Source organism: Coturnix japonica, chromosome 37 (genome assembly GCF_054131305.1).
Source record: "Coturnix japonica strain WE chromosome 37, WE-NBRP24, whole genome shotgun sequence".
Lineage (NCBI taxonomy): Eukaryota > Metazoa > Chordata > Aves > Galliformes > Phasianidae > Coturnix > Coturnix japonica.
Window position 1 is genome coordinate 800,034 of NC_140699.1, and position 135,032 is coordinate 935,065.

Below are 135,032 nucleotides of genomic sequence, written 5' to 3' on the forward strand. Positions count from 1 at the left end.
TCCAGCTCTGGCCTAGCCATGCACAGCAGACGTCCGTCTCCCTCCCAGTTCACTCACCAGTGTGCTGCTGTGCCCCAAATTCAGTGCAGCAGCACTGAGAGCAGGCAGCACCCATCACCCTCCTCTAACTCTCTGCCAGCTGCGATGAGGACTGACACAGCACGCCCACCCCAGCCCAGCTTTTCTGCTGAGACACCTCCCAGCAACCACCCAGCACCAATCCCAGTTGCTGCAAGCTGTCTGAGAGCCTGCTGGAGTGCACTGACAATAACTTTGTGGGCCAAGCATTAAGCACACCAAGCAGAAGGGAAGCATTACTGGACATGGTGCACAGCAGGGGTTAAGACTGGAGGTGGTCAGGGCTGTAGTGACCATGCCCTCCTAGAGTTCCTCATCTCAAGGAATGCAGGCCTGGCAAAAAGCAAAGTCAGGACCCTGAGCTTCAGGAGAGTCAGCTGCAGGCTGTTCAAAGAATTCTTGCATGAGAGACACTGGAAAACTGTTTTTAGGGGTAAAGGAATGGAAAAGAGATGGTAACTTTCTCAGAAAACCTTTCTCATAGCTGGAGCTCTGAGCTCCATCCCGACCACACGAAACACAGCAGAGGAGGCAGGAAAGCAGCATGGCTGAACCTGCTGGTTACAGGGAGCAACAAGAAGGAAATGGAGAAACAGCAGAAACGGAGACATGCAGCCTGGTCGCTTTGGTGGCCTTCTACAGTGGAGTGACAGCATCAGTAGGGAAAGGAAAAGCAACTGACATCACTCAGCCAGACTTTTGCAAGGCCTTCGATGTTGAGCAAGTTTCCTGTTAGAGCTCAGTGTGAACAAATCTACCACTGAGCAACACCCTGAGCCCCCACTCACCTCAGCAGAGGTCAGCCTGCACCCCAGCCTTCCGCCTATTCTGCTCCATTGATGGAAGCACACCGGGCATCATTGCTACTCACCCGACCAATGATGATAGGGGCAGAAAAGGGAATTCCTCTTTACCTTTCAGATGAAAAATTGATGATTGTGTGGAATCTTCCCAGTACAGCTGCCGGGCCTTCCTTTACTTGTATCCTGCTGCTCCGTGTCACAGTGGGAGAGCTGCTCTGGCCTCTCCTCTCAGCCTGTGCCTCCTGCAGTGTGAGCAGCTTTGTGGATAGAGGAGACACCCACACAGACTTGGGCCTGGATAGAGAACTGTGCCCTACAGCATAGAATAGCCCTTGGTACATTTACATCATGCTCTTTTCCTTGTGTGTGAGCAATCCTTGCTCTTTTCAGATGGTACTATGAGCGTGTGACACCCCAAACACATAGTTAGCATCTGTCCATATCATTAAGGCTCTCGTCAAGGCAGTTATTTCAGCCTTCTGAGGGGTAGTCCCCACGGCTGATGGTTGTGCTTCCATTCCCTGCTCAGTAGCAGTTACTGCATGTCCTGCCTTACAGCCTCCTTGTCTCACAAAACTGCAGCTGCTGGTAAACCAGGCGTCTTCTGCATCTTCTAAGGGTTCGTCCTTCAGCTCCGACCGACTGGATGTAATGTGCAGCATCAGTTGTTTCAAAGCAGTGATGTCATCCTGGTTCTCCACCAGGGGAGTTCCGCTAAGGAAAGATACTGGGTTGGCAATAGTAGTTACAATTATTTCTATATCACCCTGCTCTACCAGGATGGCCTGGTATTTCGGGAATCTTTGGGGTGAAAGCCAATGTCCCCCTTTTGCCTCCAATACAGTAAACACTGCATGAGATATTAAAACTGGTATCCTTTGGCCCAGTGTAGATTGATGGGCTTCTTGAATATTGAGCACCAGTGCACCCTGGATATCCCTTACTCACTTCAAGCTGTTTCAAGTTTACCATCAGTCCGTAGCTGTGTATCCATGGTCGGCACCCTCCTGCCATTCCTGGCAACGTATGGAGTTCCTTGGCAGTTTGCAGCTCAGGGGTTGAGCAGATGGCTTCTTTCTTGGCAGTCCTTAAGGTTCAAAGTCCAGCTGTCATCTCTTATCCCAAATACGTCACTTGCTGCTGAGTTAGTTGTGCTTTCTGTCAACCAAGAAACTCAGCAAACTCTCAGTCTATTATACACAGGCCTTTTGTTGCTGTGGCACCCACGTGCTCCAGTAAAGTTCCACCCTAGGATGGAGGATGCCAGGTCTCAGGCTCACGAGTTGACCAGTTCTCAACAATCATTCAGCTGTTCTCACAACCCTGGGTAACACTGTCCAGGTTCACTGAGTCTCTTCTCCCTCTATTAGGGAGAACAGATACATGCAAGTACTCGTATGCTATCATGAGGAATCCAGTAGGTTACATTTAATTTAGAAGCATGATGCAATCAAAAGCTCGCTTAAATAAAAGCATACCCTTTTCTTTCACACAAAATAATAGCCCAGAAAAAAATAAAAACAAAACAAAACCCTCATCATAATTGTTAAAGAAATTATCTACTAGATCTCGATGGAGAGTGGAGACACATGCTAGTTTTAGGAACACAGCGCTTATCTCATTATCTGAATGCATCTCAAGGCATGCTCCTTGTGAAACTGTGAGAACTTCTATCATTAACAGACGTGTACCATGCCCTGATATATGGTTAAACCGCTTGCAGTGCACTGTCAGATGTACAGGATGGCAGCTGTATGTGCTGTGACCAAATAAACCCCACACTGAAACCTTTCAGAATTTTAGGACCTACAAGTATTGCATTCATATTTAAAGTAAAAAATTCCTAAGCTACACATGTTCTAGGTTTCCATTTGTTAGATACAACATACCTTTGGAAGTAGGCGCCTGAAAGGATATGCCTTCTACTTGCTTCTCTGTCTGGCTCTTTGAAAAGAAGGCCTTTGGAGCAGGAAATGCAAAGGGCAGCTCATTTCTTAACGCTGACTCTGCATCAACATTCTCTGTGTTTGCACGCTTCTTAGATGCCACTTTTCTTGTCACTGGAGTTGACAGTGTGAATTCCATATCACCCAGTTGAGTATCATGCCTCGAATGCTGCCAGAGACGGAACAAAAGGTTTTCTGATCACAGCCGGAGAAGTTACTGTCAAAGAAATTCTAACAGCTGAGAAGGTCAGACACAATGCTTATAAAAATATCATACATTATTTGGCTATTGAACAAAACAGTTGAAAACTCTGATTCTCTCCTAGAATAAGTTCATTTCTTATAGACTGTCAAACGCCATTTTTTTATTTGTTCATCTCAATTCTCCATTGAGGATTAACCCTCACCAGCTTATCTAAACATAAATATGAATTATCACTTGGTTTAGTTAAAAATTTGAATAATATCACAGTGGATTTTTTTGTCCAACACAGTAAGATTGAATTTCTTTCGATACCTTTCAACCTCTGCCTACCTCCAGCCTAACTCCAGAATCTTATTAACTGTGCCTTATCTCTTCCCATTGTGTTTTAAAATCCTCACTGACTCCTTTACTTGTTCCCTTGCTTGCTGTTTCTGTGCAAACCAAACACTGGAGTTAGGGATCACGTCAAACCAACCATGGCCTACAGGTAGAAGGCACCAAAATTTATGCTTAACATACTTCTTTGCTCTATCTTTATCTTCCTTTGGTCAAGGTCCACTAGATACTTAAATATGGAGTAAGCACTAGATACAATGAGAAGCAGATTTCTAGATTAAGAGCTGTATTTTTTCTGTAAGAAACTAGCTGTACATCTTCACACACCTGCTTTGTTTTCTGAGTATTTAGATCTAGTGGAGATTCTTCAAACACTGAAGCTACATCAGAAAATTCCATGGATCCAAACGCATCTGGCACATGGCTGCAGTCTGGCACATCTTCATATGCCAGAGCCTTTTCAGACAGAAATGTTCCATCGAGATTCTTTTGCAGAATTAGAAGGAAGATTTCATCAGAAGATTTCACCACTAAAGTCTAAGTAAGATTGGTTTGCAAGTTCCAAACTATGGCTAACAGCTAATGGAAGTCCACAGGCCAGCAGCAACAACTTTTATATTATGTTCTTAATATTCTAATTGTTGATATGACGTTCATATCAAGAGCAGAAGGGAAATTACTCTTAGAGCTCAAGTCATCTTTCACAGCCTGTGTCAACAAGAGCAGCACCTCATAGCCTTTGGTTTCAAGACCCGGACCACAAGCTAGCTAATGATTTTACACAGAATTCCAGAGTTCAAGTCACTGTTTACATTAGGGCTGAAATTGTACTGAAAGCCTTCAAGTTCATCACACTTAATTATCACTGGCACCACACATAACTCCACGTTACATATGTGATCACACGCAACCTGGCAACATCAGACAATTTCCAAAGCACTCCACTTGCACTTGGCTACTAAAGTACAGAAAAAGGAATTAACATCAGAAATAGCTGCAGTCAAAACCATCTAAGAATCCAAGTCTCCAGGAAACAAGGAAAGCAAATCCTCTCCAGGACTGTGTTCTAAAAGGAAACAGATCAGAAAGGTGAGTTCTTCCCCCCTTTGACCACCCACTCATGTAACGTCCATGTCATTTCTAAGTATGCTGCCCAGACCAAGACTGAGGATGCTTCAGAAGAAGACCTTCCCTGCTAAGCCAAACAGAACAAGTAAGGTACCAAAATATGTAGAGCCAAATGAGGAAAGGTGCTCTAAGAAGGTAAGCATCACAAGAGACCAACAGGAATACTTACACAATCCAATCAATGCACAGTTTCTGTTCCACAAGCTGCCAAGAGGAATGTGTGCAGTACTCACAGCGCACCATGTACATTGCTTACTGCAGTCAAACTACTTCGTAGGACCAGCCCAACTTACTAAAACATTTTAATGAGCAGTCCGAACTGTCTGGATCAGCACGGTTCACTTGGAAGGGACCTTCATAGATAAACCTGAAGAGGTGAGGCGACTGCACTATCTAAACCTTAAAGCATATAGGACCTTAAAGCATAAGCTTAAAGCACAGAAGCATGACCAGCAGGTCGAGGGAGGTGGTGCTGCCCCTCCACACTCCTCTCATTGAAACCCCATCTGGAGCACTGCACGCAGTTCTGGAGCCCTCAACACAAGAAGGACTTGGAGATGTTCAGGCAGGTCCAGAGGAGGGCCATGAAGGTGATCAGAGAGGGCTGAAAGCACCTCTGCTATGTGCACAGGCTGAGAGAGATGGGGCTCTGCAGCCTGGAGAAGACTCCAAGGAGAACTTAGAGTGGCCTTCCAGTATCTGAAGAGGGCCTACAGGGAAGGCTGGGGAGGGACTTTTTATAAGGGCAGGTAGCAACAGAATGAGGGAAAATGGCTTTACATGCGAAGAAGGTAGATTAGGATTGGATATTAGGAAGAAATGCTTTACTGTGGGTGTGGTGAGACACTGGAGCAGGTTGCCCAGCAAGGCTCCAATATGATTGCTTTGCAAGTTCCAAACTATGGCTAACAGCTAATGGAAGTCACAGAATCACAGACTCACACAATCGTAGGGGTTGGAAGGGACCTCTAGAGATCATTGAGTCCAACCCCTCTACCAAAGCAGGCTCCCTAAACCATGTCACACAGGTAGGTGTCCAGGCGGGTCTTAAATATCTCCAGAGAAGGAGACTCCACCACCTCCCTGGGCAGCCTGTTCCAGTGCTCCGTCACCCTCACTGTAAAGAAGTTCTTCCGCACATTTGTGCGGAACTTCCTATGCTGTACTTTCATCCCATTACCCCTAGTCCTATCCCCACGCACTACTGAAAAGAGACCAGACTCACCACTATGGCTCCCACACCTCAGCCTTCTTTTCTCAAAGCTAAACAGACCCAGTTCCCTAAGTCTCTCCTCATAGGGGAGATGCTCCAGGCCCTTCACCATCTTTGTGGCCCTCCGCTGGACTCTTTCCAAGAGATCCCTGTCTTTTTGTACTGGGGAGCCCAGAACTGGAAACAATATTCCAGATGAGGCCTCACCACGGCAGAGTAGAGGGGGAGGATCACCTCCTTCGACCTGCTGGACACGCTCTTTTTAATACACCCCAGTATGCCATTGGCTTTTTTGGCTACAAGGGCACACTGCTGGCTCATGGTCAATCTGTCGTCCACCAGGACGCCCAGGTCCCTCTCAGCAGAGCTCCTCTCCAGCAGCTCTTCCCCCAGCCTGTACTGGTGCATGCAATTATTTCTACCCAGATGCAAGACTCTACACTTGCTTTTGATAAACCTCATCCGGTTTCTTACTGCCCAGTCCTCAGTCCAGCAGAAAAAACTTTTATATTATGTTCTTAATATTCTAATTGTGGATTTGACGTTCATATCAAGAGCAGATGGGAAATTACTCTTAGAGCTCAAGTCATCTTTCACAGCCTGTGTCAACAAGAGCAGCACCTCACAGCCTTTGGTTTGAAGAGCCGGACCACAAGCTAGGTAATGATTTTACACAGAATTCCAGAGTTCATGTCATTGTTTATGTTAGGGCTGCAATTCTACTGAAAGCCTTCCAGTTCATCATACTTCATTATCAATGGCACCACAGATACCTCACAAAGAAGCATTATGACATCACAAAGGGGCATTATGATGTCAGAAAGGGCATTATGACATCACAAAGGGGCATTATGATGTCAGAAAGGGCATTATGACATCACAAAGGAGCATTATGACGTCACAAAGGAGCATTGTGACATCACAAAGGGCATTACGACGTCACAAAGGACATTACGTCGTCACAAAGGGCATTATGACGTCACAAAGAAGCATTATGACATCACAATTTGGAATTATGACATCAGAAAGGCTCGTTATGACATCAGAAAGGGGCATTATGACGTCAGAAAGGGGTGTTATGACGTCAGAAAGGGGTGTTATGATGTCACAAAGGGGCATTATCACGTCACAAAGGGGCATTATCACGTCACAAAGGGGCATTATGATGTCTCAAATGGCATTATGATGTCACAAAGGGCATTATGACGTCACAAAGGGGCATTAAGACTAAGAGTAAAGGTTGGAACAGCTTGTAGAATAGACCAATCTTCATCACTTCATCCTCCCATAAGAAAAGAGCAGCTGTAAAAAAGGACACAACTTGCAGGCTTCTACCTCCTTACCTTTCACTTCTAGAATTCTAAAACTAACTGAGAAGTATTAATACGCTGAGTATGGCCTAAGTAAGGCATATTTTCTATTCATTCTACTCCCAATCTCTTGGCCTCTTCATCTTGTGCAACACTTTGCCACAGAACTGGGCAGTTCTGGGACACACAGCAGCAGAGGGGATTGTCTTAATCACCTTCCTCCCTATCTCTTTCTCTGCTCTTCAGAACATCCCATGCCTGCTTTCAGCTTCTGCTCACTGACACAGATCAGGTGATGAGGTGCGCAAAGATGAAAAAAATCTATATAGAAGTTCCTTAGTAAAAATATTCCACAGCCACATTTTCACCTCGCTACCACTACATTAAAAAGGAGAATCCAATTAGTGGTGTGGGTCATTGATGTTGTTCCAGGGGGAACTGTGGCTGTTCCATGCCCACAGGGTAGAAGACAGACAGTCTTCCTCTAAGCCACATAAACAGCTGCTTAGTGCTCCCAAAGCCAATATCAGCTCTTCTGTTGAAACAAAGTGTCAAATCTAGGCAAGAAAGAACCGAGGAACTGAAGGAACCAAGAGGGTCCTTGAACACCAGTCCCATGGTTGCAAGTCACTATGCAAACATATTGAACCCAAAAGAACATCTGTCCTGCAGGCAACCAAAACCTGAGTTCCTTTTACTTAAGACCCACTGTGAAACATCAAAACACATACACATGTGATAGTCAAACCACTGGCTGCCTTTTCATGACCCAGAACAGTACTCCTGGCTTCCTGAACAGACTCCTCATGGCCTCTACCATTGCCACAACTGTGACTGTCAAAGGCACAAAGGAAATATGCTCACCAACGCAGTCCTTTGTTCTTTGTGTGTGATTTGCAGATATCTATCTTACTTTGAGCTCTGGGAATAGTCAGCTCTACCAGGTCTCTTACTGTGAGTAGCAGACTCACCTATCCAGATGCAGCCTCCAACATAAAGGCATAGTAAAAAGTCAGTGTACTACTAGGAGAAGTTCCTGCTTCTCCTGCCATGAAAGGCTGCACGTACAACATGCACTCCAGCCTCACTGCACATACTTTTCTTAGTCAAATGTTTCGGTGAACAAGAATTACAGTTTGGGATCTCAGGCACTGGAGAGATTTGAATAATATCTTGAATATTGCTTCCACTGTACATATATCAGTAATTATTATTCTACAGACAGACTGAAACAGGTCTTTGTGCCATACTAAATCCAAATACTTGCTACAAACCCAGGCAATCAAGTATAGGGGAAAAACCTCAGCACAGACTACTGCAACTGGATCACTGTATAATAGAAACTAGATTTTACTTTACTGATCTCTGCTGTATTTCAGACAACACCTGTCTTACCTGTGACATGAATCTTGAAGGTGAGTTTCTGGCCAGCAGCCTCGCAGCTGTACTCCCCTGCATCTTTCTTCTCCACCTGGCTCAGCACCAGCCGACGCTGTTTGCCCTCTGACTCCACCTTGAACATCTTGCTCCAGGTGATCAGTTTCCCCTCCTTGTACCACTTCACCTCCGTCTTCTTCTGGGCCACCTCGCAGCTCAGCTTGGCATTTTGAGTCAGTACAGCCTTCACCTCCTTTTGTACCTTGTCCTTGTTTGTAAACACGTCTTCTTTCTCTGCAGGGACATCACAACAGTCAAACCATTTTGCTGTAGTCTGCTGCAGAGCTAAATCCAGTTCCCCATTTTCACTATACTTGCCCTTCACAGGGACCATCATGATGCCTCATTAAGACAGGAAAATACTTTCCCCTCTATTTTGCCTTGGGAAATGATAGGCATATCAGTTCATATCATATCATAAATCTAAACATTTCGAAGTCTGATAGCAGATTTGGACATGAGATTTAGATCACCTGCATGCACTGCTGAACCTCCTCCCTTCTCTTTTTTTCTTCTGATGTCTCTCTACATTTCCAGTAAATCAGAAGGGAACGGCCCTCTAGAACAGGTTGCCCAAGGAGACTGTGGATGCTCCATCCCTGCAGGCATTCAAGGCCAGGCTGGATGTGGTTCTGGGCAGCCTGGGCTGCTGGTTGGCAACCCTGCACATAGGAAGAAGGGGGTTGGAACTGGATGAGCACTGTGGGCCTTTGCAACCCAGGCCATTTATGAGTCTGATTATTTGCATTTTCCACCTAATTGTGTCATTCAAATTTTGTAACCAGATCTCTTCAAACACCTCCCCTTTTCTCACTCCTTGCATGCCTGGTGTGCTCTTGCACTGTAACCCTGCAGACACCAGCTGACTACAAGAGCTGCACAAGTTACCCTCCTTGCCTATTGTTTGTTGCAGTAATTCATTCCTGGATGGAAAAGCACATGTAGAAAAGTGTTGCTATGACACTAGATGACAAAGAAAGTCCTATAGCCAAAATGTTTTGCACCAGAGAGGCTGTCAGTTGATCCTCCAAATGCAAGACACACAAAATGAAGCGTTCCTTTATCTCTGGGATTCCAAGCATTTTCTCACCTCTGACTTTCACTTGGAATGTTGCTTTGTCAACTTTTGTTTCACAGCTGTAGCTCCCTTGGTCTTTCAGGGTCACATTTTTGACCATGAGCTTGCGGTGCGTCCCCTGGGAGATGATGGTTGTCTTCTGGTCCTGCTTCACCTCTGTTTGATCTTTCTTCCATACGACAGCTCCGCTTGCAGCTGACACCTCACACACCAGCTCCAGGTCTTCAGAAGGACTGACTGATATTTCTGGAGTCGTTTTGGGCTTGCTGACAACATTAATGGCTTCATCTGAAGAAAAAAAGAGAAAGTGGTTTACATCCTGACTCAGGCTTATTCAGCACAGCATTAACATACAGTTAGAACAGATTGTAATGTCTCTGCTCATTACATTTGGGTGATCGAGTTTCACCTCTGGAGGTACTCACATACAAACGTGTGCTTGATTCTCCTGTGGAAGGAAAGAGTAAGTTCTATGCAGACAGTTGTTATTTCTTTTAATCAATTCTGTATTCTGCACATGTTCTTCTGAAGCTAAAATGAAGGCAGCTAAGTAACGTGTTTTCAATACATGAACAAACCTATTCAACACCTTGTCTCTAAGCTAACAAGCAGCGTTTGATGAGCACATCAGTATTTCAAGCCCTTCATTCCATCCAGACAGAACCTGCCTGAGGAGCAAGCTGATGGCTGTCAGCTACAGGCAGACCTAGCTTAGTATTGCATTTCTTACAGCAACAACTGTTGCTTTCAGTCACTGAATATACCAAGGCCAATTGCTATGCCAGGCACATTTATGGCATCAGTGAACAAATAATGCATTAAAAATTGTAATAGACAGGAGCCATCTATTCTTTTAAAACTAGGTGACCAAAGAAGAACAGTCCCTCTAGAGTCAAGCTGTTAAGAACTAATAGCATCAATCAATATCACATAGATAGATTACAGCGAAAGGCTTTCAGTAGAGCTTCAGTTCATAAATGAAAACTGGGTTATGGAAAATAGGCTCAAGATATACACCAAAAAACAGACCTTAACGCCAGGTTCTGTGAATGCAGCCAGCTGAATTTCACAGATATTGAATTTCAATGACAGTTTCTTGTGTTATTTTACCCTCCAGCTCCACCCTGAACAGGAACATGTCAGTGACAAGCATTACTCCTCCAGGCTTGACCTGACAGTGTTTTACTTGCACTATGAGCTAATGGCTGTGCTTACAGCACCTCAGGGAGACACCTCAGAGATCACAACATCCTTCGGGTACAGCAGGAGACACTCAACTAGCCAAATGTGGAGTTTAATTTGTCAAAAGAGGAGACAGGATTCCCATGCTAAGAACTTAGGACCATTTCAGTCATAGGTTTAAAGATGATGTAAGCGCTGAGGCAATTCATGAACTAGAAGAATGAAGCCCAGATGTCAGGGCTCAAGTCGTGACTCCAGCCCGAGCTGGAGCTAAGGCTGTCCTGAATTCATCACAACACAGTTACATGATTTGCTCATACTGTGGATTTGCATAGGGACAACAGGAAGTTCAGAATTGCTTCAATAGAGATATGCAAACTTTGTCCTAAATACTGGAAACCCACAGGGTTGGACAAATCAAATGAATTAAGTCTGAAGTGCTTTACATGGATTGTGATCCTATGTTTGCCTCACAAACTTACCTGAGAATTTCCAATCAAAAATCAGAGTGTCATCTCCAATTGTGTAGATGTATGTTCCCTCGTCTACTTTCGTTACAGCTGAAGCCACAAGCTTATGCAGTTTCCCTTTATCTTCCATTGTGAATTTCTTACTGGTTGATTTCTTTGCCATTTTTGTACCACTTCACCATGACATTGGCTTCAGAGGTCTCAGAAACAAATTTAGCTTGCTTTCCAGCAACGGCCCTGATTACTCCTCCAGTTGTCTCTTTGATTACGAAGTTTGCCAGTGCTGAAACAAAATATGGACACATAAAATATGTATGATGGTAAAGAACTGCAGGGACATTGGTGACCATGAGGCATTCATTTATCATAAGATCAAACGTGCACGTTTAGTCCTAGTTCTAATTGCTGGATTCTAATTCAGATGCTGGCAAATTGGCAGCTTTTATAAACCACGTACCAGATTACCTTATCTCCACAAGTTGAAGGACATACACTGGACAGGGGACAGAGCCAAAGGAAGAAGCCCAAGGCTTCAAGAAAATGTCTAAAATAGGAAAACTGAGGAAAGAATTGGAACAAGCAAACTAGAAGGAAATCAATGGAGGGGGTATCTATTACTGCACTGTAACCCCCTGGCAAACAAATCGAGCCTAAAAGATGGAGATATCACTTAGGACTGAAAAGATAAACAGAATTCCTTTATGGAAATTAATTGGAGCGCAAAAGTTAGATGATAAAACAGGCCCCTATTAACACACAGTGGAATAATTGACTTAAAAGATTCATGTGCATACACTACTCTAGGGCTTTGTTGTTTCTCCACGGACGAACAAGGGTGACAAGCCAGCAGAATATGATGAAGAGCCTCATGCAAACTCAGTGTAAAAAAAAAAAAGGCAATTGTTGCTGGGAAGAAGGTGCATTTGCATTTGTGTCATCTGCAGAGGGTACTGCAGAAATGGAAAGTCTTCCACTGGAGCAAACAAAGGGCTCTCATTTTTTGCAATCAAGGCCCAGCGTGTGGATCTCAGAGATCAGACCTACACCCTGCAGCAAAACAGAGACCTGCGTGGGAAAGTTCAGTTTCTCTCTCCATCTGTGTCAGAAAAAGCCCACCATGGAATGACAGCTAAGTAAACATCCCTGTGACTCTTCACAGGTCTCTTCTACGTTTGGGATCACTGCTACAAAAAGAGCTGTTTACATCATCTCTCGTGGCCACCCTGAGAGAAGAGTAGGAAGGCTGGGATGCTCTTTTTCCTATCTTTCCCTTCATTTCCTCTATATCTTAGGGACGAATCACAGGACAGAACACAGAAATCAAATGGCTCTACAAAGCAGATTGGCCAGTTCAAGTCAAAACAGCCACTGAAAACACCCCAGATGCTGTCTGACAACAGCTGGACTGTCGGGGAGTCAGGTGAATGCAGTCTGCTGGCCCTGGGCCGGAAGAGCACAGCCCAGACTGTCACATACCTTTCACTGAAAGCTGATAGAGCATTTTATCCCCCTCACAGATGCACTGACAACTTCCAGCATCATCCATTGAGACGTTGTGAATTTTCAGGGTGTGTTTCTTCCCCACAATGTGCAGTTCCTATTTTTCACTGGCCTTGAGCTCCTTCCCATCCTTCATCCACTTCACAGTAGCACCTGTGTCTGAAAGCTCAGCCTGCAGTTTGGCTTCCTCACACAGCCGAGCGCAGATCTTTTCTACATCTTTGCTCTTATTGGTAAATCTCACTGCAGCACCTGTCAGGAACAAAGGCCTCGTTATTTCAATTGATATCAGGGTAAGGTGGTCAATGTTTGCTGCAAGATCTCTGAAAAAGTATCACCTTCTGTTTCTGCACTCATCATTGTGTCAGTGCTGAGCAATTCAAGATATTTCATTTGGTCTTCTTGCCAGATTTACTAAGTAAAAATCAACCAAACATCTCCTTCTACTGACTAATAATGCTCTAAACATGCTTCTGCAGAGGTTTCCACTCAATGACAAACAAGTCCTCCCATAATGAATGTTTATTTTTAATATTTTGTCATGCAAAGCTGATTGATAGAGATATTATTGGAATGATTGCTCCCCTACTTCTAAACTATTCCAGTGCAATCAGAAAGGCTGTCTGAACCTGCAGCTGAAAGTACTGCTCTATGGTGATGCAGTGGTAAACCTGCTGACTGAATGCACTGGCCAATAGCTGTGAACTGCAGTCATTCATCAGCTGGCATGGGCATGAAGCAATCTGTTTCAGATACCAAACAGCTGGGTAGATTGGCTTACCCTACACTCAGTGCTATCATGTTTAGGTCACTTACCCTGGACTAAATATCTCTGTGCATTCCAACCCCACCACAATGGCAAGTCAACAGACATGATGAACAGGGTGAAGGAAGGGCAGGAGAAAAAACAAAACGGGAGGGATATCAGAGCTGTTATCTGGCCTTCCTGCACAGATCCAAATCCACTTTGCTACTGAGATAAATTCCAGTGCCACTTCAGAGGGGGAGTCTCTGAGAAAAGACCACCCAAAAATGGCCTACAGTGACAGCCCAAACAATCTGAACTAAGAGAGATGATGATGCCGTTCCTTCCTCCCTTTTGTGACCTTACAGACCCAACATCAGGAGGTTCCGTGCAGAGGAATGTGACAGAGCTCAGCACTGCACAATTATGCCACAGATTTTGTACCGTATCAGCCCAAGTTGCCTGTCCTTATTACAGGTGAAACTTCATCCAGTTTGCACTGAAATCAACAGCGATTTCCTTGATTTCATCTAATTATTTTTTTTATCAGTACCCAAATGCATTTTACAGAGAGGTGAAAATTCTGCAATTTAGGCCTGCTGACCTTCGTATGGGACAAAAGGCAACAGAGGCGGCACTTCAAACTCCTACTGAAAAGACAAAACAAACAAAAAAAGGCCTGTGGTTCTGCCACTCTCTTCCCTACAGAAAAGTCTTTCTTTTCACTGCAGCTGTGGGTCAGGATGCATTAAGAAACTCATAGTGAGCATCATGCAAGCAGAGGGACTCCTCACAGTCTTGTTTACTTGAAGAACAGGAGTGAACTATGTAAATCCTGTGCTCAGCTGAGCTCAGCGCAGAGCACAGCACCTGCCCTAAAATGAGGCACTTTGCACCCCAAAGCAAAGGAAAGGCACAGCGTGGTTTTCTCAAGACCTTGAGACGGGCCAGTGTCAAAACCTGCAGAAAGCTACACAAAAAGCGGATCAAAACACAGCAGACACGTGAACACCAAGCAGGAATAGCCTCCTGCCCAGGAACCCGCCAGTGCAAGGAACCAAGCAAGGCAAAGGTGGGAGAAAGTCAGCAAAGCCAACCGTGATTGGACAAGAGCAGGGGAGTATCACACGTGTATACCATATCATTGAGTCTCAACGAGGTAAAAACAAACAAGAAAGGAAACTGAGCAGAGCAGAGATACACACCTGAGAACTCCCCTATGGGCCATGTCCAGCGAAGCACAGAGAGACAAGGGAAAAAAGGAAGTGAAATAAAGGATCGATCAGTGACTGAAACCAACAAAACTAAAATTTTGTTTCAAAAAAAAAAGAATTAACAATGATTCAGCCATTTCAGTGTCAAAAGGCATGAAATAGTAAGGACGGGAACTGCCACGACTCTACATACAGGACAAAAAAACCAAGGAGAGGGAACCCCTGTTAGAACTGCAGCCACACGCCTCAGCCACCCCCAGCCTTCCAGACACGAGTCTCAGACAGTCGCATCTCAGCCTGGATAAACCTTTCTTTTCTCAGTCACACAGCACTAAGCGCAGAACGGCCAGTTTCCACTGCCTTCTTGTTCCCCTCCCTTTGTGATCATTCTCCTGTTAGCAGACAGATCTGCTGAAATTAAACGTGCACTTCAGCCACATTTCAGCATGCAAAGGACAGCTGCATTTTACAACATTTTTTTTTTCCAACAGCAGCGCCAGGGCTCAGTCTGATAATTTCATTTAAACTTCTGTATAGAAAAACATCATTTATATACATGAACTTACCACTAACGTAACAACTGCTGTTTTCACCATAAAACACCCATTAAATGAAGTAAGATTTTAATCTCCAAAGCAAACACAGGAGGCCACCCTAACACTGAAAAAAAGGACTTTGCAGGGCCCATTACCCAACTGTTAGTCCTACCCTATGTCCAGAGTAAAGGGATAATGAAGACCAGGAAAGGAGATATGAGAGAAAGGGGGAACAACCCACAAGCAGCTGGGACTGCTACACTTTCACAGCTTTATCAGACTGCTACCTGACACAAAGCTGCTTCTCTGACTGCTTCAAAGTCCTCATTGGGAACATAGAACATAATCAGACTTCAGATACAAGAAGCTCCTTCAATATCAGCCTAAAAGGAGAATGCAAAACTCTCTTGGATTGACTAAGAAGGTAAAAACTGCAGTGAAATCTATGATGTTTCCATACGAGAACGATAATTGTTCCCCTTAAACTTAAAGAAATCTTAACAAAAGGGTTTTTTTTTTCTTGCAAACTTCCAAGAAAAGCTCTATTCCAAGTGAAGCTGCCAGAATGCAGAATTACTGGCGTGAAGATTTGTGGGAGGAGGGGAAGAAGCAATCTTCAAACAAAGGAAAATAACTTACAGACACAAAGACAGCCCAAATACACAGCCATTAACTCAAGCTGTTGGGTAAGAATTACTGCTGTAGGTGCATATTTCTGTCACAGTGTATCCCAAATTCCATGCCATTTTCTAAAGGTCAAACATCCAAGTTCGGAAAAAAGAGTGAATCTAAACGCTTCTAGAAGCCTAACAGAGCTGTCTTTGCTTCAGAGAAAACAGAACAGTCCCAACAAATTTTACCTAGCAGATCTGCTCCTTCATCAACATCTCCGATCACCTCGGATCCTGCTGTGGAAAGTTCATGATAGAGGGAGTCTGTGTTGATGCCAAACGCTTTGTTCACAATCCCCTGGGTTGGGCTGTGGTTGGAAGAAAGAAAGGCAAGGATTCTTCTTACTTGGTGATGTTTAAGCCAGAACATAACTCTGAAATACTGAGCATCACAGACCAGTACAGTCAAAACTCTGAGAGTGGATTCTGCCACGGGTTGACTGAGGGAATTCAGTAAGTAAAGGAAAAAGAATGTTTTATTCCCCATACCATGTACCAATACCTACCTTGCATGACCTCAGCCTTGCCTCGCTGATGCCTTTTCAAATAGCTGATAACTACTCAAAAATTCATAGAAAACCTTCCACTGGCAGTCCTAAGGCTGTGCAGTGATGCCTACACTCCCACCAACTTCAACAGCAACCCTCACAGCAGTAAGATCAGATAAGGACTCAAATGCTGTGAACAGCCCTGGATTTCTTTTTTCCTGTCTCAGAGCAGCCTGGGCCACTCACACAGATCCTTCCATATTACTGATAAGTGCCTTCCCTGGAGATCTCAAAGGCTGCCAGCACCTCATTTTTGCATTAGGCAGAATTTATGCATTTTCTGAAACAGCTGCATCTTGAGCTCTGGACCACAATATCCACCCTTCACAAAAACAAGACAGAGGGCCAAGAGCAGAAAGTCACAACCAATACCTGTCACCAGGGCGCTCCAGGCGGGGATCCTGACACATATCCAGCTCAGGAGTAGAGTCTATGATGTCCTGAACATCGGACCACTCGTCACTGCTTCCCATACCTACGTAAGACAACACATGATCTATGGCAACAGTGCTCCTTAAAGGCATTTCTGCAGCTGCAAATAGCACAGCTTGACAATGTCATGGTGCTGCATATAGTTAAAATTTCACTTTGAAACTGCACAGTTCAGTGCATGAAATCTAACCTGGTTTCTGTATAATCTGTAGCCTAAGACCAATATTTGAGGAAGAAGATAAGGGACTCCCCCTTTTGCCAACTTACATAGAAACCAACATACTTAGAAACCAAAACATTTGAAAGCTGAGGCAAGCAACATAAACACAATGTCTGTTTGCATAGAGAATTCCCGAAGGATTAAGGATGTCACCTGTGTACTACATTAGCCCCTTTAATGTGTTAGAGGTGACATTTTTGTCCTTTCCAAGCTGCCCCAGAAGTAAAATCTACAAAGCCCATGAGAACAAGAGCGTTCATTGCTTGGTTGAGGCTGGCACTGTGGGCAAGCAATAATAAAATACAGAACTGGACTCAGCTGTGAGTCTTTTTATTCAAATGCTACACTAGAGGATGTTGCACGTTGTTTTATAGTCTCAACCTGTTAGGAAACAGCTGGTGAACGTTAGCACAGGAATTTCCTCTGTATTACACAGAAAAGGTTCTGGTTCTGATGCTAACCTCAGAAACCTGTATTCATAAACATGCTCCAGCTCCCATACCTATGCTGACATTCCTCATCTCCTGCGTGACCTGGACTTCCATGTTCCGGCTGTTCCGCTTTTCTCGTGTCCTCTTGTTGCTCTTGGTTGTGCCATTGTATTCGCTGATGGGTTGGATGCTCTCATTCAGGGGTGTGACAGCAGCAGAGGGCACAGATGATGTGGGAGTGTTGGACTTGGTTCCAGTGGTGCTCGGCGTGGCAGCTGCTGAGGACTGCCCAGATTCAGACATTTCATCTTGGGGACATTATGGCAATTCCAGGGTAGGGAAAGAATAAAAAGGGAAAAGCAGAGCTATATATTTCAGTTAATCTCCGGTTTGTTGGTATATGGCTGCCTTAAAGCATTAAGCAAAATGAGCCTTGCTCACTGCACTGACTAAATGCCCAGCGTTCACTGGAGACACGTGGCACTGCAACCAGAATGCAGCAGTGAGTTCCCATGCTGAACTCAGCAAGCAAATCCTACCTGTGAAAGGATTGACATCCTTCTTCTCTTACTATGAAGAGTTATCTTCACAAGCCACATCATTATGCGACCTCTTCATCATGCACCTCAAGGAAGAAGGTCTTTTCATAAGTGAAAAGCACCTCCAATTGCCACTGACTACAGCAGAAGCTGAAGGGCTTTGGCACTCGCAGTAAGCCAGGACAGCATTTCCCAAGACTGGAAGGTAACACGGACATTGCTTGGGAAAGTTGCGAGCTCTTAGAGGATCCAGAAGCTGCCATTACAGTAAGCCACTGACATAACAAGAATGAGAATCCCCTGCGTTGAGAGAACAGCAGCGTATTTCTTACACCAAGCTGCAGAAGCAAAGCAGATAACAAACTGATGGTCCGATTTTGCTAGTGGGGGAAGCCCTATGTCCCCGCATGATGTTACACAGAAGCTTGCCAAGCATGGGTCTGGCTTGACAGCACAGAAGAAACAGGTGTGGTCTCCCCAAATTGATAAGGCAAGACCCAGAAACTCAAAAATAAGAAGCTGACAAATTAACGAAGGCAACAGACTTCCATTGTGAAATGTGCATGAGTGAGTCTCAGCTTTACAGACATTACAGCCCCATTTCTTGTATTAACACCTCTTGAAAAACATGGGAGACTTGTAAGGCTTTGTGAGGATTTTACACTGCAGCCCTTGTTTGTCAATTAAAGCAGCGCTGCTTCAAAGTCAGCCAATTAATGTCTTGACCGATGCAGTAATCATCCCCAGTACCAAATGAGATCTCTCCTTTCTTCACGGCAGCCCACTCTAATTGCTGCCAGCAGGGAGATGGCAAAATGAATTTGGAGAGTTCTATGTGCTGATGACTTGCAATTGGGTGCAGTGACGCTCAGCAGCTGCACACCCAGACTCAGCTATAATTGTTACTGCTTGCCTCTCCCCTCCTGTGCAACTGCTGCAGAGGCTCAGACTGCTCAGCAGCTGCTTCAGGCCTCCCATCCTCGGAGCTGTGATGCTGGTTCACTAATTTCTAAGTCTTGCTCTACTGTTCTAACATTAACTGCACAACATAACAAAGCAATTCAAAATGGGATGAGAGAAATACTGAAATATATTAACCCTTTGCAGCCTTTTTTTTTTTTTTTTTTAATCTGGAATCTTATTAACACCTTCCCTTAATTAGACTGGCCACTATGCTTATCTTAAAACACCCTGCAGTGCATTGCATGGCACAAGTCAAAAGGTTCTATATTACATCTGTGCATTTATATAGAAAGGTTTATTTTTAATATTTGACCATTCAGAAAAATTGATGTCTTGTTTGGTTTCTGCACATTCAGTCCAAGCAGCCCCCACGCTCCCGCATGGAAGTTCTAATGGCTTCCCTGCACATTTGCTGATTTTACAAGCAAAACTGAGATGGAAACACTTCACTGTGGCTACATGTGGAAACCACACTTCTCACCTCCACTCCAGATTCCTGTTTTGTGAGTTACTTTTCTAATAGTTTAGTTCATTTTTTGGGAACGTGATCCAATAAACCTTGTAACACTTCAGCTGCAATTTACCTGCTGTGCTTTCTGTCATACAGAGGGACAACAAAGAGTTCCAAGCATAAAGTGCAATCATAAAACCTCTTCCCCCACCCAAAAAAACACTTCTGTTGGATGAACAGATTCAGAGCTCCTTCTTGTACCCACAACCTTTAAGCATAACTGAAGTCTGTGAGAATTTCAGCCCTGCAAAAGGGATGTGCAGATGTCAATTCTTGGACTTGGGATCTAGATGTCATTTAGAAGTTCTACAGCATCTATAGAGTGATACTTGTATTGAGAATACAAGCTTCCTGCTTGTTGACATTATCCTTCTCTCACCCAGAACACATCAGGGAGTTATTACCAATGTAATTACACTCTATGATTATACACTTGTAGTTTGTAGTCATCTAGAGAGTGTCCTTTATTAAGACTACCAACCTGCCCTGGAGAAATTCCTCTCAAATGTTAACACTACCAAGGCACTTTTCTTCGCAGTCCAGAACATCTATTAAACTTCGCTGGTATCTTCCTTCTACTGTCCTTCTGATTGTTCCACTATTACTGTTCCAGATATTTTACCGACTGTATAGCTCTCCTCTGCAGTCCAGGAGGCACACTGCATTGCCCAGAGCTCACCCAAAGAAAACTCCACAGCCACCACTTACCTACAGCCATACCTGTCAACCTCCTAAACATCAAATGTGCAGTAGTGACCTCCAAAATGCATTGCAAAGGCTCAACATTCATAGCAGTCATATGTCACCATGAGTAGTCACACTTGTATGGTTATAACACTGAAAGCATAGTACATAAAAACAAAAACGTTAAGGACTTTCATCTCCAAATCATTATGTAAAATAAATGTGCAACTGAATATAAAAAGAAAATAACAAAGGACAGCAACTTAAACAGAAAATAGTCATAATAAGTACACAAGTACAATTAAAACATAACTAATGTATGGCCCCGTAAGAAGGAAAACTAGCCAGAAAAGCCAAGATACACATATTGGGAAAATAAAGTCAGTTACGTGTCTGCAGTCGATGTCAGTGAAATATCAGAGCAGATGAAGAAAAAGCAAGAAGTGCACGAGCACCACTGCTGAGATTTCAGCCATGCAGAAGAGCTGAAAAACAGCATTTTTAGTCAGAGTGCACACAAGTAGCTCGCAGGAGGAAAATTTTCCATTCCAAACTGCAAATCCAGAGTCAGATAATCAGTCCTTTTAATTATTCATATGTTTCTTCAACAGCCTTAGGAAATCCTCCCTAACACCCCAGCTATCCAAGTCTTCCATAGCCCGAGCTCTATCTGCACACTATCAGCTGACCTCCTTATTGTGTTTCCCACTTCTGAATTTTCCTAGCAAGCATCAACACAAGCCCCAGACCCACCCATCAAATACATGTAGAGCAGCACGGTACTATTTCTGCATGTTTTCTTTTTACCAGAAATGGACTTTTTGCCTGACATCACCAATAATAAATGACAAAGTCATCAAGTCAGTAACTCTCCATTACTTGAGCTTGGAAACCAAAGCTTACAATCTATGTGGATTCCCGCTGTATTCTCCTGCAATGCAGATCCTGAATTACTGCTGAGTTCCCCTCAGCTCTCACTGAAAACCTCTCAGAAGCCCCGCAATGATATCTCTGAAAGAATGATGCCTTCAGTAGTCTGGAAGGTGGATCTCACCTCAACTTTGTTCCAGCTCCTCTAAAGGCTTACACCTGCCACACATGCCTGACCAACAGAGAGCTCAAGAGCACACCCATACCACAGTGTGCAGTGCTGTTCAGAGATCCAAAGGAATAAATTTTTTCCAGAAGTACAAATACGCTCTCTGTACATTTTGGCTGCCGTGTGATTGTGTGCAGCAATGTGCTGGCACACGTCAGACTATCTGAAGCTACACCTTCACATCCACATCCCACTGCACTGTGGTTTTGCTATTCCCTAACTGCAGTAAAGCTCTCCAGAAATTAGTGTAGGATCTGATTAGTGCCTTTTAAGACACCTTTAAAGCAGACCAGAAGCTCTGCAGGGAGGACACACTGCAAGCCATGCTGGGTGGATGCATCACTGGCTGTCAGGGCTGACACCAGGCACCTGGGAAACATCGTTTAAGAATCTGGTAGGATTCTGAGTAAAGACTGAGAAGTTTGCAGGCACAGAATGTGGGAAAGATGGCTCATCATGAGCGGCCTCAGCTGTTAATAAATGCACAGATCTGTCAACTAAGAGCACAATCTCTGGGTCTTTGAACTCAGACCAGTCTCCAAATGGCACAGCACCTGAAGCAAAAGGCACAACGATCCAGCTGCTCTGGTGTGGCTGCCATGCTGTGAGGCTTTTGTCAAGCCCCAGTGCAGAAGGCAGTGCACTGAATGTGACAGGCGTACTGGATATACACAGCACAAGACTAGAGCTGCAGACCAGATGTGTGAGGAAGTGAAGAGCTTTAAAAGCACAGTGCAGGACTTGGGCAGTCAGATGTTTAGTACCCCTTTTAGCTGAAAATAGGAAGGCCAGAAGAGTGGTAAGACAAAAAGAATAACTGCTGAAGAGCAAGAGTAACTCTACTTCTAGCCCCATCTGAGGAGCAAAAGCTTTGCTCTTAGAGAGGGAAAGAGAGGAGGCAGGTTCCATCATTTCCTCTCACAAATAAGCTAAAAAAGGTAAGGATTTTATCTTCACTATATTTCTAACTGTCCTCACATATACTCTTTTCAACTTAGGGCCAGCCAAGAGATTAACACTGAGACAAGGGGGTAACAAGCATGAGGAGCCTTATAAATCCATCCCACACTGTACACCAGATCTGCGATGGGACATCCTCCCACCTCATCACAGCCACCACAAGAGTAAACTCACAGCAGGAAGAGGCTGCAAAGGGTTATGGACACAGGTTAACCTCCACCTTAATGAAAACATGGATGCTATTGACAGTGGCAGAGTGGGAAACCCTTGCTCTGTGATGGTCTGTAAAACCTTGTAGCTGGAGTTGGACTGCAGCTGCCCGAGGCCACTCAGGTGCCAGTGGTCCAGTGTTGGGACGATCTTGGCCCCTATCTGCCCACGTACCATGCCATCCGCGAGGGGGAAGACATTCAGAGAGTTAGGACGCTCCTTCCTGCTAAACAGAGAAACAGAGAGAGAGGGAAAGCCAATCTGTTAGCTGTTTACGAGCTTCATACACAAAAGAAACAGCACAGTAGCTCATGCAAAATGTTAGTCATTAGAAACTGAACCGCACTCCTTGCCCCAGCTTAGCAGTTGTGTGGATTCCCAAACCCACAGCTCCATGGTGCTGTTTGTTCAGACCCAGAGTGTCTACAGGTAGAGCCAACCATCTGCCTAGAAAGTCAAAGGGGGTCAAGTGACCAGGACAGGCACAACTGACATCAGCACCCCCATGCAGTGTTTGAAGGAAAAGCAAAAGTGCAAAGAAACCGAGCAAATTCAAACCAATGTGTCCTTTGAGAAATGGGTGCACCGTGGGAAAACGCCACAGCAGACAATCCCACAACAAAATGGGCATCATTGAACGAAGAAAGAGGCTGAAGTGAGTCACCTACACGCCACTTCTGCACATTCCACCCCAAACCTGGTTTGCACCAACAGCAGAAATCAGTGGGTTTTGGATCACTTCTAATACTAAGCAAGAGAAGTAATACTTGCATTCTGTGATTCCTCCTCCATATCCAACTACAGTCTTCTCAAAATTCAGAATTTATACAAACTTATAAATAAATGCATCACTCATAAAGCCAGATGTCTGTATTACTTTTTCTTTATCACTCTCCTTTCTGGCAAGTGCAGGTGACTAGCAAGCTGTGGATTTGATTCTCAATATGGAAGCTGGCACAGATTTGGGGACCAAGTTCCAGTGGGAGAAAATGTAGAGCAAGCAGTGAGGTGGAAACTCAAAAAAGAAAGTAGCTTGTCAGCATGAACACTCCAGAAACAGGGCAGCAGTCAACACCTCCTTGCAAGACACCGATCTGCTTCCCTGCTCCATCAGGCTCCATGCCAGCCCAGTACAGCACTGCTCCTGGACACAGCAATCATTTCACCAAGACTCAGCTCAGCTACCACCATCACACAGTGGGACCGGCAGCCTCCAGCAGTCCCTTCAACCCAACCTGTTCTGTGATCCTGTGATCTGTGACCACGGGTGAAAAACAACTGCAGCTGCATCTGAGGCTGCCCCAGGACTGACTCAAACACACTGACATGGCAGGGGCAGAAAAGAGTTCATTTACAAAGTGAAAGCAAAATGTCTAACGGAAGAGACCAATGCTCAGCCTTTCCATTCTGAGCACTGTCCAGCTGACACGGCGCACTGCACCGCTGTGCCAGCATGGCTCCTGCTTGGAATGGCTGCTTTCTGTGCCCCATCAAGGAAAAACTGCAGGAAAGATAACTTCAGTTTCACAGTCCTGATGTTGGTGTTACCAGTCCCCAGAGTAGTTCAGAATATCCTCAGGGTTGCTATAAATTTTCAGTGCTGACTACAGCCCTTTGGAGTGACTTTCATACACCCACGTCCTTCTGGTCCAGGGGGACTCTGAGCACTTGGTTAGTTCCACCTCATGTTGTGAGGAAAACAGCAAAAGCCTCTATAAGGGCTTGCAGTAGCCAAAACCTGGATCAGAATGCTCCTCCTGTAAGACCTTAAAGCTTAGAAAATGTAACGGAACTACTAGGTTTGCCATCATTGCAAGGTGGCAATAGCCCTCTTTGTAGGCTGAGGGTGCAGAACTCACTGCCTCAGCCAAAGTCAGATGTGCATTCTGACAGTTACTGGTGACATGCATTTCCTGCCCTGCTTAGAAAAGAGGTGTATTTTGTGCTTGTCACAGTTTGAACTAAAAATCCACCTGCGTCTGTGACAGGGGCCGTGGGCCCCGGAGGGGCCCTAGGCCGAAAGGAAAAAGTTAATTAGGAAAAGAAAACAGTGGCAACGATCTAAGGAGGCACACTTATTTACTAAATACTATATCGAAATACCGGATAACACAATATAATACAATATAATTGAAAATTGAAAATTGAGCTAACAAATCAAGCAAAATAGGAGAGAGAATGAGTCCCGTAACCGAGAGGCCTACTGTGAATCTAGGCGAACGGCTGAAGGCTCCCACACACTCCCCTGAACGCCAGAACTCGAAAGACGTCAGTCTGTTCTGCGACAGAGTTAATATAGAGTCCAGGTCCCGTGACCCATCGTGTTGTTCTTTGGGAGATGTAGTCTTCTTCTGTAAGTTGCAGATTCAGTAAAATTATTCATGCTTTATATGATGTTATGATGTGGAATACTGATAGCAAAATTACAAAATTATTAAACCATGACAGTGCTCATATAGGAAGTGCTCAAGAAACGTGTAGATGCGGTAGGCAGGGCATGGTTTAGAAGGGAAATATTGGTGGTAGGTGGACACTTGGATCATTGGGGATCTTTTCCAACCTTGGTGATTTGATGATTCTAATTTAAAGGAGAAAAGACAACTTTTTAAAGTAATCTGGAAGGTGAAGTTCAAATGTCCAATCACACAGGGATGATCCCGGTTTGGAATCCTGCCTCTGCCCCTTCTGCTTTGGGTGCATGAGCTCCTTCCTGATGTAGCAGCTTGCTGGCTCCCTCTGCACCAGCCAAGGGAAGTGTGCCATGTGAGTGAATCTAATGCAGATGTCAGTACACAAAGAGGGCAAATAGGCCAGCACAGAACCTTTCAGCATCACACCACGACCACCCAACAGCAACCTCCAGAACTATGATTAACAAATAGCAGTAGGATTTACCTTTTCCTCCATGACTGGCGATGACTGCAGCGACAAACGTAACAGCCAAAACAGAGCAGCAATTGCACAAAAAGCAAGACAAAAAAAAACCAACAAAAACCACAACAACAACTATTAGAGAATGAAGGTCATGCAAACATGCAGCCCTATCAGAGACAGCGAATGCATGCACTTTTATTCATACTACTTGGAGGTGTGCACTGTACCCATTCCCCTCCTCAGATGGCAGCAGACACACACACCCCCCAGCAGTTCTTGCACCATCTTCTCTCAAGTGACAAGGAAGCACCCTTGGTGCATTTACAGCCTTATGCAAATATGTATTTACACAGTCTACCATATAAAACACACCCAAGCACATCCACAGGTGAAGGTAACCAAATGCACTCACAAACATGTAGGAAGACATTGAGAGATTACACCCATATCCCCCCCCAAAACACATCAGTGTACCAACTCACAAGTGCTGGTGTTCACCCACACGCAGCTGTGCAGACACAGGACCACACAACCCTCAAAGGCACAAACATACACAAATACAGCACACATGAACAGCCCAAAGCTTGAAATGAAGGAAAACGACCCACTTCCCAGCTGCTGTTCCTACAGATTCAGATGGAGGCCTGGCAAGGGCTGTGACAGACACAGAGAGCTGCTCTTTCTTCCCATTCTTCCAGGAACTAGCAACACGTTACATGGAATAGCATCTCTCCAACACAGAGACAATCCTCAGTGCAAGGTTTGTCCTTCATACCAGAGAACGGGGTGTGGGGGGGCAACCAGCCTAACACACTCCAACCATTACAGCTGTGATCAGGATTGGTTTGGGGCAGAGGAAAACAGAAACAACCTATTGAGGGAGCTGTCAGGAACACACACTCTCACAATCCTAACAACCTACTGGTTCTTCTCACCCCATATCTTCTCTTTCCATACCCATCATGCCTGCCTCCATTCACCTACAGAGGCCACCATCCAGCTTCTGCTCTTCTTTCCTTGTATAGATTTCTATATTTTTCCACTGGTCTGCTAGAAAAGCATTACCTTCAGATGGGAAAGGGTTACACTGTATTCTGTAATCAGTTTTATTTTTCTAAGCCACTCTCTGACATGACACCAATTTACTGCTCTGCAGAAAACACAGCACTGAGAACTTACTACATGGAAAGAACTCAGCCAGATCAGAATGTTCCTATTCCAGTTCCTTTTAGATCCGCTACAGATTTGTGCTGTCCTTCAGAGTTTGTGCAGGAGAAAGCCTAGATAAGTCTCTCTGCCTCTGGAGTTTAGGGTATAACTGCTTCAAACTGCTATATTGCTGCCCCTGAAACACTGCTGGATATTCTCCATGGCAGGAGAGATGAGCTGCTCTCTGCAGAACAAAAGAAACAGGACCACACACTGACACTTGGCTTCCTGCAATGCTGCACCCTGCCAGCTCAGCAATTCCCAGCTCCCCCTGTTCCCAGCTGAGACATGGAGATGGCAACAAGACAGAAACGCACACATCAGCACAGCTGTTCTTCCTACAAACATTCATACCTTTCAGGTAGGTGGGAGAGGTGAGTTGGACTGAACAAAGACCTAATCCACCCTGTTTCTCCTTCACCATGGGTGTGCCTAAGAGCTTGTACAGAGACATCTGACAGCAGAGGCACACAGCCCAGCAGAAGTCTCAAACATGGATGTTCTGCAGTTACAGAGCCCATTTTCCTTCAGCATCCTCCCTTCCTTCTAACACAATGTTACGTTACCAACAGCTGTGAACAAAACTCCCGTTCCCCCCAGCAGCCCTGTGTGCACACCAGTAAGGCACCAGTACAGAACCAGAGGCTGACCCCCAAACCTTCCCCTCACAGCACGATGCTCGGGCAGGAGGCCAAGCACTGGCTGGGGAAGGAACATCACGTCTGCAAGGAATCGGGGAGCAGTTTGTGTCTCTCTTGCTCTCTCCTCTGCTGTTTTACAATACACAACCAAAACCTTGATGATCTGAATTCCTTCCCAGGCACTCCAACCCAGCAAAAAGAAGCCACAGCTTCCAGAGAGCTTATATTGTTTATTTCAAGACCTGACACTTCCTTCCACTTTCTTTATCCCAAACCTAATGGACACACTAGTATTTAAATGTTACGGATCTAAACAGAAGGTACTAAAATAACCTTATGTTTAGAAAATAGGAAGAATATTTCTTCTTTTCTTCATTTGAAATTATCTTTTTATATGTGGTTTTAATAGAGTGGTTTTATATACTGCACTTCATTTCCTGCTACTGCCATTCCTTTAAACAGAGGCTGGCTCTGATCACTTTGGTGCTATGAAAACAGAGGGGAAAAAAACAAAGCACTTTCATGGGCATAAGTAGATCTATTGAGTGACTGACTCAGATAAATCTTCCCTTAAGAAACTGGGGAAGAAGTTACATAAAGGCTAATGCATTTAACTACTCCAGTTTCGCTGGCTATCACACATGCACACAGACACACACAAATGAACACTCTCTTCCATCCCCATCCATTTTATGGATCAGTCTTTTACATGATACCTGAGAACACCAACGTTGCTTTCCAGAAGACGTCCATCTGCAGCAGCACAATGAAGTCTAAGCTTTGTAACAGAACACAAAAAACTCCTCTCTGTCAAACCTTAGAGAACTTATCCACAACTCACCCTCAACCCATTACAAAAAGCTTCAGGTACAATCCATGCCCACAGGGAAAGATCCTTTGGTTTCTTTCTCTTGCAAATATGCACTCATTTGATAAGTTCCTGGATGGCAAACATTATATGGAGAGGTTATGGCCCTACCTTCTCCCAGGTACACTGCCCTCAGTTTGATTATTTCCCACAACCTGCTGCATCTTGGATCGTTCGATGTGTTCCACATAGGTCTGGATCATCTGAGAAGAGGAAAAAATACGTGAGGCAAACAGAATAAAACAAAAGACTCCATTGGACTCCATGATCATTATGGGTCCCTTCCAACTTGGGATATTCTGTGATTTCTGTTTTTTGAATATTGTTTTCCAGCATTTACTTCCAATTCCTTAAAATTTCTTTAAAAAAGTGCTATCTGATGTTCAGACAGAACCTCCCGTGTTCCGGTTTGCACCCTCTGATTCTTGTTCTGGCACTGGGCACCACTGAAAAGAGCATGGCTTCATCCTCCTTGCACCCTCCCTTCAGATAATGTTGATGCTCTCAAGTTTCTGAAGCTCTAGTCACTGTCAGGATGAAAAACCCAATTCTCTGATGTGGTTTTATGGGTAAGATAAGAGTTTGTTTATTTGGAAGGAATCAGGCAACAGCTTACCTCTGTGTGACGCTGATGTAAAGCATTATACTCTTTCTTCATTACTGATTCACGCTCCTCCAGCCGTGAAACTGCCAAGAAAAGATTCCACCCATCAGCTAACATACAGATCTAGACATGCTCCATGCAAGAGAAGCAATGAAACCTGCACTACACTAGTGTGGATATGTCGCACCCTGTAGATTGCTCTGATTTTTATACCAAAGAAAGGGACAGCCACAGATTTCAGGCTTTCCACAAACTACATTAAAACAAACAAGAAAAAACAGCACATGAAGAATATCTGCAAGTATATGCTCATGGAAAGCAAACTACATAATCGTATCTGGTGCACAGCTTTGCTTACTCTGATCTGCATAGTTTTTGGTCTTCAGCTCCAACTGTCGAGTCTGAAATTCAAGGTGTTCCACTTGGATTTGTAGCTCTTTCTTCTGCTGTTCCAGGGCATCTTCAAACTCTATGAACTTCTGTACAGGGAAAAACCAGAGAAGGAAGCAAGGATGAGGAACAGACCTAAACGTATTTGACTTTTCCTCTTCTCTCCTCCTATACTATGTGTGCGTATATATACATATATATATGTACACACACAAAAAAAGCAAGAGATAAGAATTTCTATGTGCTTTAAGTTAAAACAGCATTTACTCAAGCTAGAAATACTTATCTTCTAAAATAAAGTAAAAGATGTACTTTGTGTATCATTAAGATATAATCTGCTGGCCAATGCAAGTTATGTAAACCAACACGGTTCCATCATCTTCAACAACACCTTTATCATGCTAGGCTGAATTTGGATTCCTGTTAGTTTTATGTCAGAAAAGCCAAATTCTGTGTCTACGGTCACGCATTTAGAAGTGCCTACGTCAGAAATCTCCTTCAGACATCAGAAAGTTCCCACTATTAATGATGTTGCATCTAAATTTTGCAGGAAACATACAAGCCTTGTGGAAAACCAACCCACAACCATCACACCTCACAGTCTCCTTTGCAATCCACTTCCCAGATCTCAGACCAGAGGTTTTTTCAGGCACACATCAGAGAAGGGGTAGAGAGTTACATGGTAAAAACCAGAGCAACTTTGACAGGTGATTCTATAAGGATGGCAAATTCAGCTCCAGAGCTGCTAAGAAAAACTTGAGTCTTACTTTTTCAGTTCTGTAAGTTGAGTTATGCCTCAGTTGGTGCAGAATGGAAGCAGTGAGTGATGAGACCTCACAGCAAGAAAATCCCGGCCAGTCTTCTCTGGGCATCAGTAAAAAAGAAAAAGTTCTAACCAAGACAGCCACACTGAGCAACAGGCCTAAAGAAGCCATTTCACTTGGTTTGGACTGGTTGAAGCTATGCTAAGAAAAGCAGTATTTCCCTCTGCCCCCTCTCAGGGTTTGCTGGAAGCACTCCATGCTAATGCTCTGTTGACAAACTTCCAATTACAGCCCAGCGCTAAATCCCTCTCCCTTCTCACTTGCTTGGCTTTCACTCTTGTGCAGCTCTCCTGGCACAAGGTGCCCATCTCTTCCCAGCTCCCCACCCAGGCGTGTGCCACCCAGCCAGGCAGGAATTGTGCTTGGAGTAGCAATAAACTTTAACTGACTCTAAGGAAAACATTCACAGAACTCTCAACAGTAAAACAGGAAGCAAAAGAAAGCAGGAGACCAATTTTATTCCCACTATGTAGGTCAACTTTAATAGGGTTCCTGGATTTGCTACCGTTGCTTTGGTTTAGTTTAGTGAAACTGATTGGAAGATTAAACATTCCACACTAAGGCTCTTCTTAGTCCTGTCTGTCTTGCAGCCTCAAAGTACTCAAACAAACTGCAAACTAGCAATGAGCCGACCACGTGGAGAAGAAACAGAGACAGCAGCAATAAAAATTAATGCCACTCTAAGTGTTCTCAGGGAAGAAGAGCATCTCAGGTGAGTGCACTGCAGCAATATCCTGCTCCATCTCCTACGGAGATCGAACACCAGCTCTGGGCACAGGGACCCAACGGCTCCTCACTCTGTCTGGCTCCAAAACGCTTCTTGGCTGTTCCTCCATCAGAATCTCCCAGCCAGTGCCTCCCCCTGCATCAGAAAGTCAAGACAAGCAAATAAAGTGGGTGCCGTGGGAGTGGCCACCCAGCAAGCATGGGGACATGGAGGCACTGTTCTCTAAGGAACTGAGAGAGACCTGAAATCCAGCTGCCGTGGTCCTTATGGGTGACTTCAACATTGCAGATGTTAACTGACAGTAACACACAGCTATCTATTTTCCACACATATGTTTACAAACTGCACCAGAACAGAAGGAAGGGATGCCATGGAGCCTGGACAGGCTCAAGAAGTGAGGCCTCAGGAACAGGTAATTCAAATGATGTTGAAGGGAAAATCTTCCTTTCTTTTCTACCCCACTACAATGAAATCAATGGGTGAACTGGAAGAACAAAGAGCCCACTCCCACTTGTCCTGGGAGAGCAAAGCTGAGCACAGCATTACTATTTTTTCCAATCCCTTCATACTTGCTTTCAAAGGATAATTTTCCAGCAGTTATAGGAGCCAGATATATTTTAAACAGTTAGTAATGATGGAACATGACGCTGCTGTACACATACAAATTAGTCTTGCTGGAGCCTCTCCCTGGATTTCAAGCAGGATCACTGGTCTCTAACATCTCAGGATAAGGTTACAACCAGCACCATGGTTCACACGCTCATTGTTAAATGGAAAACAACGAGCACAAAATCATCTTAAGTGAAAGAACGAGTATACCTCTGCAAAGCAGCGGTACACTGGAGATGGCTGAGCTTCCTGCATTACTGGCTTTCAGAGGAAGAAAATGACTAAAAATAGTAGCATGCGGTCAGAAACCATCATATCATATTAACAATAAATCAGGCAGAGTGAGCTAGATGTGCATATATGCAGAAATCTTATTATAAGGTCTTAATCTGGGCTGGCTGGCAGCACGTATTACATGCTGACGGGAACAGCAGCAGCTCAGCCGTCACCTTACCCTGCGGCTGGGCAGAGAGCAGCGCTGGGATGCACTGCCCGGGAGAACAGGGAGGATGCACAGCTGGATGCACAGCTGGATACACAGCTGGACGCACAGCTGGATGCACAGCTGGATGCACAGCTGGACGCACAGCTGGATGCACAGCTGGATGCACAGCTGGACGCACAGCTGCCTGTGAGGAGGGGGCTGTCTGCAGGGCAGGAAGGACTCACACCGCATTCCACTCCCCACCTGCAGGAAGGCTGTCAGCCAGGGAGCCAATGCAGGCTGTGCAGCCTCCAACTCACAATTTGGGGCAGTAATTAACTGGCAATTCGGGAAGTTACGTTGACAGTATTCTGTCTAAGGAGGCCAAGACAAAGAAATAGGGCAGAACCCACTGGTGGCAGGACGCAGTGCTGCCTGGTGGGCAGATGCTTTGAGCTACACCCCACGCTCAAATCTTTGCTATCCTCCCCAAAGAGAAACACTCCTCTGAAGGAACACCTCCACCTGCACAGGAGCACACAGCCTCAGTGAAATAACATCCCCTTGACAACTGCAGCCCTTAAGGGCTTTTGCTTCTCTTGCTAATTTCAAGGATTCACAAGCACATCTTTTATGTGTTAGCTACTTTATAGTTGTAGATTGGTCTTCAAATGCTTCTGTGAAATCAAATGCTGTTATTTTGGCATATATCAATAAAACCATCTCCTGGATTCCTATTCCAAGGGATCTGAGCCTTTTTTTGAAGAATGAGATGCTCTGCCCTTTAAATGCTCTCCATGAAGCAGGCCTGGTGCTATGGCAGAGCCAGGGCAGGCAGATGGGCTCTTCCCAGCCCTGACACAGCTCTGCCCCCGCACACCATGGATCACTGTAGAGGAGCACAAAGGGAGCACGGGCAGCTAACAGAGCTCTTCAAGGCAGCCTTGTGGTAAGTGGGGCTGACAGGGCAGGAGGTGCTACTCGAGTGCAGCAGATGAGACCGGACTGGGAGATGCCACTCATGAAGAGAATCAAAACATCACACAGGAGGAACGAAGCGATGCTGATGGTCAGAGAGGAGCTGGGACTGGGCAAGGGCATGCAAACATCGTGACTGCAATGAAAAGACTTGAGAGAAGGGAGCTGAGCACAAAGCAAAGATGAGCCCCAGGTCAGCTGCAACACAGTGTGAGGAGACAGACAGACGTGCTGCCATCTCCAGCCAACAGGATGTCACACAGGTGAACACGCAGGGTGATCACACCAGATAAATCCTACCATTGTCATTTTGAACAGTGCAACACTCCAATTCATGCTGAAGCCTTCCAGGAAAGCCACCTGCTATTGCAGCCCCACACGCCCAGGGATCAAACCAGGCACAGCCAAGTGTCACCCAAACCAGCTGCACACAGATCCCTCCATGAGGCACTCCAACCTGACCCTCCTCCAGCAGGCAGCGAGCAGAGCTCGGCTCGTGCCACCAACACAATGGAGACCAAAGGCAGGACTGGTTTCTATTAATACTTCAAAGGCACAGATATCTCATGGAGGCAGAAGATACTTGGAGTAAAAGTCAATGCTGGCACAAGAACAAACCAGTAAAAACAGGCTGCAAGTTAAAAAAAAAAAGAAAGTGGAATTCAGGAGGAGGTCACTTTTAGAAGAGCAGACGCAAGAGGTTTAAGTAATGGCTTTAAGACAAAGCCTGATACATTTATGAAGCAGCTTCTGTAATGCAACCGCCTGCAGTGCTGAGGAATGGGCTTCTGAGTCAGCAGGTCCCTCCCAGTTCTGTGCTCCTACAAGTGGGTGCCATCCTAACACCCGCTACAGAGCAGGAAGAAAATTCCTATGCAAGGTCCTATGCATAAGCTGCAGATGTCACTAAATAGTGGGAGCTGCTGGCTCCCTGGAGTGTAGGGAGGCCTTGCAGTGAGAGCTTGACGAGTTAGTGGGATGTGCATTAGGCTCCACATGAGGATTAACAAGGGAAGTGCTGTACTCTGCACTGGGACAGGGCAGCCCCAGCTCTGTGCAATGACAGGAGCGGCACAACAGAGGTGCTATAAAGGAAAGGAAGAAGATCGCTCACCTGGAGCAGAAGATCTCGGATTCACATGGGAAAGCTGCACCAAGGGGGGATCTCCAGAAAGAGACCCTTGCCAGCAGCAGTCAGCCCTTAAATGGGCTCTAGGAGAGGTGCAGCCATTACCCTGCGCTCACACAATGCAAAGCAGGTGGAAGAACACGGCAATACTGAAAAGCTGACGCTGTTCCACAGCTTCAGTGGTTTGGAGGTCAAGGAAAAGAAATGTGACATTCTGAGCCCTGCAATCACAGACTGACTGCACTGCTTCATTTCAAGGGACTTCTGACTTCAGTGCTCTTGTCCGGGTGCTTCTGCTGCCCTATTTTAGAGCAAGTGGAAAATATTGAGTCACTCTGCAGTCAAAGTGTCCAGAAAAGCTTTGCTTTTGGCTGAGAGTATTTTGAAAGATACTGAATGCAACCATCCTGGGGAAATGAGTGGCAGAACATGGAGACAGAAACCTCTGCTTCGGAGGAAGGGAAATGAAGGCTGTGCAAGCTGCCCCAATGGAGCAGGACATGGCTCCATTGTGCACATGGGTGCACGCTTATGTAAAACAAGATCTGGTGGTTCTGCAGTAGCGGGAACAGGAGGATACGACACAACTTTTATGCCAGAGAACAACATCCACTGCTGGTTTCAGTTCACTTAACATCAATAAACTAACGATGTAATCAGACGCCCATGACATGATATTGCAATACAGGAACAAATTACTTTGTGATCACCGACTTCCAGCTCCCCAGCATTGCTGCAGCTGTTGAAATGATCATTGATACACGCAAAGAACTCAACAGCAAGGGATTGAACATCGCTCCTGGAGGTGGAACCCCCACTGAAGGTGGGGCTAGAAGCTGCAGACCCAGGACAGGCAAAGCACACAGCGCCGAGTGCTGCTCAGGGACGGAGATGGGCTTCTCCTGCTACAGAAGTGCAAGGCGTGCTCTGGTGGGGGGTGCATTTCTCTGCTTACAATGAGCTGACGAACAGCAGAATTCTCTGTAGCATAAGAGATTTTCACTTCCATAACACGTAATCCACTGCACAGGAAGAGGCACACAGGAAACTGCTGCAGGTAATGGTGTATGGAAGGGAATGACAGCTGTATCTCACACACGTGAGCTGATAGCAGAGGCTACACAGGGGGCAAAACCCATTTGTTCTCATAGAAGCACATTATCTATTCCTTTCTGCTAACAAGGCCCTATGCAGATACTTTTTTGCCCATTCAGCTCAGATGCGCCTGAGGATGACAGAGTGATTTTACATCTGCCAACAGCACCGTGCTGTGGGTCCGAGCGTCCCTGCAGGACGTAAATGTTGTCACCACATCTGCTTCCAGGAGCAGGCACAGCAGGAAGCAGCACCCCCTGTACCTGGTAAACTGAGAGCAGAAAGATACGAGTCCAAAGATGCAGGATCCATCCATGGGGCTGTTCCACCCTACGCCCCAAGCCCCACTCCTCTCCAGCAGCAGCACATTTCCAAGTATTTAATTCTCAGAAGCTACAAAATACCGGCTTGTGGAATGAAGTCCCACACTTGGAATTGCTTTTCAATCCCTCCCTGCCTTCATATGAATTTGAAAAGATCAGCTGTAAGTTTTATTAACACATACTTAAAACTTAAGGCTACAACCCAAATTGCCCAGCATTAGTACAGGGCGATAAATGTCCTGGGCTCACGTCCTCACCATCCAGCACCCAGAGCACCTCCATTGAAATACTGCACGGCGCTTTACTCTGGAGTCATGAAGGAATTTCATTTACCACATCTAAGCAAATCAAAACCCGACTCTGAGCAAGACTCCTGGGACGGAAAAAACCCTCTACTCTCCCAGTGTTAAAACACAGCCAATTCAGACGCATACATTCCTTTCCCAGCAGCTTTGCAAAGACACGCTGATGACACGGCAGCATTACACTTCTAGCGGTACCAATGTGTCTGGCACGTCGCAGACCGGCCCTGCTGGAGGCCGGAGCCGCCCGGCTGCGCCTATGGCCAGAAAGATGCCGGTGGTGTCGGCGGACTCGAGCGCTCAGTGCGGAGCAGCGCGCTCAGCTCGGCTCCTTTGTCCCCGCCTGAGGCGCTGTGCCCCGATGCCGCCCGCTCCCAGCACCTGCCACAGCCCCCGGGATCCGGGACCCACAGCGCCCAGGGAAAGGCCGCTGAGATCAGACAGGGAACCATCTCCAGGGCAGGGGAAGCACAGGGAAGACATCAACCATCTGAGGGCCGCGTTTAAACCCGAAACCGGCAGGAATCCTCCAGTCATCCCCGTGCAGCCGGTGTTCGAGCTCGGGGCAGCGCAGCAACGCGGAGCCATTCCCAGCTATTCCCAGTCATTCCCAGCCATTCCCCTTCCCCTCCGCACGGGCCGCGCGGAGCGGATGGAGCGGGGCCGGGAGCGCGGCCTGCGATGCGGGTACCACCGCAGCACATCACATCACATCGTATCACATCGTATCATATCACATCATCACATCATCACATCGCATCGCATCATATCATCGCATCACATCGCATTGCATCCCCGGCCCTTGGTGCCGCGCACAAGATGGATGCCGGGCCCCGTTGGCGCTGGGCCGCTCTCACTCACCTCCTCGGCCTGTTTGCGCAGCACCTTCTCCCACTCGTACTGTGTGAGCAGCTGCTCGTTGTCCTCCTGCAGCAGCTCCAGCTCCACCTCGTGCTCCTGGTTATCGGTCAGCACCAAGTCCAGGTTCTCCAGCACTGTCACCACCAGCGGCATCAGCTCCTTCACCACCTCCTCGTTGTAGCAGTGGATGAGCCGCTCGAACTCGTGGTAGATGCTGTTGGCCAGGCCGGACACCCGCTCCGACATCACCGACCCCGAGCAATAGTCGTCGCCCGGGTACCCCCCCACGCCGCCATCATCCAGCTGGATCTCCAGCATCATGCCGGCCCCACAGCGCTGCGCTGCGCCCCGCGTCGATCCGCTCCGTTCCGTTCCGATCCGCTTCGTTCCAATCCGCCGCTGCCGAGACCCGCCGCGCTCCGCCCGCCAACGGGACCCAATGAGCCGCGCGGCGCTGCCCCAACACCGAGATGCGGCGCTGAGCGGACGGAGCTGCGGCCGGGCGGGGTGGGGCGGAGCTGCGGCATCCCCGTGTGCGCCACGCGGGCCGCGCTGCTGCCGTGTGCATGTATGGAGCCGCCAAGGGGCTGGGGGGGGGAGTCACAGAACGATGCGGGGCCGGAACGAGCCGAGCTGGAGAGCGGCAGGGGAACACTGGGAACACACAACATAACACAACACAACACAACACAACAACACAACACAGCCCGACCCCCGGCCCCGCACGCACCACCCGATCCCGGCGGCGGGGAGCCGAGTCCCGTGAGCTCCGGCAGCGCGGGCCGATATAGGAGCGATATTTCTGGATGGGAGGAGTCAGGAGCTATAAGCTCATTTTGCAGCTCAATTAGTGATGCCCCAAACGCCTCCAGACCTGAACGTCTCTGCCCAGAGCCTGTGAAAACCAGGGCACTCCTGTGCGCCTGCATGTAACAGTAGTTTCAATGTAGGTAATGATCCTTCAAGGTGAAGTGCCTGCGGGTTCTGCAGCAAAAGGGTTTGATGGCCCCATTGAGGCGGGGATGGATCCAGAGAGAAAAACAGGGAAAACTGGCTGCCTGCCGTCCCCTTGGTCACCCCCATAGGACCCCACTGAGCTCCAGGCCCTTCTCAGCTCCATTGCTCCTCTCTGGACACACTCCAGGGTCTCAGAGTCCCTAATGCTCCGAAAAAACAATAAAGGAAGTTGTCCAAGGAGAGGTGAAAAGAACCTCATCGCTTATTCACTGCAGGGAAACATCTTCAGTTTGGGGGATAAACGGAAGAGAAACGGCTGCATAAAATGACAGCTTACAGACAGGAGGAGGCTGTCAGGTGTCACGGTGTTATTAAAGGCCACAAGAGCATGAAGGGAAGGAGTGCAAGAGTGGGATTAGGGCAGGGGAGCTCCTGAGGGCTGCCAGCAGATCTGCAGCCTGTGTTCGATCTGTGTGAAACCCACATGGCACAGTTTGACTTCAGCACATTGGCACATCCTGAGCACAGTGGAGTTATTGGTGCGAGGGCAGTGCCTGGGGGGTCCCAGCTATTCCGTGCTGTGTAACAGCAGCAGAAAACAGCTGCAGAGAAACCTCAGAGTGCTCTGTGAGATCTCAGCTGCAGCTTATCTTGGGCTGTGGAGTCTGAGCACAGGGACAGCAGAAATCCATCTCCTGTCCTGCACTGAGCTGGGCCCAGCAGGGCAGGCAAAACAGGCCCTGATCTTTGGGAAGGCTCCTGACGTGGATGTGAGTTAGAGCTCAAAGATGAGTGTGATTCCACAATCATTATTGTCATCCTACAGACTCCACGTTACACAAAGCGGAAGGCACTTAAACCTGCCCTAAAAGCATCATTGCAGTGGGAATATCACATCTCACCCGTGATTCACGGCCTTAAGCCCTGCAAACACTCCATTCTATGTGATGTCATTATACCTAGCTATATTGCTAGCATGCTGTAGATTCGGTGCACGACGACTTTAAAAAGACACATTTAAGGCTTGTCTCACAGAAAGGAAGAAGTGACCATGAAATATTATTATTTCATCTGAGATGTACTTAGTTATGGAATGGAGCACTGATGAATCACGAGGCAGCTCTGCTCCGAGCATCGTGCAGAGGAGCTCATGGGCTTCTCTGGGACTGCAAACCTCCCTCTGAGGAATCTTAACTGCAAGAAACCTGGCCTGAAGGTTTGGTCCCCATTCCCAGTGTTGTGACAAGAGTCACCTCAGTTCTCTGTTACTTTACTTCAGATAACCCCACTGGGTGACCCTTGTGTTGGTCTCTTACAATTGGATCTAGGAGGTGCTGGCTGCCTGTGTTTATGATGAAAGAGCAGCAGTGATGTGGGTCTGTGTGAGGTCACAGTCATTGCTGGGTTGGGAGGGTTTGGCCCCCAGCTGTCGAGCAGAGCTGGAGCTCTGGTGAGCGTGCTGCACACAGACACTGAGCTGTGAGCGTTCCTTGTTGGAGATCATCCTTTGGGAGCCCATTGCAGGCACCGCTGCGGCGTGTGTGTGAGCTGGGCACAGCCCGGACTGACCAGGCCAATAAGGTGAGCTGGGTTTGGTGCTGGGCGGCTGCTGGAAGGAGTCTGAGCAGAACAGCTGGGCTGGGGAGGAGCTCCCAGCTCAATGGAGGCCCTTCCGAGTGGCTGTTTGCAGGGGAAATTGATTCCTTGTGAGATTCTGTCACACGTTTTGGTGAGGATGATGAACTGCCATTACTGCCCTGTGTGATGCTGCAGTGCAATGGAAAGCACAGCAGTGATAACGGGGTATCAAAGTCCTGGGCTGCAGCAGGTGAGGATAAGCCCGAGTGCAGCAGCTGTGGGCACAGAAAGGAAGGAAAAAACTGCTGACCATTGGAAGGGCTCAGGCAGGCAGTGATCTCCAGTCAGACACCCTCACCTGCACTGCCAACCCTTCAGTGATGTCTGGGAGGGGTTTGCATGTGCCTGAGCTGCCCTGGGTTGGCCCTGCCATCCCACCAGGTGCTCAATCTCTGCTTCAAGCCGTGACTGAGCATCGCTGCTACAGCCCTGCAGAACTGCTGCTGGTCCCCAGCCTTTGTTTTAGACATTAGAAGGGAAGGAGAGCACAGCCTTCATGGAGTGCAACTTGTGCTTTATTGACCCCCGGATCCAGCACATTTTTAACAGAACCCCCTGAAGTCCTGGTGAGATCCAGGTGCCGAGCTGGGCCATGGGCTGTGCAGTGACATCACAAGCACAGTGAGCTCACAAGCGCTGCCTGGGGCCGCGGCTGCCACCAGTGAGTGCCAGAGCCGTGAGTGCTGCGCAGAGTGTGGACACGCTGTGTCAGCCCTCGTCCCGGCTGGCAGTGACGGTGGTGGTGGCTGCTGGTGCTACCTGCTCTCACTGACGGTGTTGCCCAGCCATTGCACTGGTGTGTTAGCTGGAAGGGAGGAGAACTGCAGCTGTGCCCGGGTAAGCCAGAACTGGAGGTTTCTCAAACGTGTGAGTGGTAGCACTGCATCCACTTCAGCTGTAGCAAGGGTAGATGATGGAGTCCTTCTCATGGCAGGAACACAAAATGTGTGCTGCAAGGTATATAACTGCTGGTGGGATGGAGAACAGCACTTGCTGGGGAAGTCATGGCACTTAGACACACATTGGATCCAGAGCTGGCACAGTTCTTGCAACCAGCTGCTTCCAAGGCATTGCCCTCCTCGAGAGCCCAAACTGCATCAAAAGAAAGCTGGGAAAATGCTTATTCCTCATGATTCTTCCCTTGTAGGCACTTCCTGTAGGGTTCCGGTCCGAGAGGACTCTTTGGGGATCCAAGCAGTCCGAGCACAACCGTCTCTTTGCAAGAGCAGGGAATTCCTCTGGAGATAACCCAGACGGGCTCTAAGAATTTTACCATGTCTCAGCAAAGAGGCGACTGCTACTTCTACTTCTACTCCACCTGCACTAAGGTACGGTTGACTTTCTTCTGCCTGGGTTTTCTTCCATTTCCTCATGTTGAAGAGAAAGGGGTGGAGCAGGGGAGACCTGCTGGTGATGTTAGGCTCATAGTGCTGCTAACAGCCTGGGCTAACGGCATGGACACATTTCAGGCCGTGCTCTTATTTTCCTGTGGTTTCCTTGTGCTTGCAGGGAGACAGCTGTCCCTTCCGCCACTGTGAAGCGGCTCTGGGGAGCGAACGAGTCTGCAGACTGTGGATGGAGGGCGGCTGCTCAAATAGAAACTGCAAGTTCCGTCACATGAGGATTGATGTGAGTGTTTGCCTAAAGATGTGCTCTCCAGCTTAGTCTACAACACCACTTTTCATGGCTGTGGTTGGGCTGAATGCACTTCTGCAGGCTGGATATGTTTGCTGTGAAAATCTTACTGGTTTCTGTTTCTAGAGGGGACTGGGAGGAGGTAAAGAAGGCAGAGAATTCAGTGCCTTAGGTATATCACAGCGGGAGATGTTTGCATTAGGAGCCAAAAGCATTTTCTTCCCAGATGCAAAAAGCTCGCATTGCTCAGCCTCCTAAAGCTGCTGGAGTTGGGTGGTAGGAGAGAGTGGCACTCCCCTCCTGCCAGCAGGGCTCGGTTGTGCCCTATCAGGCCTTCTCCATCCTGGATTTCTCCAGAGCAGTTCGTTCTGGCTGCTTGGAGTAGTGAAAGGAGGGGCAGGAAATGAGGGTACAGAGCTAAGGCTCCACACAATGGTTTCTGATGGCTGTTGGAGCGCGGCATCTCCCTGCAGACCTGATGTGCCTGTTTCCATGGCCCTTCCTTTCCTTCTCTCTGCAGAAGCAGCGCAGTTTGATTCCCTGCTTCTGGGAGAACCAGCCCGGAGGCTGCCAGAAACCACACTGCGCCTTTCGTCACCTGAAGGAACGTGGTGGGAACAGACCGACTGCACTGCTGAGCCACAGTGAGTGTCCGATGGCGTGAAGCATGAAAGGCTCAATTCTGAATGTCAGTTCTGAGCGGGTGCGGGATGCATGTCACCATTCATTGGGGAGGCAGGGGAGAGTCGTGATAGTGAAATATCCGTCTGTGCTTTGGCTGTCAGAGCAGCGCTGGGCTTTTTCTGGAGTGAGGAAGATGCACTGCAGGTCTGTGCTGACTGCACAGCATTTGGGCAGCGGAAGGCAAATGTAACAAACAGTGCTTGAAAATGTGAAGCTTGTGGTTGACTGTGCTCAAACCTGCCTCCAAAGAGACGCTCATCAATCATTCCTTGTTTCCTTTCTGCCAGAAGTTGACACCAGTGGCCTTCCTCCAAAGAGCGGCCTTGCAGCAAGTCTGGGGAACCAGACAGAGGTTGACAAGGCAACAGAGAGAGGTACAGATACTCAACAGGCTCCTGGGTTTGATGCACTGTTTTTCTACTGAGATCTGACTGTTCTTTCCTGGGACTCTTCTCTGCAGTTGACATCCCAGCTTCCTCCCATGGCCTGGCTGGACGGAAACGCAAACAGTTGGAGGAGGAGAAGGGAAAAGCGGGGGAATTGCCCTGCAAGAAAAGAGTTAAAGGTGAGCACGAGGAACTCGTTACGGTGCCTCAGAAAAGCAGTGCTGTCATTTTGCATTGCTCTCTGTCAGACTTTTCCTTGCCCTGGATTATTACTGAGTGCAGCTATTGGGTTTCTTTGTTCCTTTGTATGCGTTGTTGGTACACAGAGATGACTGTGTTCAAAACATGGCTGAGAATCCCGGACAGGGCAATGTAATTCCACTGGCCAAATGTATTTAACTTTGTGGAAGGGTGGTGGGACTGATAAGAGAACTTGATCTCTCTTGAGGCACAGCAAGACAGTACCAGCTCTCTCTTCCTTTTACTTTAGGTGGGCGCAGGGTCTCTGTGAGGCCCATTGATTGGAAAAACACCTTCCCCCCAACGCGGAGACAGAAACGAAAAGCAGCAGAAATTCATCCATCTGCTGCTGAGGACGCAGATGAGCCCCCAGCTAAAAAACTACCAATGGTAAGAGCAGTGGCAAAAGCAGAAGTGGATATGGAAGGTTTACATTAACCTTGAAGAAAAGACAGAAATTCCAAGTGTTCTACAGCTCTTCCGTTTCCCTGGAAGGCAGCAGATGTCTCACAAGGTACTTGTGGAAACTCTGACCCGTGCTTCATACTCTGTGTTGTTTCTTCCTAGGAGACCCTTGCTTCAGTCCCGCCCGAATACACCATGCTCAGCGTCGAAGCCATAAAGCTTCCAAGCAGGTGATGACCACAACTTGTTCTTCCTTAATGCCCTTTTTCCATCAGACTTAAGTTCTTTCACACTGGGGGGAAATGGGGTGTTTGAGATGTGTCATGGCGTAATGCAACAAAGGAAGAGGTCATCTGAGATCATTGAAACTGCTTTGTCAAAACCTCTGCTGAGTTCATGGGGAAAAGTACCTCAGCCAGCAAGCAGGATTTTGCAGAGGATGATTTCTTGACATGTTTACAGCCAAAGCAGTGAGGGTGGCAATGTGTTTCTGCTACAAAGCTCGGCCCCTGATTGCCAGACTCAAACTGCTCTACTTGAACAGATGAAAAAGGCACCTGCTGGTTTCCTTAACTCCAAAGGCAGCCGCAGGTTAATTGAATCACCATCCCTATGTGGGTGTGAGGGGTGGGAGGGTCAACTACAGACCTCAGAGCTGAAAGCACATCTCAGAAATGTCACATAGATTGTTCTCTTCCTTCCCACAAGTCTGGAGCTGCTCCCAGGAAGCCACGCAGACCCCATGGCACAGCCAGAGGAATCCGACACTACATCATGTTCCTCACAAGCGGCAGAAAAGTAGCAGCTGAGCTGCACAGGGGCGGGGGAAGCAGCCATCACTGAAGACAACAACCTTGAGGAGCTTATGATGGAGCTCATGGAAGAACTGGAAGGAGAAACTGATGTGATGATGAGGATGTGGATGAGCTCCTTCTGGACCTGTCCGACATGACGGCGTAACAGCATCGCCTGATTGGATAGTTTAAAACAACAACAATTAAAACCAACCCTGTTCCTTTCCAGCCTGTGGGTATTTCTGTGGGTATTTCTGAGACTCTGCACAGAGTCTTAAAGCCGAGTCAAAGCAGTGACAATCAGCACTGACTGCATCCTGTTCTGATTTCCTTGTGGCTCTGAGTTCAGGTCCTGCACCCGCCGCCAGCTCTGGGTGCTGCTTCAGCATCGAGGGCACAAAGCTCCTCTGTGGGCACAGAACGGCGTCCATCCAGGGCTGAAACTTCCTCCTTCCTTCACCCTCAGCAAAACTCTGCCTTGGGCCCAATGGGAGCTCTGCTGTTCTGATTCCTTGGGCAACCCTTTGAGAAGGCAGTAACAGTGGGCTCAATAACTGAGGCTGAAGCACAGCACTCAGGGCAGGGGCTCATGGGGGAACACAACGACGGGGGATTCAGGAGCTGGGAGCAAAGCCGCTGTGCAGGGAGCAGCCCCAGCAGCCACCGTGGCTTCGTGGTACCCCGGTGGTCGGGGCCTGGGCGGCCTCTGGCGGCGGCATAGCCGGCACAGCCCTTACGTTCCTTTCCATTCCCTCCCGTTCCCCATCCCATCCCATCCCACCCCATCCCATCCCCATCCCATCTCCATCCCATCCCATCCCATCCCATCCCCATCCCCATCCCATCCCATCCCATCCCATCCCATCCCATCCCATCCCATCCCATCCCATCCCCATCCCGTCCCTTTTCGTTCCTCCCCGCCCACCCAGCGGGGAGGATGCGGGATCATCTATGAAGGTGCGGAACCGGGCGGGGCTGCAGGGTGTCCGTGCTGCGGGTGCCATTGCCATTGCTTTGCCCCATGTTTGGCTTTAGCGTCCTTCTACTCCATCGGATCGGACCGCGCTCCGCCCGCAGCGCAGCGCACTGAACTCACCACACCAGGTCTCCGAGCCTCAGACTCACGGCCGCCATCTTACCGACACCGCGCAATGCACCACGGGACAGCACGGCACCACGAGGGGTGGGGGCGGCGGAGACGGTGATTGGACGGTAGCGGTCACGTGGGCGGGAGGGCTGTCCTTCTTGCTGCATAATCAAGTTTCTGCCAGCCTGTTAGACTTCCCCACGTAGATACCACTTGGGAGGTTTCACAGAAGGAATGGATATCTCGCATTCAAACTTGGCTTCTTCAGGCTCAGTCACATCCTCATCACACAGCTCCTTTACTAGATTAATGGATTGCTCTTTAAGAAGGATGGAACAAGAGAAAGCAGATATTTAGAAAGAATGTAAAAAACTCTTACATTATCACCCTACTTATTCACGTCAGCATTACTGCACATGAACACTACACCTATCAGCTCAAAATGCCTTAAAACATCATTAAAAAATAATAGAAAGAAAGGAAAGTTGTTAAGAAGTCAGACAATAAGACTGACAACCTGAAGAGAGCCCAGATCTTCTGATTCCCAGTCCAACATCCAAATCAAACCATGACCTTCCCATCCCAATATCAAACTCCTCGCATTACAAAATGGAATACAGGTTCAATGAAACACGAACATTGATAAATACTTTGGTTAAATACAGCAACTTAGCTCTGAACAACAAGTTTTCTCCTGGTAAAGGTCTCTGTAGCTCAAATGTAATGATTCAACTTAGGAGAAATTCCTTTTCCAGGATGTTCTTGCCCTTATCATTCTAAAAGTGGCAAAGCTGGGGACTGAACTCTTGAGTAGTGTGCTAACTCAAATGTCTCCCTTTTCTTTATCACACTTAACATCATATATATACCCTAACATTGTATATATTAAAAAAAACCCAAAACCTGTGCTCTTCTGAAACAGACAGAGAAAATGAAGAAAAAGTCAAGCTATGTTTTTTATCCCTCAACGTTCAAACACAAATCTGAAGACTAAAGGTAGAAAATCAACCTCCTAAGAAAATAATCTGTTTTACTTAGCAAAAGTAAATCTCAAAAGACAAGCTGGATATTTTGTGGGCACAAAGGTAGGTAGGTAGGAGTTTTTATTTCTGTCAAAGGTCCTGGTGGTGTTTAACTTCTCTGACATTAAAGCAAAGGATGTTAGCTGGTTTATAACATAATTTAAGCAAAATCATCATCAGAAGCATAGTTACCTTTAACTGTAAGATGGGCACGAGATTCTGCCCTTTATGCTACAAATTCGATTTCTGCTGCATCATTGACTTGGACACGTGTGTAAGTCAGCAAGTAGCTCTTTCCTGAAGCAGAGAACCACAGAGTCACTAAGGCTGGAAAAGACCACTAAGGTCATCTAGTCCAACCGCCAGCTCATCCCTACCAAACTGTGCTCTTGAGAGCAAACCCACAACTATACTTGGCTTCCTTGAGCAAAGAGCTCTGAGGCACATGGCCAGGCTGAGCATCACCCATCTGGTTTCACAGCTTCACTGCCTGTTCTCTCATGTCAATGAAACCACTCATTCCCCCACGTCCACATCCCCACCAAAGTGTAATCTACACATGGCTTCTACAAGGACTGACCGAATGCGGCTGCTGTCACCTTCAAAGTACCTGATGCAGAAGGATCACACTCATTGTCAGACAAAACCTCTTTGGAGAGGTGAACTGACTGCCCTGGTCACCCCCACGTTGGAAAGAACTGCACTCATTTCCTACCTGCTCCTGGCAGTGTGGGATGGTGGGATAGCATCACACTTCCCACACTAAGCTTCCCACCTGTCACTTGTTCCACCCTAACCTCAGTCCCAAAACAAAAGGGGAACTCACTTCTGAACTTTCTTCACTTCATTTCAGATGTCCTTTCTGCTTGATCTCCAACCCACAACCCACTCAGGAGAAAGATCTCCCTCTTACACCCTACCATCTTGCCGCATTCTGATGTTGTCATAAGCCTTCAGCTTGTCGTCATCTTTGTACCACTGGCTCTGAACCTCATCGTGTAAAATCTCACAGACAAAAGATGCACTCCCATATTCATTCACTTCCACATCTTCCAGTGGTTTAACAATCTTGATATCTCTAGGTGTGAAACAGTAGAGATTTATTTGTCAGGATATTTCCAGAACTGAGTGCAGCATCTTTTCCTTACACATATTTGCATAGAAAATAAGTAGGATTATGTTTTATTCTAAACCATCATCCATTCCTGAGTCATTTCTCTCTTCAACACAGTCAATGCATTATTACCCTTGAACTTAAAGATAGACTTACTAGCTACAATGGAGCTCCCTGCAAACAGTTTTCACGGAAACCAGAATCTTATTTATTCTAAAACTCTTCAAGCAAAATTAAGGTTAGAAAAACAATAGGATGGAATGAATCTTTAAGGTCATTTAGTTCCAATGCCCCTGCTATAGGCAGGGACACCTCCCTCCAGACCAACTCTTCTTAACAGGATCAAGGCTTCTCTCAAATCATTCTCCTCTAAGCCTGTGCTTGGGATTGCCCTGACCCAGGTGCAGGGCCTTGTACTTGGCCACACTCAAGTTCATGAGGCTGCCAAGGGCCCACCTTTCCAGCCTGTCCAGGTCCCTCTGGGTAGCATCCCTTCCCTCTAGCACATCAACAGCACCGCTCAGCTTGGTGTCATCTGCAAACTTGCTGAGGGTTCATTTGATTCCACTCTCCATGTTGCCTACAAAAATGTTAAATAACACTGGTCCCAACACCACCCTCCACCTGGAGACTGACCTATTGACTGCAACTCTCTGAGTGTGACCATCCACACAGTTCCCTATCCTGCAACTGGTCCATCCATCAAAACCATTTTTCTCCACTTTGGTGACCAGGATGTCATGCAGGACGGGATTAAATGCTCTGCACAAGTCCAAGTAGATGATGTCAGTTGCTCTCCCATTATCCACTGATGCTATTACTCCATCATGAAAGGCCACCAAGTTTGTCAGGCATGGCTTGACCTCGATGAAGCCATATTGCTTACCACCAATCACCTCATCTTTATTTTCCAAACAACAAACCTGTCTGAACCATTGGCTTCTCTGCATGCTCATCATTAGTCTCTCCTTAGCTTGTGTGCCCACAATGTATGGGGAATGTCAGCCACAAATCTTACCTAGGGGACGTCTTTGCTTCAAAATCCCTTGAACATCACACAATCCCTTTTAAATCTCCAGGTCTGCACTTATTTATGTCAGAATCAGACCATATTTCTGTGCTGCTATTTCCCTTTTATTCTGAAGGGCTCGGATACAACTTGGATTAACCTCAGGAGCAGAGTTCCTGCATAAAACAGCCAGTACTGAAACAGCAACCCAACCAGGTTTTAGACTGAGAGAGAAAATGGGAGTTCACCACTTTTGAATAATGAGACTTCTCTTATTTCCCTGGGAAGTAATGCCCCCTTTTTTACTTTGATGGAGCTCTTTCCTATCCTAGAAGGGAAAATATCAAGTCAGATCTCCATGAGTCCTTCCATCTCTGCACTGAGCAAAGGCAGCCTTCAGATCTATGCTTAATTCACCCACTCCCCTAGAATTAATGGAACTGTGCTTACTGGAACATATGCTGAAGCTTAAGCACAGTGCAGTGTTTTCAACATGTAGGAATGGCTATAGAAAATTCAGAAATTCTGAAATTAAAATTTACCGTCACGTCAAGAAAGTTGAAATGTCACTCACATGTTCTTGGTGTGGTGTTTCTGCTATAATTATTTGGACTAATTAAGCTTTTCCCTGACGAAAGCCTAGAAGTATATCACAAGAAGGACCAACTTACCCATGACCTTTTATTTGTCTTACTCAAGCATCTCCTCCTGACCAAAACTGACAATATAATATTCAGCCAGACTACAGGTTTGAGCAGCTGGGTTGTTTCTAGGATCTCCTGCAATCTCAAGCTTGGAACACACACTTGTCTTTTGACTAAGTGTCTTTTACAGTGCAGTAAAACAACAGGTTTTCACATGGCTATTCCTCGTTTACCTTGCTCTGAAATCATTCTCAAACCATGCGGGATCAGTCCAGGGAGAAGGGGAGGAGAGGGGAAGGGAAAGGGGAAGTCCACTGTCCTCTAAAATCAGGCTTCTTAGCCTAAAGCTCAATAGCAAATAGCAGTCCACTTCCCCACATTGCTAGACTCCGAGCATTTAAAGAACATCAGCTTACCTCATTATGAGCTCTAACATAGCCAAGGGAATTCATATATTCAAATATTCTCTTGAGTGATGAGAAATAGTACATGATATGTGGAAGAAGGGTCTGACCACTTGGGAACAATACAAGAATGTTGTCAGGGACTGCAGAGATGCAACCAGGAAGGCCAAAGCCCACCTGGAGTTGAATCTAGCTAAGGAGATAAAGAATAATAAAAAAGGCTTTTTTAAATACGTTAACAGCAAAAGGAAGGCTAGGGAGAATGTGGGCCCCATACTAGGTGAGGGGGGCGCTCTGGTAACAGGGGATGCTGAGAAGGTGGAAATACTGAATGCCTTCTTTGCTTCTGTCTTTAGTGAAAGGGCTCTCCCTCAGGAATCCCGGACCCTGGAGGTTGATGAGAGAGTCTGGGGAATGGGAAATTTCCCTTTAGTCAGGGAAGAGGTGGTCTGTGAGTGCCTAGGAAACATTAAGGTCCATAAATCCATGGGATCTGATGGGGTGCAACCGCAGGTGCTGAGAGAGCTGGCGGAAGTCGTTGCTGAGCCACTCTCTGTAATCTTTCAGAGGTATTGGAGAACTGGGGAGGTGCCTGAAGACTGGAGGACAGCCAGTGTCAGTCCAGTCTTCAAAAAGGGCAAGAAGGAAGACCCGGGTAACTATAGGCCAGTCAGCCTCACCTCTGTCCCAGGGAAGGTGATGGAACAGCTTGTGCTGGATGCAATCTCCAGATAACTGGGTGATAAGGAGGTTATCATGAGTACTCAGCATGGGTTCACCAAGGGTAGGTTGTGCTCGACCAACCTGGTGGCCTTTTATGAAGATGTCACTAGCTAGGTGGACAGGGGGAGGGCGGTAGATGTAGTCTACCTTGATTTCAGTAAGGCTTTTGATACTGTCCCCCATGACATCCTTATAACAAAGCTGAGGAAGTATGGGATAGATGAGTGGACGGTGAAGTGGGTCGAGAATTGGCTGACTGGCAGAGTGCAGAGGGTTGTCGTTGGCGGTGCGGTGTCTGGCTGGAGGCCTATAACTAGCGGTGTCCCCCAGGGGTCTGTACTGGGTCCGGTCTTGTTCAACATCTTCATCAACGACCTTGATGAAGGGATAGTGACCACCCTCAGCAAGTTTGTGATGACACGAAGTTGGGAGGATTGGCTGACACACCTGAAGGCTGTGCTGCCATTCAGTGAGACCTGGACAGGCTGGAGAGCTGGGCAGTAAGAAACCGGATGAGGTTTAACAAAAGCAAGTGTAGAGTCTTGCACCTGGGTAGAAATAATTGCATGCACCAGTACAGGCTGGGGGAAGAGCTGCTGGAGAGGAGCTCTGCTGAGAGGGACCTGGGCGTCCTGGTGGACGACAGATTGACCATGAGCCAGCAGTGTGCCCTTGTAGCCAAGAAGGCCAATGGCATCCTGGGGTGTATTAAAAAGAGCGTGTCCAGCAGGTCGAAGGAGGTGATCCTCCCCCTCTACTCTGCCCTGGTGAGGCCTCATCTGGAATATTGTGTCCAGTTCTGGGCTCCCCAGTACAAAAAAGACAGGGATCTCTTGGAAAAAGTCCAGCGGAGGGCCACTAAGATGGTGAAGGGCCTGGAGCATCTCCCCTATGAGGAGAGACTTAGGGAACTGGGTCTGTTTAGCCTTGAAAAAAGAAGGCTGAGAGGGGACTTGATCCAGGTTTATAAATACCTGAGGTGTGGGAGCCATAGTGGTGAGTCTGGTCTCTTTTCAGTAGTGCGTGGGGATAGGACTAGGGGTAATGGGATGAAAGTACAGCATAGGAAGTTCCGCACAAATGTGTGGAAGAACTTCTTTACAGTGAGGGTGACAGAGCACTGGAACAGGCTGCCCAGGGAGGTGGTGGAGTCTCCTTCTCTGGAGATATTTAAGACCCGCCTGGACGCCTTCCTGTGTGACATGGTGTAGGGAACCTGCTTTGGCAGGGGGGTTGGACTCAATGATCTCTAGAGGTCCCTTCCAGCCCCTACAGTTCTGTGATTCTGTGATTCTGTGAAATATGGAGCATAACTTCAGACTTCTGCTGTTAAACTCTCACTTCTATCATAAACCAGGGTAACAGTTCAATGCCGTTTTAGATGGAGGACTCATATTTTAAACAATTCATCTCATTAAGGCTTGGATTCCCTACTACAATTAGCTAAATTCCAGTTTGGATCATGCTTCACCTTGGATCACTTAGGGCTTCAGCCACATAATGGAACTAACTCAATTTGTCTACAGAGAAGCTGTTTTCTATAGCAACAATAAGCTGTGATTGCAACTGGATGTCGGGAGAGCACAAATCCCGCAGTTATCCTGCACCAACATCCTCTCCTTCCATCAGAACAGCAAGTTTTTAAACCAGACTCATGCAAGCTTGCATGACACACCTTGTGCAAAACTGTTGGCAGCCATCAGGACAGCCAGTTGCTTCCTGTATAGACACTGTTCCATCAGTTTGGGTTTTTTGCCTCGCTAGAACAACAGCCAGTGTCTGAAAACTCCCACAACTGAAGCAACCACGCTGATATACCACAGTCACTGGAGGTGCTCAAGAGCCACGGGTATGTGGCACTGGGGACGTGGTTAGTAAGTCCAGTGAGGGTGGGCAGGGGTTGGGCTCAGCTATCTCAGTGGTCTTTTCCAGCCTTGGGTGCAACTTGTAAGAGGGAATGAAGCAGCAAACTGCCCAGCACTGAGCTGCATTTTTCCGACACTTGGTATCAATGAACTGCTGTATTTCCCTATCTTCTCTGGAACTATTATTCATCTAACCTAACTGAAACAGTAAGCCTGAACCTAGATATAAATCAGGATCATAGTCACCCGTGGTTCCTTCTATATTCAGAAAGACACTCTAGAGGGTAATTCAGTGCATCTAGATATTAAAGTAGTCTATGAAGGTCTATGTATTTTCCAATCTCTGTTGGCCGCAGAAGGATGTGAAGTGCTGCACATGGCCCAACGATCAGCACTGACAATCAGCTGCAAGTTAATATCTGCGGGTTGTTTGGTTTGTTTGCTTGTCTGTTTTATTTCCTACAACCATTCAGTTTGGAGAAAAGATGAGCAACTGCCAATAGAAGTGATAAGTGCACATTTTGGGACACAGAAGCAGAATTTTGTGACAACAGTCAGCCCGGAATATGTTGATGATGAAGTTGTCCTAACAGTGCATGCCAGTGATTTGACAAACCCTGCTCGGTATGACACAGTTTGTCTTTAATTTTTGGTATCTTTGATTCCCAGTTGGCTCTTAGGCAAAAAAAAAAAGCCACCAGATAATGAGATTTACAATGGAGTAACTTAAGTAAGGATGGGAGACTGAAGGTGTTGGGGAAGACATCCAGGCTTTAGCTACAGGGCATGCATGCAGAATCACAAAAGAAAGGCCAGTCAGAGAAATCAGAGCTTCGTCAGAATTAATGGGGTTGTTTCTACATGCTCACCCTATCTGCCAGTGTAAAACCTTCCAGTGAAAAAAAAGAAAGCTACAGATGGGTGGGGAGAATTGTTGGTGAAATTATTTGTGATATTTTTTGCTAATAATATGCTTAAAATCCTGGAGCAAGACTTAAAGTTAAGCAACTCATTCTGTGTAAGTAGACTTACAGAAGGGAACCATAAAGCTTATGGAAGGGAACCACAGCTAAAACAGAGTAGAGACGAATTGCAGGAGCTTGTTTACTTTGCAGAAGTGTGAGCTTTAACCACTGCTGAGCTCCTAGTATAAAAGTCTGAACCAATGCAACAAACCAACCCGTCCATGTGGTACAAAGGAATGTACTGACACCACCAGAACACAAAATTCTATGGCTGAAAATACCCGCAAAAATCATCCAGCCCTTCTCCATTGCTCCAGGACATGCTCAGCTCTTTGTGCTCCAGATATTTCACTAACCTTTTCTGAAACCCACCGTGAAGGCTTCAAAGCCCCTCCAAATGACTTATCCAGTCATCCAACCATTAAAAAGCTTTTCTGTTGTAGAACTTGCATCTTTGTCATTGCAATTGAAGTCCCTTATTTCTGCACAGAGAACAGATTGTTTGCTTCCACTTTCTAAGAGCCTTTTATATATTCAAAGCCTGCTATCATATTATATATGAGCACCTTCAAAGAGCCAACAGAGTCAATGATTTTATTGGAAGCATCAGATTTTATGACTCGCAGGAAGTGATCACCATAACTCACACTCACATCTCCTGCCTGTAGAGGAGATCCTCCTTGCATCTACAAAGATGCAAGAAGAAAAGAGGCAAAGAAGGGGTAAAATAAATCCCATCTTACATTTGGGATGCTTAATTCCAGCCTTGAAGGCTGATTTGCCCACTTAACAGCTGTGCTCTTCAGAAGCAGTTGTTCCACAGTTATTTAGAGAGAAAGACAAGTTTTGTACTTGGTTGTTAACACAAAGAACAGCATAAACATACAAATGAACTCAGCTTTGCAGTGTTGTAATGGCTGATGAGGGAAGCCAAGGATCCTTCCACACTGTCAGCCTTCATTTCCAGAGACATACCTTTGGGGGTGATGGTAATGCTGCTCTTGTCATCTCTGGACTCACACAAGTACTCTCCCTCATCCTCAGCCCGGATCCCTCTTATTGTCAGGGTTTTTCTGACCCCTTCCTCATCAATCTGGAAACGTTTGCTGGGTTTGATCTCAACTGCATTCCTGCGCCACACCACCTTCCCTTTGGCATGGCTCACTTCACAGCTTAAAGTGACACTGCCTCCAATCTCAGCATTAACAGCTTCGAGCTTCTTGGTGAACTTCACTGGGATTTCTAAGATGCAGAGGAAAGAAAAGAACTATCAGAATGCACAAGTTAACAAACGTGTTCTACAAAACCAAATGAAAAACCCCATGAACAGACACACTCAGGGATCATGGCAGGCTGAAAGAAATCCAAAAGATAGAAATCTGGAGATATTATCAGCATGGAATTATATTATCATTCTATTTCTGCAATGTAAGAACAGCGCCTTAAAGAGACTTAAAGACTACCTTCCAGTGTCTCTAATCTTCTACCTAATGAGATGTGTGGTGGTTTTTTGCTGCTATTGTTGGTTGGTTGGGATTGTCTCTTGTTGCTGCTTTTATTGTTCTGTTTTTTAGCATCAGAGTCTAATTTGCCTGACTACCATTAAAAATCTGTACAGATGGAAGAACCCCAGCAGCCACAGTTGTATTTCATGCCACTGGAGACACAGCCAATGGAATCAGAGATCTGGGAATGTGACACATTCAACCTGTTGACATGATCTGCTAGCAACCACTCCCATGCAGTCACAGCCAAAGGGAGCTGGTGGGGTGCATGCCAGCTGCAGATTTCTCCAGTGTGGGTGTCTGAAGGGACACAAACCCCATTCTACATCCTCCTCATCAGCTCTGACATGCTTAGCAGAGTCAGGAAGAGCTGAGGCTCTGAACACAACCTACCAACTGCTTTAGGAAGAGATAGAAACTGGGTGATGACAGTGAAAAGCAAACACCAGAAAAGAACCCATCATAGTCCCTGAGCTCTCAAGTGGCCAGCAGAGGACAAACTTGGATCTCTGGAGGCAAGAAGGTCTTTTCTGGTCTATGCTGGGGATGCTACAGCAGCTGCAACAGCAAATCAAGAGTAAAGGTTGGAACAGCTTGTAGAATAGGCCAATCTTCATCACTTCATCCTCCCATAAGAAAAGAGCAGCTGTAAAAAAGGACACAACTTGCAGGCTTCTACCTCCTTAACTTTCACTTCTAGAATTCTAAAACTAACTGAGAAGTATTAATACGCTGAGTATGGCCTAAGTAAGGCATATTTTCTATTCATTCTACTCCCAATCTCTTGGCCTCTTCATCTTGTACAACACTTTGCCACAGAACTGGGCAGTTCTGGGACACACAGCAGCAGAGGGGATTGTCTTAATCACCTTCCTCCCTATCTCTTTCTCTGCTCTTCAGAACATCCCATGCCTGCTTTCAGCTTCTGCTCACTGACACAGATCAGATGATGAGGTGCGCAAAGATGAACAAAATCTATATAGAAGTTCCTTAGTCAAAAATATTCCACAGCCACATTTTCACCTCGCTACCACTACATTAAAAAGGAGAATCCAATTAGTGGTGTGGGTCATTGATGTTGTTCCAGGGGGAATTGTGGCTGTTCCATGCCCACAGGGTAGAAGACAGACAGTCTTCCTCTAAGCCACATAAACAGCTGCTTAGTGCTCCCAAAGCGAATATCAGCTCTTCTGTTGAAACAAAGTGTCAAATTTAGGCAAGAAAGAACCTAGGAACTGAAGGAACCAAAAGGGTCCTTGAACACGAGTCCCATGGTTGCAAGTCACTATGCAAACATATTGAACCCAAAAGAACATCTGTCCTGCAGGCAACCAAAACCTGAGTTCCTTTTACTTAAGACCCACTGTGAAACATCAAAACACATAAACATGTGATAGTCAAACCACTGGCTGCCTTTTCATGACCCAGAACAGTATTCCTGGCTTCCTGATGGAAGGTTGGGAACATGCAGCCAAAGGGACAGGATCAAAGGCCTCCCTGAAATCTAGAAAGACTACATCACAGAATCACAGAATTGAAAGGCTGCAATCATCCTTTTCCTTCATACACTGAGTCGGTGGCCTTATCATAGAACAAGATTTGATGACCAAGACCGGTTGCACCAGTTCAAGCAACGCAGTTCTGAGATCCTGTGTATGTCAGGCAGATAGAATTGAACAGTGCAGAAATAGTCTCTGACAGCTTTAAGAGCTCCGTTCTGCTTACAAGCTCTCAGTCCAAAAGTATTCGCAGTTTTAAGGAAATGAACACCTGAAGCAGTTGGATCATCTGCCATTTGCCGCATTCTGCTTCTTGGCATCATGATTAGCACAAAGGGTTTTCTGCTGTCCTGCAAAATGGACCAAGTTTCAGTGTACAGCAGAGTTTGTACCAGACTAAAAAGCCAGTTCATTCAATTCATGTGCTCAGGTTGTTATGCACTCCCAAAGGAAAAAGAACTAACTGTTGGATTCTGAAGGCAATCTGTGGGGTCCTACATTACCTCCTGATTCTGGAAGAGGAAATTCTAATAGCAAATGCAGAACTTTGATCTTTGTAGACATGAGAAGAGCTGGCATTTAGGAACATTCATTTCAGGGAAATCAAATGATGTGTCTATATTTTTACTACAGATAGTATAGGGAGCAGCCAGTTGAAGAACCAGATACAAAAAATCCAGCCCATTGGCAAGAAAATACTTCTCCTTAAATTCTGTATGCTATCATGGTACAGAATTAGGCTACAGTGCCACATAGGCCAACCAAGCGTAGAACCAAATCCACAAAATACTGGTAGACAAAGCAGCAAAAACAGGGACAATATTCAGCAGACAGGCCTTTCTACCCACAGCTCAGCATGTTCTGCCATCTGAAAAGCAAGGCCTCTTGTCAAGCTCAGCTATTTCCCTTCTCAGTGTATTCTAGCACCACTGATACCCACTGGTATCCTCCTGTAGAGTGCCATCATATTGTCATCATCCAAAGGAAAAACCCACACAGCAGAGCATACAGCACTACACCCATGCTCCAAATATCCACCTGAAAAAAAAAAAGACAAGCTTACAAACCTGAAGCACCTCAAATGGCTTCCTGACAGACTGTGCTGTCTGCCCTTGCCAAAGCCCACATATAGCCCATTAAAAGCTGGCTCTTTCCCTCAGGAAAAAAAGCCTTATCGTCCCAGAGAAAGCATATAACCCTCATTCAATTGCCCTTCCACTCAGCTTAGAGCACTACTAAAACCAGCATCTTCACCTTAGCTCATCACACTGCTGCAGTTCCTTTTACATGGATCCCGGGTAACTACAGGCCGGTGAGTCTCACCTCTGTGCCTGGGAAGATTATGGAACAGATCCTCCTGGACAACATGCTTGATCACATAAAGAACAAGCATGTGATCCGAGACAGCCAGCATGGCTTCACCAGGGGAAGGTCATGCTTAACTAATCTTGTGGCCTTCTATGATGGAGTGACGGCGTTGGTGGATGAAGGGAAGGCGACCGATGTCATTTACCTGGACCTGAGCAAGGCCTTTGACATGGTCCCCCATCACATCCTCATCTCCAAATTGGAGGGAGGTGGATTTGATGGGTGGACAACTAGATGGATAAGCAATTGGTTGAAAGGCCGCAGACAGAGGGTGGTGGTCAATGGCTCTATGTCCAGGTGGAGGCCGGTAACGAGCGGCGTCCCTCAAGGGTCTGTCTTGGGACCGGTGCTCTTTAACATCTTTATTAATGACATCGATGAGGGAATGGAGTGCACCCTCAGCAAGTTTGCTGATGACACCAAGCTGAGTGGTGCAGTTGATACGGTGGAGGGAACAGATGCCATTCAGAGGGACCTTGACAGGCTGGAAAGCTGGGCTCGGGTGAACCTAATGAGGTTCAACACGGCAAAGTGCAAGGTTTTGCACTTGGGCCGGAAGAACCCCAGGCACCTGTACAGGCTGGGAGGAGTTGTCCTTGAGAGCAGCTCGGCTGAAAAAGACCTAGGGGTCCTGATAGATGAGAAACTTAACATGAGCCAGCAGTGCGCTCTGGCAGCCCAGAAAGCAAATGGGATCCTGGGCTCCATCAGGAGAGGGGTGGTCAGCAGGGATAGGGAGGTGATCGTCCCTCTCTACTCTGCTCTTGTGAGGCCCCATCTGGAGTACTGTGTCCAGGTGTGGAGCCCTCAGTACAAAAAAGATATGGAGATTTTGGAAAGGGTCCAGAGGAGGGCCACAAAGATGATCAGGGGGCTGGAGCACCTCCCCTATGAGGACAGGCTGAGGGAGTTGGGTTTGTTCAGCCTGGAGAAGAGAAGGTTGCGGGGTGACCTCATTGCAGCCTTTCAGTACCTGAAGGGAACTTACTCCCAGGAGGGGAGTAAACTCTTCGAAAGGGCTGATAATAGCAGGACTAGGGGAAATGGTTTTAAGTTGAAGGAGGGAAGATTTAGGTTGGATGTTAGGGGTAAGTTCTTTACTAGAAGGGTGGTTAGGTCCTGGAACAGGCTGCCCAGTGAGGTTGTGGATGCCCCGTCCTTGGAGGTGTTCAAGACCAGGTTGGACGGGGCCCTGGGCAACCTGATCTAGTAAATGTGTATGTTTGGTGGCCCTGCTAGGCAGGGGGGTTGGAACTACATGATCCTTGAGGTCCCTTCCAACCCGGGTAATTCTGTGATTCTGTGATTCTGTGATTATGTGATCTCACTGGCAAAAAAGAAATCAAAGCCGTCACAAGGGATTTAGCACAGTTACGTGTTACTGGCTACGAGAGCTGTCAGCACAGTCACCTGTCAGGCTTTGCTGCTGTTCTCTTTATGTAGAGGCACAACAAAGTTCAGACACCTCACAGTGCAATTCTCACTTTGACTGTAAAGAAAAAGGAAGCTTGAAAAGCAGCGTGTGGAAAACAAAGAAACAAGAATTAGAACAACAGTGGGGCCATGGCACTTGTAGGAATTGCTCCGCCTTTAACAGCAGAGCGATTCAAGAAGTACGAGGGCATCCCAAACCAGACCAGTTTGGACAGATTAACAACTGCAAGTAGTGGGTTCCAAAATTACAGACATGAAATCAAAGCTGGAAAAACTCTTCACATTTTCATCTCTCAATTTTTAGTACATTGTGCATTACAACGGAAACAATTCTTCACATACAACTTGGAAGCTAAAGACAAGTCTGACAAAACAGACTGCACAGAAATGATGGATAATTAACAGAGCAAATTGCTCTTTCAAACACTTAGTAATAGAAAGAGATCTCTGAAGTTGCTGTTCTGTAGAGACCCAAAGCAGTCGCTTGAGGCAGTTCAGGATTAGCCTGACACAAACCAGCCAGCTGTGTGAACTGAGACCAATTGCACTTTTCTAGTCTGTGGCCACTGACAGCTTCTGAGAGCTACCAAGCAATGCAACCTAGCAGAATTCAGAAGGGAAACCAAGAGAGCCTACCTGAGCTCCACTGCCTTGAAATGCTCTGTGGAGAGGGAAGGGAAAGAGGGGAAAACAAACACCGCTCTACATCCCTCTGAGCCAATAGACGCTTTGCCCTGGATTAGCTCTGGTGCTGCATAAGCTGGGCTTCCACAGCATGTGTTCAGGCGGTAATCAAGGCCTGCCTGGAAGAACACAAAAAAGAGAGAGAAACGTTTGCTTTAACAGAGTTTATGTCTTCTGGTCATAACACTTCAGAAGCCTCAGAGGCTTCTTCTCCTGTGTATATTTTCATTCATCTTATATTTTGCTTTCATTCAATGTGACCTCTCTAGGCAAATATTGTCTAACACCATGAGCATCACATAAATGTGCAGATCTCAAGCTGCTCACTTATCTAGTACCCTTGGCATGATGCTTTATTTTCCTCAGCTGATCATCTAGATTGTGCCTGTTGATTGTGCAACAACAGCCTGTTGGTCTCGATTACCTGTGAGAGGCTCTAAATTTGGCCAGGAAAAATCATTTGAGGATAAGTAATTATCTGGGACTCTGTAAGGCAGTCTTCCCATGCTTTCATAACAGCAGAGATACACACACACACAAACTCGTGGAACCCCACTGCTTTGCACAATCCTGTGCACACTCACATGTGTCATGCACTGATTTCCCAGCCAGTCCTCGTAGGGTCTCTTACTTAGGACGGGAGTGTAGGGGAGCAGCCAGAAGCTGTTTGCATTCCCTGCTGTCTGCTGGGCAGCTTTGCTGGAGATGCTTGGGTTGCTTTGTTTTTCCTTGGGAGGTGGGAAGGAGCTTTGGGTTGGAGGCACATCCCGTGCCAGAGCATCCCAATGGCACGTGTGGGGCACTGATCTGCAGCAGATGAAGGGGAGGAGGTCCCAGCACAGCTCTGCACCATGCTCTGCCACACTGGGCAGCTTGTTCCTGGCTCAGCAGCGTCATCAGACAAGAAGCAGGGAAGGAAATCAAGGATGGGGGGTACCATCAAACGCAGTTAGTGCATGCCTGTGCAAGACAAACAGACCCAGAGCTTGCAGGTTGTTCCTGCTTTTGTAGCATTTGTGTGCTGTAGCTGAGCAAAAGGTTCTGCTGCTTGAATCTTCTTCTGCAAGAGCTGAGTACCGGTAAATGTCTGCGGGGATGTACTCGGTGTGCATGTCTGAAGCCATTTGAGAACCTAGTCGTTCTTGCTGCAGGACCCCTGTCTTCTGTTAAAAGCTGAACGGTCCCCAGAGCACCTGTTTCCATCAGCTACCACCATCCAAAGCAGCCAGCCTTCTTACAGTCACCTGGCCCAAACATCCCTTTTGCTCTACACTTGATTCATGCAAGAGATGGGAGCTTGGCACGCAGACCATCCTTCCAACACCCCATCCCAGCAGCAAGGGATCACAGCGCTGGCACAGCTGAAACAAAAAGGGTGTGCGAGTTTCCTGTTAGCACTCAGTGTGAACAAATCTACCACTGAGCAACACCGTGAGCCCCCACTCACCTCAGCACAGGTCAACCTGTAACCCCAGCCTTCCCCTATCCATGTGCAAACGCACACCCATTCACCACCCTGCCTGCTTTGCACACCCCCATGCACGCACTGCATCGTGTGCCCTCCTTTGCATTCACAGACGTGTGCAAACCATCCCTGGGAACACCTACGTGCCTACACCTTCCACAAACACCCCTTTGTGTGCACCTGTGTGCAACCCAACTCCTCAGCACACGCATGCGTTTGTTCCACCCTGTCCACGCACTCACCACGTGCCCTCCAGCACCCAAGGATTGCAGAGATGCTCCAGACTGTGCCAGAAATGGAATCTCAGAGTGCTGGGACATTATTGATCACTAAGGAAAACACTTGGAAGCATATTCAATCTGCAGAAGCTGTAATTACTGGGCACAGTTAGCTTTCCTATGGCTCAGCTGGAGGAGGCGGGTGCTCTCATACATCTGAGACACTCGCACAATGTTGGGATCATTCTGATGGAAACTATGTCTTCAGATATCATGGTTAAAACCATCCAAGATGATCATGCAGAGCCTTAGCTCTTGAGCAGCACTTCTTCCCCACCCTTCACTACTCCAAGCAGCTCCAACAAACTTCTCAGAAGAAATCCAGGCCAGCAGAGACCTGGCAGACCAGAACCAAGTGCAGTTTGTGGGACGGCAGTGCCAACTCCTTGCTTCCACCCTGCTCCAGCAGGTTAAGGAGTCTGAGCCTCACTGGCCTTTGACAGCTCAAGACTTTCAGCACCTCATGCCAACATTTCTCACTAAGATACACCTCAGGCATTGAATTCTCTTCTCACTACCTCCTCCCAGTCCTCCCGTAACAACAGAAACCATTCAGATTCTACAGCAAACTACAGCATCTACCCTGCAAGAGCACACTGAACCACCTGCAACAATGAAACATGGTTTTGGAGAGTGGGTATGAAAACACACCTTTAGACAGCTGTCTCCCTGTAGCCAAAAGGAAACCAAGCAGCCAAAGAAGAGTCCAGCCTGAAACATGCCCATGCTACTAGCCCAGGTTTTTCACAGTCAATGCAGAATCCATCCTATTCTTGAGGTAACAAATGACCAGTGAGTCTCCCGTTGCTCCACCCCTTCTCCTTCAAAGCCCAAAAAAGAAAGAAAAAACAAGCAGAAGAAACCCAGACGTACCTTTCCACACACAGAGCAGAAAGTGGAACAGCAGTTGTCTCCTTCCTGAGACATGGTGGGGAGCATCCAAGAGGAAGCCCAAGTTCTTTGCTTCTCTCCACAGGGACTTCAAGCACTCTTGGCAAGAGCTGCTTTTGTTCTTTCTTCAATTGCTTCCATCACCAGAATCTCCTTTGGAAAAGGAACCCGAATGAAAGAATCAGCAAATGAAAAAGAATGAGCAATAGCCACTTTACCAGCTTTCTTCTGACACTCAATTTAGACTCTTGACTCAGGCAAGGTCTTAAAATCAGCTGGTTACAAGAACTGTCCCAAAATATATCCAGCTTCTGTACAGCTGCCATTCTTTCTGACAGCGAGTGTAATCACAGAATCATAGAATGGCCCGGGTTGGAAGGGACCTCAAGGATCATGAAGATCAATCACCTCCCTGTCCCTGCTGGCCATCCCCTCTTCTGATGGAGCCCAGGGGACCATTTGCTCTCTGAGCTGCAAGAGCACGCTGATGGCTCACGTTCTGTTTTTCATCCACCAGGACCCCCAGGTCCTTCTCTGCGGGGCTTCTCTTAAGGACTGCTCCTCCCAGTCTGTAGAAATGCCTGGGATTCCTCCAGCCCAAGTGCAAAACCTTGCACTTTGCTGTGTTGAACCTCATTAGATTCACGTAGGCCAACCTCTCGGTTGAGCTCCCTCTGAATGGCATCCCTTCCTTCCACTGCGTCAGCCGCACCACTCAGCAAACAGCAGAGGGTGCACTCCATTGCATCATTGGTGTCTCTGATAACCATGTAAAAAAGCACTGGTCCCAAGACAGACTCCTGGATGACACCACTTGTTATCGGCCTCCACCGGGACATCAAACCATGAATCACCACCCTCTGTCCTCTACAAAACCTCTTTGTCTTCTACTCCTGCTGCAGCTGCAATGGCTGCACCAGCATGACTCACGTTTGACAGTCCTCCAGCTCTGGCCTAGCCATGCACAGCAGCAGTCCGTCTCCCTCCCAGCTCACTCACCAGTGTGCTGCTGTGCCCCAAATTCAGTGCAGCAGCATTGAGAGCAGGCAGCACCCATCACCCTCTTCTAACTCTCTCTGCCAGCTGCGATGAGGACTGACACAGCACGCCCACCCCAGCCCAGCTTTTCTGCTAAGACACCTCCCAGCAACCACCCAGCACCAATCCCAGTTGCTGCAAGCTGTCTGAGAGCCTGCTGGAGTGCACTGACAATAACTTTGTGGGCCAAGCATTAAGCACACCAAGCAGAAGGGAAGCATTACTGGACATGGTGCACAGCAGGGGTTAAGACTGGAGGTGGTCAGGGCTGTAGTGACCATGCCCTCCTAGAGTTCCTCATCTCAAGGAATGCGGGCCTGGCAAAAAACAAAGTCAGGACCCTGAGCTTCAGGAGAGTCAGCTGCAGGCTGTTCAAAGAATTCTTGCATGAGAGACACTGGAAAACTGTTTTTAGGGGTAAAGGAATGGAAAAGAGATGGTAACTTTCTCAGAAAACCTTTCTCAGAGCTGGAGCTTTGAGCTCCATCCCGACCACACGAAACACAGCAGAGGAGGCAGGAAAGCAGCATGGCTGAACCTGCTGGTTACAGGGAGCAACAAGAAGGAAATGGAGAAACAGCGGAAATGGAGACATGCAGCCTGGTCGCTTTGGTGGCCTTCTACAGTGGAGTGACAGCATCAGTAGGGAAAGGAAAAGCAACTGACATCACTCAGCCAGACTTTTGCAAGGCCTTCGATGTTGAGCAAGTTTCCTGTTAGAACTCAGTGTGAACAAATCTACCACTGAGCAACACCCTGAGCCCCCACTCACCTCAGCAGAGGTCAGCCTGCACCCCAGCCTTCCGCCTATTCTGCTCCATTGATGGAAGCACACCGGGCATCATTGCTACTCACCCGACCAATGATGATAGGGGCAGAAAAGGGAATTCCTCTTTACCTTTCAGATGAAAAATTGATGACTGTGTGGAATCTTCCCAGTACAGCTGCGGGGCCTTCCTTTACTTGTATCCTGCTGCTCCGTGTCACAGTGGGAGAGCTGCTCTGGCCTCTCCTCTCAGCCTGTGCCTCCTGCAGTGTGAGCAGCTTTGTGGATAGAGGAGACACCCACACAGACTTGGGCCTGGATAGAGAACTGTGCCCTACAACATAGGTACATTTACATCATGCTCTTTTCCTTGTGTGTGAGCAATCCTTGCTCTTTTCAGATGGTACTATGAGCGTGTGACACCCCAAACACATATTTAGCATCTGTCCATATCATTAAGGCTCTCGTCAAGGCAGTTATTTCAGCCTTCTGAGGGGTAGTCCCCACGGCTGATGGTTGTGCTTCCATTCCCTGCTCAGTAGCAGTTACTGCATGTCCTGCCTTACAGCCTCCTTGTCTCACAAAACTGCAGCTGCTGGTAAACCAGGCGTCTTCTGCATCTTCTAAGGGTTCGTCCTTCAGCTCCGACCAACTGGATGTAATGTGCAGCATCAGTTGTTTCAAAGCAGTCATGTCATCCTGGTTCTCCACCAGGGGAGTTCCGCTAAGGAAAGATACTGGGTTGGCAATAGTAGTTACAATTATTTCTATATCACCCTGCTCTACCAGGATGGCCTGGTATTTCGGGAATCTTTGGGGTGAAAGCCAATGTCCCCCTTTTGCCTCCAATACAGTAAACACTGCATGAGATATTAAAACTGGTATCCTTTGGCCCAGTGTAGATTGATGGGCTTCTTGAATATTGAGCACCAGTGCACCCTGGATATCCCTTACTCACTTCAAGCTGTTTCAAGTTTACCATCAGTCCGTAGCTGTGTATCCATGGTCGGCACCCTCCTGTCATTCCTGGCAACGTATGGAGTTCCTTGGCAGTTTGCAGCTCAGGGGTTGAGCAGATGGCTTCTTTCTTGGCAGTCCTTAAGGTTCAAAGTCCAGCTGTCATCTCCTATCCCAAATACGTCACTTGCTGCTGAGTTAGTTGTGCTTTCTGTCAACCAAGAAACTCAGCAAACTCTCAGTCTATTGTACACAGTCCTTTTGTTGCTGTGGCACCCACGTGCTCCAGTAAAGTTCCACCCTAGGATGGAGGATCCCAGGTCTCAGGCTCACGAGTTGACCAGTTCTCAACAATCATTCAGCTGTTCTCACAACCCTGGGTAACACTGTCCAGGTTCACTGAGTCTCTTCTTACTCTGTTAGGGAGAACAGATACACACAAATACTGGTATGCTATCATGAGGAATTCAGTAGGTTACATTTAATATAGAAGCATGTTACAATCAAAAGCACGCTTAAATAAAAGCATACCCTTTTCTTTCACTCAAAATAATAGACCAGAAAAAAATAAAAACAAAACCCTCATCATGAATGTTAAAGAAATTATCTACTAGATCTCGATGGGAAGTAGAAGCACATGCTAGATTTAGGAGCACAGCACTTGTCTCATTATCTGAATGCATCTCAAGGCATGATCCTTGTGAAACTGTGAGAACTTCTATCATTAATAGACGAGTACCGTGCCCTGATAGATGGTTAAACTGCTTGCAGTGCACTGTTAGATGTACAGGCTGGTGGCTGTATGTGCTGTGACCAAATAAACCCCACACATGTTCTAGGTTTTCATTTGTTAGATACAACATACCTTTGGAAGTAGGCGCCTGAAAGGGTATGCCTTCTACTTGCTTCTCTGTCTGACTCTTCAAAAAGAGCAGGAGCAGGAAATGCAAAGGGCAGCTCATTTCTTAACGCTGACTCTGCATCAACATTCTCTGTGTTTGCACGCTGCTTAGATGCCACTTTTCTTGTCACTGGAGTTGACAGTGTGAATTCCATATCACCCAGTTGAGTATCATGCCTCGAATGCTGCCAGAGATGGAACAAAAGGTTTTCTGATCACAGCCGGAGAAGTTACTGTCAAAGAAATTCTAACAGCTGAGAAGGTCAGACACAATGCTTATAAAAATATCATACATTATTTGGCTATTGAACAAAACAGTTGAAAACTCTGATTCTCTCCTAGAATAAGTTCGTTTCTTATAGACTGTCAAACGCCATTTTTTGATTTGTTCAACTCAATTCTCCATTGAAGATTAACCCTCACCAGCTTATCTAAACATAAATATGAATTATCACTTGGTTTAGTTAAAAATTTGAATAATATCACAGTGGATTTTTTTGTCCAACACAGTAAGATTGAATTTCTTTCGGTACCTTTCAACCTCTGCCTACCTCCAGCCTAACTCCAGAATCTTATTAACTGTGCCTTATCTCTTCCCATTGTGTTTTAAAATCCTCACTGACTCCTTTACTTGTTCCCTTGCTTGCTGTTTCTGTGCAAACCAAACACTGGAGTTAGGGTTCTCATTAAACCAACCATGGCCTACAGGTAGAAGGCACCAAAATTTATGCTTAACATACTTCTTTGCTCTATGTTTATCTTCCTTTGGTCAAGGTCCACTAGATACTTAAATATGGAGTAAGCACTAGATACAATGAGAAGCAGATTTCTAGATTAAGAGCTGTATTTTTTCTGTAAGAAACTAGCTGTACATCTTCACACACCTGCTTTGTTTTCTGAGTATTTAGATCTAGTGGAGATTCTTCAAACACTGAAGCTACATCAGAAAATTCCATGGATCCAAACGCATCTGGCACATGGCTGCAGTCTGGCACATCTTCATATGCCAGAGCCTTTTCAGACAGAAATGTTCCATCGAGATTCTTTTGCAGAATTAGAAGGAGGATTTCATCAGAAGATTTCATCACTAAAGTCTAAATAAGATTGCTTTGCAAGTTCCAAAGTATGGCTAACAGCTAATGGAAGTCCACAGGCCAGCAGCAACAACTTTTATATTATGTTCTTAATATTCTAATTGTTGATATGATGTTCATATCAAGAGCAGAAGGGAAATTACTCTTAGAGCTCAAGTCATCATTCACAGCCTGTGTCAACAAGAGCAGCACCTCATAGCCTTTGGTTTCAAGACCCGGACCACAAGCTAGCTAATGATTTTACACAGAATTCCAGAGTTCAAGTCACTGTTTACATTAGGGCTGAAAATGTACTGAAAGCCTTCAAGTTCATCACACTTAATTATCACTGGCACCACACATAACTCCACGTTACATATGTGATCACACGCAACCTGACAACTTCAGACAATTCCAAAGCACTCTACTTGCACTTGGCTACTAAAGTACAGAAAAAGGAATTAACATCAGAAATAGCTGCAGTCAAAACCATCTAAGAATCCAAGTCTCCAGGAAACAAGGAAAGCAAATCCTCTCCAGGACTGTGTTCTAAAAGGAAACAGATCAGAAAGGTGAGTTCTTCCCCCCTTTGACCACCCACTCATGTAACGTCCATGTCATTTCTAAGTATGCTGCCCAGACCAAGACTGAGGATGCTTCAGAAGAAGACCTTCCCTGCTAAGCCAAACAGAACAAGTAAGGTAGCAAAATATGTAGAGCCAAACGAGGAAAGGTGCTCTAAGAAGGTAAGCATCACAAGAGACCAACAGGAATACTTACACAATCCAAACAATGCACAGTTTCTGTTCCACAAGCTGCCAAGAGGAATGTGTGCAGTACTCACAGCGCACCATGTACACTTCTTACTGCAGTCATACTGCTTCGTAGGACCAGCCCAACTTACTAAAACATTTTAATGAGCAGTCCGAACTGTCTGGATCAGCACGGTTCACTTGGAAGGGACCTTCACAGATAAACCTGAAGAGGTGAGGCGACTGCACTATCTAAACCTTAAAGCATATAGGACCTTAAAGCATAAGCTTAAAGCACAGAAGCATGACCAGCAGGTCGAGGGAGGTGGTGCTGCCCCTCCACACTCCTCTCATTGAAACCCCATCTGGAGCACTGCACACAGTTCTGGAGCCCTCAACACAAGAAGGACTTGGAGATGTTCAGGCAGGTCCAGAGGAGGGCCATGAAGGTGATCAGAGAGGGCTGAAAGCACCTCTACTATGTGCACAGGCTGAGAGAGATGGGGCTCTTCAGCCTGGAGAAGACTCCAAGGAGACCTTAGAGTGGCCTTCCAGTATCTGAAGAGGGCCTACAGGGAAGGCTGGGGAGGGACTTTTCATAAGGGCAGGTAGCAACAGAATGAGGGGAAATGGCTTTACATGGGAAGAAGGTAGATTAGGATTGGATATTAGGAAGAAATGCTTTACTGTGGGTGTGGTGAGACACTGGAGCAGGTTGCCCAGCAAGGCTCCAATATGATTGCTTTGCAAGTTCCAAACTATGGCTAACAGCTAATGGAAGTCCTCAGTCCAGCAGCACAAACTTTTATATTATGTTCTTAATATTCTAATTGTGGATTTGACATTCATATAAAGAGCAGAAGGGAAATTACTCTTAGAGCTCAAGTCATCTTTCACAGCCTGTGTCAACAAGAGCAGCACCTCACAGCCTTTGGTTTGAAGACCTGGACCACAAGCTAGGTAATGATTTTACACAGAATTCCAGAGTTCAAGTCATTGTTTATGTTAGGGCTGCAATTCTACTGAAAGCCTTCCAGTTCATCACACTTCATTATCAATGGCACCACAGATACCTCACAAAGAAGCATTATGACATCACAAAGGGGCATTATGACGTCAGAAAGGGCATTATGACATCACAAAGGGCATTATGAATCACAAAGGAGCATTATGACATCACAAGGGAGCATTGTGACGTCTCAAAGGGCGTTATGACGTCACAAAGGGTGTTATGATGTCACAAAGGGCGTTATGACATCACAAAGTAGCATTATGACATCACAAAGAAGCATTATGACATCACAAAGGGGAATTATGACGCAAAAAAGGCCATTATGACGTCAGAAAGGGGCATTATGACGTCACAAATGGGTGTTATGACATCACAAAGGGGCATCATGATGTCACAAAGGGCATTATGACGTCACAAAGAGGCATTATCACGTCACAAAGGGGCATTATGACATCACAAAGGAGCCTTATGACGTCTCAAATGACATTATGACATCACAAATGGCATTATGACGTCACAAAGGGGCATTAAGACATCACAATGGGTCATTATGACGTCAGAAAGGGGCATTATGGCATCAGAAAGGTGCATTATGATGTCACAAAGGGGTGTTATGATGTCACAAAGGGGCATTATGACGTCACAAAGGGGCACTGGGAAAGGATCTCTGTGTGGAGATTGCTTCTACTAGAGGTAGTTCTATAAGACTGTTATATAGAGCTGTGCAGGGGCTGTAAATCTGTCTGCAGAGGGTGATGATCAGTTCCAAGTGTCTGCAGTCAATGCTCATGGACAGAGCCCATCCAACCTGGCCTTGAATGCCTGCAGGCCTTGAATGGGGCATCCACAACCTCCTTGGGCAACCTGTTCCAGTGCGTCACCACCCTCTGAGCAAAAAACATCTACCTAAGATCCAACCTATACCTCCCCAGTCTCAGTTTTAAACCATTCCCCCTTGTCCTATCATTATCCACCCTCATAAACAGCCATTCCCCCTCCTGTTTATACGCTCCCTTCAAGTACTCAAAGGCCACAATGAGGTCTCCCCACAGCCTTCCATTCTCCAGGCTAAACAAGCCCAGATCCCTCCACCTTTCCTCATAGGAGAGCTGCTCCAGCCCTCTGATCATCACAGTGGCCCTCCTCTGGACCCCCCCCAACAGCTCCACATCCTTCCCAGGCCTGGACACAGTGCTGCAAATATGGCCTCACAAGAGCTGAGCAGGAAGGGACAATCACCTCCCTCTCCTGCTGGCCACCCCTTTTTCAGTGCAGCCCAGAACACACATGGATCTATCTTTTCCATACGGATATTCCCATCTGTGTACATATATATACCACACCTACACCCCCACAATCTGCTACAACTCCATAGAATTTTCAAGGTTGGAAAAGACCTGGATGATCTTATGATCTTATGATCTCAGATCTTATGATCTGGATGATCTTATGATCATCCAGTCCAACCATCACCAATACTTCCCAGTTAAATCACATCCCTCAACACAACACCCAAACTTTTTGTGAACTTCCCAGGGTTGGTGACTCTACATGAGAGAAAAGGGCACTCAGATAAGGGATTCTGCATTTGCTATTAGCAGAGGTGGGATGAGACCGAGCACTGCCCCAGCTCCTGGGATAACGCAGAAGGGCTGAGACCTTCCAGCTGCTTCCACCCAGGGTCACACAGCAAAGCCGACCCTGCAGGAGTCTGCATCATTCTTTGCATGGCATTGCTAAGAGGAAGATCCCCCCCCTACCCTTGGCTCTACACTCCAGCTGCTGTCTGCCATCTGTAAAGCCACCACAGCTCTCCTACTGGAGTTCCCATCTGCACAGTGACAGCTTGGTTTCTTCTTACTGTCAAAGCAGCCACAGCCTCAGTGCTTCTAAAATCTCCCCTTTTCAGCTGATTTCCTCTTTCTAGTGGCTGGGCAATTCCTCCCTCTCACAGTCATCCCTCTGCCCCACTCTGTGCCCACAGACCCACAGAGGGCACACAGAGCCAGCCCTGTCCCAGCTGCTGCTGCTTCACATCTGACAGTCTCAGGAGCTGAGATCCAGGCCGAGACAGCAATGCCCAGACATGGTTTGTAGGACGACTGTGAGAGGAAATAGGGAGGTTTGTGATTAAACCTGCCCCCTAAGGAGGAAGGCAATGCTGCCTGCAGCCCCAGCAGGCATTACAAAACATCCCCATTTACAGGAGGGTTTTAAATAGCACAATTCAGGAACTACAACTGCACAAATTCCCGCATGCCCTGCAATAAGTTTGGGAATGGACAAGGTTCTACCAACTGTGCAATGCCATAGAAATAACAACCATCCACCTGTAAACCTCCATCCTCTCCCCTGCTGCACAAAGGGAAGCTCAACAGCAGTGCACAAATGTCCCAGCAATGTCTGAGCACTGCTCTGTGCATCCCAACCTGCTCATCCCATCCACTCCTGGCTGGGCAGCAGGATTGGGGTGGCACACTGCAATGGGCACAGAGGAACATGGAAGCCCCACACATGTGAGGAAGGGGCTGGCTGTGCTCCACACTCACGTTATCAGACGTGATTTGCCCTTCTGTGGGGAGCCTCTGCTCTTTCCCAGCTCATCCTCCAGCGTCTGGGACTCCAGGATCTCATTCAGGCTGTTGTTGGCTGCGGGGCAGCTCCATGAAGAGCCGCCCCTCCACCGACCGGCACACAACAGCCGCTCCCGCGCACTGCGGCTCAGCCAATCGGAGCCGGCGGAGCTGCCACTGCCCGATGGGACCCCCCCCCTCCACATATTGAGCCCCCAGACGAGGAAGAGGAGGAGGAGAGCGACGAGGAGCTGCCGCAGGAGCTGACGTTGGGGCGGGGGGGCAACGCGGGGGGGGGTCGGCAGTGGGGGGTGGGGGAGGGGGTGGGGCAGCATTACCCCCGGACCCCGTGGCCCCCCCCCCCCCCCCCCAGCCAAAGTGCTGCTCTCCGACCCCCGCGGGCTCTTTGTGCAGCCGCTGCCCTCCAGTTATAGGACCCCCCCCGGGTGGGGTTATGGGGGGTGGGGGTGGGGTCGACGATGTGCCGTAAGCCGCGCCGGGGTCGTGTGACAAACCCCCCCCCCTCCCCATCAAGATGAATGGGGCGCTGTCGGGGGGGGGCTCAGCCGTAAGGATAAAGCGGGGGGGGTTAATGACGGGGGGGGGGCAGCGCTATAGGGAACGCAACTAATCTAAGCCCCCCCCCTCACATTAACACCCCATTGTCTGTGGGGGTGGTGGGGGTGGAGCACACAATAACCCCCCCAAAGGCCAAACAGCCCCAACCCCCCCCTCAAAGCCGCTGCCTTATGCTGTGCTCCCCCTGCATGAAGGGGCCCCCCCATCGATTGAGCCCCCCCCAATCCCATCTATAGTTGAGAGCTGTGCTTTTCGTAAACCCCCCCTTTTAAAGCCCCCCCCCCCCCCAATGTTGTGCACGTTGTGCTGCCCCCATGAGCCCCTGACCCCCCCCTTAAAAGATGGGGTGGGGGGGGCTGGTCTCGGACCCCCCCTCCTTTAAACGATGGGGTGGGGGGGGGGGATTGTCACTGCCCCCCCCCCACCAAAATGGACACCCCCCTTTTAAGGGATGGGGGGGGGGTGAAGGTGGTCTCGGCCCCCCCCCATTAAAACGGACCCCCCACCCCTTTAAAGGATGGGTGGGGGTCGGTTACGGGCCCCCCCTGGCGCTGTGTGTGTATGTGCCCCCCCCGTTTTGCTCCCCCCCGTGTCGGAGTGTGCTGGAAAAGGATCTCTGTGTGGAGATTGCTTCTACTAGAGGTAGTTCTATAAGACTGTTATATAGAGCTGTGCAGGGGCTGTAAATCTGTCTGCAGAGGCTGATGATCAGTTCCAAGTGTCTGCAGTCAATGCGCATGGACAGAGTCCGTCTCTGGAATTCCCAGGGAGCGTGCACCTTGGTAAGCACAAAAACCCCATGAGCAGCTGTGTTAGTTCCCTAAAGATGTTTCCTTTGACTTTAAGGATAGTAGTGCATTAACACACCAAAGGCTTTCCTTTATTCCTAGTTCTCCTATCTCCTATCAACTTCCAGCTACCACTGAAGTGATACAAGTTCTGTTTCTGTGACAGAGACATGAATATCCTTATCTTTTGATATCTCACATGTGCAAGAGGCAGAACTTTCTGTAACAGATCTTAAGCACAGAAGTGCTTCTTCCAGCACTCATGCAAAGGGAGAAGTAGAAATGTACCTATGATTTAATCTTCCATTTCTAATTGAGATACCAGACTTGCATCTAAAGAGCATTAAGACATACATGTTGTTCTTCCTCAGACCCAGTCCTGGCTGTGAAATCCCCCCTAACAACTGGTGAAGCTGTACCTGGAGGGGATGCCATGTTTACTACTGATCTTACAACAATGTGTTGCAGCACTTGGTACCTCAGTGGTAAAGTCTTACAGGAAAGCGAGACCTGCATCATCAAGAGAACCCAAACTACTCACAGCCTAATGATAAAGAACGTCACCAAGAACGATGATGGAGCAGAAGTGAAATTTGTTGCCCAAAATGTTGATGTCAGCAGCAAGATGAGAGTGAGAGGTATTTGCTTTGATCCTTCTCCTTTCCTCTTACAGTCAAAGCATAGTTGCTGTGATCTGATGATTAGAACTGGGGCTGCAGGCATTCACTGACTGTACCAAATACCTGAAATTGCATCCCATGGACTGATGTGAGTCCTGGTAATGACCTAAACATGATAGCACTGAGTGTAGGGTAAGCCAATCTACCCAGCTGCTTGGTATCTGAACCAGATTGCTCCATGCCAGCTGATGAATGTCTGCAGTTCACAGCTCTTGGCCAGTGCATTCAGTCACCAGGTTTACCACTGCATCACCATAGAGCAGTACTTTCAGCTCCAGGTTCAGACAGCCTTTCTGATTGCACTGGAATAGTTTAGAAGTAGGGGAGCAATCATTCCAATAATATCTCTATCAATCAGCTTTGCATGACAAAATATTACAAATAAACATTCATGATGGGAGGACTTGTTTGTCATTGGGTGGAAACCTCTGCAGAAGCATGTTTAGAGCATTATTAATCAGTAGAAGGAGATGTTTGGTTGATTTTTACTTAGTAAATCTGGCAAGAAGACCAAATGAAATATCTTGAATTGCTCAGCACTGACACAATGATGAGTGCAGGAACAGAAGGTGATACTTTTTCAGAGATCTTGCAGCAAACATTGACCACGTTAGCCTGATATCAATTGAAATAACGAGGCCTTTGCTCCTGACAGGTGCTGCAGTGAGATTTACCAAGAAGAGCAAAGATGTAGAGAAGATCTGCGCTCGGCTGCGTGAGGAAGCCAAACTGCAGGCTGAGCTTTCAGACACAGGTGCTACTGTGGAGTGGATGAAGGATGGGAAGGAGCTCAAGGCCAGTGAAAAATATGAACTGCAAATTGTGGGGAAGAAACACACCCTGAAAATTCACAACAACTCAATGGATGATGCTGGAAGTTGTCAGTGCATCTGTGAGGGGGATAAAATGCTCTATCAGCTTTCAGTGAAAGGTATGTGACAGTCTGGGCTGTCCTCTTCCAGCCCAGGGCCAGCAGACTGCATTCACCTGACTCCCCGACAGTCCAGCTGTTGTCAGACAGCATCTGGGGTGTTTTCAGTGGCTGTTTTGACTTGAACTGGCCAATCTGCTTTGTAGAGCCATTTGATTTCTGTGTTCTGTGCTGTGATTCGTCCCTAAGATATAGAGGAAGTCAAGGGAAAGATAGGAAAAAGAGCATCCCAGCCTTCCTGCTCTTCTGTCAGGGTGGCCACAAGAGATGATGTCAACAGCTCTTTTTGTAGCAGTGATCCAAAATGTAGAAAACACCTGTGAAGAGTCACAGGGACTAAATTGATGGAGAGCAGAACTTCCTGCCAAGGCTTGTCAGCTAGTCTTAATTTTGCTTTTCTTCTCTCTCTTTGTCATGTTAGCATATTTCATACTGGCAGGTCTGCCCACAGAATTAACTGGCACAGGCTGCCCAGGGAGGTGGTGGGATCCCTGGAGGTGTTCAGGAGCTGTCGAGATGTGGCCCTGATGGATGTTATCAGGGGGCATGGTGGGGTGGGTTGGGGTTGGAATCAAAGGAGGACCCCCATGTATTTCATCAGGAAGCACTACTGGTAATAAGACCTTTGGAGCAAATCCTGGTAGGGCCACGCTCAGCTGGTCCAGTCCGGAGGCTGTTTCTCCTTAGTGCAGTATCTGCAGTGAAAACCAGCAGCTGCTTTTGTGTGGTTGGGCTCACATCCAGCAGTGGTGACGGGACTACAATGATAAGAGACAGTTCCTGAAAAAATGAATGAAATTTGACTGTATGATAGGATGGAGTTAAATGTATTGACAGGATCTCAGGCATCCCAGTGTCCATCAGCTGGCTCTCGAGCTCCTAAATACAGGCATTCTGTAGAACGTTGTTGAATTTTTATTATACATGTGTGTTCTTGGAACTGCAGAACAAATGCATGCATAATCCAGACTTTGATTTTAGCAGCTCTGACTGCGCTTTCTCAACAGACCCAACTCAGTTGTGTGCGCTGTATTGAAATGATATGTTAACAAGAAGTTGGAAAACAAGCTCAATTACCCTCAGTAAAATAGGACCGTGGACTTAGGCTTAAACTTTTGGCTAAGACAGTGGTGAGATTTTGAATCTTTGCAGTCAATTATTCCACTGTGTGTTAATAGGGGCCAGTTTTATCATCTAACTTTTGCACTCCAATTAATTTCCATAAAGGAATTCTGTTTTTCTTTTCAGTCCTAAGTGATATCTCCATCTTTTAGGCTCGATTTGTTTGCCAGGGGGTTACAATGCAGTAATAGATACCCCCTCCATTGATTTCCTTCTAGTTTGCTTGTTCCAATTCTTTCCTCAGTTTTCCTATTTTAGACATTTTCTTGAAGCCTTGGGCTTCTTCCTTTGGCTCTGTCCCCTGTCCAGTGTATGTCCTTCAACTTGTAGAGATAAGGTAATCTGGTACGTGGTTTATAAAAGCTGCCAATTTGCCAGCTTCTGAATTAGAATCTAGCAATTAGAACAAGGATTAAACGTGCACGTTTGATCTTATGATAAATGAATGCCTCATGGTCACCAATGTCCCCGCAGTTCTTTACCATCATATGTATTTTTTCTCTTCATATTTTGTTTCAGCACTGGCAAACTTCGTAATCAAAGAGACAACTGGAGGAGTAATCAGGGCCGTTGCTGGAAAACAAGCTGAATTTGTTTCTGAGACCTCTGAAGCCAATGTCATGGTGAAGTGGTACAAAAATGGCAAAGAAATCGCAACCAGTAAGAAATTCACAATGGAAGATAAAGGGAAACTGCATAAGGTTGTGGCTTCAGCTGTAACGAAAGAAGACGAGGGAACATCTGCAAAATTGGAGATAACACTCTGATTTTTGATTGGAAAGTCTCAGGTAAGTTTGTGAGGCAAACATGGGATCACAATCCATGTAAAGCACTTCAGACTTAATTCATTTTATTTGTCCAGCCCTGTGGGTTTCCAGTATTTAGGACAAAGATTGCATAGCTCTATTGAAGCAATTCTGACCTTACTGTTGTCCCTATGCAAATCCACAGGATGAGCAAATAATGTAACTGTGTTGTGATGAATTCAGGACTGCCTTAGGTCCAACTGACGCTGGAGTCATGACTTGAGCCCTGACATCTGGGCTTCATTCTTCTAGTTCATGAATTGCCTCAGCGCTTACATCATCTTTAAACCACTGACTGAAATGATCCTAAGTTCTTAGCATTGGAATCCTGTATCCTCTTTGTACAAATTAAACCCCATATTTGGAGAGTTCAGTGTCTCCTGCTGTACCCGAAGGATGTTGTGATCTCTGAGGTGTCTCCCTGAGGTGCTGTAAGCACAGCCATTAGCTCATAGTACAAGTAAAGCACTGTCAGGTCAAGCCTGGAGGAGTAATGCTTGTCACTGACCTGTTCCAGTTCAGGGTGGAGCTGGCGGGTAAAATAACACAAGAAATTGTCATTGAAATTCAATATCTGTGAAATTCAGCTGGCTGCATTCACAGAACCTGGCGTTAAGATATGTTTTCTGGTTTCTATCTTGAGCCTATTTTCCATAACCCAGTCCTCATTTATGAACTGAAGCTCTACTGAAAGCCTTTCGCTGTGTATGCTCATGCTGCAGTGCAGCGCTTGTGACCTCTAACAGCACATTCACGTTCCTCTGATCACAGGATCCTTAAGGTTGATTAAGACCCTCTAGTCTGACTGCTCACCCATCACCACCGTGATGCTCACCATCAGCTAGCTAAAAACTCAGCAGAGATGATAGATCAAGCACAACACTGGATTTGGAATGGCTAGAGATTTCTAAGATATTGAAGGATTGCTTGCAGGTGGTGTTGGCTCAGGTATTCACCCTGCATCCCACCTCCTGTTCTGTTTGGTTGAGAATCATGCATTCTGCAATTTCACTTTGTAATTCAAAGACCCTGGCTTTATCTGTTGAAAAACTGATCTAAAACAAGCCAAGAAGACTCCTTTGGAACTGGTTGATGCAGAACAAAGGCATCCCCAAAAGACAAATTGCACTGTTTGATGAACATTATTGGATGAGAGCTAAGCTAAGATTTAAAAAGTTCTGGGGCTGTCTCTGAGCATCAAATACAGAGGAAGCCTGCATGATTCCCTGAGAATGGATACCTCCTACTTTGGTGTAGGGTGAAGGGAACACTAGCAGTAACTCCTATCACAAAATGTCACATGGCTCAGACAAAATGCCATCAAGAGGGCTTAATTAGGAGCACCAAATGGTCACAAGATGGTCTTAGGGCAGGGAAGTAATCTATGTATGTGATATTGGTTGGTGCTATTAGTTCTTAACAGCTTGACTCTAGAGGGACTGTTGTTCTTTGGTCACCTAGTTTTAAAAGAATAGATGACTCCTGTCTATTACAATTTTTAACGAATTATTTGTTCACTGACGCCATAAATGTGCCTGGCATAGCAATTGGCCTTGGTATATTCAGCGACTGAAAGCAACAGTTGTTGCTCTAAGAAATGCAATGCTAAGCTAGGTCTGCCTGTAGCTGACAGCCATCAGCTTGCTCCTCAGGCAGGTTCTGTCTGGATGGAATGAAGGGCATGAAATACTGATGTGCTCATCAAACGCTGCTTGTTAGCTTAGAGACAAGGTGTTGAATAGGTTTGTTCATGTATTGCAAACACGTTACTTAGCTGCCTTCATTTTAGCTTCAGAAGAACATGTGCAGAATACAGAATTGATTAGAAGAAATAAGAACTGTCTGCATAGAACTTACTCTTTCCTTACACAGGAGAATCAAGCAGACGTTTGTATGTGAGTACCTCCAGAGGTGAAACTCCATCACCCAAATGTAATGAGCAGAGACATTACAATCAGCTCTAACTGTATCTTAATGCTGTGCTGAATAAGCCTGAGTCAGGATGTAAACCACTTTCTCTTTTTTTCTTCAGATGAAGCCATTAATTCTGTCAACAAGCCCAAAACGACTCCAGAAATATCAGTCCTTCTGAAGGCCTGGAGCTGGTGTGTGAGGTGTCAGCTGCAAGCGGAGCTGTCGTATGGAAGAAAGATCAAACAGAGGTGAAGCAGGACCAGAGGACAACCATCATCTCCCAGGGGACGCACCGCAAGCTCATGGTCAAAAATGTGACCCTGAAAGACCAAGGGAGCTACAGCTGTGAAACAAAAGATGACAAAGCAACATTCCAAGTGAAAGTCAGAGGTGAGAAAATGCTTGGAATCCCAGAGATAAAGGAATGCTTCATTTGGTGTGTCTTGCATTTGGACGATCAACTGACAGCCTCTCTGGTGCAAAACATTTTGGCTATAGGACTTTCTTTGTCATCTAGTGTCATAGCTACACTTTTCTACATGTGCTTTTCCATCCAGGAATGAATTACTGCAACAAACCATAGGCAAGGAGGGTAACTTGTGCAGCTCTTGTAGTCATCTGGTGCCTGCAGGGTTACAGTGCAAGAGAACACCAGGCATGCAAGGAGTGAGAAAAGGGGAGGTGCTGGAAGGGAACTGGTTACAAAATTTGAATGACACAATGAGGTGGAAAATGCCACTAATCAGACTCATAAATGGCCTGGGTTGCAAAGGCCCACAGTGCTCATCCAGTTCCAACCCCCTTCTTCCTATGTGCAGGGTTGCCAAGCAGCAGCCCAGGCTGCCCAGAACCACATCCAGCCTGGCCTTGAATGCCTGCAGGGATGGAGCATCCACAGTCTCCTTGGGCAACCTGTTCTAGAGGGCCGTTCCCTTCTGATTTACTGGAAATGTAGAGAGACATGAGAAGAAAAAAAGAGAAGGGAGGAGGTTCAGCAGTGCATGCAGGTGTTCTAAATCTCATGTCCAAATCTGCTATCAGACTGCGAAATGTTTAGCTTTGTGATATGATGTGATATGATATGATATGATATGATATGATATGATATGATATGATATGATATGATGATATGATATGATATGATATGATATGATATGATATGATACGCGTATCATTTCCCAAGGCAAAATAGAAGGGAAAGTATTTTCCTGTCTTAATGAGGCATCGCGATGCTCCTTGTGAAGGGCAAGTTTAGTGAAAACGGGGAACTGGAGTAAGGTCTGCAGCAGACTACGGCAAAACGGTGTGACTGTTGTGATGTCCCTGCAGAGAAAGAAGACGTGTTTACAAACAAGGACAAGGTACAAAAGGAGGTGAAGGCTGTACTGACTCAAAATGCCATGCTGAGCTGTGAGGTGGCCCAGGAGAAGATGGAGGTGAAGTGGTACAAGGAGGGGAAACTGATCACCTGGAGCAAGAAGTTCAAGGTGGAGTCAGAGGGCAAACAGCGTCGGCTGGTGGTGAGCCAGGTGGAGAAGAAAGATGCAGGGGAGTACAGCTGCGAGGCTGCTGGCCAGAAACTCACCTTCAAGATTCATGTCACAGGTAAGACAGGTGTTGGCTGAAATACAGCAGAGAACAGTAAAGTAAAATCTAGTTTCTATTATACAGTGGTCCAGTTGCAGTAGTCTGTGCTGAGGTTTTTTCCCTAGACTTGATTGCCTGGGTTTGTAGAAAGTATTTGGTTTTAGTATGGCACAAAGACCTGTTTCAGTCTGTCTGTAGAATAATAACTACTGATATATGTACAGTGGAAGAAATATTCAAGATATTATTCAAATCTCTCCTGTGCCTGAGATCCCAAACTGTAATTCTTGTTCACCTAAACATTTGACTAAAATAAGTATGTGCAGTGAGGCTGGAGTGCATGTTGTACGTGCAGCCTTTCATGGCAGGAGAAGCAGGAACTTCTCCTAGTTGTACACTGCCTTTTTACTATGCCTTTATGTTGGAGGCTGCATCTGGATAGGTGAGTCTGCTACTCACAGTAAGAGACCTGGTAGAGCTGACTATTGCCAGAGCTCAAAGTAAGATAGATATCTGCAAATCACACACAAAGAACAAAGGACTGCGTTGGTGAGCATATTTCCTTTGTGCCTTTGACAGTCACAGTTGTGGCAATGGTAGAGGCCATGAGGAGTCTGTTCAGGAAGCCAGGAGTACTGTTCTGGGTCATGAAAAGGCAGCCAGTGATTTGACTATCACATGTTTATGTGTTTTGATGTTTCACAGTGGGTCTTAAGTAAAAGGAACTCAGGTTTTGGTTGCCTGCAGGACAGATGTTCTTTTGGGTTCAATATGTTTGCATAGTGACTTGCAACCATGGGACTGGTGTTCAAGGACCCTCTTGGTTCCTTCAGTTCCTGGGTTCTTTCTTGCCTAGATTTGACACTTTGTTTCAACAGAAGAGCTGATATTCTCTAGTGAAGGCTATTAGTTTGGGCACAAGTGGTAACCTAAACCTGTTCCAACCTGTACATACAAACCTGCAAGTTGGTCTCATTTCGGTCCCTCAGTCAATACTTTTTCTTTTCTTCCCTCAGAGCCAAAACCTGTGTTTATAAACCAGGAGCAGGTGCAGAAAGAGGTGAGTGCTGCCCTGGCAGCAAGTGCCTCCCTCAGCTGTGAAGTAGCACAGGATCCAACTGGAGTAAAATGGTACAAGGATGGAAGACTGCTTGCCTCCTCCAGAAAGTTCAGAATGGAATCTGTGGGCAAAACACGGCGTCTGGTTGTGGAGCAGCTGGAGAAGAAAGATGCTGGAGAATACATCTGCGAGGCTGCTGGCCAGAAGATGACCTTCAAATTGGAAACAACCGGTGAGCATTCGCTTTGGGAGCACTAAGCAGCTTTTTATGTGGCTGAGAGGAGGACTGGCTGTCTTCTACCCTGTGGGCATGGAACAGCCACAATTCCCCCTGAGGGAATATTTGAATATATTAATTCCTTTGGCTATGTTAGAGCTCATCATGAGGTCAGCTGTTGTTCTTTAAATGCTTGGAGTCTAGCAATGTGGGGAAGTGGACTGCTATTTGCTGTTGAGCTTTAGGCTAAGAAGCCTGATTTTAGAGGACCTGACTTCCCCTTTCCCTTCCCCTCTCCTCCCCTTCTCCCTGGACTGAGCCTGCATGATTTGAGAATGATTTCAGATCAAGGTAAATGAGGAATAGCCATGTGAAAACCTGTTGTTTTACTGCACTATAAGAGACACTTAGTCAAGAGACAAGTGTGTGTTCCAAGCTTGAGATTGCAGGAGATCCTAGAAACAACTCAGCTGCTCAAACCTGTAGTCTGGCTGAATATTTTATTGTCAGTTATGGTCATAAAAGGTCATGGGTAAGTTGGTCCTTCTTGTGATATACTTCTAGGCTTTCATCAGGGAAAAGCTTAATTAGTCCAAATAATCATAGCAGAAAGCACACCAAGAGCATGAGAGTGAAATTTATACTTTCTTGACGTGAAGGAAAATTTTACCTGGTTCTGCCATTCCCCAAATGTTTGTTTCCTTATGACAAGAAGAACTTTGCAAAAGTAATTTTTTTTTTTCAGTCTTGTGTGCAACACAAAAAGGGAGAGAATCTAGGAGGCCACCTGAAATGTTTTTTCCATCTGGAAGGATCCATTTAAGAGCACCCATGGACCTGGTTATGAACAAGTTTTCTTCTTTGCAAAGGCTGTTGCTTAATTAGCAGATACTGTACCTGGGAGAGTGTGAAAGACAGAACTGTTTTTCTTTTATTGTCTCAAAGTTTGCTTTCTTGAGGCCTTTCTGATGATAAGACTCTGACAGGCAACTGCTAACTATCCAGGAGGGTGAATGGTGGGTGTTATCGTGCCATCCCTGCTTAGGACTGCAAAGATAAGCAGGAACAAGACAAGCAGTCTTTTCCAGGGGTGCTGCTGGGAGGAGCAGACCCCTGCAGAAGGTGGTAAATCTTGTGTCTGGCAACAGAGACCTCCAACCCTTGCTGGCTTATCTGTGGGACAGGAATGTCAGAAAAGTTAGTTTTAAATCATTTTACAAAGAAGTGTTTGTTAAGAAGAAGAAAAACCCCCACCGAAATGGGGGATAAAAGGCCCTCGCTAAACTGGGGACTTTGGAGACAAACTCCCAAAGACACCTTTGACGGAGAATTCCCTGAGGGGAAAACTTTGTCGGAAGAACCCCGGGACCGGCTTGCTGCGGAACTCCCTGGCTGTCTCCCATCCCCTGCGGCTATCAGACGAGTTCCTGAGATCAACGGACCTACTGTGTACCTCGCTGGACCCACGGTGGTGACTATCTCTTTCGCTCTCTGCAAAGACTCCTTGCTTACATTTCCTACTTTTTCTATCGCCTACCTTCCCTTCCCCATCTCCCTAAAAATAGCTAGGACAATAATAAACTGGTTGGACCAACATTTGAACCGTTGCTTCTTAATCTCACGCCGGGTATACACATATCAAAGAACCTTGCCTCCCTCCTACAAATTGGAGCGAGACAGAGAGGAAGAGGGAAGTAACTTGTTTTGGAAGTCCTGATGCTATTCAAGCATTCAAGGCCAGGCTGGATGGGGCTTTGTGCAATCTGGTGTAGAGGGAAGCATCCCTGCCTACAGCAGGGGGGTTGTAACTGGATGATCTCAAAGGTCCCTTCCAACCTAAACCTTTCTCTGATTCCTTTGATGATTCTGTTTCTCAGCTGCTGGTGTGAGATCTCCAACCTCTCCCCGTTGTCTTTCAGTGCGCAGATGAAGCTGGTGAAAGGTCTGCAGCCCCTGGAATTCCCTGAGAAGGGAACTGTCACCTTTTCGGTGGAGGTGTCCCATGAGGATGTGGAAGGGACTTGGCAGAAGGACGGCGTGCGGCTGAAGCCTGCACCAAATATCACGATGGGTGTCCAGGGGAAGAAAGAAGATGACCTTGAAGATGCAGGACTCATTTCCTTTAAAGCAGAAGGCATTAATTCATCGGGGAGGCTCACTGTGACAGGTATTGGTTGGTGCAAGGTGTGATTATCTGCTCTTGTCCCAGATTACTTGAACAGCAGAACCAGCTTTCCTTCCAGCTGCAAAGAATGTTATGCACTGGGCTATTGCCACCAGAGTATCCGTGAAATATCAAGAGGATTGTTGTAACATGATTGTATCTAGCACAAGTAATGATAATGTGCTCAAATTCCAACTAAATCCACATCCTTCTTTCTCCTTCTCAGAATTGCCTGTGAAAATCAGCAGACCATTTGCAGACATTAGCGTCATTCAGAAGGACAAGGTCACGTTTGAGTGTGAGCTGTGCAGGCCCAAGGTGGACATCAAGTGGTTCAAGGTATGGCATGTAATGGTATTTTCATTTCTGACTTGTCTGGAAATGAATGAGAGCCTTTAATTTCACTTCCAAGGGATGCGAGTCTGAGCTTTTGCTTGATAGCTTTTGCACTGCTCTCTTTTCTTTATGCTCTTTTATTTGCCCAGATCAGCACTCTTTGTTATTATGTCCTGAGTTCATTTATCAAGTTGAAATTGAAGTTTGTTTTGGTTTTATTGTGAACTTTTTAGGTCATGCTGCACAAAATATTGTTGGTTGAACTACAGTACAGTCTTGAGCTTCAAGTCTAACACAGAAATTCTCAGCCGGGATTTTGTAGCCTTGTTGTGAACTGGGTTTTTGGGGTGAAATCTGAGTTTTCTTTGCACCTGACAGTGTGAGAATTTGCTCTGGCACTTTGTGTACCTCCGCGGTGCTCAGCTGTTCCTTCCCTTACTTGGGGATAACGTCATTTATTCAAGGTGATGTCCAAACAGGCTTGTTAACAGTCCTCTGCAGTGCTTTAAGCTGTCATAGGTCAGCCAGAATTTATGCATGTTCTATAGCCATTCCTACATGTTGAAAACACTGCACTGTGCTTAAGCTTCAGCATATGTTCTAGTAAGCACAGTTCCATTAATTCTAGGGGAGTGGGTGAATTAAGCATAGATCTGAAGGCTCCCTTTGCTCAGTGCAGAGATGGAAGGACTAATGGAGATCTGACTTGATATTTTCCCTTCTAGGATGGGAAGGAGCTCTGTCAAAGTAAAAAAGTGGGCATTACTTCCCAGGGAAATAAGAGAAGTCTCATTATTCACAAGTGTGAATATGAAGATCAGGGAACATCCACATGCTGAGCAGCCTAAGACAAGTTTAGGTAGTTGGCAACAGGAGTAAGGGGGCTCAGGAGGACACTGTAGAGTAGTGTGAAAAATGAGCAAAGAGAGTTACTAATTGATGCCTCTTGGAAAGTAGTCCAAGAGTGGTCCTCTTCATAAACTCTCCTCTTGTGTGTGGTTTTATCTTTCCGTGCAAGTGGCTTTTGGTTTGATTCAATTGCAGTGTAGATCTCTGCATTCCTGTCCAGTTTTTTGTTTGTTGTTTTGGAGGAGAATTAGCACAAAGGGAAGCTGTTGTGTTAGAGTGGACCAGGGTGCTGTATGGCTTGTCTCTAGGAAAACTGCACAGAGAGTTGTGTGCCATGAAATATTTGTCTTTGTGGTCCGTGTCAGCAGTGTCAGAGTTAACACCTGTCTGTGGCTTTGTGCCATTTAGTACATAAACCCACACTTGGCAAGTCAGAGAACACTACCCTGTGTACTGAGCTATCAGCCAGCATCTGGTAGAGGCTGGGTAGAGCAGGCAGGCCTCCTCTAAGTGACAGCCAAAGGGCCTGTGAATGCCTCACCATGTCCGTGCTTCCCTCTGTAACAGGGAAGGTGATTCTCACAACTGGGGTAATAAACTGTTCCTGATGCAATGAGGTGTTCATAACAAGTGATGTGTAGATCTCCCTTATCTCATAATGTCTTTTCCTGCCTGCAGTGAATATGCAGGATACAGGATCATATACCAGCTTCTTTGAATTACTGCTCATGTCAGGAGATAAAATCTGCCTATTCTTTGAACTAACACTGGCGAGGGTTAGTTATTCTGGCTACCGAGAGAATGGCACAGCAGACTAAACTCTTTCTTTTCCTTCTTTGTCAAATGCCTTTTCATCCAACTGCGTGTCCCATAGATATTCAGAGCAGTGTTGGCTGAGGGAAGTGGAAATATTTATCTCCTGTGTGTATCTGCCACCCTATTTAGGCATGTCCCTCCTAGCAGAGTGCAGAGATTGGAGGAGTTGGATTAGGCAGTGGTTTCCCTTTTGCTCACAGAACCACTTGTTCTGTGGTCTCCCAGCTACCCTGTGCCCAGTGGCCTATGCAAGATGGAGCGAAAAAGGCACATTTTATGAACAAACAGGAACCTTTCTGGTCAGATTAATACCTGTGCTCTTTTAGAGAGATTTAGGTACTAGAGGTTTTATGTACTGGAATAGGCTCCTCAGAGAGGTGGTTGAATCGCCATCCCTGGTTGTGTTTAAGAGCCATTTGGATGTGGTACTCAGGGATATGATTTAGTGTAGGGTTTTTAGAGTTAGGGTACTGGTTAGGCTGTGGTTGGACTTGATGATCTTCAATGTCTTTTCCAACCTGGGTAAATCTATGATTCTATGCAGGAACTCTTCTCCTGATGTTAATCCAAGTTGTATCCAGGCCCTTCAGAAGGAAAAGGATATAGCAGCACAGAAATATGGTCTGATTCTGACATAAATAAGTGTAGACCTGGAGAGTTAAAAGGGATTGTGTGATGTTCAAGGGATTTTGAAGCAAAGATGTCCCCTAGGTAAGATTTGTGGCTGACATTCCCCATACATTGTTTGTGGGCACACAAGCTAAGGAGAGACTAGTGATGAGCATGCAGAGAAGCCAATGGTTCAGACAGGTTTGTAGTGACACGACATTGTAGAGTTCTGTCTCGTTCTCCTTGGCATAGTTTGGAAAATAAAGATGAGGTGATTGGTGGTAACAATATGGCTTCATCAAGGTCAAGCCAGGGCTGACAAACTTGGTGGCCTTTCATGATGGAGTAACAGCATCAGTGGATAATGGGAGAGCAACTGACATCATCTACCTGGACTTGTGCAGAGCATTTGATCCCGTCCTGCATGACATCCTGGTCACCAAAGTGGAGAAAAATGGTTTTGATGGATGGACCAGTTGCAGGATAGGGAACTGTCTGGATGGTCACACTCAGAGAGTTGCAGTCAATAGGTCAGTCTCCAGGTGGAGGGTGGTGTTGGGACCAGTGTTCTTTAACATTTCTGTAGGCAACATGGACAATGGAATCAAATGCAGCCTCAGCAAGTTTGCAGATGACGCCATCTGCAAGTATTTGGAGGTAACCAGCTGCAGTGAAGTGAGCGATTTCAGTGCCTATTTCTGATGGTGGCAGTGAGTTCAGAAGTCACACTGAATTGATGGTACCTGTTTCCATTCTGACAAAGGCTGTAGTTGCAGCTGACTTCCCGAGGCTGCCATACGTGGTGGTGACGCAGCCTTGGGCTTGTGCGTTTGCATGACTCCCACCTTTCCTTTCTGTGTCTTGCAGGTCAGCTGGTGCTGGAAGCGGCCGGTATCTGAGTAGGAATGAAGGTGAGTGCAGGAGCAGCTGCTGAGGGGAGGAAGGAAGTCCATGCTAATGAGCTCTGAAGCATCTGCGGGTCCGGTACCAGAATAGGCAGCAGTGATGCAGGGGGCTCCCCAGCAGGAAGCTGGCTGATCCAAATGCTTGCTGAGAGTTTGGAAGCCCAAACCCTTATGGTCTCTGTAAGGGTGGCTAATAAAAAGATGTTAACCAAGATGGTGGTAAATAGTCAAAGGTTGTTAGCAAAGGAAAACTCACCAATGTCAATGTTTTGACCAGAAAGCTGAGGCAGTCTCAACTGGGGAGCAATCTCCAAGAGATGCTGCCTCAGTGGTGGTCAGCCTTTAAATGAGGTCTCAGAGGAGGTTGAGTCAAGGTCCACCCCTTCTGTGAGCACAGCTCCATTACTCTCACCTGTGCTCCCGCAGCTGACCCAACACTTGCCTCAGCTGATTAATCAGAGGTTCAAGCTGTGATTTCCCATACAGTCTCAAAGCTGAAGGCAGCATCTCCTTGATCTGATGGTGGTGTGCCTGAGTGAGGGAGTGATCCAAGCTGGATGCAGAAGAGTCATCTTAATTTCTCTGCTATTTTACTTCAGATGACACCTATTGGGTGTTGGTTTCTTAAAATTTGGATCTAGGAGGTGGCCTCTCCCTTTGCTTCTGGTGAAAGCACAGAAGTGCAGCAGGAGTAGAAGACAAAGAGGTTTTCTTCGTGACAGGAACACCAATTATTTGATTCAAATGTGTAACTGTGATGAAGATGGTGAAGAACAGATCCGCCTCAAAGACATGCTTGATCACATAAGGAATGAGCATGTGATCCAAGACAGCCAGCGCGGCATTAGCAGGGGAAGGCCATGCCTAACCAATCTGGTGGCCTTCTATGATGGAGTGATGGCATTTGTGGACAAAAGGAAGGTAACAGATGTCATTGACCTGGACTTGAGCAAGATCTTTGACATGGCCCTCCACCACATCCTTATCTCTAAACTGGAGGGATGTGGATTTGACAGGTGGACCACCTGGTGGATAAGGGATTGGTTGAAAGGCCACAGACAGAGGGTGGTGATTCATGGTTCGATGTCCAGGTGGAGGCCGATAACAAGTGGTGTCATCCAGGAATCTGTCTTGGGACCAGTGCTTTTTTACATGGTTATCAGTGATACCAATGATGCAATCGCGTGCAACCTCTGCTGTTTGCTGTTTGCACACAGGTGCACACAAAGGGGTGTTTGTGGAAGGTGTAGGCACGTAGGTGTTCCCAGGGGTGGTTGGCACACGTCTGTGAATGCAAAGGAGGGCACACGATGCAGAGTGTGCATGGGGGTGTGCAAAGCAGGCAGGGTGGTGAATGGGTGTGCGTTTGCACATGGATAGGGGAAGGCTGGGGTTACAGGTTGACCTGTGCTGAGGTGAGTGGGAGCTCACGGTGTTGCTCAGTGGTAGATTTGTTCACACTGAGTGCTAACAGGAAACTCGCACACCCTTTTTGTTTCAGCTGTGCCAGTGCTGTGATCCCTTGCTGCTGGGGTGGGGTGTTGGAATGATGGTGTGCGTGCCAAGCTCCCATCTCTTGCAGGAATCAAGTGTAGAGCAAAAGGGATGTTTGGGCCAGGTGACTGTAAGAAGGCTGGCTGCTTTGGATGATGGCAGCTGATGGAAACAGGTGCTCTGGGGACTGTTCAGCTTTTAACAGAAGACAGGGGTCCTGCAGCAAGAACGACTAGGTTCTCAAATGGCTTCAGAAGTGCACACCGAGTACATCCCCGCAGACATTTACCGGTAGGTGGCTCTTGCAGAAGAAGATTCAAGCAGCAGAACCTTTTGCTCAGCTACAGCACACAAATGCTACAAAAGCAGGAACAACCCGCAAGCTCTGGGTCTGTTTGTCTTGCAAAGGCATGCACTAACTGCGTTTGATGGTACCCCCCATCCTTGATTTCCTTCCCTGCTTCTTGTCTGATGGTGCTGCTGAGCCAGGAACAAGCTGCCCAGTGTGGCAGAGCATGGTGCAGAGCTGTGCTGGGACCTCCTCCCCTTCCTCTGCTACAGATCAGTGCCCCACACGTGCCATTGGGATGCTCTGGCACGGGATGTGCCTCCAACCCAAAGCTCCTTCCCACCTCCCAAGGAAAAACAAAGCAACCCAAGCATCTCCAGCAAAGCTGCCCAGCAGACAGCAGGGAATGCAAACAGCTTCTGACTGCTCCCCTACACTCCCGTCCTAAGTAAGAGACCCTACGAGGACTGGCTGGGAAATCAGGGCATGACACACGTGAGTGTGCACAGGATTGTGCAAAGCAGTGGGGTTCCACGAGTTTGTGTGTGTGTGTATCTCTGCTGTTATGAAAGCATGGGAAGACTTACTGAGTCCCAGATAATTACTTATCCTCAAATGCTTTTTCCTGGCCAAATTTAGAGCCACTCACAGGTAATCGAGACCAACAGGCTGTTGTTGCACAATCAACAGGCACAATCTCGATGATCAGCTGAGGAAAATAAAGCATCATGCCAAGGGTACTAGATAAGGGAGCAGCTTGAGATCTGCACATTTATGTGATACTCATGGTGTTAGACAATATTTGCCTAGAGAGGTCACATTGAATGAAAGCAAAATCTAAGATGAATGAAAATATACACAGGAGAAGAAGCCTCTGAGGCTTCTGAAGTGTTATGACCAGAAGACATAAACTCTGTTAAAGCAAACGTTTCTCTCTCTTTTTTGTGTTCTTCCAGGCAGGCCTTGATTACCGCCTGAACACATGCTGTGGAAGCCCAGCTTATGCAGCACCAGAGCTAATCCAGGGCAAAGCGTCTATTGGCTCAGAGGGATGTAGAGCGGTGTTTGTTTTCCCCTCTTTCCCTTCCCTCTCCACAGAGCATTTCAAGGCAGTGGAGCTCAGGTAGGCTCTCTTGGTTTCCCTTCTGAATTCTGCTAGGTTGCATTGCTTGGTAGCTCTCAGAAGCTGTCAGTGGCCACAGACTAGAAAAGTGCAATTGGTCTCAGTTCACACAGCTGGCTGGTTTGTGTCAGGCTAATCCTGAACTGCCTCAAGCGACTGCTTTGGGGCTCTACAGAACAGCAACTTCAGAGATCTCTTTCTATTACTAAGTGTTTGAAAGAGCAATTTGCTCTGTTAATTATCCATCATTTCTGTGCAGTCTGTTTTGTCAGACTTGTCTTTAGCTTCCAAGTTGTATGTGAAGAATTGTTTCCGTTGTAATGCACAATGTACTAAAAATTGAGAGATGTAAATGCAAAGAGTTTTTCCAGCTTTGATTTCATGTCTGTAATTTTGGAACCCACTACTTGCAGTTGTTAATCTGTCCAAACTGGTCTGGTTTGGAATGCCCTCATCCTTCATGAATCGCTGTTAAAGGCGGAGCAATTCCTACAAGTGCCATGGCCCCACTGTTCTAATTCTTGTTTCTTTGTTTTCCACACGCTGCTTTTCAAGCCTCCTTTTTCTTTACAGTCAAAGTGAGAATTGCACCGTGAGGTGTCTGAACCTTGTTGTGCCTCTACATAAATAGAACAGCAGCAAAGCCTGACAGGTGACTGTGCTGACAGCTCTCGTAGCCAGTAACACGTAACTGTGCTAAATCCCTTGTGACGGCTTTGATTTCATTTTTGCCAGTGAAATCCTTGTAAAAGGAACTGCAGCAGTGTGATGAGCTAAGGTGAAGATGCTGGTTTTAGTAGTGCTCTAAGCTGAGTGGAAGAACAATTGAATTAGGGTTATATGCTTTCTCTGGGACGATAAGGCTTTTTTTCCTGAGGGAAAGAGCCAGCTTTTCATGGGCTATATGTGGGCTTTGGCAAGGGCAGACAATCCAGTCTGTCAGGAAGCCATTTGTGGTGCTTCAGGTTTGTAAGCTTGTCTTTTTGTTTTTCAGGCGGATATTTGGAGCATGGGTGTAGTGCTGTATGCTCTGCTGTGTGGGTTTTTCCTTTGGATGATGACAATATGATGGCACTCTACAGGAGGATACCAGTGGGTATCAGTGGTGCTAGAATACACTGAGAAGGGAAATAGCTGAGCTTGACAAGAGGCCTTGCTTTTCGGATGGCAGAACATGCTGAGCTGTGGGTAGAAAGGCCTGTCTGCTGAATATTGTCCCTGTTTTTGCTGCTTTGTCTACCAGTATTTTGTGGATTTGGTTCTACGCTTGGTTGGCCTATGTGGCACTGTAGCCTAATTCTATACCATGATAGCATACAGAATTTAAGAAGTATTTTCTTGCTAATGGGCTGGATTTTTTGTATCTGGTTCTTCAACTGGCTGCTCCCTATACTATCTGTAGTAAAAATACAGACACATCATTTGATTTCCCTGAAATGAATGTTCCTAAATGCCAGCCCTTCTAATGTCTACGAAGAGCAAAGTTCTGCATTTGCTATTAGAATTTCCTCTTCCAGAATCAGGAGGTAATGTAGGACCCCACAGATTGCCTTCAGAATTCAACAGTTAGTTGTGTTTCCTTTCGGAGAACTTAATCAGAATGCAGTATAAAAATTGATAATCTGATGGGTATTAAGTTACAGGCTTGCTATTTCTGCACTGAATTTGTTTTTATTTTACATGGTTGTGATCTGAAAGTTGCTTGAAACGCAGGCACCTCGGCACTGTTGTGTAACTGAATTTCACACATTATAGATCTTGAAATACAAAACTCTGACTTGTTTTCAGTCTGCTGCTTGAGTCTAATCTGGGTCATAGTGTCTGTGTGAAGTGGAGTATGTGGGGAGATTGTTGCTGCAGATCCTGGGAAGTTGCTGGGTATTTGCAGACAATGGCTGCTGTTGGTCACTGGGTGCCACTGTTGCTCTGAAGAACAGCTGTGCTGTGCATGCAGCACAGCATGCTGTGCGCGCCATGGAACTAGGAATCAAGAAGAGATAGAAGCGTCACTTCTGCTCTAGTAAAAGGTCTCATCTGCTGACAGGCTTTTGTACTTGAATTCAGAACTCAGGACCTGTTGCCACAGAGGGACTAGTTGCTGAAGTTGGATGACTCTTCCTGTTTACTCCTTGTAATATGTAGCCATAACACTAACTATTAAAAAAACATCTGAAATCATGGCTAATTATTGACTGCTGCACAGCAGAACACTACCACGGTGAGATTGGGCTGTGAGATGACTTGAAAGCTGTTTCCTCAGTATAGGTCTTATTCGTGCAGCTGGGACTCCTTGATGAAGACTGTGTAACAGCTTTTTGTGTTTCACAACAAGAGAAGAGAGAGTAGATCAGCATTAACGTCAGACGTAATAAACGTATGTCAGTAATTCTCTGTATTTAAGCCCGCTACTACAGTAAATAACCTTACTGTATTAACAGACTCTAACACTCACTTATTCTCAAACATGAAATATTTCACACCTTTCAGAGGTAAGGTACCACTGCAGAACTTCATAGTCTACCTAATAACTACATTTCTGAAGTTCACATTTATTCCTTTTTTCTCCTTTAATTGTGTTTTCTCAGCCTTTCTGTTATATTCTACCATGCTGAAATCCTTATAAATCTCTGGAAGTCCAGGCAGACTCAAAACAGAAACTGATGGATGAACAGCAGATGTCACATGCTGGCTTAACTCCCTGCTTTGAAATATTTCACTAATAGGTGGAAAATATCAACACGTCAGGTAGGACAACCAAGCAAATTTGGGGAATTACAGTTCACAAATACTTCAGAAAATGAATTAATTCCAGTAACTTTTGAAAATAAATGGGAAAAGCTGAACTGAGTGCTGCTAGAGATGCTGTATAAATGTCAATAATGACATTCCAAGGTGTAGAAGAGATTTAAAACATGATGGGTACTCTGGCATTAAACTGAATCTGAAAGTTGTCTCTTGCAATTGAGTTGTCTTTCTATTAAATAGAAAGTGGTAGAATTTGAAGGATTGTTAAGATTTCCATATAACCTTAGTAAGACTGGATATAAAATATAAGTTTTATCTAGGCGAGATCGTTTGTGGAGTCACTGTTACTTCTTTTTTAGGTACAGGGAATAAAGAGAACAATCGACCTACAAGGGAAAAACGTTCTTCCGTTCACGTCAGTGATATTTTCACAGTCTTAACTCAAAGGACTTCTAATGCCTGATAAGTAATTCAAGCTTATTATACTACACTGAGTCTGTCAAGCATTGTACCCACGGTTCTCATAGTAGTCAAAAAGCTGCTGAAAATCCAGCTGAATGTCGATGCTCCTTGGAGCTGGGCTGAAACTTGCCCCCAGAAATGGGAGTCCAGCTGAAATGCTGTGCAAACTGAATTAGTAGGAGCTTTGCCATTCACTTCAGTAGAGAGATTCTGGCACCAGCTTTAGTTTTCACTTCCAGCAATTGTACAATACACTAACTTTCAAGCAAAAATGAGAATAGTCTGCTTCTTTATCTCAGACATATTGTGTGAATCAGCTGAGGCCTGAAACTACCCTAATGTGATCAGACGTGAAGGTTGCACATCAAGGGGAAAATATGGCAGACATGCAGAAATTTTCTTTGTACTGACAATGTTTCTGAAGAGATCTACATCCTCTTGTTTTCTAGCAGAATTACGACCAGTTGTGGCAACCTATCTCTTGCTTCAGTCTAAGAAGGCTCGTGGCAAGCACATTCCCTTGAGAATTCCATCCCAAACAGGACGTGCCAGTACCACACAGTCAGGAAGCCTGGGGGTAAGTTTTAGAGTTCAGCACAAGGTTCAGGTCAAAATGCCTCTGTGTGCTGAAGCTCTGCCCGGGTAAACAGTCTGGTGGCCTAAACATCGGTGAGGGAGCATGTGTGCAACCAGTCTTGGTCATCAAATCTTGTTCTATGATAAGGCCACCGACTCAGTGTATGAAGGAAAAGGATGTAATCTTTCTAGATTTCAGGGAGGCCTTTGATCCTGTCCCTTTGGCTGCATGTTCCCAACCTTCCATCAGGAAGCCAGGAGTACTGTTCTGGGTCATGAAAAGGCAGCCAGTGGTTTGACTATCACGTTTATGTGTTTTGATGTTTCACAGTGGGTCTTAAGTAAAAGGAACTCAGGTTTTGGTTGCCTGCAGGACAGATGTTCTTTTGGGTTCAATATGTTTGCATAGTGACTTGCAACCATGGGACTGGTGTTCAAGGACCCTTTTTGTTCCTTCAGTTCCTCGGTTCTTTCTTGCCTAGATTTGACACTTTGTTTCAACAGAAGAGCTGATATTCGCTTTGGGAGCACTAGGCAGCTGTTCATGTGGCTTAGAGGAAGACTGTCTGTCTTCTACCCTGTGGGCATGGAACAGCCATGTGATGTCATAATGCCATTTGAGACGTCATAAGGCTCCTTTGTTTTCATAATGCCCCTTTGTGACGTGATAATGCCCCTTTGTGACGTCATAACACCCCTTTGTGATGTCATAACACCCCTTTCTGACATCATAACACCCCTTTCTGACATCATAATGCCCCTTTGTGATGTCATAATGAGCCTTTCTGATGTCATAATTCCAAATTGTGATGTCATAATGCTTCTTTGTGACGTCATAATGCCCTTTGTGACGACGTAATGCCCTTTCTGATGTCGTAATGCCCTTTCTGACGTCGTAATGCCCTTTGTGATGTCACAATGCTCCTTTGTGACGTCATAATGCTCCTTTGTGATGTCATAATGCTCCTTTGTGATGTCATAATGCCCTTTCTGACGTCATAATGCCCCTTTGTGATGTCATAATGCTTCTTTGCGATGTCATAATGCTCCTTTGTGACGTCATAATGCCCCTTTGTGATGTCATAATGCTTCTTTGTGAGGTATCTGTGGTGCCATTGATAATGAAGTATGATGAACTGGAAGGCTTTCAGTAGAATTGCAGCCCTAACATAAACAATGACTTGAACTCTGGAATTCTGTGTAAAATCATTACCTAGCTTGTGGTCTGGCTCTTCAAACCAAAGGCTGTGAGGTGCTGCTCTTGTTGACACAGGCTGTGAAAGATGACTTGAGCTCTAAGAGTAATTTCCCATCTGCTCTTGATATGAACGTCAAGTCCACAATTAGAATATTAAGAACATAATATAAAAGTTTTTTCTGCTGGACTGAGGACTGGGCAGTAAGAAACCGGATGAGGTTTAACAAAAGCAAGTGTAGAGTCTTGCACCTGGGTAGAAATAATTGCATGCACCAGTACAGGCTGGGGGAAGAGCTGCTGGAGAGGAGCTCTGCTGAGAGGGACCTGGGTGTCCTGGTGGACGACAGATTGACCATGAGCCAGCAGTGTGCCCTTGTAGCCAAAAAAGCCAATGGCATACTGGGGTGTATTAAAAAGAGCGTGTCCAGCAGGTCGAAGGAGGTGATCCTCCCGCTCTACTCTGCCGTGGTGAGGCCTCATCTGGAATATTGTTTCCAGTTCTGGGCTCCCCAGTACAAAAAGACAGGGATCTCTTGGAAAGAGTCCAGCGAAGGGCCACTAAGATGGTGAAGGGCCTGGAGCATCTCCCCTATGAGGAGAGACTTAGGGAACTGCGTCTGTTTAGCCTTGAGAAAAGAAGGCTGAGAGGGGACTTGATCCAGGTTTATAAATACCTGAGGTGTGGGAGCCATAGTGGTGAGTCTGGTCTCTTTTCAGTAGTGCGTGGGGATAGGACTAGGGGTAATGGGATGAAAGTACAGCATAGGAAGTTCCGCACAAATGTGCGGAAGAACTTCTTTACAGTGAGGGTGACGGAGCACTGGAACAGGCTGCCCAGGGAGGTGGTGGAGTCTCCTTCTCTGGAGATATTTAAGACCCGCCTGGACACCTACCTGTGTGACATGGTGTAGGGAGCCTGCTTTGGCAGAGGGGTTGGACTCGATGATCTCTAGAGGTCCCTTCCAACCCCTACGATTCTGTGATTCTGTGATTCTGTGACTTCCATTAGCTGTTAGCCATAGTTTGGAACTTGCAAAGCAATCATATTGGAGCCTTGCTGGGCAACCTGCTCCAGTGTCTCACCACACCCACAGTAAAGCATTTCTTCCTAATATCCAATCCTAATCTACCTTCTTCCCATGTAAAGCCATTTCCCCTCATTCTGTTGCTACCTGCCATTATGAAAAGTCCCTCCCCAGCCTTCCCTGTAGGCCCTCTTCAGATACTGGAAGGCCACTCTAAGTTCTCCTTGGAGTCTTCTCCAGGCTGCAGAGCCCCATCTCTCTCAGCCTGTGCACATAGTAGAGGTGCTTTCAGCCCTCTCTGATCACCTTCATGGCCCTCCTCTGGACCTGCCTGAACATCTCCAAGTCCTTCTTGTGTTGAGGGCTCCAGAACTGCGTGCAGTGCTCCAGATGGGGTTTCAATGAGAGGAGTGTGGAGGGGCAGCACCACCTCCCTCGACCTGCTGGTCCTGCTTCTATGCTTTAAGCTTATGCTTTAAGGTCCTATATGCTTTAAGGTTTAGATAGTGCAGTCGCCTCACCTCTTCAGGTTTATCTATGAAGGTCCCTTCCAAGTGAACCGTGCTGATCCAGACAGTTCGGACTGCTCATTAAAATGTTTTAGTAAGTTGGGCTGGTCCTACGAAGCAGTATGACTGCAGTAAGCAGTGTACATGGTGCGCTGTGAGTACTGCACACATTCCTCTTGGCAGCTTGTGGAACAGAAACTGTGCATTGTTTGGATTGTGTAAGTATTCCTGTTGGTCTCTTGTGATGCTTACCTTCTTAGAGCACCTTTCCTCGTTTGGCTCTACATATTTTGGTACCTTACTTGTTCTGTTTGGCTTAGCAGGGAAGGTCTTCTTCTGAAGCATCCTCAGTCTTGGTCTGGGCAGCATACTTAGAAATGACATGGACGTTACATGAGTGGGTGGTCAAAGGGGGGAAGAACTCACCTTTCTGATCTGTTTCCTTTTAGAACACAGTCCTGGAGAGGATTTGCTTTCCTTGTTTCCTGGAGACTTGGATTCTTAGATGGTTTTGACTGCAGCTATTTCTGATGTTAATTCCTTTCTCTGTACTTTAGTAGCCAAGTACACGTGGAGTGCTTTGGAATTGTCTGAAGTTGCCAGGTTGCTTGTGATCACATATGTAACGTGGAGTTATGTGTTGTGCCAGTGATAATTCAGTGTGATGAACTTGAAGGCTTTCAGTAGAATTGCAGCCCTAAAGTAAACAATGACTTGAAGTCTGGATTTCTGTGTAAAATCATTAGCTGCCTTGTGGTCTGGGTCTTCAAACCAAAGGCTGTGAGGTGCTGCTCTTGTTGACACAGGCTGTGAAAGATGACTTGAAGCTCTAAGAGTAATTTCCCTTCTGCTCTTGATATGAATGTCAAACCCACAATTACAGTATTAAGAACATAATATAAAAGTTGGTGCTGCTGGCCTATTGGCTTCCATTAGCTGTTAGCCGTAGTTTGGAACTTGCAAAGCAATCTTATTTAGATTTTAGTGATGAAATCTTCTGATGAAATCTTCCTTTTAATTCTGCAAAAGAATCTCAATGGAACATTTCAGTCTGAAAAGGCTCTGACATATGAAGATGTGCCAGACTGCAGCCATGTGCCAGATGTGTTTGGATCCATGGAATTTTCTGATGTAGCTTCAGTGTTTGAAGAATCTCCGCTCGATCTAAATACTCAGAGAACAAAGCAGGTGTGTGAAGATGTACAGCTAGTTTCTTACAGAAAAAATACAGCTCTTAATCTAGAAATCTGCTTCTCATTGTATCTAGTGCTTACTCCATATTTAAGTATCTAGTGGACCTTGACCAAAGGGAGATACAGATTGAGCAAAGAAGTATGTTAAGCATAAATTTTGGTGCCTTCTACCTGTAGGCCATGGTTGGTTTAATGAGAACCCTAACTCCAGTGTTTGGTTTGCACAGAAACAGCAAGCAAGGGAACAAGTAAAGGAGTCAGTGAGGATTTTAAAACACAATGGGAAGCGATGAGGCACAGTTCATAAGATTCTGGAGTTAGGCTAAAGGTACACAGACCTTTAAAGGTACCGAAAGAAGTTCAGTCTTACTGTGTTGGACAAGAAAATCCACAGTGATGTGATTGAAATTTTGCAGCCAAACCAAGTGATAATTCATAGTTATGTTTAGATAAGCTGGTGAGGGTTAATCGTAAATGGGGAATTGACATGAACAAATAAAAAATGGCATTTGAGAGTCTATAAGAAACGCACTTATTCTAGGAAAGAATCAGAGGTTTTAACTCTTTTGTTCAATAGACAAGTAGTGTATGATGTTTTTATAAGCATTGTGTCTGACCTTCTCAGCTGTTAGAATTTCTTTGACAGTAACTTCTCCGGCTGTGATCAGAAAACCTTTTGTTCCATCTCTGGCAGCATTCGAGGCATGATACTCAACTGGGTGATATGGAATTCACACTGTCAACTCCAGTGACAAGAAAAGTGGCATCTAAGCAGCGTGCAAACACAGAGAATGTTGATGCAGAGTCAGCGTTAAGAAATGAGCTGCCCTTTGCATTTCCTGCTCCTGCTCTTTTTGAAGAGTCAGACAGAGAAGCAAGTAGAAGGCATACCCTTTCAGGCGCCTACTTCCAAAGGTATGTTGTATCTAACAAATGAAAACCTAGAACATGTGTGGGGTTTATTTGGTCACAGCACATACAGCCACCAGCCTGTACATCTAACAGTGCACTGCAAGCAGTTTAACCATCTATCAGGGCACGGTACTCGTCTATTAATGATAGAAGTTCTCACAGTTTCACAAGGATCATGCCTTGAGATGCATTCAGATAATGAGACAAGTGCTGTGCTCCTAAATCTAGCATGTGCTTCTACTTCCCATCGAGATCTAGTAGATAATTTCTTTAACATTCATGATGAGGGTTTTGTTTTTATTTTTTTCTGGTCTATTATTTTGAGTGAAAGAAAAGGGTATGCTTTTATTTAAGCGTGCTTTTGATTGTAACATGCTTCTATATTAAATGTAACCTACTGAATTCCTCATGATAGCATACCAGTATTTGTGTGTATCTGTTCTCCCTAACAGAGTAAGAAGAGACTCAGTGAACCTGGACAGTGTTACCCAGGGTTGTGAGAACAGCTGAATGATTGTTGAGAACTGGTCAACTCGTGAGCCTGAGACCTGGGATCCTCCATCCTAGGGTGGAACTTTACTGGAGCACGTGGGTACCACAGCAACAAAAGGACTGTGTACAATAGACTGAGAGTTTGCTGAGTTTCTTGGTTGACAGAAAGCACAACTAACTCAGCAGCAAGTGACATATTTGGGATAGGAGATGACAGCTGGACTTTGAACCTTAAGGACTGCCAAGAAAGAAGCCATCTGCTCAACCCCTGAGCTGCAAACTGCCAAGGAACTCCATACGTTGCCAGGAATGACAGGAGGGTGCCGACCATGGATACACAGCTACGGACTGATGGTAAACTTGAAACAGCTTGAAGTGAGTAAGGGATATCCAGGGTGCACTGGTGCTCAATATTCAGGAAGCCTATAAATCTACAGTGGGCCAAAGGATACCAGTTTTAATATCTCATGCAGTGTTTACTGTATTGGAGGCAAAAGGTGGACATTGGCTCTCACCCCAAAGATTCCCGAAATACCAGGCCATCCTGGTGGAGCAGGGTGATATAGAAATAATTGTAACTACTATTGCCAGCCCAGTATCTTTCCTTAGCGGAACTCCCCTGGTGGAGAACCAGGATGACATGACTGCTTTGAAACAACTGAAGCTGCACATTGCAGCCGGTCGGTCGGAGCTGAAGGATGAACCCTTAGAAGATGCAGAAGACGCCTGGTTTACCAGCAGCTGCAGTTTTGTGAGACAAGGAGGCTGTAAGGCAGGACATGCAGTAACTGCTACTGAGCAGGGAATGGAAGCACAACCATCAGCCGTGGGGACTACCCCTCAGAAGGCTGAAATAACTGCCTTGACGAGAGCCTTAATGATATGGACGGATGCTAACTATGTGTTTGGGATGCCACATGCTCATAGTACCATCTGAAAAGAGCAAGTATTGCTCACACACAAGGAAAAGAGCGTGATGTAAATCTACCAAGGGTAGAGTTTGATTTTGAGTTGGATTTTCTGGGCTTTGAGACACGTCTTCCAGATGCACACTGTGTTATTTCTGATGTGTTGACCTTTGAGGTCCAGCCTTAAATGAGGATTCAAGTAATACCATAGCAGGAATGGTTTAGATTGGAATTGGAATGCAGAAGGTTGGAGCCCGCAGGAGCAGGGAATCAATCATCTCCCTGTGCTTGGCACTGGTGAGTCCTCACCTTGAGTTTTGTGTTCAGTTCTTGGCCCCTCACTGCAAGAAGGACACTGAAATCCTGAGATGTGTCCAAAGAAGAACACTGAAGGTATGAGGTATCTAGAGCACAAGTCTCTTTGCAAGCACTATCTTAGAGGCAGCCTTGATTTCTCCTGCCCCAAGCTTTGTGCCACAAGAGCTCTCCTGCTTCTCGCTGTGATGTGAGACCATATGGAAGGCTCTGCAGAGGTCCTTCCTTTTCTTGACTGTATTTTGTGTGGCTTTGGACTTGTTTTCGTCTTTCCCAAAGCCCTCTGCCCAATTCTGTGTCCTTCTCTGCAGCCTTGAATTCGATTCAGAGCAGGTTCCCGAGCTCAGTGTCTGAGACATTCACAGCGTGAGCTCCCTGTGCAAGATGTATTTCAGGGAGCTCCCGAGCCCTCTGCTGACTAAGCATCTCTATGCCAAATTCTCGGTAAGCTCAGGGCAGTGTCTTGGAAATGACACGTACCTGTTCCCTGGGCGTCCTGGCTAGTGGTTGCAGCATTGCCCCAGCTCTGAGGTCTTCTTTCTGTTAGCCCCATGAGGCATGTCTTTGCCACATCCTGCCTCTCACTTGATGGCACTTGTGGTGGTGCCAGGAGGTGCTTATTTAAGCTATTCACAATGGTTGTGAGAATTCCCTTTCCTTTGCTGTTCCCCTGCTATTGATAGTATGGGGTTAATAGCAAAGGGGACTTGGAGTCAAATGCCTGCTGCGAGGAGCTGCACTGCGCAATCAGGCTGTAAAGCCCCCCAGAGCTTGCACTGCTTGGCCTTGATGGCACAGGCTGTGTGTATAATCAGGAGGGGTGTTAACTCTTTGAAAGGGCTGATAATAGCAAGACAAGGGGAAATGGTTTTAATTTGAAAGACGGAAGATTTACGTTGGGTGGTAGGGGGAGATTCTTTACTAGGAGAGTGCTGAGGTCCTGGAACAGGCTGCCCAGGTACGTTGTGGATCCCCCATCTGTAGAGGTGTTCAAGGCCAGGTTAGATGTGGCCCTGGGCAGCATAGTAAATGTGGAAGATAGGTGGCCCTGCCAGGCAGGGAGTGGAGCTTCATGATCCTTGAGGTCCCTTCCAATCCGGGTCATTCTGTGATTCTGTGTTCCCCAGATGCCTCTTGGAAGTCATCAAGTCTGCCTCAGTGCTGACCACCAGTGCACTGTCCCCATGGGACTTAATAAGACACTTGGTGTCTCTGGCTGGGATCTGCTCGGTGATAAACATGCACGTGAAGAACATAGCGATAGAGTGGGCTCCAAACCTCTTAAGGTAAACTTCTTTTTCCATTTCAACACGATGCTTAGTTCTGCTCTCCCCCAACCCCAGGGGCACAATTTCTAGATGACAGTTTCTACTCACTTGTTTAGCTGGGACTGCTGTGTCCCTGATGATCCAGGATAATTTCGTCAGTGGCATCGCTGTTTGCCCACTGTGGAAGTCTCCAGAGCCCAACCTGACAGTTTTTGGCTACAGAAATTCAGACTTGGGGAAATGACCTCGGGGAAATGACTTGTAAGATTTGCCTTTTCTTCAGATCCCAGCAGAGCCAATCTTCTTGTGCCATTGAAGCTGCCTGCATGGAGCTGCAGACTCAGTCAGCTGTGGTGGAATTCCTCATCAGTCACACAGATGTCATCTTCTGCTCCGAATCCACACCAGTCGTGGGAGAGTGAGCAGGTGAGTGTCTTCCTCCATTAGCTTGATCTTGATCTGGCACCTTGATCCAATCCAGGTCTTCTCCAAGACCTTTGAAAATTCTATTACTGTCAAGGAGACAGCAGGCTTCTGGGCTTAGGATAGAATATGGTGCCCCATTCCTGGATCCTTAGTGTGTCCAAACACAAGCCTTACTTGGAGAAAACCATCACTGCTGTTAAGATTTTTTGCCAGCAGGTGAAGCTTGATTGAAATGTGGCAGCAAAGCTTTCTGGAATCCCAGCCCCCTAGTTTTTCTAGGATTTTTGTTTGCCTGTTTTTGATACAGTGAGCTGCTCTTAATTGTGGCTGTGTCCTTTGCCACGAGCATACCACTGAGCACACGGTTATTTTGAGCTCCTCTTCTTCCAGTGGCTTGGATGAGCAATTCTGAGAGATATGCAGAACTGGGATGGCTGTGCTGCTGCTTCCTCCTCCGTCTCACCTGTGTTTTTCCCTTGCAGGGCACAGTTCTCTGGCAGGGCCCAAGTCTGTGTGGGTGTCTCCATCCACAAAGCTGCTCACCGTGCAGGAGGCACAGGCTGAGAGGAGAGGTCAGAGCAGCTCTCCTGTTGCAACACAGAGCAGCAAGATACAAGCGGAGGAAGGCCCCGCAGCTGTACTAAGGAACTTGGATGCAATCATTGATTTTCCATCTGAAAGATAAAGAAAGAGGAATTCCCTTTCCAGCCCCCATCATCATTATTTGGGTGATTTTTATTGGTTTACTTTTTGTCCGTTACATCTCCAACGACTCAACTTACACACAGTTGCCCTACGGGCTCAGTGGAGCCACACAAGGGTGCATTTCCTTCCTGGTTGGGCAGGCAGTCACGAGATGCAGAAAGCCACACTGACGTCTATCCTGGTCTGTGTTGGCTGTACCTGGAAACACTGGGGTTTTCCAGATTTCAGGGCCACACAACTGAAACCAATTGTGCTTCTCCTGTAAGCAGAGCTGTTGGTCAGACTTGCAGGCACTACAAATTAAAGATGGCAGTGAGCTGAGGCCGAGGAGGTGTTAACGTAAGAGTCAGAGATGCTTTTGAGCTTCCCTTATGGCTGCACCATTCCTCAGAAAGCAGTTACGCCTGCCAGCTCCTGTCCTGTTCTGCTGTGGAGACTTTACTCACATGGTCTGCATCTTGATTGACATGGTTGAGAGGAATGTAGCCAGCAGGACTTGAGGGCTGAGCTGTAGGAATGGAAGCGTCCTCTGCTGTTTGAAACAGAGCGCGTTTCTAAGCTGTGTGTCAACAGAAAGCAGGCAGTGCCAGGAATGGGCAACTGTCATCAAGGGCTCGGTGCAGCTCATCACTCACCCTGCACCACGACTGACAGCATGCTCTGTTTTCTCTCTCCAGACTGAGTTCTCCCAGTAAGAGGGCAGAGTCAGCAGCTTGCAGTTGGCGTTCCTGCTTCTGCCTGGGCAAACCATCCCCTGTGGCCAAATGCCAACTGCAGAGCAGTGCCAGGGAGCCTTCCGAAGCAGAAGTCGTGGTCCTGGCAGGTAAGGGTGCAAATCCAGCTTTCAAAGCAGTGCTTGTCAGCAACACAGGTAGAATTCATGCTTTCAGTGGGCTTGTGCCTCCTTCTGTATTCCTGCGTTCGAGCCCGTGCCTGACATCGTTGGTTGACTCCTGTCTTTCCCAAATGAGTCTCGCAAGCTGCTTGAAACCTGCTTGACAGGCAGCACCAAGCCTTTGCCTCCTTGGATAGTGAAAGTTTGACGCTAACTGCTGTGTATCTACTCTTTCCAGGTGAATCCATCCCTCGCCAACACAGGAACCCACCAGCAAGTTGCAATGATGCACGTTGTGCTTCCATCAATGGAGTGCAGTTAGGATGCATGAGTCACTGCAGTTCCAAGGACAGCCTTCCAGGTGACAGCAATGATGGAAAGAAGGAGCTCTGACCTATTCAGTTTTGGGCCCCTCCATGCAAGAAAACCTTACGTTTCTGGAACGTCTTCAGCTAAGAAGGTAGTGAGGGGTCTGGAGCAAAACCTTACGAGGAGAAGCTGAGGGAACTAGGATTGTTCAGCTTGGAGAAGAGGAGGCTCAGGAGAGACCTTATAACCCTCTATAACTTCCTGAAGGGAGGTTGTAGTGAGCTGGGGTTTGGCCTCTTCTCTTGTGTAATCACTGATAGAACTAGAGGGAAAGGTTTTATGCTGCGCCAGGGAAAATTCAGGCTGGACATTGCGAAACATTACTTGTCGGAAAGGGTATTCAGGCATTGGAATGCACTGCCCAGGGAGGTGGTGGAGTCACCGATCATGGCAGTGTTCAAGAAACGTTTGGATGTGGTGCTGAGGAATATGATTAAGCCGGGAAGTATTGGTAATGGTTGGACCAGATGATCTTCTAGGTCTTTTCCAACCTTGATAATTCTGTGATTCTGAGCTGAGAAGCTTGTCTTGCTCAAGTCCTGCTTCCAAGCTTAACCACCTACAATGAAGTAGATGTCAATTTTCTGGTGTCCTTCAATTCCATGTCCGCATTTTCCAAAAGAAGGAGGTAACCAGCTACAGTGAAGTGAGCAATTTCAGTGCCTATTTCTGATGGTGGCAATGAGTTCAGAGGTCACGCTTAACTGATAGTGCCTGTTTCCATTCTGACAAAGGCTGTAGTTGCAGCTGACTTCCCGAGGCTGCCATACGTAGTGGTGATGCAGCCTTGGGCTTGTGCGTTTGCATGACTCCCACCTTTCCTTTCTGTGTCTTGCAGGTCAGCTGGTGCTGGAAGCGGCCGGTATCTGAGTAGGAATGAAGGTGAGTGCAGGAGCAGCTGCTGAGGGGAGGAAGGAAGTCCATGCTAATGAGCTCTGAAGCATCTGCGGGTTCGGTATCAGAAGAAGCAGAAGTGATGCAGGGGGCTCCCCAGCAGGAAGCTGTCTGATCCAAATGCTTGCTGAGAGTTTGGAAGCCCAAACCCTTATGGTCTCTGTAAGGGTGGCTAATAAAAAGATGTTAACCAAGATGGTGGTAAATAGTCAAAGGTTGTTAGCAAAGGAAAACTCACCAATGTCAATGTTTTGACCAGAAAGCTGAGGCAGTCTCAACTGGGGAGCAATCTCCAAGAGATGCTGCCTCAGTGGTGGTCAGCCCTTAAATGAGGTCTCAGAGGAAGTGGAGTTGAGGTCCACCCCTTCCAGGAGCACAGCTAGATTACTCTCACCTGTGCTCCCGCAGCTGGCCCAACACTTGCTTCAGCTGATTAATCAGAGGTTCAAGCTGAGATTTCCCATACAGTCTCTAAGCTGAAGGCAGCATCTCCTTGATCTGATGGTGGTATGCCTGAGTGAGGGAGTGATCCAAGCTGGATGCAGAAGAGTCATCTTAATTTCTCTGCTATTTTACTTCAGATGACACCTATTGGGTGTTGGTTTCTTAAAATTTGGATCTAGGAGGTGGTCTCTCCCTTTGCTTCTGGTGAAAGCACAGTAGTGCAGCAGGAGTAGAAGACAAAGAGGTTTTCTTCGTGACAGCAACACCGATTATTTGATTCAGATGTGGAACAGTGATGAAGATGGTGAAGAACAGATACACCTCAAAGACATGCTTGATCACATAAGGAATGAGCATGTGATCCAAGACAGTCAGTGTGGCTTTAGCAGGGGAAGGCCATGCCTAACTAATCAGGTGGTCTTCTATGATGGAGTGACTGCATTTGTGGACAAAAGGAAGGAAACTGATGTCATTGACCTGGACTTGAGCAAGATCTTTGACATGGCCCTCCACCACATCCTTATCTCTAAACTGGAGGGATGTGGATTTGACAGGTGGACCACCTGGTGGATAAGGGATTGGTTGAAAGGCCACAGACAGAGGGTGGTGATTCATGGTTCGATGTCCAGGTGAAGGCGGATAACAAGTGGTGTCATCCAGGAGTCTGTCTTGGGACCAGTGCTTTTTAACATGGTTATCAGTGACACCAATGATGCAATGGAGTGCACCCTCTGCTGTTTGCTGAGTGGTGCGGCTGATGCAGTGGAAGGAAGGGATGCCATTCAGAGGGAGCTCAACCGAGAGGTTGGCCTAGGTGAATCTAATGAGGTTGAACACAGCAAAGTGCAAGGTTTTGCACTTGGGCTGGAGGAATCCCAGGCATCTGTACAGCCTGGGAGGAGCAGTCCTTAAGAGAAGCCCCGCAGAGAAGGACCTGGGGGTCCTGGTGGATGAAAAACAGAACGTGAGCCATCAGCGTGCTCTTGCAGCTCAGAGAGCAAATGGTCCCCTGGGCTCCATCAGAAGAGGGGATGGCCAGCAGGGACAGGGAGGCGATTGATCTTCATGATCCTTGAGGTCCCTTCCAACCCGGGCCATTCTATGATTCTGTGATTACACTCACTGACAGAAATAACGGCAGCTGTACAGAAGCTGGATATATTTGGGGACAGTTCTTGTAACCAGCTGATTTTAAGACCTTGCCCAAGTCGTGAGTCTTAATTGCATGTCAGAAGAAAGCTGGGAAAGTGGTTATTGCTCATTCTTTCTCATTTGCTGATTCTTTCTTTAGTGTTCCTTTTCCAAAGGAGATTCTGGAGATGGAAGCAGTTGAAGAAAGAACCAAAGCAGCTCTTGCCAAGAGTGCTTGAAGTCCCTGTGGAGAGAAGCAAAGAACTTGGGCTTCCTCTGGGATGCTCCCCACCATGTCTCAGGAAGGAGACCAACTGCTGTTCCACTTTCTGCTCTGTGTGTGGAAAGGTACGTCTGGGTTTCTTCTGCTTGTTTTTTCTTTCTTTTTCTGGCTTTGAAGGAGAAGGGGTGGAGCAAAGGGAGACCCACTGGTCATTTGTTACCTCAAGAGCAGGATGGATTTTACATTCACTGTGAAAAACCTGGGCTAGTAGCATGGGCATGTTTCAGGCTGGACTCTTCTTTTGCTGCTTGGTTTCCTTTTGGCTACAGGGAGACAGCTGTCTAAAGGTGTGTTTTCAAACCCACTCTCCAAAACCATGTTTCATTGTTGCAGGTGGTTCAGTGTGCTCTTGCAGTGCAGATGCTGTAGTTTGCTGTAGAATCTGAATGGTTTCTGTTCCTAGGAGAGGACTGGGAGGAGGTAGTGAGAAGAGAATTCAATGCCTGAGGTGTATCTTAGTGAGAAATGTTGGCATGAGGTGCTGAAAGTCTTGAGCTGTCAAAGGCCAGTGAGGCTCAGACTCCTTAACCTGCTGGAGCAGGGTGGAAGCAAGGAGTGGGCACTGCCGTCCCACAGGCTGCACTTGGTTCTGGTCTGCCAGGTCTGTGCTGGCCTGGATTTCTTCTGAGAAGTTTGTTGGAGCTGCTTGGAGTAGTGAAGGGTGGGGAAGAAGTGCTGCTCAAGAGCTAAAGCTCTGCTTGATCATTTTGGATGGATTTAACCATGGTATCTGAAGACATAGTTTCCATCAGAATGATCCCAGCATTGTGCAAGTGTCTCAGCTGAAGCCCCTGAGCAGATGTGTGAGAGCACCCTCCTACTCCAGCTGAGCCATAGGAAAGCTGACTGTGCCCAGTAATTACAGCTTCTGCAGATTGAATGTGCTTCCAAGTGTTTTCCTTAGTGATCAATCATGTCCCAGCACTCTGAGATTCCATCTCTGGCACCATCTGGAGCATCTCTGCAATCCTTGGGTGCCCATTCCCACCAGCATTTCTTACTTTCTCTCTTTAGAATCAGTGTGGTGCAGTTCCCTGTGTTTGTGAGCAGCAGCCAGCAGGCTGCAAGAGATCCAATGGCAGCTTTCAGCACACAGAGGGATGTGATGGGGACAGACTGTCCTTAGTGCCATGCAGAAGGGAGTTTTTACCATCCTCTCTCAAGAAGTATGAAAGAATAGAGTTTGAATGATACTTGTGAGCAGGTGCTGTGCTGTAGGGGATGTCAGGTAACCATTAATTTGGGGGTGCAGGAAGGAGCAGTGAAAGTGATGTATTAGTTTGTGTTTTGACTGTTGGAGTGCAGTTCCATTTTTGGGAGCAAAACTATGGGCTAAGATGGAAAACAGAAGGGAGAAGGCTGATACCTGGATAGTGGGCTGAGCTTTGGTGACTGCAGCCATCTGCAGTAGAAGTTAGAAGTTTTGCACAGTGGGGTTCAGAATGGGAGCTGATGATGAATGGGAGCTGCTCAAGGGACAGACTTCCACATACAAGTTCCAGTGCCTCAATGACTTTCTTGTAGCGAGGAGCCCAAAACTGAACATAAGACTTGAGGCACAGCCTCTCCAGTGTTGAGTCCAAGGGGATGATTACCTCTCTGCTCCTGCTGGCCACACTATTTCTTATACAGGCCAGGATGCCGTTGGCCTTCTTGGCCACCTGGGCACACTGTTGGCTCATGTTCAGCTGAGCATCGACCAACAGCCCCAGGTCCATTTCCTCTGCACAGTCCTGCAGCCACTCAGCCCCAAGCCTATAGCGCTGCATGGGGTTATTGTGGCCAAAGTGCAGGACCTGGCATTTGGCCTCACTGAAGCTCATCCCATTCACCTCAGCCCAGTGAGGTTGATCCAGCTTATCTAGATCCCTCTGAAGGGGCCTCCCTTCCCTCAGGCAGATTGACACCAGCTCCCAGACAAAAGACAAAAAGAGAAGAAAGCAGAAATGAAGAAGGCTTCTCTGAGAGCTGCCCCTGCACCTGCAGAGGTGAGTCCTTGTTATGGACAGACACAGCTCTTGTTGTCAGGGCCTCCATCTGTCAGACATGAATGAGACTGTAAAATCCTGAGGGAAGTGGCGTCCTGTTTCTGCACTTGCTTTGTTTCTTTGCAGTGTTTGAAGTGTTACACAAAATGAAGGATAAATCTCTAAAGCAGGTGGTCGGGATGCTGGCATGATGATGTTACTTATGTAATTAGTGCTATTATTTTGTAGTATGTTAGCAGTTTGCTAATAAACAAAAAACAAGGGGGGGTTGGAGGGGTCGGTAACAGAGGAAGGGGTCCTGGTAACAGAGGATGCTGAGAAGGTGGAAATACTGTATGCTTTCTTTGCTTCTGTCTTTAGTGAAAAGGCATTCCCTGAGGAATCCCAGAACCTGGAGGTTAATGAGAGAGTCTGGGGAATGGGAGATTTCCCTTTAGTCAGGGAAGAGGTGGTCCGTGAGTGCCTAGGAAACATTAAGGTCCATAAATCCATGGGACCTGATGGGGTGCATCCACGGGTGCTGAGAGAGCTGGTGGAGGTCATTGCTGAGCCGCTCTCTGTAGTCATTCAGAGGCCTTGGAAACTGGGGAGGTGTCTGAAGACTGGAGGATGACCAGTGTCACTCCGGTCTTTAAAAAATGGCAAGAAGGAGGACCCAGGTAACTATAGGCCAGTCAGCCTCACCTCTGTCCCAGGGAATGTGATGGAACAGCTTGTGCTGGATGCCATCTCCAGAGAACTGGGAGTAAAGCAGGTTATCAGGAGTACTCAGCATGGGTTCACCAAGGGGAGGTCGTGCTTGACCAACCTGGTGGCCTTTTATGAAGATGTCACTGGCTGGGTGGATAGGGGGAGAGTGGCAGATGTAGTCTACCTTGATTTCAGAAAGGCTTTTGATATTGTCCCCCATGACATCCTTATAACAAAGCTGAGGAAGCATGGAATAGATGAGTGTACAGTGAATTGGGTCAAGAACTGTCTGACTGGCAGAGTGCAGAGGGTTGTCGTTGGCAGTGCTGAGAGGGGATTTGATCCAGGTTTATAAATACCTGAGGTGTGGGGGCCATAGTGGCACGGCTGGTCTCTTTTCAGTAGTGCGTGGGGACAGGACTAGGGGTAATGGGGTGAAACTTCTGCATAGGAAGTTCCGCACGAATGTGTGCAAGAACCTCTTTACAGTGAGGGTGACAGAGCACTGGAACAGGCTTCCCAGGGAGGTGGTGGAGTCTCCTTCTCTGGAGATATTCAAGACACGCCTGGACACCTACCTGTGCAACGTGGTGTAGGGAACCTGCTTTGGCAGGGGGGTTGGACTCAGTGATCTCTAGAGGTCCCTTCCAACCCCTACAATTCTGTGATTCTGTTGGAATGTGGGAATGCAAGAAAGAATATTCTGAGCAGTAGCTGTGGAGCGAGATAAATGGCATGAGAAAGCAAAGCTGAGAAGTAAGGAAGGCTCCAGAAGAGAAAACAAAGTCCAATAGGGCATATTTAGAGACAGGTGAAGAACCCTTGAGCGCACTGAGGAGTACTAGGGTGCCCTGGAATGTCTCTTGGGCTCCCTACAGCACACATACTTGCTCTGGGGCATGTCTGGATGTCTGTAGAGCTAATTGCGGGGCCCTGAGAAACCTCTGGGGCACATTAGGGGGCACTGGCTTCCATGTGAGTGTTCCCAGGTTCCCAGAAGTCAACAGGGAAGCCTTTGGAGACCCCTTGGGAAGACTCAGTGGGGCCCTAGAGTGATGTAGCAGCTTGTGTTGGTTGCATCTGCTTGGCAGGGAAGCGATTTCCGTGCTGGGAGCTGATTGACTGGGAGGTGATTCCCTTGGTTTAATTAATTTAATTACCTGGATTATAATTAAATAACACTGTTCAGCATTCAATCAAGATTATATTTTTCCAAAGTACTGCAGTCGTGCATCTGTAGCAGCTTTCCTAAAATATATCGAGTTTATTCAAAATTCCAGTGATGCTCCTAAAGCACTTGAAGTGCATTTGAGGTGGGGAGTGACAAAACAGCTCTGAGAGAATCATCATCAAATCAGAACATTGGAATGGTAACTAATAGCAGAGATTCTGATAAGAATATTTAAATTTTCAAATTACCTTTTTCTAAAGTTGTATTTCACCAAGTTTCATCAATGTGCACACTGAAGACCTGACTTGCTATGTTTCTTTTTATAAAAAATCATGTGTTACAATTGAGAAAAGAAGGTATAGCATGTAACATCCTCCAAGTAAAGTGCAAAAAACATTTCTTCACAGTTCCAATTAATGTCTTAGGTTTTGTTCAGACTCACTAAATGATGTATTTCAGGGTACATCACATGGGAATATAAGAAGATTATTCAGAACAGGAGCTGCAGAGCAAGATGAACGGCATGGGAAGGTAAGGCCGGGAACCAAGGACACAGCTTTTGTGTCACTCAGCCACCTGTGGCAGAGGTCAGGATTTCAGCAGGGATTTCTGCAGACATTCCTTGAACACCCCCAGGGTGGGTGACTCCACCACCTCCCTGGGCAGTCCATTCCAGTGCCTGGCCACCCTTTCTGAGAAGTAATATTTCCTAATGTCCAGCCTGAACCTCTCCTGCCGCAGCTTGGAACCATTCCCTCTAGTTCTATCAGTAATGACACGAGAGAAGAGGCCAAGCACCAGCTCACTGTAACCTCCCTTCAGGAAGTTATAGAGAGCAATGAGGTCTCCCCTGAGCCACCTCTTCTCCAGGCTGGACATTCCCATCTCCTGCAGCCTCTCCTCATATGGCCCCATTGTGCTCCAGACCCCTCACCAGCTTTGTTGCCCTTCTTTGAACACGTTCCAATGCCTCAGTGTCTTTTTTGCAGTGAGGGGCACAAACTGGACACAGAATTCGAGTTGTGGCCTCACCAGTGCTGAGTACAGAGGGACAGTCACCTCTCTGCTCCTGCTGGCATCACTGTTTCTGATGCAAAATGTATGTAAGTGTCACATGTGTGACATCCTTTTTGATGGAGTTCTGTGACTGGAGTTCAATGGATTTGAGAGCTGACTTGAAGCCTGTGGGCATCACCCAGGAGTTGGGGTGAGAGGATGAGGCGTAGGAACAGGAACCTCTTTGGTCGTTATTAACTCCCAACTTTTTGGTCAGGAATCTCTGTGTGTTTCTTTATCACATAAAGAACAGAGTCATTGGGCAGCTTGTGAATGAATTGATTCACGCCTGCTGATTGGTGCTGTTCTCTACAGGGAGCTGCAATGGAAATGGACACTTGTGGTCCACTGTCCAGCCCCCTCCCGTGTTGGATTTTCTGGGCTTTGAGACACGTCTTCCAGATGCACTTTGTGTTATTTCTGATGTGTGACCTGTTGAGCTCCAGCCCCAAAGGAGGATTCAAGTACTACCATTGGGAATGTAGTATTTCTTGCTAAACAGAATTCATGTGCACCCTTGTCTTTCGTCTGCACAAAGGATCTTGTAATCATCTCTGTCTGTGTTTCTTTTAGAGCCAGAGATGGAGCAGAGAGGAACACAGACTTGGGTGAATCTTCATTCAGGAGCAGGGACACGTCATGCTCATCTGAGGTGTCTGGCTGACAGCAAGAGCAGAGAGGTAAGTTTCATAGGGTCGCGTGCCCATTTTATTTTATTTTTCATTCATGATGCATAGAGGCGTTCCCCAGACAAAGTGAGCATTTCTCAACTGGACTTTCTAGAAATGAGCTAGGCAGTGAAAATGGGTTTGAAGCATTCCTAAGAGCCCCGCAAGAGAATGCTGAGAGTTAATCTGGCACCCTCCTTTGGAAACGTCCGTTGTCTGTCAGCTCTTCAGCTGTGCCCTAACACCTCCCATTGCGCTGCCACACCAGGATAGAATTCCAAGCCCACACTGAGTCCTGGAATGTTGTGGTGCCGTGTTGGAATCAGATGTGACCACGTGGTCTTGGCTCCCCGCTTTGTGGGGGGTCATGGTGGACCAGGCTGTTGGCCGTTGGTGATGTCATAAGCGGCTGGAATGAGGGGAGGAGCGGTGCGTTCTGTGTTCCTTTGTGGGTGAGCTAGTGGTCGGAGTGGTTGGTTGTCTTCTTGTTCTTGTGCCTTTTGTGCCGTTAGTTAGTTAGTTTTGTTAGTTAGTTAGTTTTGTTAGTTAGTTAGTTTTGTTAGTTAGTTTTGTTAGTTAGTTAGTGTTGTTAGTTAGTTACTGTTGTTAGTTAGTGCCGTTAGTTAGTTAGTGCCGTTAGTTAGTTAGTGCCGTTAGTTAGTTAGTGCCTTTAGTTAGTGGCTTTAGTTAGTATCTTTAGTGCTTTTTCTTCTCTCCGTCGTGTGCAGCAGCTTGTAGGTAAGCTGAGCTGACGTGGGATGGATGGGTGGGCAGTGAGGTGTTGAGAACTGCTGGCTGTTTGAGCTCACAGCACCGTATTGCTTACTCTTGACCATCAGACGTAATTTTCCCCGGTACACACGTTCCAAAGGGGGTATCAGTAAAGTTGGCACCTGTCCCGTGCTTCTTCCATTGTCTTTGCTCAGTAGTGGAAGCATTGTAAAGTTGCTGGGCGGACAGGCATCACGTAGCCTGAGACTCAGCATGTCTTGCAGCAAGTGGGTGGGAGAGTTGTGCTGTGTGTGTTATTCCATGACTGTCTTAGCCCTGCTCACTGACCTGCTCTTTCTCTCTCCTCTCCTCACTCTCCGCCCACTGCCTCGGTGCAGCTTTTGCTCTCATTTCATCCGAGCAAAGCGACAAGGAACTGCTGCAGATAGCTTGAGGTGATCTCACTGCCAGGTACGTGCCATGTTTTGTCCCCCCGCATGGTTTTGCCGCAGGGTATGCGCGGGTAGCTCTGAAGAAGTCTGTCCATACTGTGCTGTGTGAATAGAGAAAACAGAAGTGTGTTTCTGCTCTGTTCCAGCTGTTCACACTTGCTGTGATGGGTGCTGCGTGCAGTGGGATCAGCCGTGAGCCTGAGGTGGCGGCGACGGAGGTACAGTATGAAGCTCTGGCCAGTCTTTTTTCCCTGTGTTGAGCCATTAGAAGGAGCTGCAGGTGTACTCTCCTGCAGGAAAGAATGGGCCAAAAAGGGCCTGGCCACTTGTCTGTGCCAGTGCCATTGCTGATTAGTCTGGGTAGAGAGAGATGCATCTTTGCATGGCCTGGCAATGCACGCCAGAAAGGGAAATAACTGTGATGAGACGTGCAGCTCCTTCTGAAGTGCTCCTGATAAGGACGGAGCGCATTTGCTGCAGCTTTCTTTGCAGATGTGCTCCTCACCTTGAAATCCTCCTGGTTTGTCCTCATCTCCTGACCACGGCCTGTGCTCTGTTTTGCAGGCTGATAACATGCGGGAGCCGCAGCTGGTGCGTGCTATGTCATCTTTAAACGTACCAGCGATTGCGGCAGCCCATGTTATTAGGAGCCACGTCGCCCAGGGGCCGGATGAGCTCTCTCTGGAGGTAAGCAGTTCCAGGCGTTCCTTGTTGTTGTGCACAGAGAGTAGTATAGAGTGTGAACGCCTCGGGAATACTCTCATATTTTGTGTCGTAGAAGAAGGCTTTTGTTTTAGCTGTGCTGAAGCTGGGATTGATGTTTCAATCTTTTGCAGGTTGGAGACATCGTGTGCATTGTTGATATGCCACCAAAGGAGATGAGCCCCTTTTGGAGAGGCAAGCGTGGCTTTGAGGTAGGCACACATTTTTGACTAGAGAGCACAGCTTCAGTAGAGTCGGGAATCTCCGGTTGGAGCTGCTCTGCCTGCACAGGATGGCTTCTGGATGCAAACAGTTGCCCTGTGTCGGTGTCAGAGGACCTTCCCTTTGGCTCTGGGCTTGGGCTAATGCCCACCTGTCTTTTTGTTCTTATTACAGGTTGGTTTTTTCCCTGGTGAGTGCGTGGAACTCATCAGGGGAAAACTGCCCGAGTCCATCCTACATTCATTGCCAAAGCCAGGTGCGTATTTTACATTTGACAATGCGGGTTAGTAAAATGGGGTCTGAACGTGGCTTTCAGGGGGTTCATTAATGCCCGAGTTGAGCAAGCTTAGAAAGAGAACTGCATTAAGCTCCTTGGGCACCTCCAGGGATGGGGAAAATCCGTTCTTGCGTGTCTTTGTTGGGAACATGCTTTCTGTTGTTACGTGTTCTGTTGAATGTGTTGCACTCGGCCTCGTCCAACCGAGCCAGGGCTGAAATGAACTTGTTTTTTTGTTTTGTTGCGCAGAGCCAAAGAAACGGGGCAAGTTCATCTCCTGCCTTCGTTCCCTGTTGAAGGCCTGCCCCAGGAGAGCGAAGCAGCCTGAGCCTCCAACATTCTCGGGATCCATGTCCCTGCTTGACATCGTTGAGAGGTATTTAGCCAACAGGACTTGAGGGCTGAGCTGTAGGAATGGAAGCATCCTCTGCTGTTTGAAACAGAGCGCTTTTCTAAGCTGTGTTTCAGCAGAAACCAGGCATTGCCAGGAACAGGCAACTATTGGCAAGGGTTCGGTGCAGCTCTTCCCTCACCCTGCACCACGACTGACAGCATGCTCTGTTTTCTCTGCAGAATGAGTTCTCCCAGTAAGAGGGCAGAGTCAGCAGCTTGCAGTTGGCGTTCCTGCTTCTGCCTGGGCAAACCATCCCCTGTGGCCAAACGCCAACTGCAGAGCAGTGCCAGGGAGCCCTCTGAAGCTGAAGTCTTGGTCCTGGCAGGTAAGCATGCAAATCCAGCTTTCAAAACACTGCTTGTCAGCAACACAGGTAGAATTCATGCTTTCAGTGGGCTTGTACATCCTTCTGGCATTCAAGCCTGTGCCTGACATCTTCAGTTGATCCCTGTCTTTCCCAAATGAGTCTTTTGTCAACACAAGAGCTGGACCTGCACGAGGATCACTTTCAAGACAGTGACACTGTTGCTAGAAGCCTATTTGCTTCTGCCCACCATCACTGCATAGCCAAATGTCAAGAACCTGTTTCATGATTCATCTTGTGAAACTTTGACACTAACTGCTGTGCGTCTACTCCTTCCTAGGTGACCCGAGCCCTTGTATATCTCCAAGACGCCAGGCATGTTACGATGCAGCATCCTGTGATTCCATCAATGAAGAACTGTTACTAAGCACAGGATGCTGCAGTTCAGATGAAAGCCTTCCGTATAACATCAGTTATAAAGAGAAGAATGCCATCATCGTTGAAGCTCTCGTTCATCCCATACCTGTTGAAGCTGCTGACCTGAGCCTGCCAGACTCCTCAGGCACCAGCCTGAGCCGAGTGCCTTTCGAGGACAGCCCAGCCCAAGCACAGCACGAGTGCCCCGACAGCAGCACAACCATGCAGGCTCAGGTCAGCATTACAGAGGAGAAGCCAAACATCTTGGAGGGGGAGGTAGAATCAGGCCAAGAGTCCCAGGCTCCGGGCAACAGCACGACTTCTGAGACACTCTCGTCAGACAACAGAGAATGAGTCCCATCTTTCCTCCAGACCTCACACCCCCTCCTTTTTCCTATTGAATAAAGGCACGCTCATGCTCAATCAACGCCTTGACTGAATTCTGAGTTTTCATTCGCAGAGATTGGGATGAGTACAAGAAACAGCAAGACAGCTCAGCTTGCAACGCTCTGGCTGTGGGGTGCGTGCAGGGACACTGTAACCATACAGGGAAAGGCTTCCACTGCTTCCTCAAGCTGTAGTCCAGCCCTGCTACTGCTCTGTGGCACAAAGCCCTGAGGGATGTTCCATATTGTTAACCTAAGTGAAGCCAGCTTCATGCACTGTGTTTTGTTGTTGCTGGGTGAGAGGGGGATGCACGTTGGTGAGAAGATGAGCATTGCTGGATCTGCCACGAGTGTCCCTTCTGCCTCTAAGAATATGTCCTAAGTAGGATGTGAACACTGCTGGCCCTTCCTCATTGCATGTGCTTGGAGGATCTTCAGTTCTTGCACATTTCAGGATGTCTGTCAGTGACTACGAGGAAATTCTCAAGTACTAGGAATTCCATGAAACAGTTGGAACGGGTAAGTGTCATCTTTGTACAGAAACAGCACGCCTAACAGTCTGTCTCACCACTCTAGAATTAATCTGAGAATAGATTAACAGCTCTTGTCAGTTCTCTAAGTCAGGTTTCATTTGTATAAATTTGAAATTCGTTTTTTAAACCAGTTGGAAATTGTAATGTTATATTAGAGAAGAATTCACACTCAACTTTAAGCATCTGTGTTTTGATTTGTAGGTGGTTTTGCCAAGGTAAAACTCGGGCGGCATCTTCTTACTGGTGAAAAAGTTGCACTAAAAATCATGGAGAAAGTTACTGTAGGGGTAAGCCAAAAGGCATTTAAATATGATAATATCTTCTGTTGGAGTTGTGGAGTTCTCAAGAACACGGGGGCAGGTGGGATGGTACATACGAATGCAGCCTACTGGTCCCATTGCCTTTTGAAAGATGCTGTAGAGCTGGAAAAAGTTTAACAGAGCACCACAAATCTTGTTGCTGGTTGTTCAGAGGGCAGAATTCTCTGGCTTTAAAATGGAGGAAGTTATTACATCATTACATTACATTACATTATTGTTACATTATTACAGCAACTTTACCAAAATGCCAATGAAAATGCTGAATGTTTTACTTTTCATTTTTCACAGCTCTGTTTCAGAATTTCTATGGGAGTGATGTCAGTCATTGCTGAGTTGATGTTGAATTGTGTACTGTCCCATATGTGCTTGTTCTGTTCCACAGCAGTCAGATGTGGTACCTGGTATGTCACAGTAGTTAGCGATTTCATCGCTTGCTTTTATGGTCTCTTAAGGATGACTTGCCTCATGCTAAAACAGAAATTGATGCCATGAAGAACTGAAGTCATCAACATGTTTGCCCATTGGATCACGTAAGAGAGACATCAAAGAAATATTTATAGTCATAGAGGTAAGAAATAGTTTCTGCTTTCTGTGCTGTCTTTCTTACTTATCTTTCTCTGATACTCTCTAAATGCATTTTCAGATAACCTTATCTTACAGGGAAGCTGTTTGATTGCATTGTTTCTAAGGACCGCCTTTTGGAAGAGGAAGCTCCAGTCTTTTTTTGACAGACTGTTTCAGCAATTGCTTCTGTTCACAGTCAGGGTTATGCCCAGAGACCTCAAACCAGTGAGCCTGAACTGCAGTCAGTCTTCCATAAATAATAATGAATGTGTTTTTATTTTTCTGTTGGCAGAGAGAGTTACAGTACTCCACTCCATTCCAGTGGACTGCAGGAGAGAACTGAAGGGGGGAGAAGTAACACAAAGTAGAACTCATGGGTTGAGATAGAATTATGTACTGAGATAGAGAAAAGGATAATAGTTATGATGAATGCAAAAGCAATTGCTCACCACCTACCAATCAGTGTCCAGTTAGCCTCCTAGTAGTGGAAGAGATTTACATGAAGTTATACCCCCTTCAAAACTCCTTCCACAATATGTCATATAGTATGGAATATCCTTTGGCCAGTTTAAGTCAGCTGTCCTAGTTCTGTTCCTTCTCACTTCCTTGGGCTCTCAGCTGAGATTGACTGTGGCTCTGTACAACGCTGCCTGGCAGCAACTGTAAGCATCACTGCGCTATCTCCATTGTTTCTCTAGAATGAAAACGTAGTATTATATCAGACACTGAAGAAGATAATTCAGTCCCAGCTGAAACTCAGACAATAACTTGTGCTTAGGATTCTTTCCCTACAGGAAATGTTAGATATTTATTGCTATGTGGTACTGTGTTCTGTAGCTGAGCTGGATTTTGTTATCCTTGAAGAAGTATCTTCCTCTGAAAGGGGAGTAAAACATGATGCTCCTAATGAGCGGAGCAGAGACACAGATCTGGTCTGAGTGTTGGTTTCACATTTTTGTGATGCTCTTTGCTGCAGTTTGTATCTAGAGAGAAGCCCTTGTGGTGTCAGTCTGTTGTGTAACCTGCTCTAGTTTTGTGCCTCAAGGAAGAGTGATCCTTTAAACAAATGGTGGCTATACAGAGGGTATGGGGTGAGATGCATTCCTCTGGCCCCATCCAATGGATTTTCTGTCACTGAAGTCTTGAAGCACAGGTTAGGTACTGGAAGGCTTGAATATTTCCTCACCAATAGGTTAGAGCTTGGCATTTTGTAAGCTGCTGGTATCACTCAGTAAAGCAAATCATTACAGCACGAGCATTTTCCTAGGCATCTTATGAAATCCCTCTATCTAAGGAACCTTTCCCCTCTGAAAAATGAATCATTGTCTGTATGTTTTAGAAGCAACTGGCTTCCAGCTGAGAAGCTGATGGATTTATGGGCTTGGACAGGAACTGGGTGTGGAGGTGACTTGTAGAGATTTTTGCCTGAACCTGCTGCTCTGGGAATCGTGAGACCAAGTTTCTCAAGAGCTTTTCCCACTCTCATCATCACTTTCTGCGAGGGATGAGGCTGCATGTTCTCTCTGGGTAATATGTTCAGTGCTTGGAAAGCTATTTCCTTCTATCTAGTCTGCTGTTTAGGTGTATGACTGTTTCCTGTCACAATCCCATCGTGACCTGCTGGCCAGAGCCTCAGTCAATCTTCATACGCACCCCCTCTCCCCACCCCGTAGGCATTGAGAAGCTGCCATGAGGTTCCTCTGCACCCTGAACAAACATCTTTCTCCCCAGCTTCTCTTCTCTGAGTGGGAGCTTCAGCCCCCTGCACAGGCTGGATGTCATCCACAGAGTTTGTTTCAGGTTGTTATCCTTCCTGGCCAAAAACCAGATACAGTATTGTAGATGTGGTCCAGTGAGTGTTGAAGCAGGAATGACTTGTCCTGGTCTGGTTGTGCTGCTTTTTAATGCAGCTGATGATCTTGTTGTACTTCTTTTCTGTCAGAGCACACTGCTGGCTTGCATTCAGCCTGTGGTCTCTCACCACTTGTCCTCCTAGTCCCCAGGTCCTTTCCAACAGATACAAGCTAGTATTTCCCACCTGGGATATTGGAAGATGGGAACTTGCCAGCAGTCAGTGAAGATCTCTGAGACAGCGAGAGCGAGCGAGCTTTGAGTAGACTGGGAACCACTGTCCACAGCAGGAAATAAGAGAAGAGAAAAGATGTTTCCTTGGGCACTTGGGTGGAAATCATTCCTGACTGCTTTCTCATCCACCGGGAAAATCTGCTGATTGACAATTTGAAGCTGATAGACTTTGGACTCTGTGCAAAGCCAGAGGTAAGAGGATGTGTTAAATCAAATACAATGTGCCCCCAAGTAATGCATGTTTGACCACCGTATGCAACAGGGGCTTGTCCAAACAAACTCCTTAAAATCAAGCTGTTTCTGTGGCTGACATGTCATTGCATCATGTTTGGATTGGCCTGAACTGTATGAGAGTGGTTAACAGATTGCTCAGAAGCACAGGTAGATAATTTTCTCTAGCTAGACTCCCTGTTTTCATAGTCTAAGCTGTAGATAATCTTGTAGGTATATCACCTGTCTTATGCAAGGGTCTGTAATAGGAGCATGGGGTTGGTGTGCCTAAGGAACCCTCTAAGGAACTGCATGTAGGATGAGATTGTGGATAGAATAAAATGACTTTTGCAGGTGACGTACAAATCCTGTGATTGCATATGCTTGAACTGAATTGTTTCTTGATCTTCAAACTGATTTCCAGAAGCCTTTATTAACATGTAAGATGGGTGCTGGTAAGAAAGAATGGGAAGACTGCCTTACTGATTCCAAGAGAATTACTTGTCCTCAAATGATTTTTCCTGGCCAAAGTTAGAGCCTCTCACAGGTAATCGAGACCAACAGGCTGTTGTTGCACAATCAACAGGCACAATCTAGATGATCAGCTGAGGAAAAGAAAGCATCATGCCTTGAGCAGCTTAAGTGAGCAGCTTCAGATCTGCACATTTATGTGATACTCATGGTCTTAGACAATATTTGCATAGTGAGGTCACATTGAATGAAAACAAAATCTAAGATTAATGAAAATATACAAAGGAGAAGAAGCCTCTGAGGCTTCTGAAGTGTTATGACCAGAAGACATAAACTCTGTTTTTGAAAGAGCAATTTGCTCTGTTAATTATCCATCATTTTTGTGCAGTCTGTTTTGTCAGACTTGTCTTTAGCTTCCAAGTTGTATGTGAAGACTTGTTTGCACTGTAATGCACAATGTACGAAAAATTGAGAGATGAAAATGTGAAGAGTTTTTCTATCTTTGATTTCATGTCTGGAATTTTGGAACCCACTACTTGCAGTTGTTAATCTGTCCAAACTGGTCTGGTTTGCAATGCCCTCATACTTCTTGAAAAGCTCTGCTGTTAAAGGCAGAACAATTCCTACAAGTGCCATGGCCCCACTGTTGTTCTAATTCTTGTTTCTTTGTTTTCCACACGCTGCTTTTCAAGCCTCCTTTTTCTTTACAGTCCAAGTGAGAATTGCACTGTGAGGTGTCTGAACCTTGTTGTGCCTCTACATAAAGAGAACAGCAGCAAAGCCTGACAGGTGACTGTGCTGACAGCTCTCGTAGCCAGTAACACGTAACTGTGCTAAATCCCTTGTGATGGCTTTGATTTAATTTTTGCCAGTGAAATCCTTGTAAAAGGAACTGCAGCAGTGTGATGAGCTAAGGTGAAGATGCTGGTTTTAGCAGTGCTCTAAGCTGAGTGGAAGGGCAATTGAATGAGGGTTATATGCTTTCTGTGGACAATAAGGTTGTGGTGCTGTTGGGGTGGGTCCAGAGGAGGGGCCACTGTGATGATCAGAGGGTTGGAGCAGCTCTCCTATGAGGAAAGGCTGGATTGTGGCTCTGGGCAGCCTGGTCTGGTGGTTGGCGACCCTGCACATAGCAGGGGGTTGGAACTGGATGATCTTTGAGATCCTTTTCAACCCAGGCCATTCTATGGCTGTACAGTTCCATACTGGAACAAATATAAAATGCTAACTATGTAAAACATGGAGTCAAACCTGTGTGATTTGTCCACACCAGGAGGTGATTAGAAAACAATTTTTTAAGCTACAAAGCTGCTTGCATGAAAGGAAAAGAAAATAAAACTACAAGAAAAAGGGAAAACCTTTCTTCCTGAAAATAGGAAGAATAATGGACCTGACATGAAATTTGGGTGAAGCTGCCTGATTTTATGAAGCTATTCCCATTATTTTCTTGGTGCTGTGTTTCCCAAATGAGTGGTTTCTGGCTGTGCTGCAGCACCAGTCTGCATGTGAACATCAACTCTATTCACCATCTGGGAAGATTAGGACTTCCCTTCTCCCACCAGCACCACTGAATTACAGTTACTCAGTGGTTAAACAAAGGAATCCTTAAAGAAGGGTTTACAGCTGTCGTGTTATCTGAAGTGCTTGGGGCATTCTGATGCTATTAAGCTCTATGTATTAACAAGTTCAAAAAGAAAAGGTAGGCATCTGATTGTTGTGACAGTTTCTAAGTGATTTGGAAAGCTGTAGAACCCAAACACTCCTTCTGTTTGATGGAGGTGACAAAGCTCAGTTTAATTTCTGACTGCTGTTTAAATCCTGAAGCTGGAGCTGGTTCCTGGAGCAGAAAAAGCTCGGAAGCTGTCCCTCCTACAAGCAGGCACCTCTGAGCAAAATATGACATCTCGATTTCTGATGGTAAGGTCAGGAGATCTGATTCCAGCGTCTAGCTTTCAGCTTCATGCTATGTTAGTGGGACCTTTGGAATCTAGCACTGACCAACAGCAACTGACAGGCTGGTAACAGTGCACCCCAAAACAGTTATGTGTCTATTTATGTTATGAGGGAAAATTGCATTGCATTGAGATTTCCTATTTTTACACTTTGCAGATCTAACTCGCTGCTGGAAGAATCCTGTACGCCTTGTTCACACCATTTTCAATGAGCTGGATGAGTCTGTTGTTGGCATTTTAATACCATTGACCAGGCAGGCAGTATGTATGGAGTATTTGGCTCTCTCTACAGTCATGAATGTTTGAGTATCTTCAACATGTGGCTCATTGCTTCCATTTCAGGCTGCCCAGAGAAGCTGTGGGTGCCTGTCCTTGGTGTTGAAGGCGAGGTTGGATGGGTGATGGGCAGCCTGAGCTGGTTAGTGGGCAGCCAGCCCATGGCAGGGTGTTTAGAACTGGATGATCTTGAAGGTTTCTTCCAACCCAAGCCCTCCCGTGATCCTATGATTCTGTGATTTCATTCAGGTTTATTAAGATGAGTTCTCCTAAATGCGCTGTTCTCCATATGATTATAATTGGAGTCTAGATGGATGACTTAAACCAGACTCCAAACTTTTTGATGGCCAAAATGAAATGAAATCAATCCTTTACTGTGTCAGTAGTCTGTAACTAGAGCCCATCAGGTAACTCCCAGCCTCCTGCCTGTATCAGTGGCTGCACACAGTGAAAAAGTCTGATGGGATTTTAACCTCTAAAATGTTCCAAAGCAACCAGAGGGTGAATATATTCACTATGCAAATACCTGCAGGAATAAGCTTGTCATGTATGTCCTCAGGTAGCACAGTAGTTAATGGTGGGACTCAGTAGGTCATGCTGAAAGTTGAGTCTGCTGATCTTGAAGGTCTTTTCCAGCCTACATGACATTATGCTAATATTTCTGAATTTATTTCTGTTCAGCTCCCAGAAAACCTCCCACCCAGCCCCCAACTGACCCCGTGGTGAAAAATAAAACAGAAACGTCAGTGACGCTGGCATGGTCCCCTCCGAAGATGCAACCCCCATTCCAATCGATGGCTACATTGTGGAACGCAAGAAACTAACTGGCTTCACGTGGGTGAGGTGCCACGAGTCTCATGTCCCCGTCCCAGAGTTCACGGTGAGCAATCTGTCTGAAGAGGCTGATGATCAGTTCCGAGTGTCTGCAGTCAATGCACATGGATAGAGCCTGTATCTGGAATTCCCAGGGAGCGTGCACCTTGGTAAGCACAAAAACCCCAATGGAAATGGGTCAGTGTGTGCTGAGCAGCTGTGTTGGTTCCCTAAAGATGTTTCCTTTGACTTTAAGGATAGCAGTGCATTAACACACCAAAGGCTTTCCTTTATTCCTTGTTCTCCTATCTCCTATCAACCTCCAGCTACCACTAAAGTGATACAAGTTCTGTTTCTGTGACAGAGACGTGAATATCCTTATCTTTTGATATCTCACATGTGCAAGAGGCAGAACTTTCTGTAACAGATCTTAAGCACAGAAGTGCTTCTTCTAGCACTCATGCAAAGGGAGAAGTAGAAATGTACCCATGATTTAATCTTCCATCTCTAAATGAGATACCAGACTTGCATCTAAAGAGCATTCCATGTTCTTCCTCAGAACCAGTCCTGGTTGTGAAATCCCCCCTAACAGCTGGTGAAGCTGTACCTGGAGGGGATGCCATGTTTACTACTGATCTTACAACAATGTGTTGCAGCACTTGGTACCTCAGTGGTAAAGTCTTACAGGAAAGCGAGACCTGCATCATCAAGAGAACCCAAACTACTCACAGCCTAATCATAAAGAACATCACCAAGAATGATGGTGGAGCAGAAGTGAAATTTGTTGCCGAAAATGTTGATGTCAGCAGCAAGATGAGAGTGAGAGGTGTTTGCTTTGATCCTTCTCCTTTCCTCTTACAGTCAAGGCATAGTTGCTTTGATCTGATGATTAGAACTGGGGCTGCAGGCATTCACTGACTGTACCAAATACCTGAAATTGCATCCCATGGACTGACGTGAGTCCTGGTTTTGCCCTAAACATGATAGCACTGAGTGTAGGGTAAGCCAGTCTACCCAGCTGCTTGGTATCTGAACCAGATTGCTTCATGCCAGCTGATGAATGTCTGCAGTTCACAGCTATTGGCCAGTGCATTCAGTCAGCAGGTTTACCACTGCATCACCATAGAGCAGTACTTTCAGCTCCAGGTTCAGACAGCCTTTTTGATTGCACTGGAATAGTTTAGAAGTAGGGGAGCAATCATTCCAATAATATCTCTGTCAATCAGCTTTGCATGACAAAATAGAACAAAGATTCATGATGGGAGGACCTGTTTGTCATTGGGTGGAAACCTCTGCAGAAGCATGTTTAGAGCATTCTTAATCAGTAGAAGGAGATGTTTGGTTGATTTTTACTTAGTAAATCCGGCAAGAAGACCAAATTAAATATCTTGAATTGCTCAGCACTGACACAATGATGAGTGCAGGAACAGAAGGTGATACTTTTTTAGGGATCTTGCAGCAAACATTGACCACGTTAGCCTGATCTAAATTGAAATAATGAGGCCTTTGCTCCTGACAGGTGCTGCAGTGAGATTTACCAATAAGAGCAAAGATGTAGAAAAGATCTCCGCTCGGCTGCGTGAGGAAGCCAAACTGCAGGCTGAGCTTTCAGACACAGGCGCTACTGTGGAGTGGATGAAGGATGGGAAGGAGCTCAAGGCCAGTGAAAAATAGGAACTGCACATTGTGGGGAAGAAACACACCCTGAAAATTCACAGCATCTCAATGGATGATGCTGGAAGTTGTCAGTGCATCTGTGAGGGGGATAAAATGCTCTATCAGCTTTCAGTGAAAGGTATGTGACAGTCTGGGCTGTCCTCTTCCTGCCCAGGGCCAGCAGACTGCATTCACCTGACTCCCCGACAGTCCAGCTGTTGTCAGACAGCATGTGGGGTGTTTTCAGTGGCTGTTTTGACTTCAACTGGCCAATCTGCTTTGTAGAGCCATTTGATTTCTGTGTTCTGTCCTGTGATTCGTCCCTAAGATATAGAGGAAGTCAAGGGAAAGATAGGAAAAAGAGCATCCCAGCCTTCCTGCTCTTCTCTCAGGGTGGCCATGAGAGATGATGTCAACAGCTCTTTTTGTTGCAGTGATCCAAAATATAGAAGAGACCTGTGAAGAGTCACAGGGACTAAATTGATGGAGAGCAGAACTTCCTGCCAAGGCTTGTCAGCTAGTCTTAATTTTGCTTTTCTTCTCTCTCTTTGTCATGTTAGCATAATATTTCATACTGGCAGGTCTGCCCCCAGAATTAACCGGCACAAGCTGCTCAGGGAGGTGGTGGGATCCCTGGAGGTGTTCAGGAACTGTGGAGATGTGGCCCTGATGGATGTTATCAGGGGGCATGGTGGGGTGGGTTGGGGTTGGAATCAAAGGAGGACCCCCATGTATTTCATCAGGAAGCACTACTGGTAATAAGACCTTTGGAGCAAATCTTGGTAGGGCCACGCTCAGCTGGTCCAGTCCGGAGGCTGTTCCTCCTTCCTGCAGTATCTGCAGTGAAAACCAGCAGCTGCTTTTGTGTGGCTGGGCTCACATCCAGCAGTGGTGAGGGGACTACAATGATAAGAGACAGTTCCTGAAAAAATGAATGAAATTTGACTGTATGATAGGATGGAGTTAAATGTATTGACAGGATCTCAGTGATCCCAGTGTCCATCAGCTGGCTCTCGAGCTCCTAAAAGACAGGCGTTCTGTAGAATGATGTTGAATTTGTATTATCCATCTGTGTTCTTGGAACTGCAGAACAAATGCATGCAAAATCCGGACTTGATTTTAGCAGCTCTGACTGCGCTGTCTCAACAGACCCAACTCAGCTGTGTGCGCTGTTTTGAAATGATATGTTAACAAGAAGTTGGAAAACAAACTCCATTACCCGCAGTAAAATAGGACCGTGGACTTAGGCTTAAACTTTTGGCTAAGACAGTGGTGAGATTTTGAATCTTTGAAGTCAATTATTCCAGTGTGTGTTAATAGGGGCCAGTTTCATCATCTAACTTTTGAGCTCCAATTAATTTCCATAAAGGAATTCTTTTTTTCTTTTCGGTCCTGAATGATATCTCCATCTTTTAGGCTCAATTTGTTTGCAATGTCCTGGTGAAGTGGTACAAAAATGGCAAAGAAATCATGACTAGTAACAAGTTCACAATGGAAGATAAAGGGAAACTGCATAATCTTCTGGCTTCACCTGTAACGAAAGAAGACGAGGAAACATACATCTGCAAAACTGGAGATGACACTCTGATTTTTGATTGGAAAGTCTCAGGTAAGTTTGTGAGGCAAACATGGGATCACAATCCATGTAAAGCACTTCAGACTTAATTCATTTGATTTGTCCAACCCTGTGGGTTTCCAGTATTTAGGACAAAGATTGCATAGCTCTATTGAAGCAATTCTGACCTTCCTGTTGTTCCTATGCAAATCCACAGTATGAGCAAATAATGTAACTGTGTTGTGATGAATTCAAGACAGCCTTAGCTGCAGCTGGGGCTGGAGTCACGACTTGAGCCCTGACATCTGGGCTTCATTCTTCTAGTTCATTAATTGCCGCAGCACTTACATCATCTTTAAACCTATGACTGAAATGGTCCTAAGTTCTTAGCATGGGAATCCTGTCTCCTCTTTTGACAAATTAAACTCCACATTTGGAGAGTTGAGTGTCTCCTGCTATACCCGAAGGACGTTGTGATCTCTGAGGTGTCTCCCTGAGGTGCTGTAAGCACAGCCATTAGCTCATAGTACAAGTAAAGCACTGTCAGGTCAAGCCTGGAGGAGTAATGCTTGTCACTGACATGTTCCTGTTCAGGGTGGAGCTGGTGGGTAAAATAACACAAGAAATTGTCATTGAAATTCAATATCTGTGAAATTCAGCTGGCTGCATTCACAGAACCTGGCGTTAAGATCTGGTTTCTGGTTTATTTCTTGAGCCTATTTTCCATAACCCAGTCCTCATTTATGAACCGAAGCTCTACTGAAAACCTTTCGCTGTGTATGCTCATGCTGCAGTGCAGCTCTTGTGATCTTTAACAGCACATTCACGTTCCTCTGATCACAGGATCCTTAAGGTTGATTAAGACCCTCTAGTCCGACTGCTCACCCATCACCATCATGATACTCACCATCAGCTAGCTAAAAACTCAGCAGAGATGATAGATCAAGCCCAACACTGGATTTGGGATGGCTAGAGATTCCTAAGATATTGAAGGATTGCTTGCAGGTGGTGTTGGCTCAGGTATTCACCCTGCATCCCACCTCCTGTTCTGTTTGGTTGAGAATCATGCATTCTGCAATTTCACTTTGTAATTCAAAGACCCTGGCTTTATCTTTTGAAAAACTGTTCTAAAACAAGCCAAGAAGACTCCGTTGGAACTGGTTGATGCAGAACAAAGGCATCCCCAAAGGACAAGTTGCACTGTTTGATGAACATTATTGGATGAGAGCTAAGCTAAGATTTAAAAAGTTCTGGGGCTGTCTCTGAGCATCAAATACAGAGGAAGCCTGCATGATTCCCTGAGAATGGATACCTCCTACTTTGGTGTAGGGTGAAGGGAACACTAGCAGTAACTCCTATCACAAAATGTCACATGGCTCAGACAAAAAAGCCATTAAGAGGGCTTAATTAGGAGCACCAAATGGTCACAAGATGGTCTTAGGGCAGGGAAGTAATCTATCTATGTGATATTGATTGATGCTATTAGTTCTTCACAGCTTGACTCTAGAGGGACTGTTCTTCTTTGGTGACCTAGTTTTAAAAGAATAGATGGCTCCTGTCTATTACAATTTTTAATGCATTACTTGTTCACTGATGCCATAAATGTGCCTGGCATAGCAATTGGCCTTGGTATATTCAGTGACTGAAAGCAACAGTTGTTGCTCTAAGAAATGCAATGCTAAGCTAGGTCTGCCTGTAGCTGACAGCCATCAGCTTGCTCCTCAGGCAGGTTCTGTCTGGATGGAATGAAGGGCATGAAATACTGATGTGCTCATCAAACTCTGCTTGTTAGCTTAGAGACAAAGTGTTGAATAGGTTTGTTCATGCATTGCAAACACGTTACTTATCTGCCTTCATTTTAGCTTCAGAAGAACGTGTGCAGAATACAGAATTGATTAAAAGAAATAACAACTGTCTGCATAGAACTTACTCTTTCCTTACACAGGAGAATCAAGCAGACGTTTGTATGTGAGTACCACCAGAGGTGAAACTTGATCACCCAAATGTAATGAGCAGAGACATTACAGTCAGTTCTAACTGTATCTTCATGCTGTGCTGAATAAGCCTGAGTCAGGATGTAAACCACTTTCTCTTTTTTTCTTCAGATGAAGCCATTAATTTTGTCAACAAGCCCAAAACAACTCCAGAAATATCAGTCAGTCCTTCTGAAGACCTGGAGCTGGTGTGTGAGGTGTCAGCTGCAAGCGGAGCTGTCGTATGGAGAAAGATCAAACAGAGGTGAAGCAGGACCAGAAGACAACCATCATCTCCCAGGGGACGCACCGCAAGGTCATGGTCAAAAATGTGACCCTGAAAGACCGAGGGAGCTACAGCTGTGAAACAAAAGATGACAAAGCAACATTCCAAGTGAAAGTCAGAGGTGAGAAAATGTTTGGAATCCCAGTGAGAAAGGAACGGTTCATTTTGTGTGTCTTGCATTTGGAGGATCAACTGACAGCCTCTCTGGTGCAAAACATTTTGGCTATAGGACTTTCTTTGTCATCTAGTGTCATAGCAACACTTTTCTACATGTGCTTCTCCATCCAGGAATGAATTACTGCAACAAACAATAGGCAAGGAGGGTAACTTGTGCAGCTCTTGTAGTCAGCTGGTGTCTGCAGGGTTACAGTGCAAGAGCACACCAGGCATGCAAGGAGTGAGAAAAGGGGAGGTGTTTGAAGAGATCTGGTTACAAAATTTGAATGACACAATGAGGTGGAAAATGCCAATAATCAGACTCATAAATGGCCTGGGTTGCAAAGGCCCACGGTGCTCATCCAGTTCCAGCCCCCTTCTTCCTATGTGCAGGGTTGCCAAGCAGCAGCCCAGGCTGCCCAGAACCACATCCAGCCTGGCCTTGAATGCCTGCAGGGATGGAGCATCCACAGTCTCCTTGGGCAACCTGTTCTAGAGGGCTGTTCCCTTCTGATTTACTGGAAATGTAGAGAGACACGAGAAGAAAAAAAGAGAAGGGAGGAGGTTCAGCAGTGCATGCAGGTGTTCTAAATCTCATGTCCAAATCTGCTGTCAGACTGCAAAATCTTTAGCTTTGTGATATGATGTGAAATGATATGAAATTATATGATATGATATGAAATGATATGAAATGATATGCCTATCATTTCCCAAGGCAAAATAGAGGGAAAAGTGTTTTCCTGTCATAATGAGGCATCACGATGCTCCCTGTGAAGGGCAAGTATAGTGAAAATGGGGAACTGGAGTAAGCTCTGCAGCAGACTACAGCAAAACGGTGTGGCTGTTGTGATGTCCCTGCAGAGAAAGAAGACGTGTTTACAAACAAGGACAAGGTACAAGAGGAGGGGAAGGCTGTACTGACTCAAAATGCCAAGCTGAGCTGCGAGGTGGCCCAGAAGAAGACGGAGGTGAAGTGGTACAAGGAGGGGAAACTGATCACCTGGAGCAAGATGTTCAAGGTGGAGTCAGAGGGCAAACAGCGTCGGCTGGTGCTGAGCCAGGTGGAGAAGAAAGATGCAGGGGAGTACAGCTGCGAGGCTGCTGGCCAGAAACTCACCTTCAAGATTCATGTCACAGGTAAGACAGGTGTTGTCTGAAATACAGCAGAGAACAGTAAAGTAAAATCTAGTTTCTATTATACAGTGATCCAGTTGCAGTAGTCTGTGCTGAGTTTTTTTCCCTAGACTTGATTGCCTGGGTTTGTAGAAAGTATTTGGTTTTAGTCTCACACAAAGTGCTGTTTCAGTCTGTCTGCAGAATAATAATTACTGATATATGTACAATGGAAGCAATATTCAAGATATTATTCAAATCTCTCCTGTGCCTGAGGTCCCAAACTGTAATTCCTGTTCACCGAAACATTTGACTAAGCTAAGTATGTGCAGTGAGGCTGGAGTGCATGTTGTGCGTGCAGCCTTTCATGGCAGGAGAAGCAGGAACTTCTCCTAGTAGTACACTGCCTTTTTACTATGCCTTTATGTTGGAGGCTGCATCTGGATAGGTGAGTCTGCTACTCCCAGTAAGAGACCTGGTAGAGCTGACTATTCCCAGAGCTCAAAGTAAAATAGATATCTGGAAATCACACACAAAGAACAAAGGACTGCGTTGGTGAGCATATTTCCTTTGTGCCTTTGACAGTCACAGTTGTGGCAATGGTAGAGGCCATGAGGAGTCTGTTCAGGAAGCCAGGAGTACTGTTCTGGGTCATGAAAAGGCAGCCAGTGGTTTGACTATCACATGTTTATGTGTTTTGATGTTTCACAGTGGGTCTTAAGTAAAAGGAACTCAGGTTTTGGTTGCCTGCAGGACAGATGTTCTTTTGGGTTCAATATGTTTGCATAGTGACTTGCAACCATGGGACTGGTGTTCAAGGACCCTCTTGGTTCCTTCAGTTCCTGGGTTCTTTCTTGCCTAGATTTGACACTTAGTTTCAACAGAAGAGCTGATATTCTCTAGTGAAGGCTATTAGTTTGGGCACAAGTGGTAACCTAAACCTGTTCCAACCTGTACATACAAACCTGCAAGATGGTCTCATTTCAGTCCCTCAGTCAATACTTTTTCTTTTCTTCCCTCAGAGCCAAAACCTGTGTTTATAAACCAGGAGAAGGTGCAGAAAGAGGTGCGTGCTGCCCTGGCAGCAAGTGCCTCCCTCAGCTGTGAAGTAGCACAGGATCCAATCTAAGTAAAATGATCCAAGGATGGAAGACTGCTTGCCTCCTCCAGAAAGTTCAGAATGGAATCTGTGGGCAAAACACGGCATCTGGTTGTGGAGCAGCTGGAGAAGAAAGATGCTGGAGAATACATCTGCGAGGCTGCTGGCCAGAAGATGACCTTCAAGTTGGAATCAACTGGTGAGCATTCGCTTTGGGAGCACTAAGCAGCTTTGGTGGGATGTGGTTGGGGTGGAATGGGTGGTTTCATTGACATGAGAGAACAGGCAGTGCTGCTGTGAAACCAGATGGATGATGCTCAGCCTGGCCATGTGCCTCAGAGCTCTTTGCTCAAGGAAGCCAAGTGTAGTTGTGGGTTTGCTCTCAAGAGCACAGTTTGGTAGGGATGAGTTGGCGGTTGGACTAGATGAGCTTAGTGGTCTTTTCCAGCCTTAGTGACTCTGTGGTTCTCTGCTTCAGGAAAGACCTACTCGCTGACTTACACACGTGTCCAAGTCAAGGATGCAGCAGAAATCAAATCTGTAGCAGAAAAGGCAGAATCTCATGCCCATCTTACAGTTAAAGGTAATTATGCTTCTGATGACGATTTTGCTTAAATTATCTTATATTATAAACCAGCTAACATCCTTTGCTTTAATGTCTAAGAAGTTAAACACCACCAGGACCTTTCACAGAAATAAAAACTCCTACCTACCTACCTTTCTGCCCACAAAGTATCCACCTTGTCTTTTGGGATTTACTTTTGCTAAGTAAAACAGATTATTTTCTTAGGAGGTTGATTTTCTACCTCTAGACTTGAGATTTGTGTTTGAACGTTGAGGGATAAAAAACATAGCTTGACTTTTTCTTCATTTTTTCTGTCTGTTGTAAAAGAGCACAGGGTTCTTTTTTTAATATATACAATGTTAGGGTATATATATGATGTTATGTGCGATAAAGAAAAGGGAGACATTTGAGTTAGCACACTACTCAAGAGTTCAGTCCCCAGCTTTGCCACTGTTACAATTATAAGGGCAAGAACATTCTGGAAAATGAATTTCTCTTAAGTAGAGTCATTACGTTTGAGCTACAGAGACCTTTACTAGGAGAAAACTTGTTCAGAGCTAAGTTGCTGTATTTAACCAAAGTAATTATCAATGTCCGTGTTTCATTGAACCTCTTTTCCATTTCGTAATGCGAGGAGTTTGATATCGGGATGGGAAGGTCATGGATTGATTTGGATGTTGGAGTAAGAATCAAAAGATCTGGGCTCTCTTCAGGTTGTCAGTCTTATTGTCTGACTTCTTAACAACATTCCTTTCTTTCTATTATTTTTTAATGATGTTTTAAGGCATTTTGAGCTGATAGGTGTAGTGTTCATGTGCAGTAATGCTGACATGAGTAAGTAGGGTGATAATGTAAGGGTTTTTTACATTCCTTCTAAATCTCTGCTTTCTCTTGTTCCATCCTTCTTAAAGAGCAATCCATTAATCTAGTAAAGGAGCTGTGTGATGAGGATGTGACTGAGCCTGAAGAAGCCAAATTTGAATGCGAGGTATCCATTCCTTCTGTGAAACCTCGCAGGTGGTATCTACGTGGGAAGTCTTACAGGCTGACAGAAAATTGATTATGCAGCAAGAAGGCACCATCCACCAGCTGACCATACTGAAAACCACCACTGATATGACAGGCACCATTCAGTTCTCAATTGGCAAATCAAAATCCACAGCCAATCTGCTTGTTAGAGGTAACATATCCTGGCTTGGTTTACATCATGAAGATGAAGAATTAATTAATGTCCAGTCTTCCTTCACTGGGGTCTTTGAAATATTGTGTGTGTGTCTGGAGGTTCTGCTCCATTTCCAGTTCAAAGTCATTGGACACTAAATGAGACAGCTGCGTCTCAGTAAAAGATCTGTATGAATAGTTGTGATGTGCTTACTATTCAGATCTACAGAGCTGAGGTTTTGTCCTTGGCTATACCAAAGAAGTCAAATCAGGTGAAATTAATTGTATTTCTGAAGTAGACAAGTTTAAGTTTGGTAGCACCTAAATTTGATGCAGTTTGTCATTGATTTTATCTGAAAGAAATTTGCAGGCTTTTTATCTCCTGTTGTCCCCAGTGTAAGAGTCTCCATTCACATCCTAAAGTACTTATTATATTTTCAAGTCACTCTTATTTGAATAAAAGCCTCAACTGGGAGCAATTTAATAAGCACAGAGCAAGAGCTGGAGCTTGCATTTGGTAGATACTATACAGTATTACTTTATAGAAATGTAATCAATGGCCTTCCCTATAGACAATCATTTGTTTTATCTTTAGAGTTGTTCAAAGAACCATTGTGAACATGAAATTAATTGGAATGGAATAGATGCAAGAGACTTTCCTCTTCTTCCAATTGTCCTCATCCTTTCTTCTCTTCCACCCCTGCTTTTCAGATTACCATATACAAATCACCAGGAAGTTGGAGGACAAGACAGCTTTGGAATGTCATTCTGTCATCCTGTCCTGTGACTTCAGGCCTTCTCCAAAGGTTGTGAAATGGTTCAAGGGCCACACACCCATCGAGCCCTCTGAGAAGTACAAGAGCAAGAGGGATAAGCATTCAGCAGAGCTCCAGATTCTGAAGCTGAAGCCCGATGATGCTGGTGTGTACAAGTGCAAGGCAGGAATTGCAGAGACTGAGGCCACGCTGACAGCTGAAGGTATGAGCAGGGAGGGTGGCCTCTTCCATGTCCTATTTCACCTCAGATTTCTCTTCTTGAGGTTGATTTCTGCCGTTCTCTCCTGCTAACTTTGCAAATGTATAAACTTCACTGAGAAGATTACACAAAGATTATCTAGTCCAGCCATTCTACCACATCCCAGTATGCTTTATAGTAACAGTGGTAACAGTTCACCTTGTTTCCCTACAGCCCACGATGTAGAAGTAAGGAAGCACCTGCAGGATGTGGAAATTGAAGAAGAGAGCTCTGCTGTCTTCTCCTGCGAGCTGTCCCATGATGACGAGGATGTGGAATGGTTTCTGAATGGCAACCTCCTTTACACCAACAATTACAATGACATCAAGAACGTTGGCAACTGCTGCACACTGACAGTGAAGCAGGTTAAGCCTGAGGATGCTGGCCCAGTGACAGTGAAGTCAGACAAGGTGTCAGAAAGCGCGCGCCTGAAGGTGAGAGGTGGGTCTGATCACAGCCCTCCTGGATGTAAGAGATGCTAAGGAGCTCCAGTTCATTCTATTGTGCAGCAGTCCTGCTTCTAAAGCTCACCTCTCTGGGGTGACAAGTCATCAGGGGCTTTCTTCCAGTGGAAGGTTCCATTGCAGCAGATATCAACGAAGGAGGATGGTTTTGGTGTCCTGCCAAAGCATTCAATTGCTTTTTATCATCATTTTACTTAACACAAGGAGAGTTACAGGAGCAAATTTTTTTACTGCTTCAGTACCATGCAGTGTCAATGCTGTTATCTCCAAGGATTTATGACTGCAGGGAGAGATCATTCAGTGTGTGTTTTGCCTCTGGAATGACTAATGACCAGGCTGTGAGCAACCCGATCTAGCTGTGAATGTCCCTGTTTATTGCAGGGGAGCTGGGCTAGATGGCCTTTAAGGGTCTCTTCCAATTTTAAGGATACTGTGATTGTAATCTGCTCTCCCCAGTAATTAAGCTCTTTTACTCTATGCGCTCAGAGTTTGAAGGATTTCCTCTTTCTCCTTTCTTTTGCATTTGGTGGATCTTTTTTCCCCAGTGTAAACCTCTGATGTGTGAAATAGAAGATAGATAAAAGGAGTCAATAAAGAGGAAAATCAAAAGTGTTCAGCAGCTTATCCTCTTAATACTGTGGCCTGCTGTATGAGCTCTGCTCCACGTGAGGGCAATGCCAGCTCTCCAGCTTTAGAAGAGCTACATCCCAATTTTTTCATATGATATCAGTCCCACCCACGGCAATGCAGGCTGTCCCTCCTGTTCCCTGCATTCTCCTACTGAATACTTGAGAATTCCATAAAGGGTATTCAGTCAACAGACATGAAACCACTTTAGGTTCTGTATTGGTGTCGTCAGTAATGGTAAAGATTTATTGATACCTCTTTAAAAATCTGAACACAACTGGAAATGTCTCAACTTCTGTATCACGTTGTTCTGTTTTGCCTGTTTAATTGCAGAGAAGCCTGCTGTCTTCATGAAGTGTTTGAATGATGCTTTTGTTGAGGAGTGGGGTGTGATTAAATTGAAATGCGAAGTCTCTAAAGAGAAGGTCAAACCAGTGTGGAAAAAGGACGGTGATGTGCTCACTTCTGGCAACAAGTTTGAGCTGCTACAGTCTGGGAAGACCCTATGTCTCCTTCTCCATGACCTCGAGAAGTCAGATGCAGGTTTATATACCTGTGATATTGGCACTGATGTTGCCAAGTCAAATGTCGGCGTTCAGGGTAAGTACTGTGGAAAGTGAAGGAGTGCTAAAAGCACATTCAGTGTGGTCACTATGTCTTACACCTATTCCCCCACGAGCCTTAATAGTTTCTACAATAGAACTGTATTTCTGCAATTTAGCGCAGTGATGTCTGGAAAATTCCCATTGCTTTTGAAGTAAATGTATCTCCTTTTGCCATGAAAATCACCAAACACGTCAAGAATGTCCTGGAAATGTTTCCTTTCTAAACATCCCTAAAATGGAGAAATGGTTTGAACACCAGTAGGGGTAGGATGGTAACAAATTAGCTAATAGAAACATTTAATGTCTTGTCGTAGGCAAAACCCTTTTTCTCACGCAGCATCCTAGAGTTGTCCTCTCTGTTAGGTTGTTCCCTCTGTAGCTCATTGAATCTTCATTGTGCTCCATGGACTGAGCTGCTCTCCTTGTAGTTCTTCCAGAGCAAAGACAAGAGATTCATGTCTCTTTTTTTTTATAGCTTTCTGGTAATTCTGAGAGGAGAATGTCTTAGAGAATACATCAGTGAGGAACGCAGCCATGATCTGCAAATCCTGAGTTCAAACACCAGTACTGCTACTCACATTGGTCACGAATGCCTTTTCTCCATCTAAACCTCATACTAACCTATCTCTTATCTTCCAGAGCTGAATATTGGCATTAGCAAACGGCTGAAAAACAATGAAATCCAGGAGGTAGAAGATTGCACTTTTGAATGCATTCTGTCCCATGAAAGCATTGATGAGTTCAAGTGGACACTGAATGGAAGCAGAGTGGAAAGTGGTGGGCGATTTAAAGCTTCTAACGTGGGTTGGTAAGAGACTCTCCTTATCAAAAGTGTGACTCCTACTGACTCTGGGGAAGTCGTTTTTATTGACCGTGGTCTAACCTCCAAAGCCTCTCTGTGAAAGGTAATGAGATGGGAGAGATTCTGGGGTCTGATTCCTTCAACTGTCTTCTGATAAGATTGTCATGAGAGCTAACTCATAATATGGTTAAAGTGAATAGCAACCTTCTACTTGAACCTTGAAGCACTGAGAATTTCTCTTAAAAATAAGTAAAAGGAGG

General features: G+C 46.2%; 5 protein-coding genes, 3 long non-coding RNA genes and 1 pseudogene across 12 annotated transcripts; 7 read left to right on the top strand and 2 right to left on the bottom strand.

The window, feature by feature from the left end:
* Positions 1-16,658: 16,658 nt before the first annotated feature.
* On the bottom strand, positions 16,659-19,316 carry LOC146754835 (C-Jun-amino-terminal kinase-interacting protein 3 pseudogene; annotated as a pseudogene). Its single transcript, XR_014938494.1, has 3 exons — positions 17,555-19,316; positions 16,773-16,875; positions 16,659-16,722 (listed from the first exon to the last, which is right to left on the bottom strand). The product of XR_014938494.1 is annotated as a C-Jun-amino-terminal kinase-interacting protein 3 pseudogene (transcript).
* A 2,600-nt stretch (positions 19,317-21,916) lies between these two features.
* LOC146754836 (C-Jun-amino-terminal kinase-interacting protein 3-like) lies at positions 21,917-36,690 on the bottom strand. The gene is made up of 5 exons (XM_085526699.1): positions 36,308-36,690; positions 29,004-29,124; positions 28,658-28,728; positions 28,153-28,244; positions 21,917-22,675 (listed from the first exon to the last, which is right to left on the bottom strand). The coding sequence occupies exons 1-5, from the start codon at positions 36,626-36,628 to the stop codon at positions 22,387-22,389; spliced, it is 894 nt and encodes a 297-aa protein (XP_085382825.1). The 5' UTR covers positions 36,629-36,690; the 3' UTR covers positions 21,917-22,386.
* Positions 36,691-41,508: 4,818 nt separating this feature from the next.
* LOC146754837 (uncharacterized) lies at positions 41,509-42,185 on the top strand. The gene is made up of 3 exons (XR_014938497.1): positions 41,509-41,595; positions 41,682-41,786; positions 42,098-42,185. It is a non-coding gene; the product is annotated as an uncharacterized LOC146754837 (long non-coding RNA).
* A 29,050-nt stretch (positions 42,186-71,235) lies between these two features.
* On the top strand, positions 71,236-77,389 carry LOC146754838 (myosin-binding protein C, fast-type-like). Of its 2 annotated transcripts, XM_085526648.1 has the most exons (5): positions 71,236-71,436; positions 71,911-72,080; positions 72,778-73,053; positions 74,695-74,963; positions 77,014-77,389. In XM_085526648.1, the coding sequence occupies exons 2-4, from the start codon at positions 71,990-71,992 to the stop codon at positions 74,940-74,942; spliced, it is 615 nt and encodes a 204-aa protein (XP_085382774.1). In that variant the 5' UTR covers positions 71,236-71,436; positions 71,911-71,989; the 3' UTR covers positions 74,943-74,963; positions 77,014-77,389. The 2 variants fall into 2 exon arrangements, with proteins under 2 accessions (XP_085382774.1, XP_085382773.1); XM_085526647.1 differs by lacking the exon at positions 71,236-71,436 and having other exon boundaries at positions 71,771-72,080.
* Positions 77,390-80,199: 2,810 nt separating this feature from the next.
* Positions 80,200-85,445, top strand: LOC146754839 (obscurin-like protein 1). The gene is made up of 4 exons (XM_085526594.1): positions 80,200-81,230; positions 81,679-81,926; positions 82,150-82,262; positions 85,401-85,445. Exons 2-4 carry the CDS (start codon positions 81,686-81,688, stop codon positions 85,434-85,436), a joined length of 390 nt encoding a protein of 129 aa, XP_085382720.1. The 5' UTR covers positions 80,200-81,230; positions 81,679-81,685; the 3' UTR covers positions 85,437-85,445.
* A 5,198-nt stretch (positions 85,446-90,643) lies between these two features.
* LOC146754840 (maternal embryonic leucine zipper kinase-like) lies at positions 90,644-97,742 on the top strand. 3 transcript variants are annotated; one of them, XR_014938561.1, is made up of 6 exons: positions 90,644-91,089; positions 91,449-91,555; positions 92,001-92,128; positions 95,889-96,047; positions 96,747-96,967; positions 97,417-97,742. XR_014938561.1 is itself a non-coding variant. In XM_085526603.1 (5 exons), the coding sequence occupies exons 2-5, from the start codon at positions 91,964-91,966 to the stop codon at positions 97,472-97,474; spliced, it is 603 nt and encodes a 200-aa protein (XP_085382729.1). In that variant the 5' UTR covers positions 90,647-91,089; positions 91,449-91,963; the 3' UTR covers positions 97,475-97,742. The 3 variants fall into 3 exon arrangements, 1 of the variants encoding a protein (XP_085382729.1); XR_014938560.1 differs by having other exon boundaries at positions 90,645-91,089; positions 92,004-92,128; XM_085526603.1 differs by having other exon boundaries at positions 90,647-91,089; positions 91,449-92,128.
* An 18,066-nt stretch (positions 97,743-115,808) lies between these two features.
* Positions 115,809-117,524, top strand: LOC146754841 (uncharacterized). The gene is made up of 2 exons (XR_014938566.1): positions 115,809-115,893; positions 117,229-117,524. It is a non-coding gene; the product is annotated as an uncharacterized LOC146754841 (long non-coding RNA).
* Positions 117,525-123,341: 5,817 nt separating this feature from the next.
* On the top strand, positions 123,342-127,538 carry LOC146754842 (uncharacterized). The gene is made up of 3 exons (XR_014938575.1): positions 123,342-123,491; positions 124,769-124,961; positions 127,013-127,538. It is a non-coding gene; the product is annotated as an uncharacterized LOC146754842 (long non-coding RNA).
* A 2,397-nt stretch (positions 127,539-129,935) lies between these two features.
* Positions 129,936-132,298, top strand: LOC146754843 (obscurin-like). Its single transcript, XM_085526476.1, has 4 exons — positions 129,936-130,117; positions 131,011-131,279; positions 131,972-132,238; positions 132,285-132,298. Exons 2-4 carry the CDS (start codon positions 131,081-131,083, stop codon positions 132,296-132,298), a joined length of 480 nt encoding a protein of 159 aa, XP_085382602.1. The 5' UTR covers positions 129,936-130,117; positions 131,011-131,080.
* The last annotated feature ends 2,734 nt before the right edge of the window (positions 132,299-135,032 follow it).

Bases quoted from the DNA above. Each gene is read 5' to 3' on its own strand.
- LOC146754836 (XM_085526699.1), bottom strand. From the start codon at position 36,628: ATGATGCTGGAGATCCAGCTGGATGATGGCGGCGTGGGGGGGTACCCG. The intron at 29,125-36,307 runs GTGAGTGAGAGC...TTCCCTGTACAG, and splicing joins TGCGCAAACAGGCCGAGGAG to AAGTTCATAGAGTTTGAAGA. The intron at 28,245-28,657 runs GTAAGCTGTTGC...TCCTCTTCTCAG, and splicing joins TACATCAGCGTCACACAGAG to ATGATCCAGACCTATGTGGA.
- LOC146754838 (XM_085526647.1), top strand. From the start codon at position 71,876: ATGTTTACTACTGATCTTACAACAATGTGTTGCAGCACTTGGTACCTC. The intron at 72,081-72,777 runs GTATTTGCTTTG...TGCTCCTGACAG, and splicing joins CAGCAAGATGAGAGTGAGAG to GTGCTGCAGTGAGATTTACC. The intron at 73,054-74,694 runs GTATGTGACAGT...ATTTTGTTTCAG, and splicing joins CTATCAGCTTTCAGTGAAAG to CACTGGCAAACTTCGTAATC.
- LOC146754840 (XM_085526603.1), top strand. From the start codon at position 91,964: ATGTTTCTGAAGAGATCTACATCCTCTTGTTTTCTAGCAGAATTACGA. The intron at 92,129-95,888 runs GTAAGTTTTAGA...ATTCTGCAAAAG, and splicing joins CACAGTCAGGAAGCCTGGGG to AATCTCAATGGAACATTTCA. The intron at 96,968-97,416 runs GTATGTTGTATC...TCTCCCTAACAG, and splicing joins TCAGGCGCCTACTTCCAAAG to AGTAAGAAGAGACTCAGTGA.
- LOC146754839 (XM_085526594.1), top strand. From the start codon at position 81,686: ATGAAGCTGGTGAAAGGTCTGCAGCCCCTGGAATTCCCTGAGAAGGGA. The intron at 81,927-82,149 runs GTATTGGTTGGT...TCTCCTTCTCAG, and splicing joins GGGGAGGCTCACTGTGACAG to AATTGCCTGTGAAAATCAGC. The intron at 82,263-85,400 runs GTATGGCATGTA...TGTGTCTTGCAG, and splicing joins TGGACATCAAGTGGTTCAAG to GTCAGCTGGTGCTGGAAGCG.
- LOC146754843 (XM_085526476.1), top strand. From the start codon at position 131,081: ATGCGAGGTATCCATTCCTTCTGTGAAACCTCGCAGGTGGTATCTACG. The intron at 131,280-131,971 runs GTAACATATCCT...CCTGCTTTTCAG, and splicing joins AGCCAATCTGCTTGTTAGAG to ATTACCATATACAAATCACC.